The sequence below is a fragment of the Camelus ferus genome, chromosome 35 (genome assembly GCF_009834535.1).
Source record: "Camelus ferus isolate YT-003-E chromosome 35, BCGSAC_Cfer_1.0, whole genome shotgun sequence".
NCBI lineage: Eukaryota > Metazoa > Chordata > Mammalia > Artiodactyla > Camelidae > Camelus > Camelus ferus.
In genome coordinates, this window is record NC_045730.1 from 14,450,499 (window position 1) to 14,594,677 (window position 144,179).

The 144,179-nt window shown below is 37.6% G+C and overlaps 2 protein-coding genes, 2 non-coding genes and 2 pseudogenes across 5 annotated transcripts; 2 read left to right on the forward strand and 4 right to left on the reverse strand.

The window, feature by feature from the left end:
* Window positions 1-3,354: 3,354 nt before the first annotated feature.
* On the reverse strand, window positions 3,355-4,438 carry LOC102511706 (annotated as a pseudogene).
* Window positions 4,439-4,644: 206 nt separating this feature from the next.
* Window positions 4,645-4,716, forward strand: TRNAT-AGU. The gene has a single exon. It is a non-coding gene; the product is annotated as a tRNA-Thr (tRNA).
* Window positions 4,717-14,029: 9,313 nt separating this feature from the next.
* MINDY3 (MINDY lysine 48 deubiquitinase 3) lies at window positions 14,030-99,666 on the reverse strand. Of its 2 annotated transcripts, XM_006180408.2 has the most exons (15): window positions 99,368-99,666; window positions 86,315-86,394; window positions 82,553-82,613; window positions 80,732-80,905; window positions 77,372-77,423; window positions 76,156-76,270; window positions 73,456-73,529; window positions 72,496-72,575; window positions 58,530-58,600; window positions 53,347-53,427; window positions 34,994-35,066; window positions 24,929-25,001; window positions 22,231-22,318; window positions 18,069-18,140; window positions 14,030-15,006 (listed from the first exon to the last, which is right to left on the reverse strand). In XM_006180408.2, exons 1-15 carry the CDS (start codon window positions 99,459-99,461, stop codon window positions 14,857-14,859), a joined length of 1,338 nt encoding a protein of 445 aa, XP_006180470.1. In that variant the 5' UTR covers window positions 99,462-99,666; the 3' UTR covers window positions 14,030-14,856. The 2 variants fall into 2 exon arrangements, with proteins under 2 accessions (XP_006180470.1, XP_032329738.1); XM_032473847.1 differs by lacking the exons at window positions 77,372-77,423; window positions 82,553-82,613; window positions 86,315-86,394; window positions 99,368-99,666 and having other exon boundaries at window positions 14,031-15,006; window positions 80,732-80,869.
* Window positions 35,640-40,540, forward strand: LOC102510519 (ribonuclease P protein subunit p20-like). Its single transcript, XM_006180425.3, has 2 exons — window positions 35,640-35,659; window positions 39,780-40,540. The coding sequence occupies exons 1-2, from the start codon at window positions 35,640-35,642 to the stop codon at window positions 40,282-40,284; spliced, it is 525 nt and encodes a 174-aa protein (XP_006180487.2). The 3' UTR covers window positions 40,285-40,540.
* LOC116661550 lies at window positions 62,818-92,403 on the reverse strand (annotated as a pseudogene).
* A 23,254-nt stretch (window positions 99,667-122,920) lies between the features above and the next one.
* Window positions 122,921-122,992, reverse strand: TRNAI-AAU. Its single transcript has one exon. It is a non-coding gene; the product is annotated as a tRNA-Ile (tRNA).
* Between the last annotated feature and the right edge of the window lie 21,187 nt (window positions 122,993-144,179).

A 144,179-nucleotide genomic window follows, 5' to 3' on the forward strand; every position in this document is an offset into this window, starting at 1 on the left:
AGATCCCTATATAAGCTCCACATGTAATTTTTGTATAGTTCTGTTAATACCCATGAAGTTTTCTAATCATTAACCCAAGCTTGCTTGGAACACGCTTCATAAGATGGAAATTGTTTGCTTTTCCTAAACAGAGAAACCAGATGTCAAAGTATAATTTTTAAAAAGTTAAAAACAACTTATGTAATTACATAGTGATCACTTGTTGGAAGATTTATTTAAGTCAATAATTAAGGGACCAGCAGGCTACAAAAGCTGATTCAAAGGAGCGTACCTCTGAAAAACTTACAAACACATTTTCTGCATGTTACCATCTAACTTTGTAGAGGCTGGGCCCTAACTGACAGGAAGTCAGTTACATCTTCCTCTAGAAAATCAGATGACCTTTCAGTGGACATGGTGGACAGTGTCCTAGTATGACTTTGAAAGGTTTGGTAATCTTTTTGTCTTATTTCTAAGTTTTAGATTAATTTCTTAAAAAAGAAAAAAAAATTCTTCATTTTATTAAAACCCCGGCCTAACAAAGTATGGAATACAAAGGGGGTTAGTTACAAGGAGGGAACCAACCAACCAGAGACAGGTCTTTTTTGGCACCTCTGGAACCCAGAATTACCATCTCAAAACCCAGGATGGTTCAAACTAGGCTGATTACCTAGAGAATCTCCTGCACCCAATAGATGCCGGGAAACCAAACCAGACAACCCTAGTTAGTGGCTTGGTGACTACCCTACACTCTCCCAAATAACTATTGATTGAGAAAGTGGCCAAGTACCAGCATGATAGACTGTTTTGATTCTGGACACTCCTCTAGCTCACGTTAAGTACTGATTCATTCCCCAGAACCTGTGACAACACTACCTTACGTGGTAAGAGGATGTTGAGATGGGGAGATTATCCTGGGTGATTCAGGTAAACCTAAATGTAGTCGCAAGGGCCCTTATCAGAGGGGAAGCACAGGAGGATCAGGATCAAGAGGAGGTGAGGTGAGGACAAAAGCAAAATGTTGGAGCGAGGTGAGGACGGGGCTAGGAGCCCAGGGATGCGGGGAACCTCTGCGGAAGGCAAGGAAACGTTGTCCTCTGAAGTCTCCAGAAGGGATGCAGCCCTACTGGCACCTTGATTTTAGATGACAGTCCTGGAATGAGTATTCGTTGTTTTAAACCACTTAATCTGTGGTGATCAGTTATATCAACAGGAGGAAACTAAAACAGGACCACATTTACTTTCCCCAAATGATCTGAAACCCATGAACTAGAGGCTTTCACTTGGATGAAGCAGTCAATTTGTGGCTCTTATCCACAGAAAAAAACTATTCAGGTATTACATTAACTGAGTGTCATAAATTTGAAAATGTAATTGTTCCCTGCATCTTTAAATTTAATCAATTTTTTCCTTCAGTTTTTTTTGTGAGATGCAAATGACACACAGCACTGTATGTTTAAAGTGTACAACACAGTGACATAGATATTGTGAAACAATTTCCACAAAAAGTTTAGTTAACACTCATTATCTCATACAGATACAAAACACACACACACACAGTACTTATTTATCTTTAATGCATTTATTTTATATCATATTTTATAAATTGCAGTATAGTTGATGTACAGTATTATGTTACAGGTATATAATATAGTAATTCATAATTTTTAAAGGTTATACTCCATTTACAGTTATTATAAAATATTGGCTATATTCCCCATGTTGTGCAATACATTCTTGTAGCTTATTTTATATCTAATATAAACTCAGGCTTTTAATAAGTTTAGGAAAAATGCAAGATGGGGTATAATTTGAGTTAACGTTTTTACAGCCCATACTGTTGCTGTGTGATAACACTACCTGATAACACTTCTTTGCCCTGCCTGCTCACTCCTTGACTTCCCAGTGAAGGGCTTAGTGTGGTTCCCTCACCTCCCTCCCTCACCTCCCTCCCTCACCTCTACCACCACCCTACCGGTACACACACAGCCAAGCGGCTGTGGCTTGTGGGGAACAGGGCCCCCCAATGAGCTGGCCTCCCTCCAGGTGCTGTGTTTGCTGAGGCTCTCTTCCAGGACGGCTATGACCTGACCATCGGGACATCAGAGCGAGGCTCAGATGTGGCCTCTGCCCAGGTTCCCAACCTCAGGTGGGTATAGCCAGGGGAGGAGGAATAGAGCAGGGTAGGGACTGGTGGGGGCAAAGCTGTACACACTGGGCCCCTACTGTGTATGAGGGGTTGCTAAGAGCTCTGGGGGCCGCATTCAGTGGGTCTTGATTACAGTCAGTGATTCTCCACTCCTGTGGGTGCCAGGCATGCTCTCGTCATGTTTGGGGGCCTCCAGGGGCTGGAAGCTGGCATGGATGCTGACCCCAACCTGGAGGTGGCTGAACCCAGTGTCCTCTTTGACCTGTGCATCAACACCTGCCCCAGCCAGGGCAGCCGCACCATCCACACAGAGGTGAGCCCGCCCGCCTCCCACCCCAGGCTAGTTCCCGAGGTTCAGCCACCAGCCAGGGGATGGAGCCTCGGGGTCTGTCCAAGGGGGGTTGCAACTCTTGTTGTCCTACCTGTCCCCTACCCTGTCCAAGGGGGGTTGCAACTCTTGTTGTCCTACCTGTCCCCTACCCTGCCCAGGGGTGCCCTGAGCCTGCCTTCTCTAGAGCGGTCTCCTCACCCCCTCAGCCTCCCACCATGGCAGAATTGCAGCAGGGACGAGTTAAGAGCAAGCTGCGAGTCGAGAATCCTGGGTGCTGGTGCCCGTCCAACTGTTCCCAGGCTGGATGACCCAGGACGACCGCGCCCACCCCTGCTCTGGGCCCGTTTCCTTAGCTGTACGCTTAGTGTTCCCTTCCCCCTGTGTGACCGTGGTGGGCATGGCAGCCCCCCCCCCCCACCGCTGGCCTCACTAGCACCTCTGACCCCCTGGGGGACAGGATGTAGCCGCCTCTGAGAGCCTTCAACCTGGGCCTCCGCTTCTGAGGGCAGCACAGAACGCTGTGCCTGTGGGCACTTTGCTGGGGGAAGGCTTCCGCTGGTCTCAAAGGGTAGTGACTGAATAGGTGGACGGCCTCAGTCTCCCTGTGTCCAAGATCCCTGCAAGGGCTAGGTGCTGCCAGCTGGGAGGTAGATCTGATGACCATCCCCATTTACTGGAGGAGGAGACTGAGAAGCAAAGAGGCAGGGCCCTTCCCTGGCAGGGCTCACAGCTGGCCAGTGACAGGTCTGTAGGATGAATCTGGGCCTGTCTTTAACCTCTTCAGGCCCTGCCAAGGCAGCTACCCCAAGGGGCTGGGTCCTGGGTGGCCAGGCACGCACCAGCCTCCCAGGCCCCAGCCTGTGCTGTTCTTCTCTTCCAGGAAGCCATCCTCATCTCCCTGGCTACCCTGCAGCCTAGCCTCACCCAGGCAGGTGCCCGGCCCAGCTGAAGGTTCATTTGGGCCCAAGAAGGCAAAGGAGCAGCGGTGAAGCCAGAGGTTCCCAGGGGTCACCCGAGACTGATGCAGCCAAGACTTGTCTCCAAATATAAACACCTTTAATTTGACCCAGCCCCAACAACCCCACAGTCCGGCCGGGGCTACCCCTTACTTGCTGCCCACAGTGATGGCCTTAAGGCTGCCGTTCCGTGCGATATTTGGCACAAAGACAGCCCAGAGGCTCACGCAGTGCTCTCGATGGGCACCAGGAAACTCTCCAGCGGGATTGCCTCACACAGGCGCGTTGGGCATCACATAGGAGAGGAGTTCGATCTGCCTGCCTGCTGCCTCCAGGATCAGCACCTTGAAGAAGTGGATGGGCACCGCCACGTGGTTCTTGCCGATCACCGGGTACTTCACAGAGGACTTCCCGTCAGCCTCCGTCCTGGGCAGAAGAGCGGCCCCGTGCAGACATACACATTTTGGTAGGTGCAGGTCAGGCTGCGGCTGTACTTTTCCAGGTTGTTCCAGGCATTCCGGTTGAGGTGGGGCACCTGGGGCGCGACGTTGCTCAGGTAGAAGGTGTCCATGGCCTTCTGGCTCCAGCGGTGGTTGGCGGTGGCGGCCAGGTGGCCGCGATCGAAGCCGCTGCCGCGGTAGTTGGCGTTCGCGGCGCGGTGGCACGCATGCACCGATTGTCCTCACGGAAGTCGCAGGAGCGGCGGTCGCCGTCGCTGCGGAGCCGCTCGGGCCGCAACTGCTCGAGCACCCAGAGCGCGCGGCGGGTGCGCGGGTCGTAACGCAGCAGGAACGACTCGCGGCTCTTGATCTGCGGCAGGCCGGGCAGCCCGTACTCGGCCACCTCTCCGGGGCTGCAGCCCGCCGGGGCCCCGGACGCGGCTGGAAGCTCAGCCGCCGCTGCCTCGGGCAGCGCGGGCAGCGGCTCAGCAGCCCCGGCGCCTCCCGTGCGCCCGCCAGCCCTCGGCGGCTGCGCCCAGCCCCGCGCCCCCGCCAGGGTCAAACCGGCCCGCAGCGTCTGCATGGTCGGGGGTTGTGGCCCAAGGGTGGACAGAGGGCAAATCGCTGTGCGGAAAGAACGCCGCGACCTCCCGCGTCCCTTATTTATCTTACAAATGTAAGTTTGTACCTTGACCCCTTTTTAAGGTCAACTTACAAATCCTAAGTTCATCTTCTAAATAACTGTTAAAATGGACAAAATTACTTACCCATTAATAGTTACTTTCGGGGGAGGGTGTAGCTCAGTGGTAGAGTGCATGCCTAGTATGCATGAGGTCCTGGGTTCAATTCCCAGTACCTCTACTAAATAAATAAATCTAATTACCTCCCTTCATTAAAAAATTTTAAAAAAATTTTTAAAAAACAGTTATTTTCAAGGAGATTATTATTTAGTCCATTATTAAGCATAGTTAATTAAATTGTCTTAAATCATTTACAAATGTATTTAAAATTTAAATATTATAATACTTCAAATCTGACTAAGCCTTCCCAAGTATTTAGATAATTTTAGGAAATCTAGTAAATCTAATATGGATTTAATGTAATAGATCCTCCTTTTATTAAATATTCACTCAGCAAGTTTTCTTACAACTTACTTACATCCAACAATTCTACAATCATCCGTCTATACATTTTAAGTTAGAATCGTAAATTATTATGTTAGAGTCTCTAATATGACAAATCTTAGTATTATTACACATACTCTACATTCTAATTGGCATAGCTTCATCTTAAACCGAACACAAAAGCATTATACTATGGGTTTAATTTCCTTAATCTTCCGTATATATTGATTCTAATCCGTGCCCTCCAAATGGGGTTGATTATTTTATCATTTAATCAAATTAATCACCTTATTTCGGTAGATTGCATGGTATAACTCACAGTCAGGTACTTCTTAACTTGATAGGCATCATCTAATCTACATTGCTTGATTCTGTTCTGAATTACTTTCACATTCCATTCAAATTACAGCTGATCAGATTCTGCCTAACTAGGAAATGAGACTATTTCTGGCCCTGGGCGCCAGTTGCTGAACCAACAGGAGATGAGAAAACAAATACAGCCAGTCAGTTACTGCAGAATTGGTAGAGAGGTGAGATGCAAGCCACAGTATTTAAGAATCTGTTGAGAGTCTCAGATAACTAATTGTCATAAGTTAACAATGACATCTCTTATTTTGAGCCTTCCACAACCAGACCCTTTGCTAACCACTCTATTACATGAACTCATTTTTTTTCTACAACAATTTTATGAAGGTAAATCTATTTATTCCTATTCTGTAGTAAGGAAACTGACTCAGAGAAGGAAAGTGACCTGCCCAAAGTTACAAAGTTATTAAATGGCAGAGCTGGGATTCAAGAGAGATACATGTTGTTCTAAAGCTGATAACTATCAATGGAAAAGGCTCTAGGAACTTTAGCTCTGGCTTCATTTCTCTCCTGTCAGCAGACTAAAGGAGGAGGGAAAGAACCCTGCAGCTGTGCTTTGCCCGAAAGGGATGGTCAGGGGAGGCACAGGCGTAATGGAGTCCTTGGTCTAGCAAAGAGAGTCTGGCTTCAGAACAGAGACCCTGTGCCCAGAGGCGCCTTGAAGAAGGATTTCACATTCTGGGGGGAAATCAGCTATATGCCGGACTGAGCTAAATAGGGACTCTGAATTCCTCTGCTTAAAAACCAAGCAAAAAGCAAAATTAAACAAAAACAGTGGTTCCTTTTAAAACCCAATCTTTTTTGTTCCTTTTTTCTGCTCCCACTAAGATTTTTTTAGTCCCTTGTACTTTTATAATTTTATATGACTTTCACCCCCAGCAGACTGTTAGCTTCTAGAGAACAGGGAATTTCTTTTTTCTTTCTTTCTTTCTTTTTTTTTTTTTTTTTGATGTGGCATTTCCCCCTCAGTACCTATCACAATGCTTAGCCCATAGTATGCAAACACTGAGTTTTTGTTAAATGAATGGATACATAAAGTGGAAAAAAAATTGGCTTTAAGAGTAGGCAATATAGGTTACAGTGAAAATTCCACTAGTGATCTTAAACAGTATGGAATCTGTCGACTTCAGCTTCTTCTACTGAAAAATGAAGAAACTGAAGTATATTATCTTTACTGTCCTTTCAGTTAGGAAGTTATCTGAGTACCGGCAATAGGAGGAATTGATGTGGACTTCTGGGATGAGTCACTTGGAGACAGTCAAGTTAGAATATTATGAGAAATATGTGAAAGATTGACTGATTGAGTCTGGTGTGATCAAACCCCAAAGTGCCCCAAATAATTCTTGTTACCCACCTGCCGGCGGAACAGAGGCTGTGCTGTTGCCCTCCTATGGCCAGGAAAGTGTTCTTAGGGGATGTGGTGGGGGCTGGTGCTCTGCAACTGTATGTGGCCACAGCCCTGGAGGCCAGATGGGGCCAAGCAGGTCTGGTGAAGTGTAAGACCTCAGTTTGGTGCATATCTCATCCACAGTGTTTTGTTTGTTTGTTTGTTTAAGTGCTTTTAAAAGTAAGTTACTTTCAACAACTAAAAAAAGTAAGTTACTTTCTTCTCTGTGCTCCAATCTGACATAATGTCATAGAGCAAAATACACACCTACTCCCTTACCCCTGCCTTTTTTTTAGACAGAAAATCTCTTTTTATTTTAAGCTTCAAGGGCCATTAAAGATAAAACATTTTCTATGCCACTAGTGTGTGTCCTCTAGATGGCAGAACAGGATTTCATTTTGCACTGTTGAATTCTCTCGGCTATCTAACTGAAATTTCCTGTTGCAGAAAGTTCTTAGTTATTTGGTCTCTGAAAGACTCAATGTTAAAAAATTTCTTTTTTTCACAGATAACAACTCATCTATCCAAAGTCACAGGAAGGAGAGACCAGGTACATTAGTGGAAAAATCCGAATAATACATTTTTGAAAAATCCAAAACTTCTGATTTTCGCAAGTTGCATGTTATCTTGAATAAACTGCTAATTATGTTGCCAAAATGTAGATCCTCCTCTACCAGCTTTAAGGGATAGTTGAGAGTTGTTGTTAACTGACATTTATTGTTTCTACTTACTGAATGTCACTGGAGTCTTAAAAATTATTCTTTTACTCTCTAGGTTAAAAATACTGTTACATTTGCCTTTTATGTTGCAAATTTGCTTACTGACACATTTTTTTTTTCCCAAAGAAATTTCAAAACTAAACTTTAGAATAGACCTGGCTTAGTTATTAGGAATTTTGGATTAGTCACATCCAAAAGATGGGTTTATATAAGTCCCTTAAGCAATCGCCATTTATAAGTGTTTATGATGTTATCAAATGTCATCTCTGAATACAGTTACCATCGGGGATCTATTTGCTTTCTTCCCTCTCTTAATAACCTATTCCTACCAGGGAATCTATTTTCCATAGCAGACACTCAATAAATACGTATGCATTTAAATAAGCTTAAATATAAGTCGCATTCACAACTTTGATCTGAAACATCCAAGGAAACAGACTTGAAAGTTCAAGTTTAATCTTTCTTTTTAAAAGAATCATTCCCACCCACCCACCCCCACCAAAAAAGCTTGGATCTCATGTTTGCCAAAATGAGGATCATTCTTTCTCCACTACTATGGGGGTAAAGTAATAAGGACCAATTTTTGGATTTTAGGTTTACCTACATGGAGGTCTGAGATCTATATTATTTGTGTTAGGCAGTAAAGCAATAATTTGTGCTTTCCTGGTTTCTGATAATTTTGCCCAAGACTGACTCTTCTAAGCAACAACAACAAATTAATGTCACCTAGAGTCATCACAGCTGTGGCTTCCAAGAGAGCCTTGCTGAGGGTTCTGGGGCCAAGGACACTATGATGGACGAGCATTTTTCTGCCATGTGAAAGACGAGGGAGGAGAGGGCAGGCACACCCATTTTCCTTCTCCTCTGGGTTCTGGCTGCATTATCAGAAGGATTTCAAGTTCATTTCTTCAAAGGAATTCAACAATGTGACACAGGATTAGACTGGCTCCGCTAAGAGATCTTTTCGGGTCCACTCCATTTATAGTTCAGGCCAGATATTAGCTGGGGAAAATATCTATTATCCATTTTAAGGACCAATCACACTGATTCTCTTCAATTTAGGCAATTATTCATCTCAGCCAGAGACATTTATTTAGGTACGGGGTTCACAGAAGGAAAAAACCATCCTTGCCCCACTGAACTTTCCTTTTAGATTTGAGTTCCTCTAAAATTACTCTATCGAAGGGCTCTTCAGTGTCCACGTACTCCAACTACATGTCAGCAGTTATTAAGGGGCTGTGGATACAGCAGTGACTGAAAAAGACAAAGTTCTTGCTTACATAAAGCTTCCATTTTAGGGAGAAGAATAAATGAATAAATATATAGTGTAATGTCAGTGACACATGCTATAAAGAAAACAGAAGGTAATAGGAAGTGAGAGGCAGGTCAGGGAAGGTCTCTCTGGGCACTGGGAGCTCTTTAAGTTTGGCTTTGGTTCCTATATCCCATTCACATGTCCCCATCCTGTTTTTTGTGTATGTGTGTGTGTGTATTTAACTATCTTGAGTACTTTTTTACACTCTGGCCCCAAAAGATGCCCATCTTATATTTTCCCTGCCCCACAATTAGAGAATCAGCTAGCAAAAATATGTATACGTGTCTGTGTACATGTGCAACATATATTTTCATGCACATACACACACAGAGCAACGTCTATTTCCACGTCTCTTCTCATGTGTGTATATGTATTAAAGATCAAGAGTTGACATCAATAACTCCTATTCCAATTCAACATCTGAGTTCTTTATGGCTTTCCAAATTTCTGTCTCTGTAAATCCCTTGTCTGATAGTGAGAAAACTGACTTCCATGAATGCCAAAATTGACTTGTTTGCTCCACCCCCTCTACGATACCAATCTCCTGACCCCACTGCATCACGCAGCCGACGACTTCTGCGCCTCTTCCCTCCAAGGCCTCAGCGCTGCTGACTCCTTACTGGAAAGGGAAAGGAGGAGAGGGGCAGCTTGTTATTCTGAGAGCCATGTTTCAACAGAAGGGACTCCAGGCAGACCCACACGGCTATTGTGGGATTTAGTCTTGGGGACTTAAAACCAACGCAGACAATGTGTCTTTCCTAGGAAGGCTCTGAGGCAAATGTTAATTACAGTTTATATCTTAAGCCTCAAGTTTTCGCCTGTCAACCTGCCCTAAGACACTTTCACTTGCCAAGGCAGGTGCTGCTTCAGCGATATTGGGAAGTTTCCTTTGAAACAAAATATAATTCTCACTTGACTAAAGTCTCCTGAAGTCACTTCAGTGTGGGTAGAAGAATACCTTTCATCCCAGGCAGCATCCAAAATAGACACAACCTGCCCCACACTGACCTCTTTTTTTGTTTCACCAACTAGGCCCGATCTGCACTTTGACATCCCGATTAGGACCAGCTCTGCCATCCTCTTGTTATGCCTTCTCAGCTGCTCCCATCAGCTTGTTATGTCTTCTTAGCTGCAAGTGGCATTCTCTCCCTCCTCCTAGGAGTCCTGTTGGCCTTGACCATGAGAACAGCCCCTGTTGAGCCAGGTCTGACTTTCCTGCCTGGATGCTCTTCTCTGTCACCAAACCCACACCAGCCCTGTCTCTGAAGGGTGGGGCCTGGGACAGTCTACAATCACAAATGTGATTTAAAAGTCAAAAGTGAGCTTAGATGCATATATCTGGAGAAAAATGTAATTCAAAAAGACACTTGCACCCCAATGTTCATAGCAGCACTATTTACAATAGCCAAGACATGGAAATAACCGAAATGCCCACTGACAGATGACTGGATAAAGAAGATGAGGTGTATATCTACAATGGAATACTACTCAGCCATAAAAAAGAATAAATTAATGCCATTTGCAACAACAAGATGGATTGACTAGGCGATAGTCATTCTAAGTGAAATAAGCCAGAAAGAGAAAGAAAAATACCATATGATATCACTCATATGTGGAATCTGAAGGAAAAAAAAAGACACAAATGAACTTATCTACAAAACAGAAACAGACTCACAGACATAGAGAACAAACTTACAGTTACCAGGGGTGAAAGGGGGTGGGAAGGGATAAATTGGAAATTTGAACATTGCCCCTCTTGGGGAGTGATGGAAATGTTAGCTATCTTGATTGTGGTGGTGGTTTCATGGGGGTATATATACATCTGCCAAAATTCATCGAAGTGTGCATCTGAAACATGCGCAGTTTACTGTGCAGGAATCATACCACAATGAAAATGTTTTAAAAAAATTTAAAGAAGAATAAAGTTGAACATGATTTTAGAAAAAAGAAAAAAGTCAGCCTAGATGAAACAGCCATGGAAGTCTGTTCTCAAGAAAATCAGATCCTGGAGTCAGCAAATGAGCATTTTTGTTTGAGTCCGTTTCACTTGAACTAATTAAGTTTTCCTTGGCTCACCACCCTTTGCTGAATTTTCTTAAGCTCTTCATGACTAATTGAAAACACAAACTTGTGCACTCTCTTCATCCATTACTTAATAGACCAGCATGTCAGCAAATAACTTATTAGCAGGGAGCTGGTGAAACATAGGGATGACTGACAATTGCTCAATGTTTAGAAAAAAAAACACATCACCAAATAGAGCATGTTGGGAAATAAGTACAGAGACTCGAAAGCCTTCACCTGCAATTCCAGGTCTTCACACACAGGAGATTAATATAAAAACGTGGACTGGGCGGGGGGAATCAGGACATTCGTTTTGTGTGGTATTTTCTAAGCACTGGAAAAGCCACCATTTCCCCATATTTTGACTTTTTAAATATGTCATCAGAGACAGAAATTAAATTTTTAAATTTGGGCCTGTCAAATCTGAATGATGAAAATAGCTGGCAAATTAGCTTAAAAATGTACAGTGCTGTTTGGCATTGTAAAGTTGAGATTTTACAAAGGGGATATGTGGAAAGGACTGGGTAAGGGGAAGTTACAAAAATAGCCCTTTTACATAGTATTTGCACATAACACACAAACGCACACACCTATCCTTCCTTATGCTTTAAATCACCTCTAGATTATTTATGATACCTAATACAATGTAAAGACTATGTAAATAGTTGCAGATATGATGCAAATGATATGTAAATAGTTGCCAGCATGGGGGAAATTCAAGTTTTGCTTTTTGGAACTTTCTGGAAATTTTATGTTGTTGTTATATTTTTGATCCAAGATGAGTTGTATCTGCAGATGCAGAAGCCAAGGATACAGAGGCTGGTTATATACTCCTAGGAACATAGACTTAGTTAAATGGCTATATCAGAATTTGCCTGGGGATCTGCTTTATTATGTAGGAAAAAAACTCACAAAGCTGGTGCTGATGAGAGAAAAAAAAAAGATAGCACTTTTAGGGAAGATTGAACTTTAGGGGTGAAAAAGCTGGCATATTTGTCGCGTGGCTGATTCTCCTCTAGCTGGCTCAAATACTGAGCATCACTGTGTGTGGGAATGGCCATGACAGGGGTAACTTTCCTTGTGGGACATGAGGAGGGCTTTACAGGTAGGATCTATACAGAGCCAGGGGACCCCTCTCCATCACTGTGCTTCTAGAACATTCAGTGATATCAGAAGTCTCTCCCATGAAAAGGACATTTATATGTCTGCATCATAATTTGTGTTTCTGGATGCTCCTGTTATCAGGACAGAGGAATACCTTAAACATGGAAAACTATCAAAATTGTAGATTACTGACTTCCCTGCCAGCAGTGAGAAAAAAACACCCACTAAAGTAGAATGGGGGTGCACTGGGCAGTATACAATTATCAAAAAGATGGGACTCACTCTGCTGAAACTGGAAGGATGGACAATAAAATATACTAAATATTTTAGAAAAAGAGCCAACTGTGGGCTCGTAGCCATGACGTGTGCTCTGAGACATGACGCAGGCTCAGGTAGATGACGCAGGCTTGCGGACATTTTTCGGGCTTGTGGACATGACGTGGGCTCTGGGACTTGATGCCAGCTTGGAGACATGACACGGGCTTGGGGAGATGATGTAGGCTTGGGAAGATGATGTTGGGTTGAGGAGATGTGGGCTTGGGTAGATGATGTGTGCCTGGAGACATGATGTGGCCTCGGGGACATAATGTGGGCTTGGAGAGATGTGGGATGGGGAGATGATGCGGGCTTGGGGAGGTGATGCGGGCTTGGGGAGATGCGGGCTCGGGGAGATGAATCAGGCTCAGGCACATAATGTGGGTTAGGAAGATGTGGGCTCCGGGAGATAAAGCAGGTCGGGGAGTTGTGGGCTCAGACAGATGTCTCAGACCAGGGGAGATGACGCGGTCTCGGGAAGACGACGTGGGCTTGCGGACAAGATGTGGGCTTGGGGACATAACGTGGGCTTGGGGAGACGTGGGCTTGCGGAGATGATGTGGGCTCGGGGAGATAATGTGGACTCAGGGACATGCTGTGGGATTTGGGAGATGACGTTTGCTTTCGGAGATGACGTATTCTTGGAGAGATAATGGGGACTTTGGAGATTATGTGTTCTTGTGGAGATGATGTGTGCTTGGGAGATGATGCCAGCTCGGGGAGATAATGAAGGCTCAGGAAGATGTCATGGGCTCAGGGAGATGATGTGGGCTCTGCGAGATGACACAGGCCTGCACAGATGAAGTGGCCTCCAGATATGATGCCGGCTCAGGGAGATGACACAGGCCTGCACAGATGAAGTGGCCTCCAGATATGATGCCGGCTCAGGGAGATGACATGGGCTCGGGGAGACAACAGGGGCTTGCAGAAATGATGTAGGCTTTGGGAGATGACATGGGCTTGGGGAGATGATGCGGGCTTGGGGAGATGATGCTGGATTGGGGAGATGTGGGCTCAGGGTTGAAAGAATCACAAGTACCAAGGGGTTGAGGTGGAGACATTCTTGATATTGTCCAGGGAAGCAATGAAGCAGTTGTGTTAGGGGAGAACAAATGGGGTTGGGAGTGGCGTAAGACGAGTTAAGAAGGGTAGTGGTGGTGCAGATGGTGTAGGACTTGCAAGCCAAGATCGACCAAAAACACTGACATTTTACAGCTATAATTGTAGGAGCTAGTAACTCTCCTGAACACAGTGCTACGAAAAGTTATACATAAAATTTTGTGTTACCTTTTTCCCATGCTGAAATCTACTTAATTATTATAATTGTTAATGTATGTAAAAATAAAACATAGAAAAAAATCCCAAGAGATTTATAGAGGAAATATATATTCAACTATACTGTTGAAGGTAAGGTTCAGTTCTGAAATTCTTAACAGGGTATCTTGTCTGCTTCTCTAGTGAAGGAAAGAAAAGTATTTTCTGGATCTTCACGTTTCAAATTGCTTGACAACAATCCTACTGGAATACAATAAATCTCTCTCAGAAATAAACAGGATGGGGGCTTCTGATCGAGACAGCTGCCCCCCAGGTGCTCCTGGCCATCTGAGTACATTATGGTCCCAAGTGACTATAAGGTGTGGTCTCCCTCTCCAGGTGTTGTGTGAGTCCAGCAGGCATTTGTTCTTTGCTTTTACTGGGTTCTCTCAGGGTAACTGGGCAAAATCACTTGAAAGTATTTGTTTATTTTGAGCCATGAACATAAAATGCAAGGGTACAGTTCGTTAAAGAAAAAAAAAAAAGTGTTTATTTAGGCCATCCACTAGGATCATAATAAATAATGCAATATACTGGTGTAATAACAGATGTTCTCATGCATTTATCACATTTATAAATATACAAGAAAGCTGGCTTACAGGGCTGTTGGGACAAATTTGGAAAAGTGTATTTGGCAATACAGTAAAAGTTAACAGTGTTAAGACTATCAAACGGATTCTCTTTCCTATCACTTTTTTAAAATACATCCTCTAAATATCTGTGAATAAATGGTAATGTTCCCTTATTGTTTCTAATTTTTATAAACATGCCAGAGCTAGGCCAGTTGTCAAAGATCCAGGCTGATGATTTGTTACCAATATTTCTAATGGAAACCAGATTTTAGAAAAGAAATAACAAAGAAAAAGTCTGCATTTCAGCGTGGAGGCTAATATTGCATGCCAGAATCATTTAAACAATAGACTGTGCCTGAATGAAATAAAACCCCAAAGTAGTTTATAAATAGTAACTTTGATACTCAATATAAAAATGCTATAGTAATATAATGTTTGTAACTTGATAAATGACAATTATTTGACTGCAACAGTGATGAACATTGATTACAGCTTAGTTTTGCTAATAAATTTCACATAGAATTTAAATAGGGTAACCTTTGACATAAAGCTTTAAAACAAATAATTTAAACATATCTTAAACACTGAAAATGTGTTTTTTTAATTGTTATTTACAGTTAGTCAGTGATACCAGTGTATAACTTAATTGAGCCAATCGCCAGTCTTACATCCCTCTTTCAACATCTGCTATTACAATCTTCCTTATAAATACTCAGGCAAATCAGTTTAGTGAAGGAGAGCGGTCTGTGGTCCAGAGTAATTCGATGTATGGCCATTTGGTTTGGAGACAGCGTTTAATAGGTGTGTCATCTGTTTGTAGCATGGAATCTTCAAAACCCATAATAACTGCAGTTCCTTCCACATACATTACCTGTTGAACAAAATAAAGCCACCAAGGTCAGTCAGTATTCTCAGCACAGCCTTAGGAAAGATACAGAACGTTCACAGGCTGCCAAAGAAGGCACTGTGTGTCATTTCACATGGAGCTTTAGATCTAATTTTATTTTGATAGAAATTATAAGCAAGAATATCTGCTTAATGATTAGTGTGAAAATAAACCTGGAAACAGGATGGTGAAACAGTTTTAACTACTAGCTGACCAGCTGATTTTTAGATTTTAAGATCATGATTAAAAAAGCAAACAAACAAAAACTTAGTATGTGAATCCCACAGAAGATACTGTTTCTGATAAAAGAAAAATCATTCTCCAAATAATACATACCACTTGGAATAAATTTTAAATTTTATTTATATAACATTTATGTAGTTCCTACTGCTCTAATATTGAGGCACTCAGTCAGTCATGCTGCCTCATGAGATAAAAAAGCTGTAACAGAAACAGACATATATATATCCTGAGAAGGACTTTATTTTCTACTTTCAACTTAGGTGTTGAATTTTCAGAGCTGGAAGCAAATTGGATGTTTGTCAACGAAATTTTCTCTTATTGTATTAGAATGTACTTTGCTCTGCAGGAAAAATCATACAGAAAAAGAATTAAAGGATATAAGGACAGAAACAAAAATCAAAGAGTAGAAAAAGGCTGACAGATAAAACCATCTGGGTAACTTTGTATGCAGCAGCAATGATCATTTAAAAGATACACTAGCAGTTAGATAACCAGAAAAAAGGTTTATTTTGATTTCTTTAATTTATAATAAAAACTTTTAGAAGTTATCTATGAAGTAACATACAAACTAAAACCCCAAGTCATGATAAGTGCTCACTGTATACATTAAAGCAGTCAAGCAGTAATTTCCTTTTGTACCAAGAGAAATTCTAATTGAGTAATTTAAAAAGAAGAGCTACAGACTGCCTTCATCCAAAGGATGTATAATGATTTTTACACACTCAGTGACTGATACACATGATTGTAATTATGTTTTTCTAAGATAAAAGCTATAAAGTATTTGATCAAGGAGCCGAAAGAAGAAACTTTATTAGCTGTAATCTGGAGTCTCCTTAAAAACATACTAAATATAGGAATAGAGTATTTTCTATTACTAGGGGAGGTAATTTGGTTTCATAAACGACTCCTTTTTTAGGAAACTCTGAAGACATAATTTACTGTGAAATACTTTATTTTTTTTTTTGCCTCTTTATTTTGCTTAATACATTAGTTTCTTTCTAGTTTTGATGGAATCAATTTACTTTTAAAACTACAAGTCATGCTTTTCAACTCTCCAAAGCAAACTTCTCTGAGAAATTGTCCACGAAGAACATAACTCAAGTTATCACAATTCAAGTAAGACAGGACCTCTTTTGCACAAAGAACGTCGTTTGTCCATGGTGTTAGAACAGGCTGGCTTGGGTGGAAGGCCATTGACCCTCCTACCTCTGGCTTCAGCCGTGCCGCCTGGTGGACCACGGTCCCTCCCACAAGGCCAGCTCTTGCGTTTTGTCCGTTTCCTCAGATATTTTTAATAGTCCCTTACTGTGCAGTCTACCGTGCTCCTAGCTCCTGAGCAGCTTTATAACATCAGACTTCTGCACCTCAATGGCATCCATGCTTTGGTTTATTGTTCTTGCACACTACTGTCACGTCAGTAGTTCATCTTTGGCTTCTGATCTTTTTTGTTAGTATGTCAGACGCTTGTCATGGGCATGACTTGAAGACTTACTATACACAGGCAACATGGTCAAGCAGACCAAAGACAGGACTGGGAACCAGGAACTCCGTTCCAATCCCTGCTCTGCCAGTGACCTGCTGTGTGACCCTGGGTGAGTCACTTACTCTCCCTGTCTCAGATGCTTCATCTGTAAAATACGGATAATATGTGGTTCACCTACCTTGCAGGGATTGTGTAGGCAAGTAACTAATTAGTGACTATAAAGGACTTTCTATTACAAAGCTATGTAAAACTTCAAAGTCTAGATGAAGCACTCATTTACACATATTAGGACAGAGCATACAAGTTTTCTTATTATTTATATTTTTTGCTATAAATATCAATAAATTATTTTCCTATGAAAAGATCTTTGTACCTAATTTAATAAAAGTTCTAATTCATGTTATGAATATAGAAGTAAATTTTAGTTGCAGGCTCAGGTTCTCTCTAAAATTATGTATCTAATGTACATTATGATCTATTCTCTGGAGCCATCCTCAATTTAGATACTTATAAAACCAGCATGGGTATTTCACATTAAAAAGGCATATAAGGCCTTATTCCTTCTAACATTAGCTATATCTACTTGACTGGCACTGGGATAAATGCAAACATAGTAGGCAGATCTTACATGTAGACAAAGCTCACTAATCAAAGCTGGTGAACTGGTGAGGCCAAACTTTTGACTTAAACCAGGTGAGTCCACCTGGAAGTGAAGCACTGAGGTGCCTCTGTCAGTGACTCAGGAGGGAATGCAGCAAAGCACAGTGGGTGAGCCGCAGGCTCGGAGGGAGACGTCCTTGGGTTCAGACCCAGCTCTGCCATTTCCTGGCTGCCTGACACTGGCAAGTTGCTTCTCTCTCTGTGCCTCAGTTTCCCCCACTGTAAGACAGGGGGTATACAGGCAATACTTACTTCTTGGGGTGGTGTGAAACTTCAGATCAAAAAAGTGCTTAAGACACTTCCAAGTAAATGCTCACTATCCATTATGGTATTAATTTAAACCCTTTAAAAATATTTTTCTAAATCAAAAATCTCACTATCCCCTTCTCCATTTAAATGGATCAGTAACTCTCAGTGGACTAACCTTGATTTAGTAATAGCTACACACTCAAGGGTAACAACACTGTGTATAGATACAGTTATCTGTCACAGTGAAACTGCGGCTCCAAAATTCCAATAAAGACCCACTAAGTCCAGTTCTAAAATATGCTGTGATGGTAAAGAGACTCGTTCCTTAGGTAGCAATTTTTTGGGCATCTAACATTGTTATATATTATTCTACCCACCCAGGTGAAGACAAATTAACATGTGAGTTTCATACCTTTTCGTTGTAATTTGATTGCTTCAATCCATTGTAGTGGTAGACAGTAAAAGACTCTGGACCACTGGAACCCTATTATAAATAAAGTACAATTAAAACTTTTAAATCTTTGTATCAGGCAATTTCTAATTAGTGACTGAAAATAAAACGGAAGTTTCTTAAATCCGTATCCTAAAGGAATCATTTGATGGAGCAAGAAACTTACACTTATTTGGTTAAATACCATAAAGCCTGAAAGCTGAAATAGTTGTTTCTGGAAACGAGAGCAGGAAACTGGGCAAGTGGTGATTTTTTTTTTTTTTAATTATAAGCTCTTCTAAAGTAGAATTTACATTTCTAAATATGTGCATCCATTAATGTAATTTTTTTAAAAAGGGCAAGTTTCTAAAATACAGAAATATTCCCTATAATGTATCTCTGCTTTTTTTCTGTTGTAAATAACGTGTTCCTCTCAATAAATCCAGAAGAGCAGTAATACCACCGTCACTAAGATTACAAACACACATGCACCAATACTTCCACTTTGGTCCACACTACAGAATTAGGGGTTTCTACCCCCCAAAATACCTTTCAAATCTTGTCAACTTTAATAGTGAAAAGAGCACTGAAACAGACACCTGTGCTTTCAGTGCTTAGAGAATTAAGTAACTTTCAGTGGAGGAAGGAAATGGAATAAATCACTATTATACTAACTTCCAGAGAAACTGATCATGTCAGCCCCACTGTTCTAACTTCGGTTCTCGGTTAGCTAAAGTTCACATTCACCTCTCGTGAACTTGTATTCAAGGCCATTAAGCAGTCAGGTCCCCCACTGCAGGTGCCTGGCCCCCAGCGACTCCCCTCAGGCCCTGTGGCTGAGTCTCCATGTGCCCATCCCCCTGAAGGGTCTTCCTGGTCATACTCGAATGACAAAAGTTGGGCCAGCATCCCCATTTGGAATTTTTTCCAACTGGAACTAAGAGAAAAGAGCTGCTGGCAACTGTGGCATCAGCTTCCCAGAGAAAGAGGGGCTGAGAGAAGTAGCTAATTTACAGATAGAAGGGATTGGGTGAGGGTGCAGGTGGAGAGACAGTCCCCAGTCCTGGAGGCTCCTGGTGCCACCTTCAGGGAGCTGCACTTCCACCCTTCAGCTGCTCTGAGCTTACTCCTTCCAATTCCCATCTTTTCCCTCTCAAGGAAGTCAGTCCAGGCTGGGATTTGTAGCCAAGAATCCTAAAACACAAGACCGTTTAACACACCCTTCCAGTCTTATCTCTAACCGCTTACCCGTCTGAAGTCTCTGATAGATACAAGTGTATTACTCATCTCTTGAAAAGACCTTTTGCTGTTGGCTCTTTGCACGTTTGTGATTTTTTAAAACTCCTTTTTCGAGCTCTGGTTCAAATCTTACTTTGTAAAGTTCTCCTTAAACACACTAGTTGGGTTCTTTATTACTTTGGGAACTTTGTAACAACGTCTCAATAATTAATTTGTGAATCATATACTACTTTGTATTATCTCTTCAGTTGTTATTCTGAAAGACTGTTTAACATCTTTAACTGTTTTTAACTTTTCATGACTTGTATTCCCAGCTAAAATCTAAGCTCTCTTAAAATTTTTTGTATCCCACCCAAAATGCTTCACAAAAGAACAGAAAAATCAAGTCACTTTAATTGTAGTACAGAAGTCAGTGCAATTAGTTACTGAGATAAATACTCTGGCTATTGATTTTCAGGGTTAATGTACTTTAACTTACAAAATAAATATTTTACTGTAATCAATTTATATCTCCAGTACTAGTCACTAACAACTGGAACAAAATAAGTATCAACCAAAGGCAGTGTAATGTGGTGGTTAGGTAACCTACGCTGGATCCTGGTTCAGCCATGTGCTAGCTGAATGACTGTCGTCCTAAATTCTCTAGTCCTCGGTTTCCTCATTGGCAAAATGGGGGGAAAAATAATACCTAACTGGTAAGGCCCGTAGTGCCTGGTGCACTGAACGTGCTTAATAAATGGTAGCTGCTCCTGCTATTCTTATTATAAGCAAATTGCCTTGAAATACTTTATCAGTATTCCCACTTCTGTTTCCCCCCGAATCTGCATCTACCTCATGGCAGAGAAATGCTGCCGTGTAGCACCTACATTAAGCGTTTGTAAAGATTACTAAAGTAGATAAATACTTTCCTGGCTGTCCTGACCGCATTTTTGCAACTTTACCTCATTGATTACTGGCTGATTAAATGTTTACTGAGTGTCACTATACTGACCTGTCAGGTACACAACAATACATGAACAAGGGCCAAAACGAGTGATAAAGTCAGTTCATGTTTGACTATGGAGAAGGAGGACATTGGTGCTGTGGGCTGTGATCGGAAAAGATCTGTGACACAGGGAGGTCTGAGCTCGCACTGGACGTGAACAGATGGGAATGTGACAGGTCTTCCTCTGAAGCAGTGGGCCTCAAACTTTGGTACCATCCGATGCCCCCGGGGGGCTGGTATGTACAGACTGTGGGCTCTACTCCCAGAGCTTCTGAACTAGGGCTGCGGAGTCACCTGAGAATTTGCATTTCTAATAAGTTCTTGGAGACCACATTTGGAGAACCCACTGCTCTAAAGGGAACCAAGAGCAAGCTCAGATGCAGAGTCTGTTTAGATGAAGGGGAGGAAAAAAACAAACAGTAAGAGATGAACTTGGAGAGAATAAACAGAATAACCAAATAAGAACAGTCTGTTATCTGAGAAGGGGACTAGAATTCCCTTTAATTACCTCAAGGAATATTACAATGAAAAAATTAATTTCTTGAACTAATAAGTTCATAGAATAATTATAAGCAACATCATAGAATTAACTAAATGTAAGATAAATATACATATATATTTCCAAAAGAGTTGGTAACTATCTCACTTTGTTTACATTTCCCAAGAACTTTTCAAAATATCCCCCAAAAGTTTGTATCACTAAATTAAAAATGATAGCATTACATGTAATGCTATATAATTTATTAAACATGAATTAAGATATCTAAAACACAGTACTAGATTCCAAAAAAGAACTTTCCAAAAACCCTAGTAGTTGAAGTATGAGGGCCTTACAATCCAATGGAGTCTTCCTAATAATGTGAGGAGAAAGAAAAACTTTTTCATGAAGCATTTAATAAAAATTGAAGACGGCTAACAGGTATATTGTGCTCTCCTTACTTTTTGAATTTTACCGCACTGTCTTTACTCACAATAACCACAACAGATAGATACAGGTTTAGAAAACAAGGATTTCTTTTTCTTTTTTAATTACCAAGATTGAACGCCTCTGATTTAAACTGGTAATTATATCTTGCAATTTAATAATTTTATCTTAATATGGTCCCTCCATCATTTTGTTACACTTTTTCTACTTTTATAACAGAGGTAGAATATAAACTGGCATTTCTATTAAAACAACGAACTTTAGACCATGTTGGTATCTGATGAAATGGTCACAATATAACTGGCTAAATAATTTGGCTGAGTGGTAAAACCCTTCCCTTAGATAGGAAGAAAAGACCAATGGAGGCTGCAGAATTAGCTTGTCAGTGATGCAGACATAACTCAAGAGTACAGAGACCAACCGGCAAAGATTCTTTTCACTGAGCTCCTGTCACAGCCAGTGGCAGACATGCCCCAACACGAAACAGCACAGCGCCACCCGAAGGTTTCCCTTTTACTCAAGTAGAGTTCTCCTGGCACTTAGGAGCACTCACAGGAGTTCACATTACACACAGGCTCCTTTACCTTCTTGCCTTGTGTTTAGAAATTTCTAAAGATACACACCAACCTATTAATGGCAGTCACCCAAGAGAAGGAAAACGGGTGGGAGTGGATAAAGGGAATCCTTCTCTTTTTACTCCACATACTTCTGAAATTTATCCTTCTTTCAGAAAAACAGTATCAATGTGTCTATATTGGTGTATTTATTTTCTTCCACCACCCCAGTCCCCCAAAGTTTTGCATTACTGTATTAGAACACACATACCCTGCATCCTCTCTGCCCAGGAAAGCATTTACATAATAATAGTGCTTTCTTATTCTTATATCTGCATGGTAGAACATTTTAAAAAACTAGTAGAAAAAAATGCTGAAACAATTATAATACAATCTTCTCAACAGAACAAAACAATAAATATATTTATTCAGCTATATTACCTGATCAGGAAAAAATTCTTGAAGAAATGGACCCAATAATATGATTCCTAATCCTTCTGGATCTAATTTATTCTTCATGAGATTTATACTAGAGGGGGAGAAAAAAGAAACAGTAGATACCAAAGGGAAAAAAAAAGCAGCTTATTTTTCTCCTTTCATGATTAAATTACTAGTACTGCAACATATTTGACTGCAAAAAATCCTAAGAGCTGTTCTTTTTAGACCCTTTGTGACAAATACACAGGAATGACATCTAATTTGCCAAAACTTGGTTATTTTTAAACCAGAGTAATGTGTTACTATTTAGAATTTAAATTATGATGATGACTTTGGAATATTGTTCCTTATTAGGTAAAGTAACTTTAAAAACCCAGGCTTACAAACACTGGCTTATACCCTCCCAAAGGCATATTTTCTTTGCTTCATAGTATGCCTGAATTTGACTATCAAATGAGGCATTTAACTTAAAAAAAAAAAAAAAAGTTTAAGTCCAACGAGAAAAGCAGTGTCAAAGGCAGCGGTACACCAGATAATCAAAAACATCTCCTAAAAAGCTAGCTTTCAAGAACCAAGTGGGGTGGAGGCTTAAAATTCTTAGTGCAAACTGAAGAGGTAAGATATTGTAAAAGAGCTAAAGTGTGGTGAATTTCAGTAAGTGGTGTGGACTGTCTTGTCTCAGGCGCAGCCTGAAGTGAGCTGTGCTTTTGCACAGCCCTTGCCATGCATGAGGTGTAGCCAAGGCTGCTGAAAGGTGTTATGTGTGACTTAGAGAAGGCAGAAAGTGGACTGTGGTTGGAAGAGTTTCAAAAATAAAAATGGTCTTTTCAGAAAATTCTGATTCTCTGTGTTATCTCCCAAACTATAAATGTTAGGTTAAATAGACCTTATTAGACAGTTGACCCTTGAAGAATGGGGCTGTCTGAACCGCAGGGTCCACCTATACATGGATTTTTTTTCCCCCAACAAATACATGTATGTACCATAAATATATTTTCTCTTCCTTTTGATTTTTCGAGCAACATTTTGTTTTATCTTACTTTAAGAACAGAATATATAATGTATATAACATACAAAATATGTGTTAATCGGTAGGCTTCCAGTCAACAATAGGCTACTAGTAGTTAAGTTTTGGGGAGTCAAAAGTTATATGCAGATCTTGGTCTGCACACAGGTCGGTGACCCAGCCCTTGAGCTGTTCAAGGGTCAACTGCACAACATGCAGAGGATATGACATTTTAATGGGTCTGAGTAATGACAGGAGGTTATGGCATGAAGCAAATGAAAGCAAGATTATATTATTATATTTAATATATTTACTTATCCTTACTATGGCCTGGTTATTATAATGTGATTAGACCAAAGGACCACGTGAATAACTCAGTCCAATCTTTCAGCTACTTCTAGAAAAACAATTTACTAGCTCAGTTGTGATTATAATTCAAGGTATGTTATGAATTCTGATGAAACAAGGAAAATTAAGTAGATGATGTATAACCATCTAAGAATCTGGGGAAAAAAACCAAATAAACCTAACTTTTCTTTTTTCCTCCTTCCTATCTTAAGAATTATTAGTAATCAAAATTACCTAAGTTCAACTCCCTTTTGCAAATTAGAACAAGGTAAACAAAAGATGGTCTCCACTTGGAATCAGCTGAGAGGAAATATGGTAGTTACAGTTACACCATTTATTGGAATAGTTCAACTGTCTCTGAATTTCTCCTCTTTAAGTTGGAATCAACAATTATGTCTACTAAGAAAGAATAACATCACAGCGCCATGTAGTGAGAGCAAGACACATTAATTCAATGATTAGTTTGCAAATGTTTATATGTATTTTACACTTTCAAAGAAAATACAAACTGTTTAAAAACAGGATAGCATCAAGTTCTAAGAACTATGTGTACCAATATGTTTTATGTTGCTTTTGCTGAATCCTTTTCTTAAATGTTTGTAAGCTAACGTTTGTTTATTGTGAGATACACTTTCAGAAGAAAAAAAATAATTAAACCAGGCAGAAAAAGGAAAAGTTAGTGTAGCTCATAGGTGATTTTTAATTTTCATATGTATTAATATGACGTATCCACTTAACCCGAGAGATATTTTCCCATGGATAATGAAGATCCCAAATTTATGGAAGAAGTTGTAGATGTAACAATGTACAGAATATAACAGAATGAAGACAATGACAGGATATTAATGTTAGGCAAAACTGAAAACTATATTCTGAAATATAGTGGGGCCAAAGGATTCGGGTATTTAAAATATTCGTCTTTACTTAAGACTGAAAGTCAGAGGCCTGCTGGTTACTTAAGCAGGAAGCCTAACGGTAGAGACAGTCTACAAAACTGTCACTACTTTCACTAAAGGTACTATACAGACAGGCACAGAATTTCAAAATACAGGTTTCACAGTGAGAAAAAACATTTTAATATAGAAAAAGGCACTTATATTCTTAGCACCCTTTTTTAAAAGCAGGACTTCAGTGCAGAGTGGGAAAGGAAGCTCATTTTAAATAGGTCAAGTCTGTACTAAAATATTGATTAGTCTGATTGCTTGCTTCCGAAATCTTTGCTTAATATGAAGTGCTACACTTCATTTATGCAGTTTAGATTTTAAAAAAAGAGGCGGTAATGTGCAGATAATGTCACACATTCAACGGAATCAGAGTCGGTTAACTAACAATTCTTAGGTAGCTTACTATTCAGGATCTGAAACAAGGTCCAACGCTTTCATCACATCTTCTAGAAGTGAATCAGGTATAAATCCATTATCTGGAAAAAAAAATAAGAGAAAACAATCTGGATTAAGTTTACTTTAAGAAATGCTATTATTGCTGATTAGACTTCAGTGAAAACTCACTTAAGAGGGACACAGAGAGTTAAGGAACAGCATTTAACGTTTATTTTGGGCACAATGTCTATTATTATTAGGCACTCTTTTCTATTAGCTTTCTTGGGCACACAGGCAAAGACTTATTTTCAAAGGTTAGTTTCTAATACAAAAATTAACCATATGACTTCTACCTGAGAACTCCAAGAAAACCTTAAAGACAAATTCCTTCTTAAACAGGCTTACAAATTTAAACGATAAAGGTTTCTTTCTACTTAAATTTATAACAATTATTTATCAAATAGGTATATTTTTCAGTAAACAATGCAAACCTTTAAATTCCCGTTAAGAAATCCAATTAAAATAATCCTTTACCAACACATTCCTTTTGTTACAAAGTTATTTAACTTTCTGCAAGAATGTTCATGACCCCCTGTTATTTAGCTCTCCAACAATGTAAGATCAAGAAAAGATATCCCTTGACTTAAAATCAACAGACTTAATTTAAGTAAAAGCCACAGATTTAACAGGGGAAGAAGATTCAAAGTTGGAATACAAGAAGAGTAGAATCAAATGCTGATGAAAGACTAGTTTATGGAAAATATTCTTTTTCTTGGGCTCGATGAAGAAATAGCATTGCTAAATGGCTCAAACTCAAATGATGCAATAGAACATGACACACAAAAAAGCTTGTAGGGCAGCTGGAAATCACAGTACTTTAAAACAAGCAAGTTGTATATTTCCTTACATGTACAATGCCTGTGTTCCTCCACCATTTTAATTCATTCCTGAAGACTGTCTCAGCTTTAAATGAACTTCCAACACAGTATCCTTTTCAAGGATTAGGATTAAAAAAAAAAAAAAATCTTGTCCTGGAGAACAAGATGTCCAAAAGTCTTGCTTTAATCATCAGGCTACAGTGAAAAGTGTAGTTGCTCTTTTCACACACAGTGTATACTCTGTCTCTACCAGAGAGGAAATAAAGAAGATAACGATTTTTAAAAAGTCTTTTCTTAAACCTCACAAGCACTTGCTTACCATGTGAAGACAGACTAGCTTTGACTAAAAGGCTAACTAAAAATTAGCCTAAATACAATTTTATAAAGTGAAGGTTTAGAATAAATTGTCAATTTACCAATACTTAAGATACAGAGAATGAAGAACTTGTTTGAAGGTACCTGTGAAAATATTCAACCTTTGTAAGCCTAACTCTAATGAGTTTGAAAGGTAGGAAAAAATTACTCATTTTGCCTAGAGTCAGGTCACAGCTAAAAGCGTAGCATCTTCAAATGTAAAACAGGCTTTATCTGTCACTAGCAGATGGGAACAGTTATCTGGATAGTTTCTGTATTTACGGGCTATCATGTGTGTCCACTTGACAGAAGCAGTGTGTAGTACAATATTCTTCAGGAGCACTGAATGGCAGGCAGCCCTGTCTCTTCTTACTGTAACCCAAGACCCAGCTCCCATCCTCAGAAAGAGCTAACTGGCTGTACAAAGACACAAACAACTAGGAAGACAACAAAATGACCTCCTTAAACGTGATTAGCCTCCAGCTTAAACATTCCAACACATTTTTAAGGGACCGATGAGACTTACAACTTGTAAACAGAGACATTCTGGAGTACAACAATGATGACACCAAGCCAATGACTCTGCTTTTTGTAGACAGTATTTTATAACTGGAGATTGCAGCATAAAATTTTTTTCAATACCTCAAAGACTTTTTAATACACCCAAGATTAGAAGAGGAGATTTGGAATCGCTTATCTTTTTAAAATATTTATTTTGAAGTTACTTTATTCTTCAATAATCATACCTATCAAGACAAATTCTTTAGAAAAAGAACAGAAATCTTAAGTCTAAGCAGATGAAATTCAATTGGTTCCTTAGAGAAAATGGAAACAGAGACACAATGATAAGGGGGCCTCAATACCAACAGCAGAAGAAATCTGAGCTTACAGTTTGTTCACTACTCAAGCAGACCTGAGAAGCACTAAAAGAAAAAGCAGCACTAGGATGCACTGGTAATTTAACCACATGGATATAAAATGGCCTTCTACAAGCTTAAACTCAGAAGAACAGGGAAAATGAAGTGGGGAGGAAAAGAGGCAGTTATGATGGTGTAAGCACCTACTGTGTACATGTTCAAATTCAGTTAAACTATGTTTTAAGACATTTGAAAAGGAGGAAAGAAGCTGTTCATTTAAAAATTTAAAAGGAGGTTTTTGGTTGGTTGTTCTGTTTAATTATTATTATTTTTTAAAGTTTGTGAGGAGATGGGGGCTGAATATTTGGGACCATAACGTTTACAAACCCCTGTAGGTGAGGAGTCATGTTTCTTAGGAATAGAAGAGAAAAATGACATCTAGTTAAGGAGAATTTAATGCTGTTGGTTTTAGTCAAGTAAGAGTTAAATTATTTTTACTAAATGCTGTATCATGCTGTACCTAACTAATTATTATTAGTGCTTTAATAACATATACATACAGTTTAATGTAACTCTTAGTGAAAAATGTGTGACTTCTGCTCATTGGCAGTTAAGGCATTTTTGTAGTTGCACTGTCCTCGGTCTCTCTGCCAGTTTGCCATCTGGCTCCCTGCAGATGGGGGCTCCTGGATGGCAGAGATTCCATAACCCTGGGGCCCAGCACAATGCTTCACACAAGTAGCCACTCAGTAACATTTGCTACATTTAATGATACAAGCGAATGCTAATTTCAAGGCACACAAACTGCTCATTCAGGCCCCACGGTTCAACCAAAACCAGCTTTGTGAACTGTACATAGGAAGTTCAGAGAGAAATGAGCAGTTAATATATGGCCTGTCCTACAGAACCACTTTAGTTGTGTGATGGAAAAGTTGCAAAACAAACAAAACACAGTGCAGGATGTTGAAAAACAATGGCTGGGGCAGCATGAAAGACAATGTTAACAATGGTAGAGCAAGGTGGATGGCAGTGACAGAAGGGAGGAAGCAAGGGTAGAGAGAAGAAAATGTCATTTTAAATGACAATTAAACAAAAGGCAATTTCTAGATCATGTCTAAGGATCGGTGTATACTAATCTACAAGTAAAATTATTCTTAAAGATTAAAAAAAAGTACCACACTGAAATCATTCAGACAAAATATGCTGTCAATATATTTTAGGAACCTAAAAACAAAACAAAACAAGACAAAAAAACAAACAAAAAAAACAAGGGCTCTTTTTAAATCAAAGAATATATATCCCTTGCCCAAATGGTTGATGAATTCTACACAGGGTGGGGTGAAGAAAGAGAGAGAATAAGAAGGAAGAAAACAAAACAAACCCCATTATGTGTAATGCAAAAAAATTCAATTACCATCTATATAGAATTCAGTTCTTTGGAGATTCCTGAATAAGCTCTATGCCCCACACTTTTGGATCTTTCTTCTTTTTAAAACAAAACAATATAGTCAATTTATTGAGTACGTGAATAATGATGTAAAGTAGATATAAAGTCCATTTTACAGCTGAGAAAACTGAGATTAGGAACTTGCCCAACATCACAAAGCTAATGAGTAACAGAGGTGGGATTTAAATCCGGGTTCTCTGATATCCACTGGGATGCTGACACCTGGAGGTACTCCAAAACTCCTCTCTTGTCCAGTATCTTTGATCACATTGATCAGTTGATCTCCATCCCTACTCTTTTATGGTTATTTTTTTAAATTCCTGTACAACATGTAACTGAATACAAACCAAAGACCCAAACAATCCCCACTCCCCCCAAAATGTAAAAGACAAAATGAAACAAAACACACACACACAGAAACAGCTCCCAGCCCCCACACCAAGTCCCCAGGAAACAAAACATGGACTTTCTAAAGACCATATCTAACACACTTTACATGGCTCCAGCATCTGATTCTCTTTAGGATATAAGCACACATACTAGGGTTTATTTTCATTTCTGAATTTGGAATTACTTATTAAAGTGAACCTAGTAATTAGAGGTGATATGTCCAGGTCCTGCTGAAATCAAAATTTTAGAAGTATTACAAAAGAAACTAACAGCTAAAAATGTATTTTGAACTTGTTTTATATGTGTACTTGGCATCAAAATAATTATTGAGCTCCCAAGATCCTAAAGACTCTAAAATGGAGATTACTCCAACTGCTCAATGAGAATGATAGTCAATATCATATCCTTATTCTAATAAATTAAAAATAATTCAAAGACAAAGAGGTTAAAAAATACATCTTTATCACTTCAGCCTTCTAAACAGACATTTGTAGTAGAGAGAAGGGGAAAGATTGCTTGATTTCCTGGAAGAACAGCTAGAATGTGGTCTCAGTTCTTACAACTAGGTATGTAGCTCTGAAGAAGTGACTTAAACTGTCATAGGACTGGTTTTCTTAGGAATAAAATCATGATGGTAGTTCCTTGCCCATCTCCTAGGTTTATGGTAAGGTTTTAATGAGACCATGGAGGTAAACTGATTTATAAATTACAATGTTTCATGCAAAGGCCAGACAATATCATTATTTTTTTTTTAGACAGGTCTCAAGTAATAAATCAGCTTTATGTTCCAAAAGACCATTAACATATCAACTATTTACAACACTGAAAAGGCAGTCTCACAGAAGCAATGCAATAAATGGTGATTAGTCTGCAAATACTTTCAATTCATAATATGCCTAAAGCATGGTGCTAACAATGTATGGGTCTAGGCAACAGGTTTAGGTACAGGTCTACCCAACTGTCAGACACATGGGTAGAACCCAGGAGCAGGAGCAAGGGTGAGGTGGGGAGAGTGAGACAGATACACAAATACTCAGGGATACCAGAATTTTAATTCTCTTTTCTTTAGCTTCCTTGTAGGTCAGTTTTTCTACAAATATTCTGAAGAGGGTGACAAAGGGCACCCGTCCCCACACCAGCCTCTGCTAAATGGAAATGCAAATCAAAACCACAACAAGGCATCACCTCACACTTACTACAGTGGCTATTATTAGAAAGATAAGAAACAGCAAGTACTGGCGAGGACGGGGAGAAAAGGAAACCCTTGTGAACTGCTGGTGGGAATGTAAATTGGTACAGCCACTGTGGAGAACAGTATGAAGGTACCTCAGAAAATCAGAAACAACTACCATATCATCCAGCAATTTCACTTTTTGGGTATTTATCTGAAGGGAAAAAACAAACAAACAAAAAACAAGAACACACACCTGGAAAGGAATATGCACCTCCATGTTCACTGCAACCCTGTTTACAATAGCCAAGATATGGAAACAACCTAAATGCCCATCAATGGATGAATGGATAAAGAAAATTTGGTATATATACTAAATGGAGTATTATTCAGCCATTAAAAGGGAAGGAAATCTTGCTCTTTGCCTCAACATGGATGGAACTTGACGGTATTATCCTAAGTGAAGTAAATCAGACAGAGGAAGACAAATGCCGCCTGATCTCACTTATACGTGGAATCAAAACAAAACTGAGCTCATAGATAGAGAACAGACTGGTGGTTGCTAGAGGCAAGGGGTGGGGAGGTAGGTGAAATGGGTAAAAGGTGTCAGAGGTACAAACTTTCAGTTGTAAAATAAGTCATGGGGATGGAATGTACAGCATGTTGATTATAGTTAATAATACTGTATTGCTTATTTAAAAGTCATTAACAGAATAAATCTTAAAAATTCTCATCACACTCAAAGAATGTGTAACTATGTATGGTGGTTAATGCCAACTAGGCTTACTGTGGTGATCATTTTGCCATACATACAAATATCATTATGTTGTGCACATGAAACTAATATAATGTTAAACATCAGTTATACCTTAAAAAAACAAAAACAATCCTGTAGTGGTGGTGTGTAAATCACTTTGAACTCTAGCAAAAGACAAAGGGTTAAAAATAACTATATCTACAATAATATGTTAAGATACACAATATAGGGAGATGTATATTGGGATATCAAAACTATAAGGCAGGTAAATGCATAGAACTTTTTTATGTAACTGAAGTTAAGTTGTTGTTATCTTAAAATAGATGGTTATAAGACTAAGATGTATTATGAAAGCTTCACAGTATCCAAAGAGCAAAAACCTATAATAGATACACAATAAAGAGAAAAGAATCAAAGCCTAGTATTATAAAAATTAAGGTCACAAAGAAAGCAACAGAGGAAGAAAAAACTACAGAACTATAAACAATCAGAAAGTAATCAACAAAATGGCAATAGTAAGTCCTTACTTACCAACGTTTACTCTAAATGTAAATAGTTTCATTCCTTCAATCAAAAGACATAAAGTGGCTGAATGAATAAAACAAAACCCAACTATATGTTGCCTAAAGGCTCATACTTAAAGGATACTGACAGGCTGAAAGTGATAGGATTGAAAAAAGTACTTCACACCAACAGAGAACAAAAGAACTGGGGTAGCCATCCTTATGTCACACAAAGCATTTTCTAATAAAAAATAACAGGAGACAAACAAGGTCACTATACAATGATCAAGGGATCAAGATATCAGGAGGATTTAATGACTGTAAGTATACACATACCATATATTGCAGCCCCTAAATGATTATTAATAACAGATCTAAAAGGAGAACAGACAGGAGTGAATAAAGTAGGGGATTTCAATACCCCACTTTCAAAAACAGTAAGATATTACACAGACAGAAAATCAAGAAGGAATAGCAAGTGTGAATTACACTTTAGAACACATGTACCAAATAGACATACACAGAACACTCTGTGTAACAGCAGCAGGATACACATTTCTTCTCAAGTGCACATGAAACACTCTCCAAGACAGATCACATGATAGGACAGAAAATATGTCTTAGGAAATTTATTTATTTAATTTTTTTTATATATAAACTTTTTTATTGAGTTATAGTCATTTTACAATGTTGTGTCAAATTCCAGTGTAGAGCACAATATTCCAGTTATACATGAACATTAGTAAATTTAAAAGAACTACAATCATACCAACTATTTTTCCCTACCACAAAGATCGGAAACTAGAAATTAATAATAGGAAGAAACCTGGAAAACACACAAATATATTGGGTTTAAACAACAAGCTCCTGAATAATCAGTGGGTCAAAGAAATCAAAAGGAGAATCAAGAAATATCTTGAAACAAATAAAAATGAAAGCACAATGTATTAAAACTTAAGGGATGCTGCAAAAGCAGTTTTTAGAGGGAAGGTTATAGTGGTAAGTGCCTACATTAAGAAACAGGAAAGAGCTCAAGTAAACAACCTCATGGAACTGAAAAAAGAAGACAAACTAATAAGCTCAAAGTTTACAAAGGAAGGAAATAACAAAGATCAGAACAAAGAAATGAAACAGAGAATAGGAATATAGAAAAGGACAATAAAATCAAGAGTGGCTTTCTGACAAGATAAACAAATTAGACAAATAAAATTAGAGATTAAAAAGGATGTATTACAACTGATACCAGAGAAACACAGTCAGAAGAAACTGCTATGAACAATAATACACCAAGAATTATAAAGATAACTTGATCTTACATATAAACCTTTAAGATACCACTAAAAAACTGCCAGAATAAATGATTTCAGTAATTTTGAAGGATACACAGTCAATATACTGTTATCAGTTCCATTTCTCTACACCAATAAGAATTATTTGAAAGAAAAATTTAAAAAGCAACCTCATTTACAATAGCACTGAAAACAATGAAATACTTAGGAGTATGTTTAACCAAGGGAATATAAGAAACTGAAAACAATAAGACACTGATGAAAGAGACTGAAAAAATATAAATAAATAGAAAGATATTCTGTTCTCAGGGATTGTAAGAATTAATAGTGTTAAAATGTCCATACTACCCAAAGCGATCTACACAGTCAATGCAATCTCTATCAATATTCCAATGACATTTTTCACAGAAATAGAAAAAACTATTCTAAAATTTGTTTGAAACCAAGAAAGATAACGCACAGCCAAAGCAATTTTGAGAAGGAAGAACGAAGCCAGAGGTATGACATTACCTGATTTCAAGCTACACTGTACAGTTACAATAATTAGAAGAATATGGTACTGGCATAAAAATAGGCACACAGACCAGTGTAACAAAATATTGAGCCCAGACATAAACCCATGGTCAACTATTTTTTTTGTAAGAATGCCATGAATACACAATAGGGAAAGGATAGTCTCTTCATTAAATGGTACTGGAGAAAATGGATATCCACATGCAGAAGAATGAAACGACCCCTACCTTACAGTACTCACAAAAAAAAAAAAAACAAACCCCGAAATGGATCAAAGAATTAAATGTAAGACCTGAAACTATAAAACTCCTATAAGAAACTGTAGGGGAGAAGATCCTTGCCATTGGTCTTGGCAATGATTTCTTGGATAAGACAGCAAAAGCACAGGCAACAAAAACTAAAATAAACAAGCAGGACTACATTAAACTGAAGAGCTTCTGCACAGCAAAGGAAACAATCAATAAACTGAAAAGGCAACCTACACAGAGGGAGAAAATGTTTGCGACCTATTTATCTGATAAGGGGTTAATATACAAAATACATAAAGAACCCATAGGCCTCAATAGCAAAACCACAAATAATCCAATTAAAAAGTTAGCAATGGACCTGAATAGACATTTTTCTAAAGAAGACATACAAATAGCCAACAGGTATATGAAAAGATGTTCAATATCACTAATCATCAGGAAAATGCAAATCAAAACCGCAGTGAGATATTACCTCCTATCTGTTAGGATGACTTTTATCAAAAAGACAAGAGATTAAATGTTGGTTGAGTCTATGGAAAAAAAGGGGAACCCTTATTCACTGTTGGTGAAAATATAAATGATACACCTATTAAACAGTATAGAGATTCCTCAAACAAAAACAGAACTACCATATGATCCAGCAATTCCATTCCTGAGTATGTATCTGGAGGTACTGAAATCAGTAGCAAAGAGGTATTGGCACAACTACAATCACTACAATATTGTTCACAACAGCCAAGATATGGAAACAACTTAAGTGCTCATCACTGGATAAATAAAGGTGATGAGGTGTGTGTGTGTGTGTGTGTGTGTGTTTGTGTACACACCTACAATGGGGTATCATTTAGCCATGAGAATGAAGGAAATCCTACCGTTTATGACGACATGGATAAACGTTGAGGGCATTATGCTAAGTGAAATAAGGCAGACACAGAAGGACAAACATTGCACAACAGCACATGTGAAATCTAGAAAAGATGAATTTGTAAAAAGAGAGTAACAGTGGTGGTTATCAGGGGCTTGAGGTACGTTAATTGGGGAGATGTTTAAGGGTATAGACTTGCAAACAGTAGTTAAGTTCTGGAGAACTAATGCACAACATGGTGATTACAGTCAACAATACTGTATTATAAACTTCGAAATTGTTAAAGAGACTAGATCTTAACCATTTTCTCCACAAAAAAGAAATAATTATGTGACGCGATAGAGGTGTTACCTAATGCTCATGTAGTAATCATTTTGTAATATATAAATATATCAAAGCAACACGTCGTATCCCTTAACCTTACAAAAATAATGTTATATATAAATTATATCTCAATTAAAAAATATTCTGGAACATTTATTCATTTGAATACATAAATGACTTAACTTTCAAAGAGCTTATTCAGAGGTAATTTTTTCCTTGTTTAACATCATCAGAGGTCAAGATTCAAGTAACCATAACATTCGTACCCTAAGAAACACGAAAACCTTATACCACGTGAGACTCTGATGATCACTGAAGTACTCTGTTATTTTTGTTCCCATTTTCACCCTTTCCCATTTAAAGTTTTCAAGAAATGTGAGCTACCGTTCATTCACTAATCCAATAACTCTTTAAAATAAAACTCAGGAAAGTATCAATATATTTCGAATACATAAAGATATAAAACACAGAATTAATAAAATAATAAAATCTTTTACCTTCTGGATCATAAGTTTGAAAAACTCTTCTGGCTTGTTCTGAAGGAGCCTCAGGGGCAACTAAAGCCATATCCTGAAAAGATAAAAAAGCGTGCTATCAATGAGCTATAATACACATGACACCAAAAATAAACAAAACAAATTAGGCTAGGGTGAAGAAATGATGACATTTGGAGTCAGAAGACTATGAGTTCTATTTGTATCATAAGTGTATAGCTGGATAAGTCAAACTCTCTGGGCCTTCATTTCACATCTGAAAAATGGGAATACTACAACCACAGAGAATTGTAAGAATGACATTAAGGTTTATATAAAGCTTGAAAAGTCTAACATTATATCGGTAATACTATTAGGTGGAATCTACAAAAATTAATGACTGATAGTTTTGCTTTATATTATTGTCCAAGTAAAAAGAAATATAACTGAAAATATACTCATTTTCAAATATTGAAAATTCAAATCAAGAGATATGACAGCAAATAATTACATAGGAATGCATTTGAAAGTTATTACTTTAGGAAGCATTTTATATCAATACTTATGCACAGATCAACAATCCAGCTCTTGCATGTTCAGAATTTTAACTTTCCTTAAAAGAAATATCCAAAAGGCAGATTTCTTTTTCCCATAAAACTAATTCTCTATCATGACTAATTTCTTTAAAAGGTAAGCAGTATTACAATTAATCAAAAATAAACACAAAATTCAGTGTTATTTGGATCCTTCACAAACCTGTATCCCACACATTTTACCTATTATGAAATTCTATTACTTGACTGACATGAATCTAGAATCTACACTGTAATTGTTTTCCTTTTCATAAATCTGGTCCAAGCATCTGCCTGTAATGGTGTTCACTGAGACAAACTTCATCACAGAACAAATTTCCAAGCATCCCTTTTTATCATCTTGAATCCTTTTTAAGAAGTTGTAGAGTATAAATGTTAAATACAATTTAAATTGCTATTTCTCTGTGGAAACACTGTTTTTAAAAAAAAAAAAAAAAGAAATGTACTAATTAACTTTTGTCCTAATCATCCCATCCTTAGCTCAAAGGTGAAGGAATGAACTCTAGGAGTCAGTGTAATTCTTACTCAACCATGAGAGTAGGTACCTGAACACCATAATAGTATGTTCAGTTTACATGGGAGTAAAAATCAAATGGGAATGGGAATCAAAACAAGGCAATATATACAAGCCTCTAAATGTTTTTAATGTATTAAACTAAGTATTAAAATAATTTCAAAAATCTGGTATTTTGTAACAGTAAAAATTAGTAAAGCACAACTATTTCCCATTTACCATCCCCTGGTAGCAACTTTCCGGGGCTGTATTTCCTGCTTTTTCATATTATTTTGTAGATTATTATACACATGTCAAGGGGCATGTTTTCATCTGGCTGAACTTTCTCAATGCCTTTCTGAGTTTATGATCTAGTCCTTTAATGCTGAATACTTGGATTGTGTCTAATCTTTTGCTATTATAAACAATGTTGCACCAAATAAACTTGAACATGTAATTTCATACATGAACAGTTGTATCTGTAGGACAGAGTTCCAGAGTAGGATCGCTGGGACAAAGGAAGAAAGCATTTGTGATTTTGGAAGCTACTGCCAGATTCTTGGGTTTAATTTGTTCATTTAACTTATTTTGAATGAGATTTCTTAATGCTTTCCTTTCTCTAATGTATCACCAGTAAAGCCTTTGCTCTGTAATTAACTTTGTATCAAAGCTGGGATTGCAGTGTAGGCGCTCAGATTTAGGGAGCAATTATTAACATTGGGGCTATCTTCATTATTATTCCTTACCTTCTTTTACCACTCCCAAACCTTAACTGGAAACATTTCTACATGTATTCCAGAATAAGCTTTAGCCCCCTTAACTATTTCTAACCCTACTTTTTCTTTTTTCCTTCAATTCTTCCCCTTAGAATGGCTACTGGTATTTGTGAATGAGCACCGTCACTGAAATTCTGGCTGAGGAGACAGCGTACAGCTGCAGATGAGATTTTATGCACGGGGAACATATGAGGGCCCAAGATGAAGATACATTCTTTCCATTCACTATCTGTTGCATTTCAATCTTTGTTACTAGTAAGTGATGAAGTTTGAAATGAGTTTTAAAACATGACTTCAAATTTTCTAAATACTAATTAAAACTATGATCTAAATAGATGGAAAGGGAATATCATTTTCTTAGTCAAAAAACAAAACAACAAAACAAAACAAAAACCAGACTCTTGGAGGAAGAGGTGGAAGAGAATAAAACTGAAGCATTACTTTAATTTTCTACAAAATGAAGTTTCGGGAAGTTACCATTGTTTATAAAGTGGAGGGAACAAGGAAGATTCCAGTTTCAGTTATAGAAAAATGTTTGCATCAAATTCTCTGGCATTAAAGATTTCAGAAAACACAGGAGCACAGAAAGAATTTTAACATGAACTACTTGATGCCTCATCTCTAAGTTCCAAGTACTACAAACAAAAAATATACTGTGCTTATGCTGAAAGAAATTAAAGTAGACTTAATGAAATGTTCATTGCTTATCTGTTATTACGCCTCTGGTTATAAACATATAAAAAATTAGGCTCTAGAAAATGTGTAGTTAATTCTTGTTTGAATTGGCCTGGCCTGATATAGAAAGATCAAGTGAAGCTTGGGCAAAAATCTTGGTGTACTCTGGTTTAACAGGTGTTAATTTAAAGCAAAGGGTGGCAAATTTTTTTTCCTGTAATGGGCCAGAAAGTAAATCTCTTAGGCTTTGCTGATCATAAAGTAGCAAGATAATACAATACATAAACAAATGCACATGGCTGTGTTCCAATAAATATTTTACAACATAGGTGGCAGGGTTGATTTGGCCTGTGGGTCATAGTTTGCCGATCCATGATTCAAAGGATACATTGTATTTTTAACCCAAGTGCTCATTTGTTAGCAAACATGCTTTCTTTTGACATATCTGGGGACATAGTGATGTCTTAATCACCTGAATAGGTTTTACAAAGAAGATATGTTGGCTCTCATCTGAAAGAGAAAAGAAGGTAGGAAATTCTAGCTAGGAGGAACAGAATCATGAAAGGTAGAAAGATGTGAATTAGCAGAGGACAAGGGGGAACCGAAAGAGTTGAACTGGACTGAGAACTGTGAAAGAAAAGGAGTAATTAGGCAGGGAAATCAGCTCTGTTGGAAGAATGATTTTCAACATTCAGTTTGAAGGTGATGGTTAAACACCCATGTAGAGCACATGGTTATCTTAATACTTGGTACACTGTTGACACCCAGTGTTTGCCGATCGTAGGCTTCTCACAGGCCAAGAGAAAGGAGATCAGGGCTGGAGAAACCGCAAGCTAAGATATGGAAACAGGTGAAAGCAGGTAACTTCAAAGACATCAAAACAGAGTAGTTCCAAAAAGGAATTTAGAGAATTTATAGCTTGAAGTTTAAAAGTGTGAAACAAGTATGTCAAAACCCTGTATGTGAGGAAACAACAACAAACCCCAGATGTAAACTACCTAACCAGTAATTTCTTTTTTCCTCCCAAAATACAACCCAGTGGTTGTGCTCAGGTTCCACATAATAAAGCCATCAACTGTAACGGTCATTACTAATGAAGCCAGTTGGGTCTTGGGTGATTAGGAAAACAATCTTGTCTTGCTCCTTGGCTCTCAGTGATATACTTAATAGCTAATTTGTTAAACTCCTTAGAAATTAACTGTTCTTACTCATATCACTCATTTTAAGATGTGTTTATACTAGAGGGGAAAAAAAGAAAAGAAGGTTTAAAAAAAAAAAAAAAAAAACTACAGTGAGTTCCAATGAAAACATCCAAAAGTTTTCATCTACAAATCAAAACCAGTACAGTCTTCTAGACTGATTATCGGCTTGGCTTATTTTGAGTGTTTACAATGCTTTTTAGATTATTACTGAAAAAGATCGTGTAAAGTTTGTTTAAATTTATATAATGTTTAAATGTTTATAGATAAAATGAGGAAAAGTTACAAAACCACCTTCTATTATTACCATTATACAGTTTCATGCTGAATTCCATTTAACTTTCTAATTTTACTTAAAATTACAAATTCCAACACTCATTTTTACCAATTAGTTTAACTTAAACACTTCTGAACAAGGTTCCCAGTTTAAAGATCTGGAGCAGAATGATCTAGGTATCCAGTCTGGCAATATGTTAATATTAAACAGATTTCATATTTGCATAGCAAGTTTGAACAGTCAGTAGAGAATTCCATTAATTGACAAAGAGTCCTGTAATTACAATCTCAAGACAACATACTTTAGTGAGATGTAACTGCCAATTTTTTGCCATTGCACATAAAGGAAATGATTTAATTAGAAAGGAAAGAGCAAATTAGAACTCTTACGTAAAAACTGTGTAAGTGTGAAGAATAACATGAAGAGGATTCTACACTGATTTTCCATTTCCAACACTTAATACGGCAATAGCTTTTAGATTACATATTTATTTTTCCTATATAACTATCCACCACTCATAATGTTTTGAATACTATCAAGCCTATCAGATAAGAACTTAGGCTATACATTTAAGGTCACAATCTAATGAGAGAGAGAAATATGTCCCTTTATGCTTATTTCCAAGAATATCATTAAAATTATCTTTAAAAAAAAAAAAAAAAACACCTTCTAGGCACTCGGCAACCCTTTCAGGAGCCAGGTGCCGCTAGGGCTGCGGCGAGCGCCTTTTCTTCTCTTGCCTCCTTGGGGCCCGCGGGCAGCAGCCTCTTGGCAGGTCGGTCGGCGCTACGCTGAAGCGGCTGGGCGGGGGCGCGGGGGCGCAGGGGGGGGGGGCGCGGGGGCGGGGCGGAAACTGCGGGCCGGAGAGAAGCACAGAACTCGGCCGAAAACCGAGAGCCCCGCGGGGCCGTGGAGACTGAGCTGGACCCGGTGGAGAACACCCTACGGACGCGGCTTCCCCACCGTCGGCCCCGGAGGCCCAATGACATTTATGTCAACACGAAGACTGACTTTAAGGCCCAGCTGGCCCGCTGCCAGCTGCTGCTGGACGGAGGGGCGCGGGGTCAGAACGCACGCACTGAGATCTACATTCACGGCCTGGGCCTGGCCATCAACCGCGCCATCAGCATTGCCCTCCAGCTGCACGCTGGCAGCTTCGGGCCCTTGAAGGTGGCCACCAGTACTTCTACCGTGGAGCTTGCTGATGAGCTGGAACCAGAGACGGATACGCGGGAGCCGCTGACTCGCATCCGCAGCAACTCGGCCATCCACACCCGCGTCTTCAGGGTCACACCCAGGTAACTGAAATGAGCCTGGCCCACCTTACCCACTCACCCCTCTACAGCTAGGCTCAGATGCGCCTCTTCTTTAACTGAGTACTGTCGTGGACTTCCCACCAGAGCCATGCGGGAAAAAGCCTATCCCCGCCAACCCCAGAGGACTCCTAACTGAGAGGGTGAATACTGCCTTTTGTTGGGCCCAAGCAGTGGGTCTTCCGGAATCTTTGTGGCCTGCAACCATTGTCCTATGCAATAAAAAGCATCCAGTTGTAAAAAAACAAACAACAAAAAACACCTTCTAAAGTAAAATTTAAACATACAGTAATCCCCTACCCTCAAAAAACTATTGAGATAGAAATAAAGAGATTCTAATGATGTAATTCTAGGATACTTGTAAGCATTTTCTTTTCTTCATCCCTAGTAAATAGCACTTAGGAGAAAAGTTCAATGTGTATTATACCAGAAACATTTTTAGGTACCCCCACTAGGAAGAGATTCTAAACATTAAGTCAAATATTTAAATATTATTTTAATTAGCTATGTTTAAAAACTCAGATTGATCATCAAAATTACATTTACTCTAAAAGTAGTTCTCTACATTAGTCATATATAATCAGATGCTTTTTATCAGAGGAACGTTAGAGCAAACAACCCCTTTCTCAGCCAACTTACTGGTGAACAGGGATTGCTGAACAATATAGCTTTCAAAATTATCTAGCCTCACCTAGCTTTAACTGGCAAAGTGCTACAGAAGAGAAGGAAAACAAAACAAAACAACTGCTGCAATGGGACTATCTAATATCCAGTAGTCACGAAACAAGGACCTCTTTCTCACCTAGCTGTCTGCTCACCATAACCTTTTAAAATGTTGTTAACATTAGCTATGCTTCTAAACACCTACTGAAATACAAGGAAGGCCTGTGCTCAGTTCCTTAACTAGGTATAAGTATGCAGTTCATTACTGAAAAGGTCTTTAAAGCTTATTATACCCTTCATTATTATCAAGAACAATCTGCTGTCACAAGTAATCAAAGAACCTTTGAGCTTCAAGAATAATCATGCATATCTAAATTACATTTTAGCTTGCAGATAACATTTTAAAGTGCTATTAAGAGTCCTTCCAAAACAAAACAAAAAACTAGGATATAATTTCTCTGTAAGCTTTAAGTAGAATTTCCCTTTAAAGTCACTTTGTTCTATGTTTTATATTGCCTCTTCATTCACTAACTATACGTATGAAAATAATGTGGGAACCACTATGAAACAGATTTTAAATCAATTATCAAATGCTCTTGAGCATCTGATGTTCTTCATTGCCAATGTTAGAAACAGAATTCAGTTAATGCCATCAATTGAAAGTAGGTAGGTCACTGGTCATTTTTTCTTACTCTTCCATGATTTCCCAAACTATGTGCAGGAAGTCCTAGCTACCTCCACAAGAACCCACTGCTGTGTGCTGATTTGTGCTGTGTCAGCAGAGAAGTCAGGGTAGGAAACATAAAGCGAAGTCCACTGAGGTTTTTTATGCATAGAAACAGCACTCTAAATGAGTAAGTGAAGTAAGGCAGTAGGAGGAAAAGTCTCTGAAGGGTACAATTTGCTGTAATCACTACAATGATTAGTATTAACTCCTGGACTTCTTTTCTCTTCCTATTGCCATAACTGCACAATTCACTTCCACGATCCTCCCAGCCTTTCTCCACTGATTTCGGCCAGAGAATTCATTCCCCAGGCATCTGCTCTGTGTACTAACTCTCCTATACATCTACAATCACTTTCTGGGTTCTCTTGTTTATTATGAAAAACTGGGCCAAGAAAGGCTCTTTGCCATCTAACTACTGTATTTTATTAAGAACACAGCTAACAATAAGCCACTGCTCTGCACGCACATGAACACTTACAAAATTCAAGAAAAAAATGACTATCTGACATTTTTAAATGGTAAAAGTTATTATATCAGCACCTGGGCAAATATCAGTCTGATAGTCAAAAAATTCCTTATTTCTAGGTAAAACTCTATATCCTTTCCATTAATTTAAACTCTTAAATCCCCCGGACATACAGTAACCTATGGCAGCAGATGGTATTACTGTTCTCAATTCCTTGTGTTTCCCTTTAAGAGTATAATCACTGTTTGTTGCTACAGGACCTGCAGGATCTCTCTGTGGGAGGAGTCTGCCTCTTAGCCTCACTGACATCAGGTTTGGCCAGGTCACTGTTTTGGCCAGAGAAATAGAAGCAGAAGTGACAGTCTGCTAGCTCCTAAAAGAAGCTTTACATGTCATCTGTGGTTTTGCCAATTATCTTCCTCTTTTTTTTCCACCAGGAGAACTGCCCATTCCTGATGGAGGTTGCTCCTCAAGTCATCACAGAATGAGGAAGGCACATAAAGGACACGTGCAGCCAACATGTAAATTAAGAGAAAGAAGCTTCGGGGTGTGTGTTTCGAGAAGGGGTATAGTGGGAACTGCATGCCCCAGCAAAGGCAAAAAGAGGGTGTTTGCAGCGTTTAAGGACAATAAAACTGACTTGGTCTAGTTCTACTTTATCATCATCATCATATGTGGGTAGTTCTAAGCAATTTCAGGGGTCAAACATCCCTCCTGCCTAGGTGGACTGCTCCCATTGCCCTCTTCTTTAATATGACTGTACAGATCGCTCAAATTTTAGGGTTGTGACGTCAGGAAGCTAGCAAAAGGAATTAAAACCTAATCTTTCTGGCTGGGGTTTTATTTTGCTGTGTCACAGGGATATTTGCTCTTCCTCTTCACCCCTGACCGACTTTTCCTGCTCTGCTCTTCCTTCATGCTACCCACTGCCGCTGATTTTAACACTATGAGCTGCACTGGCGGGAACCTCCATATACACAGACTTCATGTTTTTCAGATGAAAATGAATGCCTGGAAAGATGACTGGTATTTGTCCGCACAATACTAGTCATGAAGCTTTTGGTAGGCTTGGATTAGTATAAATGCAAAGTGAGGACATCCCTGACCTGACACCCCCCCCACCCACCGCAATCCTGCCTCCCTTTCTGCTACTTTAAGCACGGTTTATGAAAAACAGTTACAGCGCTCAGTTTCTAATACTTTAAAGTTTTACTACAGCTTTAAGAGAAGTTCTTACTGCTCTTTAAGGAGACTGTTCTATTTCCACAAATACCTTTACGGTCACGCCTTGGGTATTCACGTTTAGTGTTTTATATTGAGATAAGCATGCAAACAGTGTATAGTGAAGATAGTATGAGAAGAAACGATTATGCCAGGTGTATTGCCTCTGATCCCAACTTCTGCTTCCATCTTAATCTCCTAGTATGAATATGGTTCAGCCCTACTGAACCAATTATTATTCTCCAAATATAGCATGAAGTTTCACATCCCACATCTTGTCTTTTTGCTTAATCTTTTCCCACCCTTAGAATGCAGCCTTCATTTCATGCAAGTCTAAAACATATTTATCATGACCTTTAATTCACGTATCATTTTCTCTGCACCCACCTCTCCCCTCTTTTAGTCTCTATTTTGTCCTAGTATAATAATTTGGTTTTTCTGTTGTTTGTTTTCCTAAGGGATAAGAAATAGTTAACAGCTCCGGAGTCAGATTTGAATCTGAATCCTTGTTTTAGCCAGGAGATGTTGTTTTTCACTGGCCCCACTCTATAAAATGTAGACGAAAATTAGCACAGTGCCTGACTCACAGGAAACACTCAGAAAAAGTAAACAGTAAACTACTACAATGTATCGTTAACCTTTGCATTTCACGCATACTTAGCACAGTGCACCTGGTGTTTACTCTACCAGGCACTGAGGGAAAACACATAAATCAGGTATTATCACAGATACAAGAAGATAGGAAGTTGGAAGAAATGACAGGAGCAACAAGGGAGTAAGAGGAGCAGCAGTCACAACACAAGAGATGTCGAGGCTGGACCATGAACACTTAGTAGGATTATGATCACATTCTGGGCAAACAAAAGCAGAAGCACAGGAGAATAAACAAACAAAGCCATAAACTGGTGACATTTACTATCATACATTAAAGATGCTCTATAAGATCTTTTCTGTTACCAACTCTTACTTGTTACAATTATTTTCATCAATTCTAGACAGCTGAAGAGGTTGCTGATTCTAAAACTGATAGACTTGACTCACAACAGAACACCTTTAGGCCTTTCTGTCAGCAATATTTTATCTTGTTTGGACAATTATTTGGGTTCTACTGTAACAAAGTTGTAAGAAACAAATTCAAATGGGAAGAGGAGCTAGTTTCAGTAAGCTGGGTGACATCACTGACATGATCAAAATAACTAAAGAGAAAAATACTCATAAAAACCAATACAGAAACTTTACAAGTTATGATTTAAACTATAAAAATTAATGCTTTACGTCTTAAATTCACTTCCCTTCTGTAGCAGTTAAGGCATGAAATTTAAACATATGCATAAACTCTAATATTTACTTAGAATAAATGGATGGGGTGACTAAACTGCATTAATACATAAGAAAACCCTATTACAAAATGCCCACCTGTGAACTTAATTATATTCCAAATCCCAAGATTTTTACCCAGTAATTAAAGATACATAGATAGAGGTGGATTTTCTTTATAACAAATATAATCTATAATTATTTTACTTCTTTTCCTTAAGATTGTGTTTATTACATGGAGAGAAATGTATTAATGGTAAAGTAGAACTGTTCAAATTTTAAACGCCCTAGAAAAAGGGCTCTAATACGTAACTGCAGTAGTCTTGCTAATGTTACACCAAAGAGTAGTACACAAAAGGAGCTTGCTCTGTAGAAAGAATTCTATCTAGATTCCCAGTAACAGATACCACTGTAAGAACAGTCAGCTTAACTGCAGGAACAGTTAAATGTTTTGTTTCTCCTTCACACTAAATTCAGTTTCTCTATACATTTTACCTTTAAACAGAAATGCGTTTTCATGTGTTCTTACGTAAAAAGAAAACTGCTTTATCGGAGGAAAGGTCAAAGGCGACACTCATACAAAGAGTCCTTTTATGACCATAAAGGAGAACAAAGAGGAACGTAAAACCATCTTCCCAACTTCAAAAGAAAGTTTGAAATGGATTACCAAGGAAATCAGTCACTGATCTGAAGATGAAACTAGATGTTACATGTAGGTTCCAACTATTTTTATGTTGGATCAGCAGTTGTCAGCCCAGAGATTCAAATGCACAGTAAAGAACAAAAACTACAAATTTATTTTTTCTCTGTTTTATACATAGAATTCTAAAAATATTAAAATATCATATTTTAAAAATTTAAAGCCCTCATCTTGAATTCACATTGAAAATTAATGTCATAATTAGTTCCAACTCAAGAAGAAATGATCAAAGTGAGCCAAATAATTTAATCTTAGAACCCAAATATAAAAAAGGAAGTCAAAGAGGCAAAGGGAAAAATGATAAGAGTAGAAAAAGGTAACAGGACAAATGTCCAAATATTCTATCAGGTAATATTTGGGCATTTAAAGTATATTCTTATGTTTCAGTATGAAAAGGCCTGGCTCCTAAAAGAAGAAAAGATTTAACCTATTGTAAAACAAATGTTACACAGACTTGTTTTAATAGTAAGATATTTTTTCTTTTTCAAAAATTTAAGGAAGCAATTCAAAACATATTAAGTAAGTTTAAATATAGGTTCTAAATTCATTAAGCATCTACAATTCAAAATCATGTCTTCTACTTGTGCAGTAGGTTTGCAAGTTTTCAACTAATCTCATCAAAAGTACCACGGAAAGATGTCTGGGAACACTGCCCATGCCCAAAGGGTCCCCTCCCTCTCTGTACAGATCCAAAGGTTTTACTCTGCCATAGCTCAGATGGCCAGCGTGGAAAATTCTCCACCCCGTTTAATAGAAATTATGTTTCTTTCTTTGAAGAAGTCCATTTACGTAGTGCATTTAACCTCACCTACATCCTCTTATTACAGGATTCTGTGGGACCCTGCTACTTGAGGACAGTAAGTTCTAAAGGTCCCTGCAGTGAGATTCCGTGCTTTCCCCCCTCAATATTAAGTATAAAACTCCAATTTATATAGGAGAGCTTGTATACATTTTTTTCAACCACATTCTCTAAGATATATCAGAGCACAATATAATTTTTGTTTCACAGACACAGATGTTAAGATAAAAAAGATGACCCTTGTCTATGTTGGATAGAAAAGTAAGATTACTTATAAAACATGGCAGAAAGTTAAATTTGAGAAACTTGAGGGTTAGATAAAGAAGTTATATCTATAATGGTTGTATCTGTAATGAAAAAGAATATGAAAAGGCATATATGTATGTAGATGTGTGACTGAAACATTATGCTGTACACCAGAAACTGTCACATTTTAAACTGACTATACATCAATAAAAAGACTGGTTTAAAAAAGATGGTTATAAATGATCAATCTGAAGTTTCATAACCTGTTCATAAAGGTTAACTATTAAATTTATTTTCACCACTGACTTTCAAATAAAATTGAACTGTGGAAAATCTTTACCAATCCTACAAAATGTGTTAAATGACTCCCCATGGGTTGGGAAGAAGACTCCAATGAAATAAAAATAAGTCCTGGGTCACTGAACATCTCAAATATCAGATGATTTTATTAAAATTAAACAGGTTGGTACTCAAATTTAAAATCACAAACTAACCTCTTTAAAAAAATGTAATTACTTAGAGTCCTAAAAGTAAACTGTTCATCTCAAAAGGAAAAACCAAAATACAGTAAGAAGTTATTTCACTAAACAGGAACAATTTTGTTATCCATCTTCAAACCATAAACATAAATCTTAAATATGATAGAGTACATAGTGTGACAATGCTTATTTATAAATACTCATCAAAATTGTTTTTATTCACTAATCTGGAGAAATAATTTGTGTATGTATGTGTATTTAAGTTGATCAGCCAGAAGAGTAAAAGCAAGTTCTTCTGTTTTTGTCTCCATGTAGGATATTGCATGCATTAACCATTATTTCTTGATTTATAAGCTTAGGGATCTATTGAATTCTTATGATCAAAGACAGCTTAGCACCCTTAAGCCCTCTTTTCCCCCTTTATCAAGTACCAATATGATTAGATCACAATATGAAATAAATCTTCAGTATTTTCTGCCAATTTATTTGTTCACTTGTTCAACAAAAATGTACAGAGCATGAACATCGTGCCTGGCACTGTTCTAGGTGTTAGGAAACAGTGGGAGACAAAACAGACAAAAATCCAGCTGCCATAGAGCTTACTAATGAGACAGATAAAATATAAAACAAATGAGTAAAATATACCGTATGTGCCTAGGAACCAGAAATCTTCTGATTCAATAAAAAGATAATCCAATTCAAAAATAGGCAAAGGTTCTGAATAGATAATCCTCTAAATACAAATGGCCAAAAGCACATAAAAAGATGATCAACATTATTAGTCATTAGGGAAACGTAAATCAAAACCACAATGACCGCTTACTACCTACTAGGATGGTTATAATCATAAAAATTAAAATAATAATAATAAAAAGGGACAATAACAAGTGCTGACAAAGATGTGGAAAGCTGACAGCCCTTCTTTATTGCTGGTGGGAATGTAAAATGATGGCGTTGCTATGGAAACAGCTTGGCAGTGCCCCCAAAAGTTAAACATAAAATTTCCATATGACCCAGCAATTCCAGTTCTAGGTATATACCCAAATTCCCAGAGAACTGACAATGGACTCACATAAGTGCTTGTGTAGGAATGTTCACAGCAGCACTGTTCACAACAGCCACGAGGTAGATACAAACCAGATGCCCACCGAGGAGTGGATACACGGTGTCACATGCACACAATGGGATACCATTCAGCCAGAAAAGGGAATGGAGCACTGATACATGCCACAGTGAGGATGAACCTCAGAAACATTATACTCAGGCAAAGAATCCAGACAAGAAAGGTCACATATTGTATGACTCCATTTATAGGAAATATCCAATACAGGTAATCATAGAGATTGAAAACACATCTGTGGTTGCTGGGGTTCTGGAGACGAGCAATGGGGAGTAACTGCTGAATGGATACGGAGTTTTACTTTGGGATGATGAATGTGTTTTGGAACTAGATACAGGTGGTGGTTACCCAACACTGTGAATGTACTAAATGCTACTCAATTGTTCACCTGAAAATGACTTATTTTGTTATGTGAATTTCACATAATTAATTAAAAAATATCTAGTTTTGAGAGTGAGTGGGAGAATGTTAATGAAAAGGGTTTCTTTTCTAAAAAACAATGACCAGGGAAGGCTTCATTGAGGAGATGACCCTTGAATGCTGACCTGAAGGAGTGCAGGAATCGTTTATACCAATATTTGACAGGGTTTTCAGCAGGACAGTGGCATGAAGTGACTTACATTTTAATGGGCTCATTTGAGCTGCTGAATTGAGAAGACACTATAGCTCCACCAAGGGCAACAGCATAGTCGTCAGTTAGGGAGCTACTGCAATGATCTAGGAAAGAGAATTTTCCAGTGCGTCTTTCAATTCTTTTAGTAAGTTTTCAGTTTCTCTTTTGTTGATCAAAACGTTCTCTTCTCACAGCCTCCATAGTATTGTGGATATAATTTCTTTTATGGTTTTTGGGTTTTTTTGACGTTCTCTTTTTATCCCTACACTATCCTACACTGTCTCTATTTTTTTGAGTGCCTTTTCCCCTATTTGCTCTGATTTCTGGTCTTTATGTAAGCATTCCTCAAATGTCTGATCCTTGGTGGTCTGCTAATATTTGAGAAACTAAAATGCACTGCCTATGTGGGAAGGACTTATAAATAAACCTCCCTGTGGGATTATTTGGCAGGGTTCCACTGAGGTATCCCAAACTGCATGCAGTATCTTAATCCCTCCTTTTGACCTGGTCAATTTGCCCAAAGAAAAAGAAATTGCTTTAATCATCAAGGGGTACATTCAGCAAGAGCAAAGCCGCTGGGTTCTTTCCGAGTCTCTAAGATCTGATCATACGTTAAAAACATATGTCTCCTTAGACTTCTCACCCCTCACCTATCCAGGCCAGTCTCTCACCAAGTCCTGTCAGTTTAACTCAGGAATAAATCCCTTGAGTTTATACACTGTTGACCCTTGAACAATGCAGGGGATGGGGGCGCTGACCCTCAGTATAGCTGAAAGTCTGCATGTCACTTAAGAGTCAGCCATATGTATCTATGGTTCCTCTTTCTGTGGTTCTGTATCCAAACATTCAAGCAACCAGAGATCCAGCCAACCCAGGATTATGTAGTATTTACTACTGAAAAAAATCTGTGTATAAGTGGACCCGCTCAGTTCCAACCCGTGTTGCTCAAGGGTCGACTGTACTTCTATCCATCTCTACCATCATTACCCTGGACCAAACTACATTCTTTGCTTACCAGGAAAATTACACGTCTTGTTTACCCCCTCCCCAGGTTATCCTTCAGTGTGTCTGTTTTTCCCAATTACCCAGAGTGTATTTTTTCAAAGTGCAATTTCAGTCTTGTTCCCTTCCTTCCTATCTTCTCCCAAACTACTCCCACCATGGATTTTTAAAGTCTAGTGGCTGTCAGTACTCTTGGAAGAGAGTCGTGTGGGCTGCCTACCTTTGCAGCCTCCTCCGACCTCCTGTCCCTGCCCCCAGTTCTCAGGGCTCCTGCTCTTCTCTTTCATTTGTTCACACACAGCTCTTTGTTCTACCGCTGTTTGCTTGCTCCAACTATTTCCTATGTAGGGAATGCTCTTTTCCCCTCCTTTTCCTGTTGTTTAATCTTACTGATGCCTCAGTGCTCATTTTTGACATCAGTTCTTCAAGGAAACGTTCCTAATCTCCCTTCTAGCTTTCCAGACCTGCGCTTTGTTAGCACCCATCACAGCTGTAATTTTCTAAGTGTGATTCTTTGATTAATGCCTCCCTCATTAGAATGCACACCTCCATAAAACCAGGCGCCTAATCTCTTTCTGCTCACCACCGTTTTCACAGAGCTAGGCATAATGCCAGGCACCTATTATATACCCTGTAAATATTTGACAAATGGTATAAAATTAAAGGAAGGGAACTGCCACTACTATCACCTCCAGTGTGTAAGATACATAAACAGGTCTACTGCTTTTTAAAGGCATCTAACAATGCCGAATTATGGACTACCTTGAAAATTGTGACCTTAAAACATGCGTTTTTACTTTATCATAATCAGCTCAAAGAAGTCAGCACATTAAATACATACACGGACAAACACACCAGTTTCATAGAAAAAGATATCAACATTTACATTAAGCTCCTGGGAGGGTTGGAAAAGAACCCCAACCCCCCCCCCCAAAAAACTGTGTTGTTTATTTCAGGCCAGGAACATAAAGTGAACAAACCCACCAAAATCAAATAAACCAAAAATCAAAAATAATAATAAAAATAAACTCACAGCCAAAATTACTTGCTCTAATATATAAATATTCAAGAATGACCAAATAATAGATCCCATTATAATGTGAAGAACAGCAAAATGTACACAGTATTTTCCATACCGTGAAGACTACATAAATACTTTACTTGAAAAAAATTTAAAGTTGGACCCAGTAAATGTTATCAAGTATTATCAATGTCATTTACCACTTGTGTTCTTCCAGTTTTATAATACTTTATTTCAAACAAAAAATTATTTACCTGCAACTCTTTTTAAAGATAACATGTTCAAGCAATCCAAATTCAGTTGCTCTAAACTTCACTGAAAAGGAAGTACCCAGGCTTTTAAGATGCTTCAGAATGAGTCATGAAAAAATATTTTTAGAAGCTATAAATGTCGCTGGAACCCAACTATAGAAAATTTGTGTAAAGGCTTTATTCATTAAACTAACGAACCCCCACACTATGTCATTCTATATGCCAGATATGGAAAATGCAAACGGTAAGTAACGGAATAATAATAATGAGGATAAAATTTAAGAGCTCTTAAAGAGAGATAAGATACCTGAAACATATGGTTGTTATTATATATAATAGTTAAAGAACCTACTATCCTACCACAAACGTCTCTTTGATCACTTCGCGTGTGTGTGCACCTTCCTATCAGGATTAGTAGTAGTTCAGGGGTGCAAATAAATGAAGACAGATTTAAAAACCCTGACTGACTTCCATGGTGTACCCTGAGTTGTTTTGTCAGGCTTACAACTGGTGTGGCAGGGGTTTTTGTTTTTCAATGTACCTCATAGCTCCAATTCAACCTTTCACTGCCTGTGGCTGAGGTCTATGGAAAAGGAGATGAATGAGAGAGTCCCCGCCCCAGACAAGGCTCACTGCTGACCACTGCCATGCAGAAAAAGGCATGGGAAGGAGCAACTGTGCACTGTGTGGTAAATGCAACAGCCCGATGGGCCAAGTGCTACGGGATCAACACAGAAGACCAGGACAGGCAAGTAAGAAGTGTCTGTTTCACAGAAAGGTGGGTCTCATTCACTCCCATGACTCTTTCAACATCCCTAACGTTTCAAGGCTTGAACACAAAGCGTGTGTGTTTACATAGGTCAACTGACACTGTTCTTTGTGTTAACCTCCTGTGAAACCTCTTCTGCTGTTTTGACAACAAATTCATTAATCAAATATCAATCATAAAGTTTAAGATTTAAAATATTTTCACCTTATTACCTTTTATATTTGATGCTTACATAGCTTCAGAGCATTTGTTAGTTTTCCTACTGCTAAAGAATAGGATTGGTGATAAAAATGATTAATAACTGGATTGAAAATACATTTCTGTATGTGAAATGGAACTGATTTCCTTTTCTGGAAATTTGTAACACGACACAAAAATTAGTCAAATGATGAAATCCTCACTCAGGAATTCGTTTTAGTTTCTTTGGTTTACATTTTGCTTTTAACTTCTTCCTCTCTACTTCAGGAGGGAAATTAACAGCAAAGCTGTCAGATGAAATGTAACAAATCAGAAAGGTCTGTACCTGTAGAGTTGTATTTTACAGCTTTTTCTGTTTAAGGAACGGTATGTATGTGTGTTTCACTACATCTACTAGCTGGATATTCGCCAGCACAATAAAAGTAAATACAGCAATAAATAAAAGATCCAAAAAACAGCACTGTCAGTTCAGCCTTTGGTACAATTTATATAATTCATACTTCTTACAGATACAAACTTAACATTAACAAATATAAGCTGAAAAATCATGCTGAGTAAGCAGGAAAGTGCAAGAGAATTAAGAAACCTCAAAAATATAATTACATATATTTTCTCCTTTTACTCCGTGTAGGCATACCAAAAATATATAATAAATGTAGGAAAACGAAAAAGGCAATGATGATGATGATGACAACTGCTAAGATTTACTGGGCATTCAACTTGTACTAGGTACTGCTAAATGCTTTATATTAAAGCTTGACAACAATTCTTAGAGCAAAGTGCTATTATTAAAACTATTTTAAAGACATGAGAAAAGAGGCTGAGGGATGTTAGGAAGTGGCAAGGCTGAGATTCTAATAAAGGCTGTCTGGCTTCAATGCTCTTAGCCACTCAAAGAGAAAGAAATATTATAAAGGCTGGGACTTAGAAAGAGTTTAAGAATTTTAAAATAAACATATTCAAATGCATTTAACCTATTTCAATATGGTAACTATATATATTAAAACTATAGGAAATATTCCCTCTTAAAAGAGCAACTGGACTTCTATATCACTAAACTATTAACAGATTTAAAAATATTTTCCTAGATGTTATAACTAAAATTATTTTGTCACATAAGTAAGATTTTCTCTACAAAAGATCAACCCAAAACTTTTAAATTCAATTATTTTCACCATATCACAAGAGATTCCTGAAAAAAAATCAAAAGCTAAAGTTCTTAAGTTGGAAAAGATAAAGAAATTATAACTAAATCATGACAGATTTTACTAAAGTGATCCCCAAACCAGAGCAATACAACAGTTATGTTCTTCAGAATTAATTTTTTAGATTTTGAAACAATCCATTTGTCAGAGGAAATACACTGAAGTCTGCACAAAGATTCAAACTAAATATGGACCTATATTATTTATCTGTCTAATGTCATACTTAAAAGAAAAAAATCCTGCTATAAGCATACCTTGGCAAAAAATACGGTGAGGTGAGTTTCACTGCCAACAATCCAAATAGGGAATTTTGGAGATTTCAAGTAAGAACCAACCTAGAACAAATGTAACAAAATAAATAAACAAATGAAAACTTTATATTGTCTGTTAAATATCTGTCAATGAATATCTGAAGCATAACTAGTGTCTTATTGATATTTAAATGGAATAATGGATTGTGCCAGAATGCCTTCCCCATTAAGGTCAAATGCTGACTGTCCAAATGAGTGTTATAAAGACTATCAGGGCTAATAAGCTTACATTGGACACTTACACCACATCATCATCATCATCATCATCAAAGGTAACACAGATAAAAGGAATTAGTTTAGCCCTAAGAATTATTCTCAGATTTTACTAAAGATCCTAGGTAGAACGAACACTTCTAGAATTCTAGCTTGGTATCTCAAACTCTGACACTATAAACTTGATGATGATTACTTTATCAGGAAAATAATTAAAATTAACAAGTAAGTAGACTTATGAATAAGTAAGTAAAAGGAAAAATCCTTAAGAACACCCTGTCTATTCTTACTCATGCTTCTCTTCATATTTGTGTGACGTTTTTCTCTTACTAAAGATAAAGAACACCCTGTCTGCAAAGACCATGGAGCAATATAATAATTTCTCTATAGCAAAATATATACTCCCAAACATTTAAGAATATAAAAGAAGTCTGTCATTTGATTCTTCATGGTAGAAGGTAAATTCAAAGTTTTACAATATTAAGTGTCTTTAAAATGTACAAAAAGTTATACTTTATAGCCTGCCTTTAAGGTTATATATTTAATCTATAAAAATGATAGTACCCCAAATTTAAGAGTATCATTTTTGTGTGTGTGATAGAGGAAAAAGGAAGCTTAAAATTCAACAACAACAAATAAGACTTGTGAAATCCAATCATGTTCACCTCAATCACCCACAATCTTAGGTGGACAAAGATTGGGACTGAAAAACAACTAAACTTACCAATAAAATCTGCAGAATTTTCTTTTCTTACACAGGCTCCCTAGAATTGGGAAGTTCTAAGCGGCTACTCACAGCAGTCAGGGCCAACTATTCCCTAAGCAGCCAAAAACCCTGCTGGGAGGCCCCATTTCCGACCACCATTTGGAATTTATTCACATCATCAGGAGGGCAGTGGGAAACAGGCTCTTTGGTATTTGTGGATAGTAAAACCCATGATGGGAGGGGTGAGCCGGATGTGCTAATGGCAACAGTGAACCAGTCGAGGAGGACAAATGGCTTAAGGACAACAGAGAAGAGTCACAGCAAAAGGACAAAGAAAAAGGAAAAGCTCTGATCACAGGTTCAGACTAGAGCAGCTTTAGAGGTGTTCAGTGCAAGACCTCCAGTTCTACATACGGAAACTGAGAAATACACAGGATCAGGGCTTGGTCTGGATTCAAACAGCTAACTAGTATAGAGCTGGAATTAAACTCAGGTTTCCCGACTCCTAATGTGGCAGCTTTCCATTACATCATGCCTCCTGTGCTGAAAAGTTTAGATGTTTAATTACTCTTTTAGAAGAAGTGTGTGTGTGTGTCAGAGTGTATGTATGTGTGTGTAATTAAGGTAGAAGTAAGAAATAAGGATAAGATTATATACTTTAGGATCAAAGGGTAAATGCTGAGCTCATGAAGTGTTTTATAATAATAAAAATAAATAAATCAAGAAGGCATAAATGGTGCCACCACTTGGGAAAACAGTTTGACAGTTCTGCAAAATGTTAAGCATATAGTTACTATATGACCCAGTAAGTTCACTCCTGGGTAAACACTCAAGAGAAATAAAAACATGTTCACAAAAAACTTACATATTAATGTTCATAGCAGTATTATTCATAACAGACAAAAATCAGAAACCGAAATGTTTATCAACTGATAAAGAGATAAACAAAACTGATACAAATTGATGTGTCATACAATAGAATGTTATTTGGTCATAAAAAGGAATGAAATACTAATACATTTAAAATATGACTGGACACTGAGAACATTAGGTTAAGTGAAAGGAAACAGACACTAAAGGCCACACACACAATCCTAATAGGATTCCATTTAGATGAAATGTCCAGAATAGACAAAACTACAGAGACAGAAAGGGCTGTGGGGGAGTGAGGAAGTGACAGCTAAAGGGTTCACAGGAACTTTACGGGGTGAGGAAAACATACTAAAATTGGCTACTGGTGATGACCTGCACAGCCTTGTGGATATACTAAAAGCTCATGAACTACACACTTTAAAATGGTGAATTTTATGATATCTAAGTTGTATATCTATTTTTTTTAAAGTGCACAGCCAAAAGCACTCAGAGTTGCCTTTTATCTCGCATGCAAGTGTCCACACACACACACACGCGCGCGCGCACACAGGGTGAGAGAGGGAGGAGACAGCTATCTAGAGAGTCCGTGAGAGAGACAGTGTCATGGGTGTTAATGAACACATGTGGCCAAAATGGTAATCAAAATGTTAATTTCATTTCTAAAGGGCAATTTGCTACACTATCAAAGAACAGGGAATTGTTCAGATTCACAAAACTAATACAAACACAATTACTTCCTTAATGCCATTTCTCTAAATGTTTGGTAAAGAGTAAATGTTTGTACATATCTCAGAAGGACATCTAGAGTTATATACAGATGAGCACCACAGTGTAATAGGTAGGTTTTTGTTTTTTGTTTTTTTTAAAATCACTATCTTAACTGCGTTTTGAGGCCTGACTAGGGGCTGGTCAATTCCCTTAAAAAAGACAGATTAAGTCAAAACCCCAACCACCTCCCTGATGGGACCCCCATACTCCAGCCACTGTGCGTCGCCCTGGAGCAAGGTACCAGACAAGGAGGGACAACTCCCACGCCCCAGAGCTCACTGAAACTATTCAAGGCAGTCAGTCCACAAAGGGCCCATGAAACATAGTTACCATCCCAACTCCCACCTCAACTTCCTAGGGCTGCAGCTTGCTGCTGCCCTGCACCCAGGTGTCATTTCCTCTTTGGCCCGATTTGGTAGCTTTCTTTTGTTTGGAAGTGTAAGTAACAAAGAGTTCTGCCTTTCATCTATCTGAGTGTCAGTGTGCTGAACCCCGTCATTAAAAACTATCTTTTAATCTTAGAAAACATCACAGTTCCTGCTAGAACACTGGAGCAGTAAAACTACAGTAACACCAGAGTAATAATACTACAGTAACAGAAGAATATGCAGCAGCTACCGACTTTCTGCTAAGATCTTGGGGAGAAACAGACACTCCTCTGTTCTATCTAACAGTTAAAGAAAAGCAAAAGCACCTATTTTAGAAAAGCTTGTAATTCTGGTGAAATTATCCATTCATTCATTCAACAAATATTTCCTGAGTACCTAAGATGTACTGAGAAAGACAATGTGCCTGCCTTCAAAGAGCTTATACTTCATTATGGACAACAATGGAAAAATAAATTCAAGATTAAAAAAAGGTAAGTAAACAAAAAGGATCATTACAAAGTGAGTATTCCTATGAAATAATGTGAAAAAGGGTCATGGAGGTAAAGGTCAAGGAAAGGGTCTTTGAGGCACCGTCTGAAGTAGGACCTGAAGGAGAGAGTAAGACATCCATTAAAGAGCTGGAGGATTCCAGGCAGAAATGAAAGCAAGTCAAAGAGTCATCAGGCAGGGAAGGGCTTAGCGTGTATGAAAAACTGACAGGAGACCAGTGTGGCTGGACCACAGCAAACAGAGAGAGAGCAATGCAACTCTGAAGGACAGACAGAATCCAGACCATCAGGGCCTTAAGGCCAAAGGGTGAAGATTTCAAAATCTATCATCTTCACACCCTATCCTCTTGCAACACACATACCATACACACTTTTTAGAAAACAGCTTCACTGAAAAATCTCTGACATATAAAAATTGTACATACTTAAGATGTACAACTTGATGTTTGGATGTATGCACTCTAAAAAGCTAATTAACATATCCATTGTCTCTATATAGTTACCATTTTTTATGTGTGCACACACACAGACACACACACACTTTGAGGATACGTGAATGTTTGTGTGTTGGTGTGCTGGAGAGGAAGGGACACAACTTGATTCTCTGGTCACTAGACTGCCTTGAAATAGCTTTAGCTTGTGTAATTAAAGTCACTGAAAATATAAGAGTTCCTACTGTTTGATAGTATGATCACTACTAATGAATAAAGACAGGAGAAACTTGTTTATCACGTGTGTATTACTCCTGTCTAAGTGTTGTCTTGAAAAAGGAACGCTGTCTGGTAAACAAGAAAGGAAAGGAAGGAAGGGGAGGAAAGGGGAATGAAAGAAAGGGGAGGAAAGAGGAGGGAAGGAAAGGGAAGGGAGGGGAGGGGAAGAAAGGGGAGGGAGAAGAGAGGAAGAAAGGGGAGGGGAGGAGAGGGGAGGAAAGGGAAGGAAAGAAGGAAAATACTGTTAATGTTACTAAAAATAATCACCACCACCAGAAACCACTGCTATGGAACCACCATTCTAGAATAGAAAAGAACATGAGAACTTTCTTTCTCCAAAATCCGAGCATCTTATTAAGTGCAAATCATTAGTGATTTAAATTCCATTTAAAACTATTTGGGATATCCAATAGTTATTTTAAATTGTCCAGTAAAGCAGAGACATATATCAAAAAATGAGGAGTCTCATGCCAGTTGCTAACCCTAGCACATGTATTAAAGGGTTTAATGCTGTGAAATGCTTCTCTTTTTTTGCTGTGAAATCATTTTTCAGATGAAATAGACAAAAGAAAGAATTTCAGGCATTTAACAAATCTTTCTCTTTGCCTGATAAAGTATTACCAGTTGTTCCAGTGAAGCACACTGCTAGCGAGGAACAAATGGGACATTCTTTTACCTGAGGTAAAAGAATATGCAGCCGCGCAGCCATAGATATCTCTATTTTTATAAATTACTTCATACTGGGTTCTGCCCCTTACCCTCAAAATGGAAAAAGCTTCAAAAATCGGAAACTCAGATGATCACCCAGCTTAATGCTGCCTTTGATAAGCCTGTCAGCTCAGGAAGGGAGATCAGAAAGTAGCTGAGAGGACATGGCAACAGTAGTAAGCTAAAATGTGTTGTCATGGGAGAAAAATGCTACCCACAACAGTAGGTATGTGAATAAAACCCACGCAAAGCACCTTGAAAATTAACTTACCTTACAGTACCTTAAAGCTTCCATTAGTGTTAAGAATCCCACAGCTGCTTGTTCATGAATACCAAGAAGCTCTGTAACAAAATAGCGTTTTGCATTAGTATATAAATTGGAAAAGCACTTCAGTGTAAATATATGTATGTACATACATATTCTACGCCGAAACTTTTTCTTTTACAGGAAACTACACTTTAAAACCTAGCAAATATTTACTGTTAAGAGTTCACATCAAGTTATCATCACAGAACTACTCATTATAAAATACCGTTCAATCAGGCAGTGGGTATGTGATAACTCAGATATACATTAAAATGCACTTATAAAACTTTATATTCAATGTTACGTTTCGACGGACATTGGATACCATCCCTCTCTCCTATAAATAAACACAAGCAGCATGCTTAAGACTGGGGAAATGATGAAGAGAACATGCTATCTGCTTTTCAAAGGCTAAGAGCTTATCAAAGGACATAGATGAAAACACTTGTGCTGTTTACAGGCACACACATTATCTTATAGTTGTGTTAGAGCATCTGCTCACTGTGATAGGGAAGGCGTACCTAAGTGTCTGAGTTGAATCTTGAAGCATATGTAGTAGGGATTTTCCAAGCCAAGAAGAGGATAAGAGGAAAATTCAAGGTAGAGGAAATGGCAAAAAAGTATGAAAAATCAATGTATTTAAGTGGTGAAGAATTTGCCAAAGCTTCCTTTTAAGGTTTCTAGCCTGGGGAACCTGATAAATCATGATTAACTAAGAGAAAGAATTAAGAAGTAGCTTCTGAAGTGGTATGGAGAGAGAAGATGGTTTTAGATAAGCTGCAACTGAGGTAACTTTAGGACTTCTAGCTAAGGATGGATACACAACTAGAAGTAAGGCTCAGGGAGAGGTCAGGGTTGGATGTAAAGCTTTGGGAGTCGTCAGCATACAGATGAGAGAGCTGACATGGAAATGAGTAAGAAAGAATAGAAAAAGCATAGGAAATAAAAAGATTATTTCATAAGATGTAACTGTGATGGTAATAAAGATCTTTATGAAAAGAGTACAGCTTTCAGCTCATGTACATTAAGTATCACTATAAAAGTAACTTGGGTCCATATGTATTTCTAAAAAGCATTTTCTTCAGGTAAAAATTAGGTCCACTTTAAACACAATGCCTACATAAAACTTGGCATCTTTTTGCCACTCTGGTCATGTATTGTCCTTTTTTCTATTAGGGTATTATGTTTTTCTTGTCAACTGATGTAACTTAGTAGTTTTTGTTGTAAATATTTTCTATGTATCCTTAAGTACAACATCCAGATAGTATAAACCAAGAACTGGTTGCTTAAGGCTTTCTAATTGTAAATTCAAAATTAATAGAAGACATGTATACATACAGTTTATATTTTTTTAACTAACAGGCACAGAGGAGGCAGAGCAGTAGTTCTCAAATGTAGTTGAGGATTTTTAGGGATCCACATGATTTTTTGGAGACTACATGAAATCAAAATGATTTTCATAAAGAAGGCAGTAATTGCCTTTACTCTTGACTCTCTCATGAGTGTAGAGTGGAGTTTTCCAGAGGCTAAATGATATGTTATTCCCAACAGACTGAACCTATAAACAGATCTGAGAATCCAGCTGTCTACTAATAAACTAGACATTAAAGGCATTTGCAAAATTTTAAAACAATGTCACTCTTCTTACTAAAGTTTTTTTTTATCATTTTGGAAAATAGTTATTTTTTTATTAAAATATTTATATTCAAAATAATGGTTGTGTTATTGTTATTTTAAAATGAATTAATAAATCTTTAAAAATTTCTCAGTCTTAATCTTTGACAAAATGGCAGTGATCATTATTTTCCTATAAACCAAGTAAGTGAAAGTTTTTTTGAATCCTCAATAATTTTTTTTTTAAGCGTATAAAGGGCATGAGATCAAAAAACTTGGAGAATCACCGGATAACAGTGTTCAAAGGAAAAAGGAGTGAGGGTGAGCAGCCCAAATAGCCTTTCAAATTTTTCCGTCCTCTTCCTTCTGAAACAGAAGCAGTACTAAATGTCTTCAAGTTCAAAGAATACATGTTAAGAAACATTTTCACATTTCAATTTCTAAAATCAGTTACCACCACCTAGTGTTATGACTTAATACTACATCATTTATTTCCTTAGAATTTTAAACAAATGTATATTTATAATATCATGCTACTAAATATAGCAAATTAGCTGTTCATAATTCTTAGATAATAAATTATTCAGATTAGGTCAATAATCACGTTTAGGCATGCTGTTTAGATGGTAACATTTTAAAAATGTATTACTCTTATTTTCTTAAATAGGATAAATATTTACTTTTATCTTCATTAGATAGCTAAAGTGCATCATTAAGAATAGTTACTGTTGTACAAAGTTGTAATTATAGTGAGAATATATTATTCGCACATATTAAAATTTACAGAATTTAGTTACACAAGACTTTTCTCAGTAAGTCTCAAAGAAATCTAGAAATTTGCAGAAAGTTCTAATGAGTATGTCATATTTTAGACTTTTCTGTATAGCTTCGTTTTCTTAGCCTAGCATTTAAGACTAATCATGATCAGTGCCTAGCAACACTTCGTTCAGTCAGTGAGACTGCCTCTAAATGCAGAGTTTTATATTCAAGTTTGCTTTTTTATACCCTGCTCCTCCACCCTCAACTATCACTTCTCACTTCATTCAGGGTGTCTACAGAAATTCTGTGGCCTTTCAAACTTGATGCTGCCTTGGAAACGAGATAACTTGCTTACATTTATTTAACAAACATACCTTGAGTACCAAGTGTTGAAAAGCACCATGCTAAACAGTGCAGACATACAAATATCACCAGGAATACGAAGACAAATAAGCAAACAGCCTCTCTGCATATCTGATGTGGGGTTAATACCAAAAATACATAAGGAACTCCTACAACTCAGCTGCAAAAAACCAAATAACCTGCAAAACAAAGCCAAACCCCAAAAGAAAAAAATATGGGCTAGAGACTTAGACATTTCTTTAAAGAAACACATACGAATGGCAACAGTGTATGAAAAGATGCTGAACATCACTGATAATCAAAGAGGTACAAACTGAAACTACAAGAAGGTATCATTCACACCTGTTAGGATAACCATTATCAAAAACACAAAAGATAAGCGTTGGCCAGGATGTGTAGAATTTGAATCCTTGTAAATTGTTGGTGGGAATGGAAAATGGAAATCCACCATGATTGGTGGTTCCTCAAAAAATTAAAAATAGAACCACCATATGATCCAGCAGTTTCACTTTTGGGTATTTAATCCAAAAGAATGAAATCAGGATCTCAAAGAGGTATCTGCACTCCGAGGATCATTGCAGCACTGTTCACAACAGCTAAGAAATTGAAAACAACCTAAATGTCTAGCAACTAATGAATGGATAAATTATGGTACATCTATACAATGGAGTATTATTCAGGATTAAAAAACAAAAAAGTCATATGATCTGTGGCATAGGTACGAACCTTGCTGACTTTATGCTAAGTGAAATATGCCAGTCACAGAATGAGAAAAGCTGCGTGACTCCACTCACATGAGGTATCTGAAAATCATCAAACTCATAGAAGCAGAGAGTAGAATGTTGGTTGCCAGGAGCTGGGAGGAGGAGGAAATAGGGGGCTGCTATTCAATAGATAAAAAGTTTCAGTTACGGAAGATGAATAAGTTCTAGAAATCTGCTGTAAAACTTTGTTTTAATAGTTAATACCATACTTAAAAACTCATCATAAGGGTAGATTTCATGTTAAATGGTCTTACTACAATTAAAAAAAATTTATCCCCCCCCCCCAGAAAAAAGAGAAACAAACCAGTAGATGATAAAAGTAGAACGTGGTAAGCGTTACAAAGTCAAAATGCTCAGAGGGCAAGCTGGTCTCCCTTAGCTGTGAGAATCAGGAAGGGAGGGCCTACAAGGTGGGAGTTGAGGAACTGGACAAATACAGATGGGAAGGATCTAGGTCTTCAGGCACAAGGAGTAGCATGAACAAAGAAATGAAAGCAAGCAGCGTAATTTTGTTCCAGCATAGGTTCATGATGGCTGAAAAAATAAGCTAGGATGAAATTATGTAGGGTCCTTGAGTCAGTAAGGTGTAGAATCTATAGTTTAAAAAAATTAAAGAAAAAAAGAACTTTTTTACACAAATGTTAGAATATCTAAAATTAAAAAAAAAATAGATGTGGTTATCTCACTTAGAGGTTAAAGGTACATACAATCTGAGACATGAACTTTGTGAAATCTGTTTTTGAAATGAGGAATTTTTTTTCATATTATTATTATTATCTTCTTTCTTTCTACATTATTTCAAACCAGGTGAACAATTTCATAAAACGTGAAAAAAGCAAGGAAGTGTTCAATGCTGAAGGACCCAGGCCTGGGGCGAGGGCATGAGGGGTCAGCAGGCAGCGGCGGTTCCTAGGTTAGCACTAAGGAGCTACATTTAGGTTAATGGAGCCAGGGCCCAGGGCCGCGGGGGCAGGACCTCAGTGACATTGGCAGTTGTCTGGAACAGCCCTTGGAACCCAATTCTGTGGAGGGCAGGGCACCGCCCACAAAGGGGGCAACCAGCAGAGGGATGGGTGTAAACACACAAGACACATTCAAGGCACAGAATCACTGGAAAGGGGTTGGGTGGGCACTGGTCAGGATTGGACAGTTTTAAATAGTTTTTCTCTAAGAAGTTTTCTAGGTTTGCAGTTTTTTTTTTTCTCTTGACTTTCATTTTTTTAAAAAGCTATAAGAATTAGCAGGTGGACTGTGGTCTCCAGGAATGGTGGCGTTTCACGCTTCTTGTGCTTTTTCCTTTGGGGCCTCCGAGCGGCTGAGGGGGGCAGGTGGGCGGGCAGGAAGCTCCGTGTAAACATCTGGACTGGGGCTGGGTCAGGGGCTGGTGTTGGGTGAAGCTAGGGGTCCCAGGCCGGAGAATTGAGTGCCCGTCCAAACACAGGCCTTGGGAAACTCAGTATGTGCTCCCCTCCCCCATTACAGAACAAGATGATGGTTAAAACCATAAGAGATGACAGGAGAGGGTACCCATGGCCCTTCCCTGCACCTGGGACAAGGGCGGGCTTCAAACACAGAGGCCTGTGGCAACCCCTTCCCCCAGTCTCTGGAGCTGAGGGAAGGGACAGGGGAGCCAAGCACATAGAGTGGAAAGAGGAGGAAAAGCGGCCAGGGGGACAGGCGGGGAGCGTGGTCCTCTTGCCCCCATCTTCCTCAGGGGGTGGGGGGAGCAGAGTTGGCGGTGGCCTGTCCTGCCAGGCCCCGCTGCCCCTCATTAGAGGCCACAGTCCTTCAGGTTGTTCTTGATGATGATGTCGGTGACAGCGTTGAACACGAACTGCACCTTCTTGGTGTCGGTGGCTCACGTGAAGTGCGTGTAAATCTCCTTGGTGTCCTTGCGCTTGTTCAGGTCCTCAAACTTAACTCTGGATGTAGCTGGCTGCCTCGTCGTACTTGTTGGCCCCTGTATACTCAGGAAAGCAGATGGTCAGGGGGCTGTGTGTGATCTTCTCCTCGAACAGGTCCTTCTTGTTGAGGAAGAGGATGATGGACGTGTCCGTGAACCACTTGTTGCAGATACTGTCGAACAGCTTCATGCTCTCGTGCATGCGGTTCATCTCCTCGTCCTCAGCTAGCACCAGGTCATAGGCGCTCAAGGCTACGCAGAAGATGATGGCTGGGACGCCCGCAAAGCGGCGAATCCACTTCTTCCGCTCGGACTGCTTACCACCCACATCAAACATCTTGAAGTGCAGGTCTTTGAGGGTGAAGTGTGTCTCCAGGATGCCCGTGGTCTTCACGCGGGTCTGAAGCACATCCTGCTGCGTGGGGGTGTAGTCACTTTGTGCAGTGCGCTCCAGGTCATTCAGGTAGTAGGCAGCAGTCTTTGAGCTGGTACTCCCGCGAGCGGCCAAAGCAGGCCTGCACACCACGGTCAGCCCAGAGCCTCCGGATGACACAGGACAGGTCCTCAGGGAGCACACCCTGCTCCTCAGACATGCAAGACAGTGCAAACAGCTGCCTGGCGTCATCCGCTCGGGAGGAGTCAGCAAAGTCAATCTGCAGATTGCCCGTGGCTTTGACGATGACCATCATGAACTGGATGGTATTGCTGTAGACGACTGTCCGGTACTGCAGGCATTCCTCCTCTGAATAGCCATCTTCATGGATGATCTTCATCTGCTTTACAGTGGTGCTCTTCCCTGACTCCCCAGCACCCAGCAGCAGCAACTTCACCTCCCGAGCCTGCCTTCCCGCAGGTTCTTGTCCATCACCTTGGGGCGCTCGGCCACCGCCTTATCCTAGGCGCTCACGGTGCAGCCCGTCCCGCCGTCCGCCGGCCCGGCCCCCACACGGCCCCAGCCCGGCTCGGCCTGCCGACCCACTCCGCTCCCGCCGCCGGCCCTGTACGGGTAGCTCTCCAGTCGGCAGTTCCGAGCGTCTCATATTATTATTATTATTTAGAAACCTGCATGTGTTTTGAATATTAGAAGGCTTTCCTTTCTCTTCTTTATTGGTTATGCCTTTTGGGGGGGTAATTAGGTTTTTTTTTTAATGGAGGTGCTGGGGATTGAACCTAGGACTTCAGTGCATGCTAAGCATGTCCTCTACTACTGAGCTATACCCTCCCCCCACCACCACAGCGTGAGGATCTATTTTTAAAACCCACTTAGTGGTTGTTTGTTGCATTCCTAGGAAGTCAGGTTGCTACAGAGTTGTCATATAGCTGGGTCAGCCAGATTTAGCAAACAGAAACACAAGATGCCCAGTTAAATTTAAATTTCAGATATAAAACATAACTTTTAAGTATAAGTATAGTCCAAATACTATATGAAACACACTAGAAATGATTATTTATTTGAAACTCAAAGTTAACTAAGAGTCCTGCATTTTATCTGACAACTTAGTTCCAGCTAATTTAATGTATTTTTACAAGTAATAAAATTCGGAGAACATAAACATTTCTGATCTTTCCTCACATATATGCTGATAAACCAAATACTTTCCATATTTGTACAGCACTGAGCAACTTAATCATAATTCATATCAATTACTTAAAAATACTAAAATTTCAAAATGAATTCTTCATCTGTGGAGTTCAGATTTTCATTGTCTATGTATCATGAGTTTATCAACTTTCAATTAACTACACCTGGATAGACTGCAATACTGATTTCTATCAGAACAAAGAAGAATGTGGATTTCTGATTTATAAAAGCTGACTCTATTTTAATCCCATGAAAGGAAGAAAACATTAAAATAAAAATAATCATCAAATAAACATACGAAAGCAATATATGTACAATACATACAAAAACAGGGTATACAAATAGAGAAGGACTCATTTAAGACAGAAAGGAGGCCAATGGAAGACTGAACTATAGGAAAACAAAGTCAAAGCAAACCTCAGCTCAAAATATAGGCAATGGTAAAGGATGAAGACACATGGCAGGTTAATAAGGGCCAGACCACAAAAGGATCTGAGAGCCCTGCTAAGAAGTTCGGATTTTATTTAAGTGCATACAGAAGCCAGCCATCAAATGATTTTAAGTGAGAGAATATCTGATTTAGTTTTTAAAATGCCATGCTACTCACTAGGAAGGACCAACGGTGTGGGCAAGAATGATTTTGGTGACTAGTTCTATTGCAGTTTTATTTGTATTCTACTACAGAAGCAAGAGCTAGGTTTAACAGCTGGGGTGGAATAATGCACATGAATTCAGAAATTACATGACCTATATGATCAACAATATGTACTTTCAATTAGGAATATTAAAAACAATCTAGATGGGAAGACCTAATATTGTAAAGATGTCACTTCTCTAAAATAATACACAAATGTAATTACTGTAACTTCAATCAGAATCTTCAGAGATGTTTTTAAAAACAGAACTTAAAAGCTGAAAATAAAGGTCAACTGGAATGGAGAGTGTGGAAATGACTATGATAAATCTGAAAATGTACAATGTTAGGAAACATGCTAATAAATATCGAAGTATACTATGTAACTATGAAACAGTATAGTCTTGACATAAGAACTCACAAAGAGATCAGTGGAAAAGAAGACTCCAAAAAATGACTCAGGTGTGGGAAAATGTGTCATTTGATGAAGTATGTGCTTCACATCGGTGGAGAATTGACTAGAATTAGGATATTAGGTACTTCTTTGGGAAAAAAAGGAAAAAGGTAGATCCCTACCGCACACCACTCATAAATAAATAATCCAGACGGGTTAAAGAGCTAAACATAAAAAAAAATAAAGCCTACAAAAGCATCTGAAGAAAATACTAGAGAATATTAGTTTTAACCTGGGGCAAGAGAAACATAAAACAAATACAAGAAAAAATTTTAAAAGCAAAACAGAAGTCATAATAGAAAAGAACAGAGGATTAATTTCATAAAAATGAAAAGCTCTGGTATGTAAAAGATAACCAGTGGCAAAGTTAATGGAGACAGAAAAGGCTGAGAGAAAATACTTACAACACAGATTTAACATACAAAGAACTAAAAATTTATAAAGCACTCCTAGAAACTGTAAATAAAGGAAAAATAACCTCTCTGCTGAAAATGCCAAAAGAGAGGAAGAGACAATTCCCAGAAGAAATGTTAAAAGTTGACAAATGTATGAAAAAATGATTAAGTGCAGGCTCACCAGGAATCAGAAAAACGTGAATTTAATTAGGCTATTAATTGTCAATAAACTGACAAAATATTAAAAGATGGAAGGTTCTGACTGTTGGTCAGGATGCAGAAAAACAGGAACTCTCTTCCATGTTGGAAGCGTGAGTTTATATCTTTCTAGTTGGTAAAGCAAATTTCAGAAAGTAATTTGGCATTATTTGTCAAAGTTTAACAGGTGTTTCTCAGAAGGTTAAATAAATACAGAGTTACCATATGACCCAGGATTTTTACTCCTAGGAAGATACTAAAGAAAAACAAAAATATATCCTCACAAAAATTTGCACATAAATGTTCCTAACCACATGACTCATTACGGCCAAGTGGAAACAAGCCAAATGTCCATCAACTGACAAATGAATAAGGAAAATGTGGTATAAACCACACAATCAAATATTGTTCAGTAAAACGGACTGAAATGTGGGTACATGCTAAAACATGGATGAACCATTATGCTAAGTGAAATAAGCCGGTACAGAAGATCAGATGTTACACGATTTTATTTACAAGAAATGTCCAGAATGGGCAAACCTATAGAGGCAGAAAGTAGCTTACTGGTTGCTAACGGCTGAAAGGGACTGACTACTAGTCAGTACAAGGGTTCTCTTGGAGGTGAAAAAACTTATCTAAAATTGATGTGGTGATGGCTTCACAACTCTTAAGAACATACTAAAAACCACTGACTTGTACATTTTAAATAGGAGATTCATACGGTATGTGAATTATATCTCAAAAAAAAAGCTATTATTAAAAAAAAAAAAAGACCAGAAGCCTACATTTTTAACACACATGCTAACTTTCAGGAATCTATCCTACAGGAAAACTTGACTATGAACAGAAAGACATATACAAAAAATGTTCACTGTAGAATCAGTTGCAATGGTAACCATCTAAATGTTTGAAAATGGTAACCATCTAAATGTTCATCAAAAATAAACTAAGAGCAAAAGACAAACTGAGGAAAAATATGTTTATTACATATATAACAGATTAAGCACTGCTGTCCTTTATATAAAGAAGAGAAAACTGTCTTATTTATCTTTCACTGAACCTTCTTGGCCTTTCCTGCATAACACACAATACACATTTTCTTTCCCACTGCCAGACTGATGACTATCACTAGAAAAAGACCAGACTGTAAGTTTTGCTGGTTGGATCCACTGTAAATAATTCTATGTAACCTCATCTCAGCTCTTCATTCTGATTGCACATTTAAAAATTTCTCTCATAATTCATTTTGATATTCCTTCTTAAAGCAGTTGATTCAAACCCTTTCTATCCTTTATATGCTTCTAACTTTATCTGCGTCCCTTTATTTTCAGCAACTTCAAAATCCCAAGAGTTCTCCCAATTTAAATCTTTCAGATCTGAAAAATGACTTTTTCTTTTTTCAACACCTCCCCCCCCCCCCCCCCCCAGTTTTAAAAGAATGGCGCATCTTTGCAAGGTCATTCTTGTTCTTGACTCCTTTTATTGTCTCTTCTATTAAAAGTGGTTCCCTAATGATTCAGGTGACTTCTGTTCCTTAAAACAAAACCTATGTGTACCATCCCTTGGCCTTATTATGACCAGGCAATGAACTCCTCTCTTTCAATTCTTTCCTACATTTCCTTGCCTACATTAATTAAAATATTTACCCCCTATGATACAGTTTCTATCTCAATTGCTCTTTTAAAGGAAAGACCTTGCTAAGTGCTAATTTCATTACCTATTCTTAGCCTTCATTCTCACTGAATGAGAGATACAACATGGCTCATTTACTAACTCTACCACAGACAAGAATCTTTGGATTAAATTCTGAATCTCAGCATCTCTCTATAAAAGAGGCAAATAACTACCTCTCAGGGCTACTGTGAAATTTAATTATATAAACTTCTTTCACATCATCTCACTTATTATTACCACACTCAAGACTCTTTAAGTGGACTGTAAGAGGCAGTATGTCAAGATGATTAAGTAAGTATTCTGGTTGTACAGAACCAGACCACTGTGGTTCATCAAATCACAGCTCTGCTATTTACAAATGAGCTTTATCTCTCTTGGGAAGTGTACACAGAATTTCATGTGTGCCAGGTCCAAGGGCCGAGACAATGATTTCTTAGGAACTTGGGCCAGGCCTGCCTGCTGGTTTTGGAAGGTCTCCTGAGGATGTAGAGGATGGCTGCAATTCACCCAGGGGACAAAAAAGCTGGTGGTGGACTTTCCGGGAGTGTTCATCTACATGAGCTTTCCTGGAGGCTGACATCTTGACTGTATCATTGGCACCAAGACCCGGCACCAAGACCCAGCCCCACCCAACAGCTTGTAGGGAAGCCTCAGACCAAACAACACACAGGGTGGGAACACAGCCCCACCCATCAGCAGAATCCCTGAGCCACAAATGCCTTTAGACGCGGCCCTACCCACCAGAGGTCCAGGACCAAGTTTCACCAGGCAGTGGGCAGGCACTGACTTTTCCTGCCAGGAAACCTACATAAGCCTCTAGTCCAGCCTCATCCACCTGGGCACATACCAGAAATAAGAAAACAACAATCCCAAAGCCTGTGGAAGGAATCCACAAACACAGGCCAGACTCTACACTGGGACCACCTGGACCCTGGCCCTTGGGTGACAAGAGAGGAGTGTCCTGCTGGGACGCATAGGACGTCTCCCACAGAGGGCCACTTCTCCAAGGTCGATAAATGTAACCTACCTAAAAATACAAATTGAAAGACAGACAATATGAGGAGGCAGAGGAATATCTCCCAGGTGAAGACACAAGATAAAATCCCAGAAGAAGAAGTAAGTGATGAGGAGATAGGCAATTTATCTGAGAAAGAGTTTGAAGTAATGATGGCAAAGATGTTCACCTAGGGGTAATTTTAAAATTATCACGTCCAGGCCCCACTACCTAGAAATTCTAATTTGTTTATTTATTCTCAGCTGGGGCCTGAACATTAACTTACTTTTAAATTCCCTAAGTGATGATGTATAGCAGGGATTAAGACATATGGCTCTAATAAGACTGATCTTTCTCCATCCCTAGACACAACCTGTATTCCTTCCCCCTCACTCATCCTATCTGGCCAATTAAAATGTTAACTCCTACTTAACGGCTATCCACTTACCCCAAGGCAAGCACAGTGGGAAAGGTTTTCTCCATCCCCTGAACTTCTATAATACTTTATTATTTCAAAACACTTCACTCAGTTTGTATTATAGTTATTTGCATGCATGTTCTTGTCTCCCTCTTCTGAGGGAAAGCCAAGTTCTTACCATCGGCCAGTTGAGACATTTTAGAAATTTGATCTTAACCCTTACAATCCAACATCCCTTTGAGGAAGGCATTACCCCCATATTTTATAAATAAGGAAACTGAAGCCAGGAGAAGTAAAGTGGCTTGCCTAAAGATTTGTAAAACTAGTAACATTATATTTTTCCTTTGTATATTATACATATCATAACCTCCTCTCATGTTATCAGACAGAAAAAAATATCCAATAAACGCTGAATGAATGTATAATTTTTAACTTTGGTGACTGAAAACAGATTCAAGTCAACGTTCCTAATGATTAAGGAAAAATACAAGGAATGTATCCTGCCTGTTTTCTTTTCCAAGACAATTATTTCAAAGTCACTGCTTAGTTTTGATATTTAAACTATACTTAAAAAGATCCAAGGCAAGGCAATAGCCTTGCAAGCTAATTTTTTTAAGAAACAGAAAAGGATGAATCTGTGCATGTCAAAAGCCTAAGCTTGGATAACTGACTACTATCCTATAAATGAAGTGCACAACACAACGAAAAGCCTATGGGAGGCTGGACGGGGAAAAGCCGAGGAGAGCTGAGAGACTGACGTACTTTTAACTGGCAGAGTTAAACACTTTCAGCTATCAATCAGAACGAGGACTCAAGACCAGGGAGGGCTCGAGGTGAGTACAGCTCAGTGGTAGAGTGCATGCTTAGCACGCATGAGGTCCTGGGTTCAATCCCCAGTACCTCCAATTTAAAAGAGCAAGATAACCTGAGGGGTGTTTTGGTCCCTGAATTTTACTGTTTATATTTTGACCTTTATCAGAAATCACCTAAACTAGGTTCTCATTCTAACCTCATCACTCAGTGAATAATTTTGCATTTATTTCTAATGTAGTAAGGCAGGGTAGCTCTTAAATTTCTTAAACAGTAAAATGCAGGGTTGGATTGTATTAAGGTGCTTTTTAATTCTGAAATTCTATCATTTTTACTGATTTTTTTCCCCTTAATCTTGTATCCTTTCATACTTCTGTTAATTAACTATACGTATTTCTAAAACTTGAGAAAACTTCAAATTTAGGAACAAGATCCACTCATTTAAATGGGAGCAAAAAGCAGTAACTATTATTTCCTCAATCACAATATTTGCTTGTCATCTGATGACAGTTTTGTCTAATTATATAAGAAAATGTAAATTTCCCTGTGAACCATAGGAGCCACGGTGCTTCCTGTCCTACACTACATACTTTAAGAGGAGGTACCTAGTAGTTATTCGATATAGGCTGAATGAGTGAATAAATGAATTGAGACCTGATCCACTAATAATATGTTAAAGGGAATTTTTTTCCAGAGCTATGTATCAGCTCTCCTTAACTAGATGAATTGGCCAAAGGTATTTCACTTCAACATCCGTGGCAACATATGAAGCTGCAGGAAAGAAATAACTGAGACCAAAAATGGAGCTGATGATGGTTTAAAATCCTCAGACAATATTATATTTGCCCAGCATTTTAAAGGAAATTATAAACATGAAAAGTAATCCAGGGAAAACCCACTAGACTTTTTAAGCAAATATTTCAAATCACAACACTTTTAATTCTCCTCAATTTTAAGCAAAATGCAATAGTGCTCCAGACTTACAGATACCACTGGATAATACAGACTAACTTTACATATATTAAGAGATCTATCTATTACTTTTTCTAAAGAAGTTAGTCCTATAACCTAATTTTATAGGAAACTAGGGAACACTAAAGGCTTGAGAAGTTAGGAACTTGACTGAAGCCATACACTTGGTATCTGAACCCAAGTTTGTCTGCCTCCAAAGTCTATGCTCCTCACATTACAGCCCCTTGAAAACTGGGAGGGAATCATCTTCTATTATAAAGAGTGAGGGAGTCTTCTATGATAAAGCATTTATCTTAACCCCTAAGTACTGCAGAGCCGTCAAACAGATGAAGAACAACTGCATCCTAGTGAAATATTAATTATAAAGGAGATAAACCCAACCAAGAATATACTTACGCATTCCTGAGCACTCTCTGTCACCATCCCAGACATTAGAAACAGCATGTCCCGTCAGTAGGAGGTTAATTAAACTTTGGCTATTAATAAAAATTAAAAAGCAATTAAAATATGAATATACTCATTTTCAAATCAAATGATTCCTATAAGGCATAAAGTGATGATTTTTTACATTAAACTGTTGTTTAAAAACTAGAAAAACCTTAGAGTTCTCATTTTACACAGTTCACCAAACAAGCACCTTGCTAAATGAATCACTTATTTTATCACCACAACGGTATCTATTGTTCCAAATATTCATATAAATTTAACAACTTTATCCAAAATGTCAAATTTAAATGGATAAAAAAATAAGCAATAACTTATTTTAGACTGATACTTTACTTAACATCTATAATCATCTTAAAAATACATATATAATTGTTATTATTTGGTGTTTGATGGAAGATATGTGAATTTTAACCTCTGAGGCAGAAAGATCTAAAGGGAAGGACTCATGTTAATAATCGTTCACTGTCTTACCAATTTTAGTAGAAATCGCTATAAAAAGCTTGAGAGGGGAGGTAGTCTCAGAGAAAAATAAAGAAAAAAATTTTTCTCCCAGGCAGGAAAGCATTTACAAATAGGTAAGGGTATACTGATTTTTAAGTCAAAATGAGTACATTTCATCTATTAAAAAATTTCATAAATGGAATATCAAGCAGAATTTGTTAAAATGCCCCCACTGTGATCTTAAAACAAAATACTTGCTACAATAAACACAATGCACGCATAAACCTAAAGTGGAAATTAACACTTCATACCTGAAGCAAGCAAAGCATAAAGCACAAGACTGCTCAAATTGATAGACTTCATGGTGTCAACACTGACAAACAAAATTACCTGACTCAGTGGTGTTTTATCTTAAGCCAAGTTCCTAAAAACAAAAGTCCACATAAAGAAATAATAGATTTTAATTACCTGCCATGTCCATAGACAGGATCTATCAAAGGTTCACTTGAATCTTCAATTTCATTTTTTATGTTTTCAATGCCCTAAAGAAACCAAGAATTCATTGGTTTATTTTGAGAACTAAAAATTATGGTAGTTTTCAAACTAACCAGTTTATACTATGAATTAATAAAACACAATTATTTAAGTAACTTTTCTCCCAAAGAATTACCCAGATTTGAAATGGAGGTGCAACTAAGATAATGTGAGAAGTAGTTCCTCTAAGAATCTTTTATTTTTTTCCATGGGCTGTATGTAAGAACACAGGTAACAGATCCAATGTCAGCATGTTGGTTAAAGGAGTAGAGAGACAGAATGCTTAAGTTTCAAGAGGAAAGAAGAGAAAACTATTTTATCTGAAAGTTAATACTCATTTAACTTCAGGTGAAATTAAATCTGAACCTACTATATCTGCTAAGGCATCAAATGCATTTTCTTAGGCCATTAAAAGAATTTACTGGAACTAAATACATACACACATGAGAGTTGATAAGAATATAAATTTAAATACCTAAAAGGTATATTTGGTACATAAGAAAATGGAAGGTTTATTGGTAATTCGAATGTGCACTGACAAAATAAAATGTAAGCTAGGAGGGCAGGAAGATTCTTATTTCCTTGAAAGGCAATTTTCTGGTATTTTCAATCCCCTAGAAGAGCACCCAAATCCCTTAAGGTCTAGATACTGGATAAGCACAAGAAGACCTAGGCATTTGTAACTCCATCAATTCCAAAATCACAAAAGATAAACTGCCATTCATTGTGCTATTCACCTAACTTTAACCACTGGTTCTGATTATGGCCATTTCTAAGAACTAAAGAGATGATAATAATCAAAATATTAATGATTGCATAAATATTGTAAGAGAATACAAACAAGTGTGAGACCTTGCACTGGCCTTCCCTGTAAACACCTATACAAAGCAGACTATGATTAAGCCATAATGAATAATATGAACAAGTGACATAATCACTGGGGAGAGAGGGGACATCATCTCAAAGATGAATAACCAGCTCAGAGGAGAACTACAAGACCTGATGGTTTTACTGGCCGTAAAGGACAAGAGTCAGAGGAGGTATCAAAAGTTCTGAGCACAAAAAACTGGGAGAATAATGAACTCATAAGAAACCAGTCATCCTAGAAACCTCCATCACTGCCATTCCCCACGGCCAGCCAACCACCAAGCACTTTCGGTTCTTAGTCTTAAATATTCTAAATTAAAACATTTTTTTCCCTAAGTTTAAAACATGCTTCTAAATATGTTCTTTTTCTCTTCTATTCCCATGGTCATTGCTCTAGCTTAGGCTAACTTATTTCAGTAACTACTTTTCCAGTTTTCCTGACTCTAGCCATACTCTCCACACCAACTCCCTCTAGGCACAACTCTTAACCCAATTAAAAAACTTTTTTTATCAACAAAAAGATCTTGTTACTCCATTGTTCACAATTTTGGTTTTGTTCCTGTTTTGGCCACGTGAAATCTAAAGTATTCTGGGTACAGTGCATAAGGATCTTCATATTCTGAGCCTTTTCTACGTAAGTGCCCAGTCTCATCTTCCACAGCTGCCTTTCTGGTATATAATGCTGCAGTAATAATAGTAAATTATAGTTTCCCAGATGTGTGTTATATCTCCAATTGATTATGCCTTTATACTTGCTACTCCCATGGCTTGGAACATCTTCCCACAGCTATTCTGTCTGGAAAATGTGTCCTTATCCATCAAATAACTGCTCCTATATCCAATTGATTATGCCTTTATACTTGCTACTCCCATGGCTTGGAACATCTTCCCACAGCTATTCTGTCTGGAAAATGTGTCCTTATCCATCAAATGACTGCTCCTATATAAGGTCTACCCTTGATTCCACCAAATAAACTTAGGCACACCTTCTCGTATTTTCCCACCATGCTTTGTGCATGTAACAAACGTGAAAAAAACACTGCCATAACAAAAGTAACTACTAATGTGTCCATTTTTTGTTTTGTTTAAGACACTGAAGAGGAATGATTTTTAAAAATTGTATCTCACATTGTAAATCTAGTCCCTAGCCTAGAGTTAATGCTCAATAAACATTTGTCAAGTGAACAAAGTCTGATCAGACATGGTAAATATAGCAGGAAAACTGAGCCTTAACAGAAATGTGAGATTAGCACTTGAGGAAAAGGGTAGGACTGGAAGTGTACATGTTGGAATTAACCACATAAAGGTAAGCTGAGAGAATAAAAGAGGCAAATAACAAGTAAAGATGGAAATGATGTTATAAACAAAAAAGTAATTATGAGGCATTATAGAGAGAGAACCAGTACAGTGATTTATCAGATAGGTTAAGAAAGGGAGTGGGGGTTTAGAAGGAGCTTCCAGAAGGGTTTAAGGGGCCAAGTGCCAGACACTGCTAAGATCAAAGAAAATAAAATTCAGAAGAACTTACTGTACTTCATAATTAGAACATTATTGGTAATCTCTGCAGTCTAGAAGATCAGGGGTGAAAGTTGCAAAGTGGTTAAGTAACAAGCAAGTGGTAAGGAAAGAAGTTGATTCTTCATTATCAGCATAAGGGGTATTTATTTTGAGAAAAGAAACAAAATCAAGAATGAAATTTCTCTTCACAGCAGGAAAATACTAAACTCAAACTAATAAAAACCAGAAGAAGGATCTCCTTCAACAAACCTTTGTCAGTAACACAGAATATAGAAAAAGCAATACTCCAAATTTGTTTCCCCACATTGAATACTGGTCCAAGACAGCATCTTTCAATTCTGATAAACTTCTGAATGATCTCTTTCTGGGGGGAAAAAAGAATTAAGTATTAACACCATGATGACACTGACTACATTCATAAATGGGAAAAAATTTTAACTGTCTATTACATTAAAATGCATACATACAAACAGGAGATTTCTGTAAGTGTCTCAAATTTTTAAATACAAATTGAGCCATTAAAAGCAAAAGCTATTGCTGACAACTGTCACTGTATATAATAGATACCATTAAAATCAAATGTCTACTTGCTAAGGAATGTCTTCATCTCCTAGGTGAACTGTCTGGCATCAGTAACTTCTTCAATGATCATACAGTTAGTTATTTAAGGAATGAAGTGGCCCTCTTCTACGATATAGTTAGCAACCAAGAAAACTTGACTTTTGAAAGCCTGAAAATTATTTAACAAATATTTGAACACCAAAGATAAGGTGTACATTTGTGACTTCTTTGAAAACAAATTAATGTAATTCAAATCAAATTTGATTCAAATCAAAACAACCTATAATTCTATCAACGTAGCTATCTTTACCTTTTATTTTGTAACAAAAAATTTAAATACCCTAATAAAAATATGGCACTTTTCATGAGAATTACAGAAAGTATATTTTGGCAAACAATAAATAATAATGCAAACATTTATGCATATTTATACTACTAGAAATCTTTATATTCACTTGGAACAAAGAAACATTAATATAAACTGATTTTTCTATTATAATAATGAAAAAGCTTTTGTTATAAAAGGTGTATTTCAATAGTTAATTTAGGAATCAGAATATTCCTTTTTTTAAACTGAAATATAGTCAATTTAAAAATGTTGTGTTAATTTCTGGTGTTCAGCACAGTGATTCATGTATACATCTATATATATTCCTTTTCATATTCTTTTTCATTATAGGCTATTACAAGGTATTGAATATAGTTCTCTGTGTTATACAGTAGGAAATTGTTTATCAGAATCAGATTATTTAAAGTACACATTTATAAATTATTCTTTTCTTTAAATCTGAAAACAAATTAATCCTCAAGCATATAAATCTGAGTACCTCTCCACAGTATGAACAGACTTAAAATGGCAATGTTTCCACAAGGTAAGTATTTTAAATGTTCCAATGTTACTTACTGAATTAATGCATGAAATCGCTCAAAGCCAAGCTCTTCGACAGCCAAGGCAGCTATACATAAAAGACACTTTTCAGCACTACACATGGCAAATAAATGACACAAGATACACACAGCAGGCTGTAAATACTTTCGAGCAATCAAAAGTTTCCCTCTTTCCTTACTCCCTTAAAATTCTCACTTTACTTTCACCTTTAACATAAATTTATATTTGAACATCTTAGTTACCACGATTATAACTAAAATGGATTTAACACTGAGAATGTAGAAGGGTAATTAAACAATAAACATTTCTTTTCAATTCAGTTGTGCTAGGATAGTTTATAATATATGAGAAATTATTGACAATCATAGTGATTGACACATAACTGTAATGTGTCTTGCACTTTTAAATAATCTTTCAATTCACAGAGCCAAGTAAAATCCTCATAGTTAATCTTCCTGCTTTGTATTATAAAATCTTTAGGCCTAATGCCTCCTTAATCATTAAACAAATGTGTATAAAAAGGCAGAGCACTTTGAAAGTACACAGGTTCAACAACAGCTTTAAGTTTGTTTCCTCATTTATTCATGTAACTGTTGAGAAGTTTTCAGTAACTTATTTAGATTGTTTATTAATATGGTACAATTATAAATTTAAAAAAAAATCAAAGGAAATCAAAGAAAGCATTCAAATCAAAGGTAATGTCTATTTAGCACTTTTCTAAGTGCCAGGGCCCCTTCTAAACACTCTACAGGCCTTAACCTCATTTAATCCTCAAACAACTCTATTATCCCCATTTTATAGTAGAGGAATCTGAGGCACAGAGAAGAATCCTCTCAAGAGCATAAAGCAATAAACAGCAGAGCTAAGATTTGAACCCAGCTAGTCTTGGCTCCACAAAGATGAACTCTTTAAAGATATCATAACACGAATCAAAATGCCTACTTAATTTGTCACAATGAACAATTTCATATATATTTTATAAAGTAAATCTTTGTACTTTCAAATATTAATTCTCACTAGAGAATTGAAGAAACTGACTCAGTATGAATTAAAAATTAAAATTCTGATTTATAATTTAAAATGTCACATGATTCTAATGACTTCCAAAGTCCAGTTTTAATTTTCAAAAGTTTCAAATTACTTTTAAAATTCTGTAGAAGTCCAAATGGATTAATTTAAATAATCTTTTGATTTGTGTGGGAAACAAACTGAAATTGAACCTGAGTATTCACTACTGCAAACGTGTGCGTTACCGAAAGCCAAAACTAAACACACCACACAAGCCAATGAAATTAATGTTTGTACAGAATGTAATACTGACAAGGGGAAAAACACTTCACATTTAAAATTTCAGAATAAAATAAAAATTCTACATAACCTTTTCCAAATTGTACTAATTGCCCTGCAGTGCCTGAGTAACTAAATAATTTTTACTGGGTATTCACCATGAAAGCTGACATAAAGATAGTAATTTAGAGAAAAGAGGCAAGCAAAATAAAAAGCTTAGCAGGCAAGATGGTGGAAAAATATAAAACACAAGAAAAAGAACATAGCTGGGAATAAAGGAAAGAACAGGTAAAATAGATTGTTATATGGAATAAAAAATTTAAGTTAAGTTCATTTCATCTGTCAACATGTAAGGAAAATTCTCAACTTTTTAGTTACCAAAACTTTTCAAATTTATGCAATATTAAAAACAAATTTAAAATAGTTTTATTTCATGTCTATTTTTAAAATGAGGGAAAGTAAATTGGAATATGACTAAAATATGTGTTTTGAAGAGGAACTGAATATAATATGCCCACCTAAATCAGTTACTGACCAAAGTTAACACATGAGGCCATTTAACCTAGAGCAGTGAAACCTGTCACCACAGAAGTGGACAGCATATCCCACAGGGAGCACACAGTATACTAAGATACTAATAAAAAAAGTTACAGGAAAGATCTTACTATTTTCTAACATATTAATATGTACACTGGTTTTAAGTACATATTCTTTAAAATAACTTCTAACTATAACTAGTTCAACTGTTCCTACTAAAATTTTAACACCCTAAATAAAACTACCAAACAGGCTTATATGCATCCCAGTAAAACCTGGAAAATGTTTTAAAAACAATTTTAATGACATTTTTGACTATCAACTTTGTGAATATTTTTCACTTGTTTTCTTCAACTGTCATTATCAACTCTAAAATATAATAAATTCTCTTTGAAAGGCTATGTATAAAAGGTTTAAAAAGTAAATGTCATTTAACTACTTAAATTTTAAAAATTATTCCTTGCACATGTACTACTAGTAGAATTTGCCATTGTAACTGCAAAGGTAAGAGAGAGAAGACACTGACATCATAGAGACATTTCAGCTTAAGGGGACAATGTGCCTCACAGACAATCCTATATGGACAGCAAGACGGGTGGGTATCACAAGCAACTGAAATTTACTTCCTAGAACTTCAGTGTTTAATCTCTCTACAAACAATTTCTGCAGAGATGATAGTTAATGGAATGCATTACAGGTAGAATACAATAAGTCACTTATTCGACATAAGCATTTGGAACAACCAGTTATCAAAAGCCACCTACTAGCAAGATAATTCCTGAAAAGGAAACCAGAAAAGCAACTCTATCTAGGTTCTGTACCACCAGAAGTCTCCATTTTACTAGTTCATTCTGGTAGTTTTTAGGTCAATTACTTCAGAATTTCAAATACTAAAGACCACAGACTATATAATTTTTGTGAATAAGAATAGCTGTTATTTAATTTATCTTCAAGTGAAATCTTCAAAGTATGGAAAAACTTAAATGAAGGCAAAATTAAAACTCATAATTAAAACTACCTTAAAATAATTCATAGATAGTAACACTGTCCAAAAAGTTCAGGAGGAAAAGAAACAACATATAATGAAGAAAAATGTCCCCATCTTTGCTTTAAGGAAGCAACTAGAGATATTTAAGGAATTTTCTAAAATTAAAAAGAAAAAATTTCTTTTTTTTCCCAATACCAAAGAAAACATTAAGGTAGTTGAAATTAAAGAATACAGAAATATGTTCTTTAAGCTTTCTAAACATGATTTCCAAAGCTCAAAAGAGATTGTCATCAAGCAGAAGTTAATTAGAACTTTTTTTAAGTTTAAGAGACACATTTTTGTTTTCTTTTTTCCAAAAATGAAAGAAAAAATAAACAAATATAATATTCTCTGGTAATTAAAATAAAGGAGAAATGAAAAATACTACTAAGACTCATGAATTAAGTTTAGGCTAAAAAAGAGACATTATAAAAATTAAAAATCTTTTTTTCGTAACAGTTTCTAATAGTTTTATGAGAACAAATGTACAAGAAATTACTTCAGGAAATGAAAGTATATCTTACAAGAATGTTCCACTTGGCAACTAGACTCTGCAGGGCTCCCAGAAATGCCAGCAGTTTCCTCAGATGTCTTTCCTCTTAACCACAAAACCAAGCAGTAGGATCCAGAGTTGTCACAACAAGCACTTTCTAAAATATCACATAAGGTATGACAAAGGAGTTCCTTCCGCTCTTCCTCTAAAAATAACCAAAGTATAAGTTATAAGAGGGGGGAACCCTGTCATAAATAACAATATTAAGAATATGTTAATTTAATGAGGAAAATCAAACATTTTTATTGGGGGAAAATTCATGAATAACTCATCTTAAATTATAGTGTAGAAAAACAATGTGTTTGAAGGTTACAATGTCATGACTACTAAATATTTCCATTATCATGTAAAAGAATCCTGGAAAATGCAGAATTAAACACCAAAAGAAAGAAAACACTACGTGGAATCATCTGATACTGACTGCCCCTTTCTTAGGCTGCAAATGGAACATTTAAGCCATGAGGTTGCCTTCATTTTAGAACCAGGGCTATTGTAAAGGCCTGTTGAGACCTCTGTTTTTCCCCAGTTCTGAATTCATCTGATGTCTTTGATCTCCCTGTCTCACAGTGGGTAAGGATAATGAGATAACACACCGTCAGCACATACAAAACCACACATCCCATTGTATTAGCAGACGCCACTGTGGTTATGTTGCATAATACAGAAACCACTGACACTGTGCTGCATATTTGAGCACTAGACATTTATAGACAATAGCACAAATGTTCAGTTTCTTCCTGAACCTTAGCCACCCTCCCTCTTTCAAGCAGTATTAATCTCCAGAAGTAGTACCACTTTCTGAACTTTCAAACAACCCTTTGTAAAATTTTATGCTATAGGGAGGTTTCTCTCTCCCCTAATAATTTAAAAGTTCTTTAAAGGTAGGAACTGTGCCATGCACTTTATAGCCATCCCAGCAATTATGACAACACTATATAAATTTTTTATCAATGTGAATACATTTCTGTGCAGAAACATTATAAATTTTATTAATAAAATGCTAATAGTATCATTTGAATAGTTTCTTCTCTACCAAAATCTATTTTGCATTTCAGCTATTAATTAATTAAAAATACCTGACAGTGATGCTTTAACTCTTCAATTCAAAACCACTAGTACATTCTATGTGCATGCTCTGGAATGGAAGCTGTTCTGCCCTTATATAAAAACTGCAATTATAATATATTCTACCTTCCTCCAGCAGTTATTGTGAGTTCACAAAAAATTGTGTGAGTGAAGGAAATATCTTTGTAAACTGTCACGCAGAATGCAAATGCTTGTTATTATCAGGTAGCACATACAGCTCTCAGACTTAATCATATTTCAGAAGCCATGACAGCTTCATTTGTGATTGAATTCAGAATTACTTGCAGTACTGTTTGAATTGTGTAAGACATAATACTGAAAGATGCAGAAATACAAAGATAATTCTGAGTTTCTGCTCAAAGCTAAATAAGGCAAAACAAACATAAATGACTACTCCTCATGGCATGTTATTATTTAACAGTTCAGGGAAATGCACCATATGATTTTTCGCTTAGTTATAATATCCTGTGTTAAAATTCTTATTTCGGAAAACCAAATTTGGAAAACACACATTTTTAAAATTTGGAGTTGCTGCCCGTGACACTACCTGAAACATTTAACAAATAAACCTCAGGGAAAAATAACCCACTGATAAGTTTACTTTTCAAAGATAGATAATTTCAGCTAAATTACTGCCAATGAATCCTGCAATGATCATCTATAAAACAGAAGATGGAGTAAAAGTTTATAAAAGACACTGTCATACCTGGGCAATCCCTCCAGGAAGACTTCTCAGAAGAAAACAGGAGCTTCTTCAAAAGAAATGCCTTTGTACAATTAAAGTAATAATTATTAGAATGCAGTATAAACATACCTTATATCATTCTTCTATTTTAAAATGGAAAAAAAAACTAATGTGTACCTTCTTTCTGATCTTTTGAATAATGCTATAAAAATTTCCAATGGTTCCCTTCGCAGTAACTGAGCATAATTATTCATTCTGAATACACTACTATTACCTTGACTGTAGATCCACACAGTTCTTCTTCTTTTATAACATGTATTTTGTGGCAAATAGAGAATTGACTCAAAATAATAGCCACATAACTGAAAAAATAGAGACATTTATGACTCCATTCACAGAGGGAAGGCCCTGTCAACCAGGAAAAAGTCTACATTTCTCTTTGATTCCTTGGGGGGAAAGAAACCTAAATACAAAAGTGGTTCTTCTCTATTAGCTCTGATTTGTGATACAAGAATACCACTATGTGGGTCATCACTTTATTATGAGGAGCTCCTAACTTCCAGGCTTAACTCAAAAAGCTTTAAGATTCTAAAGGAAAAAAAAAAATTTGATTTCTAACCTTTCCTTATGTGACCCAACTATGTTACACTGGTGATTTGATAGACAGAAACTGAGTGTAGAATGTTTCCTTCACAAAGTGTAGTTCAAAGGCTAGCAGCATCCTGGTCACCTGACTTGTTTATTTAAAAGGAAGGTTCTGATGTTCCACCTATTATATCTGAACCTCCAGGGGCTGATTCAAGAAAAAGAGGTTCCTGGTGGTTATTACTCAGATGTATCTGAAAACAGCTGTGTTCAGATAAGAGGACTGCTTTCAGTCGGACACACCTAGATTTGAATCCTGGTTCCTTACTTTACTAACTAAAATTAATAACAGCACAAACTTTAAAAGGCTGCAGTAAGGATTACATGAGATAAGCTATTAATACACTTGGCACAGTACCTGGCACCCAATAAGTAATTATTTCAAAGTACTTGAGCAAAAAATTAAGTAATGTTCTGATATTCTCATAGAAATAAAACCTACGAATAACTACAACTAGGTGCTGCTGCTTTTCCCCAAAATAACAAAAACCATCAAAATGAGTAACATAATATTATAAAATTTTGGACAGGTGAGGTGGGACACTCACTTTTCACCACTACACAACCTTTAGCATTGTGATACACTTCCTTCCAGTCTTTCTTTCATATCTGCTTTCAATTTTAAGTGAGAAGCACGTATAATGGGTACGTGACTTTTCCACATTTTGTTTTCCCACACAATGCATAACTGTAACTCTTAATCTCTAAATGTCTATCAAGCTACTAAAATTTAAATATTATTCTGTGTTTAAACTGCATTGTACATTAGGCTGCTTGTAAGTTTTTTTAACTACTATAAATATAAAATACATTCAGACTTGCACTAAAAAATTTTTTTCTTCTTGAATACAACCTTCTCCATAGTAATGATTACTTATTTAGGAAGGATTCACAGAAGTATGATTATTGCATCAAAGAATCTGCATTATTACGGTCCAATTATGATGCAAAAATCCTCCCCTAAGTCAAAGTACAAATTGGTACTACACAGAGATATGAGTGTGCCAGCATCATCCTACTCATACACACTGGCAATTATTTTATATCCTAAAGGTCAGAAAGAGTGAGCTATAGAACCAAGAATTTTGTACTGTTTTATTTGTACTTTCTTGGATTCCTAGAAAGGTTGGACATCTTGATTTTTTTGGTTGTTCAGCTGCTATGATTGTATATACCTGTCCATTCCACCTCTAAGGTTTTAGTGTTCTTCTAACCAGTATGTACGAGTTGTTTGTAAAAGAAATTCATTTATTGCTAATACTACTGAAAATATTTTTCTAAACTTGGAACTCATCCTATCTTAGATGTCTGGTAATATATTATTTTTAGTTTTCTGTGGTTAAGTATTATATCAAGAATATATTTGGTATATGGTATGAGATGACCTAAGTTCATTTTTTCCTCTCAAATTATCAACTAGTCATATCAGTAGCATTTACTAAACTACATTTTATTCCACCATTGATTTGCAATCCTTCTTATCATGGTATGTGATTAATTCTTGGTAAATTACTGTGTGCAATGTGGTCTACTACTGTATTATCTATTTGGTTCCATAGTATGCCTATTCTTCTTGCAAAAGTGTAAGTGTCATGTTTTGGTTTTTATAGTTTAAAAAAAGTTTTAATATCTGGACTCACTCATTTCCCCTCATTACTCTTAGTAATTTAATTTTGACTTTTACATAGAAATATTAATATAAACAAAATCCCTCTATGATTGAAGATTTATGTGACTATGAAACTAATTTACTACCTGAAAGATACATCAGGGTTCTGAACATTACAATTATCTCTTGTTACACAGCAACCCCAATCGCAAATGTAACTACCATTTTGGAAATGTACAGAATTTTATAAAACAAGAAACTCCTGTGGTTTACCTTGCATTTAACTAAATTCATAGACTTGCAATACAGATCCTAGGTTAGTATTACGGCCGAAGGTGGGCAGTGTTAATACAATCTAACTTGCATATGGACAGGACAAGGAATCTTCAAATTCAGATAATAAGATTTCTCCCAGCAACCAAAACTTTCCTGCTACTCAACATACCAGCTCTAAAACACTAATGTATAAATTTTACTCTTTGTACTCCATAATTTGCAGGCAAAGCTCACTCAAATTTTTAAAATAATTCTACTAATTTAAAAAAAATCAACTTTACTCTCTAAAGAAATAAAATAATGACCTATAACAGATATACCTTAGAATCAACCATAAAGGGAATTTTTTCTCTCCTTCAGAGAATACATTTTAGATTTAATAGTGTAAGTGTATGGAGTATCATATTTGAGACGAATTTACTTTGCAGCTAAAAGTTCAGGAATGCATTCTTTATGCCCAATGAATAATAAATACTGCATTAAATATGTATTTTCAAAATGTGCTGATTAAAACAAACAATAAATTCAAGCTTCTTTTATAACAATTCTGAGGTTACACTGCTGTTTAGACATTGTAAATATTACAGTAAACTGAAAATTTAATTCTCCATTTTAATAATGTAATGGTATAAACCAAATCAGCCTATATACATCAAGATTCAAAATCAGATACACATATTGAGATTAACCCTACCTTTTGTGCAAAGAAAAAACTCTTTTTTTTAATTTCAGGAATTCTGTTTGAAATCAGTTGCTACTAATTTTATTTTAAATACCAAAGCTAGAGCCTAAAACAGTACATACTGTCAACTTATATTAAAAATGTATAAAATTTTAGGCCATGAAAATATTAACTCATCTTCAGCTTTGTAAGAAAATTGTTTTTATAGACAGAACTAATGTAAATAGTACCACTGCTATGATGTAACTATCTGTGGCATAAAATGTTATTATTCAACAGCATCACTGTATAAGATGCCATGGTCATTAATTCCAAATTTTCTGAAAGAAAGGAACACTTAATATGTTTTCCTGAAAATAAAGACAGCCAAAAGGCTATTGCTTTGCAACCTACTCATGTTCTGAATTCATTTTTAATTTTGGACATTTAAAGCAATTTACATGAACAAAAGTTAAGAGGTAACTCATCATGCCTCATCATTACATACAGAACAAATAATAGAAAACAAAAAGTAAAGTCTGAAACGTTTGAACACGTCCCTCTAAGGAGTTGGTAAAGTAATCTGTGTTACCTGAACAGGTGCAATAACAGCACAGGGGCCACCTTCAAACTGTTCTAATGCAGATCCCTCTGATTCACTAAACACAAACCCTAAAAATGAAAGCAAGTAGCAAAGATTAAAAACGTAATTCAAGTAGTAGCTAAAAGAATCTTTAATGTACTTTGCTTTGAGAAAGCTCGCTTATCACAACAGCAAAATATCAAGTCAGTTGAGTACAGTGGTTCTCAACTTTTGGGGGGGGATCAAGGAACCCTTTGAAAAAAGATATGGAACCTCGGCTCCTTGCCAAATGTACGTAAACACACACACACACACACACACACACTTCTGCACCCAGGGACCCCTCTAAGTGGACTAGAGAGATGAAGTGTGGTTTTAGTAAAGGGACACTAAATCTGATTTTTAAATAATTTAATTTGAAGGAAGAGGACTAGACAGACTACCTGTTGAATTTAAACAGAATTTTTAGGACCCTTCTCAAACAGTATCTTTTTAGTTTCAATCTTTGAATCATATTCTATAAGCTAAAAACTGAAAAGGATCATGCATAGTGGATGTGCTCATATTGTCTCTATTTTAATTTAAACATTACCCAACTAGCACGGACTGAGAGCAACTGGTGCAGGCTTCCCCAGGCACCGGCATACTGCAGGGGGCTTGGAGCCAGAGGTCAGGAGAGGGGAGTCAGTACCTGTAAGCCTTCAGGCAATCATTCCACCTCCCTAGGCCTCAGTGTACTTAGCTTTAAAATGATCACTTCCAATCTCGACATGCGAGGAATATGTCAAATTTCACTAACAGTTATAATTCATTCATCCAACAAACATTTAATGAACATAAAGTACTATATCAAGCATCTAGGATATACAAATGTCATGAATGACAAAGTCCCTAGTTGGGAGAAGCCAAGAGTCCGGGTGAAGACAGACATACGAACAAATAATTACTAAAATAAAGGAATAAATGAGTGTTACAACAGAAGTATGAAGAAAGTATTGTGGATACAGAAAGGAATGACTTTGCCTCAGTCAAGTCATAACAGGTTACTTTGAGGCTTCTATTCAAGAATAGAAGTTTACCAGAGAGGCAAGGGTAGGAGAAAGACTTTCAGGTAAAGAAAACCACCTTTATTAGAGGAAAAAGGTTCGGTAAGAGCAGGACAAGTTTATGATCAGAGGGAAATTTAATGCACCTGAAGGGCAGTATGGGGGAGGGATGGGTGGGATGGCAAACAGGAGGAGGGAAAGTTGACAGGATGTTGACTCTGGAAGGGCCACACCATCACAAGCACTAATTAAAGTGGTAATATTACTACTAATTTAAGTACTAATTAAAGTAATTAAAGTAGTAATCAATTTTTTTCCTGTTTTTTTTTTTAAAGAACAAGAATGGGGAGAAGGCATTTCAAGAGACCCATTGAGATGGTGCAAAACTAATAAAAGCAACATTATTGTGAGAGGAGACACTATACTCAAACACCATACCCGTATTTCTGAAATAAAAAATAAGATTTGATGAGTATGTGCAAGTGGGTCAAAGTTTTGGTACAAAAGAAATTAGAGCTGACTCTGAGGTTTCCAGCTTGAGACACTAGGTGATAGCAGGGGAGATAAGGAATAGTATGGAGGATCCCATTCCATCCCCCACCTCTCTCTTTACCTTCCAATCTCTCAAACGGTATTTAAACGTGTATCTCACATATTTAAAAACAAACAAGCAAAAATTCTTCTTCAGGTTCTACCAAGAGGTCCTGGTATTTACCCAAAGGGGTTGAAAACCTACATCCACACATGAAAACCTGCACACATTGTTTACTGCACCTTTATTCATAATTGCCAAAACCTGGAAGCAGCCAAGACATCCTTTAGTAGGTGAATGGGTAAGTACACAGTACATGTAGAAAGTGGAGTATTATTCAGCATCTAAAAATTACCCTCCAAACCGTGAAAAGACATGGAGGAACCTTAACTGCATATTGTGAAGGAAAAGAAACCAATCTGCTGGACAGCAGCATGTAAATCAATGAAGCTAGAACACCCCCTTACATCATACACAAAAATAAACTCAAATGGATCAGAGACTTAAACATAAGACAAGATACAAGAAACCTCCTAGAAGAAATACAGGCAAAACATTCTCTCACATACATCTCAAAAATGTTCTCCTAGGGCAGTCTACCCAAGCAATAGAAATAAGAGCAAGAATAAACAAATGGGACCTAATTAAACTTGCAAGCTTCTGCACAGCAAAGGAAACCATAAGTAAAACAAAATGACAACCTACAGAATGGGAGAAAATTTTTGCAAACGATGAAACTGACAAAGGCTTGATCTCCAGGATATATAAGCAGCTCATACGACTTAATAAGAAACAAACAAACAACCCAATACAAAAATAGGCAGAAGACCTAAACAAGCAATTCTCCAAGGAAGAAATACAAATGCACATGAAAAAATGCTCAATAGCACTAATTATCAGAGAAATGCAAATCAAAACTACAATGAGGTATCACCTCACACCAGTCAGAATGGTGATTGTTCAAAAGTCCACAAATAACAAATGCTGGAGAGGCTGTGGAGAAAAGGGAACCCTCCTACACTGCTGGTGGGAATGCAGTTTGGTGCAGCCACTATGGAAAACAGTATGGAGATTCCTCAAAAGACTAGGAATACACTTACCATGTGACCCAGGAATCCCACTCCTAGGCATATATCCAGAAGGAACCCTACTTCAAAATGACACCTGCACCCCAGTGTTCATAGCAGCACTATTTACAATAGCCAAGACATGGAAACAGCCTAAATGTCCATCAACAGATGACTGGATCAAGAAGACGTGGTATATTTATACAATGGAATACTATTCAGCCATAAAAACCAACAACATAATGCCATTTGCAGCAACATGGATGCTCCTGGAGAATGTCATTCTAAGTGAAGTAAGCCAGAAAGAGAAAGAAAAATACCATATGAGATCGCTCATATGTGGAATCTAAAAAACAAACAAAACAAAACATAAATACAAAACAGAAACAGACTCACAGACATATAATACAAACTTGTGGTTGCTAAGGGGGAGAGAGTTGGGAAGGGACAGACTGGGAGTTCAAAATTTGTATGTACTGACAGGCATATGCAGAATAGATAAACAAGATTATACTGTATAGCACAGGGAAATATATACAAGATCTTGTGGTAGCTCACAGTGAAAAAAAATGTGACAATGAACATATATATGTTCATGTATAACTGAAAAATTGTGCTCTATATTGGAATTTGACACAACATTGTAAAATGACTATAACTCAATAAAAAAAAGTTAAAAAAAAAAAAAAAGAAACCAATCTGAAAAGGCTATATTCTGTATGATTCCAACTATATGACATTCTGGAAAAGGCAATACTATGCAGACAGTAAAAAGATCAGTGTCTGCTGGGGGCAGGGGGAGGGGAAGGAATGAATAAACAGAGCACAGAGGATTTTTAGGGCAGTGAAAATACTCTATCATATTATAATGATGGATATAATACTCCATTATATGTTAAGATTCATAGGATATACCTTATCAAGAAGGAAAACTATAGACTTTGGGTGATAATCATGGGTCAGTGTAGGTTCGTAAGTTGTAACAAATGTACCATTCTGGTGGGAGGTATTGACAATGGGGGACGCTGTGCATGCTGTGGGAGCAGAAAGTATAAAGGAAGTATCTGTACCTTGCCCACAATTTTGCTGTGAACCTAAAATTGTTCTAAAAAGTAAAGTCTTAATTTAAAAAGTCATTTGATCATTAAAAAAAAAAATTCCACCCAAACCTCCAAACACCACTCTCTCAAAGCCGACCTGGTTGTCTATATGCACTGTCTCAATTTCCTTACCTCCCAATTTACTCAACCCACAATAACCTGGTTTTCAACCTGTGACTGCTCCAAATTTATTATCATCAAATTCATCAATGACCAGACAGGCTATTTCTCAAGTCTTTTCTTATTTAATCCCCTAGAGAATCATCTGAAAGAAAGACCACTGACTTCTGAAAAACTTTTGGCCCTTAGCTTTAGTCGTCCATCTTGATCCAACTTTCCCTTTTCTGTTTTATTTTCAGTGTTGTTGATCAACTCCTAAATGCTTAAGGTTCCTCATGTCTTGGCTTTAGAATCTTTGCTTTTTTCATTCTACATGTTCTCCCTGAGTAACTCATCGGCTCCCAAGGCTTCTTTTATGGGTTATAATCAGGTAATTCCCCAATAGAGCCCAGATTAGAACTCCAGGTATAGAGAGAATTTAAATCTTAACAAGGTCCTGTATGGTCCAGCTTCTGCCTGTATCTCCTACCTCATCCTTTGCCACACTCCATCTTTAGACTTCAGGCATGCAGAACTTCTTTCACTTTCTCAGATATCCACTTCCTCTCTGGTTTCTTAGGTTATGAACATGTCATTGTCCCCTTCCCTTGAAACACATGCTAATTCTTTCTTTGAAAAATTCCGACTTATACTAGTCTTCACCTTAAGGTAAGGTCCTCTTGGTTCAAAGCCCCAAAACGTTATCTTGTATCTGTCCATCTCTGTCCCAATGCTAGTCCACATTCCGGCTCAACCAACCATCGTCTTTGACTTAGAAAATTATTAAGAATTTCCAACCAGATCCCCCCATTCCACCCACATTTCACCTCCACCCTCATCAATTCACCAGTAGAGTTATCAGAGAAATATTTTAGAAATGGAAATCAGTTTTTGTCACAGCCTGCTTAAAACATTTCAGTGGCTTCTCACTGCAGTTACAATAAAACTCCACCCCCTTTTCATGCCCTAAAAGACACTGTATGATTTATCAATCCCACCTTCCCTCAGTCCATTTTTACCTTCAACACCTATGATGATTTTAGGACCTTAGAACATCTCAAGGTCTTTACCTGGGGCCTTGATACCTGCTGTTCACTCAGCATGAAATGCTCTTTTCCCTTCTCTCTTCATGTAGCTGAACCCTTCTCATTCTTACCACCTAGTTTAGGTATTAACTCCTCAGAAAGATGTTCCCTGACAAATTTAAGTATATCTTTCCCACCATCCCCCATCAACCTGTACCCGTTAAAATCCGTAATATTATAGTTTACTTGTCTATTGTTTTTCTTGCCTTACAGCTACCTTGCCTGTTCTACTGCTCACTGTTTTTCTAGTACGTTACATAGTTAGTGCTCAGTGAACACCTGTTCAGGTTTTTGAAGGGAAGATAATGCAGGGCACTGTGTGTTTTCTAAGTTCATCTCTAAAATGTGAAGCAACAATTTGGCAACATTTACAAGAGCGGAAACATACATCTGGAGCTCAGGGCAGGGGTTAGGATTAGAGACAGCCAATCTGAATCATCCTAAACATGGCAGTTAAAGTGAATGAGAACATGCAGAACAAAGATAATGAAGCTGGTAATGTTAAAAAGTGAGCAGAAGCTGAATCAGCAAAGGAGTCTGACAAAGACTTGAAAGATAAGAGAACAAAAAAAAACAAAACAAACAAACAAACAAAAAAAACCACACTGAGGCCCTAGAAAGGAAAAATCAGCCATCACCTGTTACAAATGTTGCCGAGTGGAATAAAAACATAAATGAAAATACTGGGCTAAGCATGTCACTGGGAATATTAAACACAGAAATTTGGAATGCTGGGGAGAGCAGCCAAATTTTAATGGGTTGAGGTGTGATTCAGAATACAAGGAGAAAGAAAAAAATAATGCAAACTATTTGTAAAACAAGCGAAGGGAAAGAGGATGATAGCTTGAAGTTGGAAAAAGAATTACTATTTTACAGACCTAAGGGCATGAGTTTAAAAAAAAAGGAAAAGAGTGATTAAATGAGAAAGAAACGTTTCAGGACTCCAAGTCCTGAAAGAGCTGAGACAGTGTGGTGCGGCAGTGGTGGACTGGATAAAGACAGATTCTCGAAGTGTGGCCTACAAACCCCCGGACATTCTAGAAACCCTCAGGGGACTTGCTAGAGGTTAAAACCATTCCCATTATAATGCTAAGAGACTATTTGCCCTTTTCACTGTGTTGACATTCACAGTGATGATAAAAATGAACAGTGGGTTATGTTACTTGTGCCTTAGCATAGATCAACGCAGTGACATTAAGCTGTACCAGCAGTCATTACTAGGAAATACCACTATACACTCTCAAACACAAAGAAAAAGCCAATTAACTTAAGAAAGCCCTTACTGATGCTAATTTTACTAAATCATGACACACACAATGTGCTTTTAAAAAACAGTCTGTGTGACAAAATGGTAAATACTCATAAAGCACGCTGGCTACAGACCTTGCATGATGATTGACAGCTGTCTCAAAGAAAAGCGCATGTGCAAGTTTTTGAATTGTGAACTGAACTAACTGCTTTTCTGAGGAGCATGGTTTTTACTTTGAAGAGCAACTAACAAACTACGATTACCCAGACTTTCTTTAAGAAGTGAAGGAAGTGAGCCTCAAACTTAAAGGAAAATACCTGACAGTATTTTTGCCAGTGATAAAATTTCAAGCTTCCAAGCAATAACTAAAGTTTTGGAAAACCTGTGTCCAACACTGTGAGCTTGACAGCTTCTCAATACTTAAGAGATTCTTCTGACAAGGTCAGGAGATAGTAATAAATGTGACTTTTGATACTGTATAATGAAACGTGTTAACATTTGGAAGATCTACTTAAGCCAGTGGACCAAAAACTTCTGATTGACTGATGCACGCTGTCAGGAATGAATGTATGGGTAAAAGATCCATTCAAAATGCAAGACAAACCAACGGATTTCAGTTTAACAGTGTACATTAAATTGATGTGCCTTCAGATTCCATATTGCAACTAACCTCTAAGTGATTACCTAACCCTTGTTGAGTTCTGGTAAAGTATCAAAGAATATCAACAATTATCTGCAAAGGTTATTACCCTATCACTTGTGTAGCTTTGTGAAGCTGGATTTTCTGCATATACTTCAATCAAAACAACGTATTACAACAGACTGAGTGGAGAAGCAAGTGTGACAATCCAGCTGTCTTCTAACAAGCTAGCATTAAAGGGACTTAGAAACATGTAAAATACCACAGGTCTCATTATTTTTTAGAAATTTTTCATATTGAAGTCCTTAGTAATTTTTAAGAGAGTAATGGGGCCCTGAGTTTAAAAAACCTGAGAAAGAAATCTTAGCAGGCTTCCAAGTTAAAAATACTGCAGGAAGTGAACAGGCATTACTGATTGAGAGTGAGAGGAATGAGGAGGGGAGAGAACTGAGAGAATGTTAATGCTGAAAAACATCAGAAAAGCAGACAGGATAAAGAACTAAGTGAAACACTGAGGGCTCAGCTAAGGTTTAACAACTACATTTGTACTGATGCCCACCACAATTTTCTCCAGCAATACACAACAGCTTGGGAGAAACAGAATAGAGAGGCTAAACGTAGGATAAGAAACAGATATGGTGGATGGAGTGAACTTAATAAGGACAAATGAGAACCCAGGGCACTTGTTATCACACCAAGACAACCAAACCTGAGGTCCAACCTAGAAATAAGAGGTGAAGCCAAGGGTCCTCTCTACTCTACCTCTTTCCCTGTTGGGAAGAAGAAAACGGTCGCTGGTATTGGGTCTAAGTGCAGAGGAGAAATAAGGCTTTGCTAAACTTTCAGGGTGTGTGATAAATATGTATCAATAATGGATTCTTGCCTTCCTTAAAATAACTAATGTAATTCAATTTTCCAGACCCACGGGTGGGGCTTATAGTTTGAAATGCATTATGGTGAGCTGCTTTTGTACTTTAGAGATAAAAACCCCATGGAGAGAATTCTAAACACATCAGCTTTATGCCAAATTCTGTTTCATTACACTATGCATGTTTGAGTGTGTTAACTGATAGCGAACAAAGACCATTAGAGCTTAAAATGAAGTAAAGTCAGATAAATGGAAATTAACTATTCCATCCTAAAACAAGACGAAGCTAAGTAGACATCTTCTATAATATGGTTTCACTTGAGTTCAAATTTTTTAGGACACAGAGTTACTTTTCTTGCCATGTGTTCTCATTTTTTTTTATTATTTCCTAGTTTTAAGAGGAATTACCAGAAAATGGCTGTGGTTTTTTTCTGATTATATCTGAAATTAGCTATCTAAAGCATCTGATCCTAAATATACAATTTTGTATCACATTCCACAGCACTAAAGACATAGACGTCTTTCTCAGTTTTAAAGCTCATAACTGAACTATGAACCTCTTTGCAATTTTCCTGTCTTTTTATTTTCAGGTGACTGACTTACATGATTCGAATCAGTCTGACAATGACTGCCCCTACTGTTCAAGCTGCCCATAAACAAAAGGCCGTAGAAAGACCTCATCATTATAAGTTAAATAATATTAGTGGAGTAGACTCTGGACTGAGCCTTAGTTTCCTCATCTATAAAAGGGGGGATAAATACACTCATCCTTTGCTATCTCTTGGGGTTGCAAGGATTAAGTAAGATTTTCAAAAACTGTGAGGCATGATACAGATGTGAGGTATTATGATAGATACTCTGAACTGAAAAAATTCATTACATACTGAAAGTACCAAGAAATTAAATTTGTCACATAAGCTTACAAATTGTGAGTTTAAAAAAAATTCGGTTTTAGGTGAATTATGATTTAGGTAGGTTGGAGAAAGGAAAATCTGTATTTGAAATAAAAGCCTCTCAACAACAACAAAAATCTTTGAGGTGCTACGATCCACAGTATTAACTTATCTTCACTTTGGAAGACAAATCAATGATACTGGCATATCATTTTACTCCTTTGGCAAAATGTTAAAAATAAATCACATTATAATAAAAATCATACTTTTGGACCTTTACCCAAATGTTTTAACTCCTTAATACATTTTATACTTTTCTATAATTTAACTTATCCCTCACTTTTCCAAAGCTATTTGGAATCTCATTTTTTTTTATATATTACATAACAAAAATTGCCCTATACTAAAAGCCCCAAACTCTAATTTCAGACAATTACAGCTCCCTCCCCATCCAAAGCACAATGAACCGCTTCTATAAACAGCAAAATTGGGTTCCTCTTCTGGCTAATCTTTGGTGAAACAATGAAGTAACTTAAAGCTTGAAGGAAGGGGAAAGAAAAAAGGATAAAATGATTTCTTAAGAGTTTATAGTTTAGTGGGGAGGGTATAGCTCAAGTGGTAGAGCGCATGCTTAGCATGCATGAGGTCCTGGATTCAATCCCCAGTACCTCCTCTAAAAATAAATAGATAAACCTAATTACGTCCCCCCTCCTTAAAAAAGGAAAAGAAAATTTTTAAAAATTAGATTTAAAAAAAAAGTTAATAATTTAGATCAGGAGTTGGCCTGTTTTATAAATGCAGTTTTGGAACACAGCCACACCCATATTATCCAGGGCTGCTTTTGCTGCAATGGCAGAGATTCGTATCAAGAGGAGACAATGAAGGCACTGGCCCTTTGCAGGAAATGTTTGCCAAACACTGGCTAGACAATCAATACTGAAAAGAAAACAAATTCTCAATAAGTCAAAATGTTTTCACTTATCTGAAGATTAATACTCACTTCAGTTAAATCTAGATGGCTCTTATTTTGGTTCTGCTGGGATGAAGTCAATGTGGCCACTTCCCACCATCTCAACTACTACTATCCTGGTCTAAGCCACTTACTTTTTACCCCTGGAATGACTGCAGTTCTCTCTCATCTGGTCTTGCTATCTCTCACTTAGTTCACTACAGTTTACCCTCAAACACTGCAGTCAGATCGGCCCTTTACAAACTTGTCATGTTGTGCCTCTCCTTTGCTCCAAACCTTCCAGTGACCTCTCATCTTATTCAGAATAAAAAGCCAAAGTCCTTACAATGGCCTATAAAATTTTATATGATTGGGGTCACATTATTTCTTATATCATCTTTATTACTGTCCCCCTTCCCTCATTCCCTCTCCAGCCAAACTAACCTCCTTCATGCTCCTTGAACAAAAAGCCAGGCAGATTCTATATTAAGTCTTTCATAATGGCCATCTTCTCTGCCTGGAACACTCTTCACGTATCTGCATGACTGACTTGGTTACTTCAAGTGTTTGCTCAAATCTCATCTTAAAACGAGGCGTGTCCGTGTTTCTTCACCCTATAACTCCTTATTTCTTTACCTTCTATTATATACACTTAATTTATACTGTGTCTTCCCTCGCATCTTACCAAGTCTAAGCCTGGAACACTGTGGGAAGAAGGGAAGGAAGGATAAATGGTGCTTAAAAATAAGGGGGTTCAAATACACACTTTAGAAAGTATTATATATAGGCAACTGAGCAGCAGGGAAGCAGGCCGGAGTAGGGAGTAAATCTCCAAGTTAAAAAACAAAACAATTTCAAATCTTTAAATTATGTGACTTATTGCCTTTAAAATAAAAATGATCCAGAAAACTAAACTAAACTAAACAACAACAACAAAAACCAGCCCAAACCAAAACTTTCCTTTCTTTTTCAAAGAAAAAGTATTTGCAGAAGAGAATTATCTAAAACGGTCAAATCAGTTAACACGGGGGAAACAAAAAAACAACTCCTACAGCGGTTTAATATATCGAAGGAATTTAACATGACCAATCAATAAAGTTTCATAAATAGCATATTCCTGGACATAATTCTATAAATATTTACCCCAAACACAATCCACCTATACCTTGCTTCCAAAAGAGCAATGAGATTACAGATGTCAATTCAAAGCACAGTTATAGATGATGAAATAAAGCCAAAGCTGATGTCACATTAGGACTGCGATAAGGCAAGCGCAGAAAAGCAGTAGCTTGTGCCTGTTCCCACAATCCCAGGTCACTGCCACGGTAATCTTCAGCAGTGTTTTCTGCCTCTAAGAACGAATAAATGAATACAAAGTTAACATAGCAAAACCGGTAACAACATCCCTCTGATTCAGAGAGGGAACTTAAGAATACTATTTGGTTGCCTTAAAATCGTGATCAATGTAACACCTTGAGGAATTGCATAGCCACCATACAACTACACTCTCTGAAGAGCAAAACAGAAATGAGTCAATAAATAATCCTTTATTTTGAAATGGTATTGACTGAACATATCTTGTTAAGGAACTTCTGTACAAATAAAAGGTGGCAGTGCATTCTAATGTCATTATGAAGTTCTACTTTAGTGATTAGCCATCAAAGATACAGTAATTTCTTGTACTGTCAGGGCACAGCCAGAGAGTGATCTCTGGCTTCGTCTAAAATTAAACACTTTAAATTAAGCTACCATTTTCTAAGTGTCTACTATATGTCAGATATTGTGCTAAGTGCCTAGATGTATTTACTTGCCTTTAATCCTCACAACAACCCCATAAAACTGGCACTACTAGTATCTGCACTTTACAGAGATGGAAACTGAGGCTTAAAAGTAAGTTAAAAAATATGAACCTAGAACCCAGGTATGCCCATTCCAAAGTCTGCTGTTAACCATTATTAGAACTGCCTCTCTGAATTCTTGGATCTGCATCACAGTATTAACATAAATGAAGCTGAATATCACCTGATTCTGTATTGTATTATTAGTTAATCAACAGGAAGTAAAACTTATCTCAACACTCACAGTCTTGTGTACTTTTGGGCTGTTCACTACTAGGATAAGTGAGACAAACTGGCAAGCAAGTTTTAAAATAAAACATGCAAATGTGGATGTCCAAGATATCAGAAAATATTAGTTAAGCGACATAATTAAATGTGTAAAAAGAACCAAACTAATTACATGTCATAGACATGTAGAAACACAAAGGAAAATAACAAAAACAGAGCTATATTAGGAGGTGGGAGAGCTGGAATTCACTTCCACTTCTATCAATCTGTGCAACTTTGGGCTGGTTGTTTAGCCTTCAGAACTCATTTCGCTCATCCTCAAAACAAGGGTAATGGACTAAATAACCTAACTGTAATATATTACCATTCTGATTTTACCAGCTCTTAAAAGAGAAGTATCTGAGAAGGAGGAAGGGATTACTTAAACCCTGAATTTTTGTTATGAAGCAAGGGACTCAGATTTACTATGCTAAATTTCTCCCAAATCCTTTCAGAACAAGTATTTCTAAATAAATGTTTTAATAATAGTATTAAATAGCTATTATTTATTGGCTTGTGATATTTTACATACATATATTACCCATCCTTCTGATTCCAGAGACAATGCTCTTAACTTCACTTAACCTCACCACAGTCTTTAAGTCACCTTAAGTAATGTGTCTATTGTGTTTTAATATTAAAACTTAAGAGTTTGAGTTGACTAGTAGCATAAAGTGCCCAGGGCAGAGCCTAGGAGGCGCTGGGATTCCATAAATGGTATTTTTCACTTCACCATTATTCGCATTATTAATAAAACTTCTTATATAACTCAAAATCCTGTCTGGGTAATTAGATCGGCACAGAAAGTTCTATGATCCATATTCCCTTTAACTGTAACAGATAGCAAACCACCTCAAAACCGGGGACACTTCGGGTCAAGAGAACACTTTGCAGCAGCAACATCTGATTTATGCATCGAGCACCACGCCTAACCACGCACCACGCCTAACCAGCTAATTAAAACACAAACAACAAAATCGCTTTCTGGAATTAGCCACGGCCACTTCCGTGTGGACTTTGCTCGCTCCGAAATTAGACCAAACGCCCATAACACGAAGCCTTGTTAGGGGATAAAGATTCTGGCGGCCAGAGCACTTCTTGAGAAGCTGGCACCGCGGCGCAGGGCACACCTGCGGTGTCACACCCTGCAGCCCGACAGCCGCCCCTCGCCTCTCCGGCCGAGAGGCAGCCCAGGGAGGGAGCGGCACAGGCGCTCCCGGTCTCCAGCGGACAGCTGCAGCCATTCGGCACTCAGCCTCTAGCCCAAGGCCCGGCAGGGCGTTTCTAGGAAGTCCAGTTTCAGCGCTGAGCTAGGGGACTGGGGCCGAGTGCCGGGCGCGCGAGGGGGTCGGCGCCCGCGGCGTCACGGGTCGCCTTCCCGCGGGGCCAAAGGAAGCGGCGGCAGGAAAGGGCAGTCCTGCCAGGGTACCTTGCGTCCAGCGGCAGAAGATGGTGTCGGAGAGACCGGGGCTGCTTTTGGTGCCCCACACCAGCTCCATCAGCTCTCTGGTCAGTTCGGACATGATGGGGTACCGGCGAGCGGGTCTCGGCTTTCAGGACTCCTGCCCCGGCACATGGGGGAAGGGCGGGCTCGGAGACAGGCGTGGCGGGACGGCAGCGGCCGACGAGCTGCGAGGGCGGACGGGCGGAAGGCCAAAGGAAAGAGACCTACTTGCAGGGACCGCGCCTGTCAAGCCGGGTCGGAGCGGCAGCAAGCAGTTTCCCCTACCGGAAGGACTGCGGCTACTTCCGGCTCCTCTTACGCCGCCGCCCCCACAGCCGGAGGGCCCGGAGCCGCCTCCCCGAAAGCGGAACTGGGGGGCGGGAACTGCCGCGGACGGCTGGGGACGCCCCCGGCCTTTCCGAGCCCAGTCCTCACCCCTTCGGTGCGGCTGCGGCGTTGGTGTTGGCGGGAGCATCGCGCCCCATGGGCGTTGGCGTATCGCTCCCATCCTGGAATACCTGCGTCCTCTCCGCACTGCTCTGGGCTTAGCTGGAGGCTCTGGGGGCCCAGAACGTGGCCTAGCCTATACCTTAAAATTAGTCATACTAGTTACGCTAAAGGACAGCTTTAAGGCGATGGTTGAGTCTCGGTGAGGAAACATCCCTGTCTGTGTTGAGAGCTGCCGATAAATTGGAGGCTGTCAGCCTCGTGATCAATCATGTAAAATCGAGTCAACGATTAACATCACCGAGGAATGTGGCATACTGTGCGTTAGAAATGCCTCTGCCAGCTGTAACGCAGAATTACAGAGCTGTTTATAGGAAAACGGATTCAAAGCGGCCTGTTTGTAAATGGTAGAGCCGTTTCATCTACAGTTTTTGAGACTATAGGGTGTATGGGCAACACCTGGAATAAAGACCAAGCTTTAATCGTTGACAAGCATTCGGTTAAATTTAATTTGGGTGAAAACTTCTATATTCGCTGCTTCAAAAGAACTTATTCTGGCTAACCTTTGAATTTAAAATGAAAAGGTGAAATCTGATGATTTCTTTTAGGCAGCAAATAAGATGGTTTGCAAATTTATACTTCATTTCTAACTTAAGCAACCTTTGCTGCAGTTAAAAGGAGTTGTTCAAAGTGCCCGAACCGTTATCACAGCCTTCCTCCGAATTGTCATTCCCTTTGGAATATTCTTTATCCTATTTTTTTCAAACCAGTTCTTACCCATTCTTCATTATACCCATGGTATAAATGCCACTTTGTAATAAAGCTTTTTCCAGTCATTACAATCTAAAAGAAAAATTTTAGCCTCTGAAATTTCTTAGTACCTTATCTGCAACTTGCTTATGACAATTATTGCCATTTGTATTTGCAAAGGATTATTTACTCTTCTCATGGAATATACATCTATGGATGCCAATGACATGTTTTATTCATAGTATGTAATAGGGAGCCTTAAATATATATTACTGGATCTCAATAAGTATTAGTTGACAGAATGTAACTTGCCTTTACTGGAACTTAAGATTTCATTATCTTGCAGCAAGTGAGGGATCAGGGAAAATACTATTGAGTGGTACAACTAAATACCTAATATTTGCATGGTGATTTACAATTTGCATAATTATTTTACTTCCTGAAAGACATAGAAGGGTCAATGTTCATGGATCCTGTAAGTGGCAGAACTCAGTTCAGAGGTATTTGCCACATTTGTTTTCTTTCTATTAATATATAGGTAGTAGTTACAGATGTGATTAACTGTCTATAGATAGAAAGAAAAAGCCATACCTTCAAAGTGTATTTTTAAAAACGAAATATGTCTTGATCTGTGATTTTTATTACTTTCTAGCTACAGTGAAGCTGGCAGAATTGTGGGTAGACATTGATATGTATGTCCTTTCGGCCTTTAGGCTATATTCTTTATTTGCAATGTTTTAAGCTTCTTTAATTAGCAGGACATATTTTTGACAAGGAATATTAAATTAACGTTAAATTATTTATGTTGCTTAATTATTCATTACTTACATTTAAGTTGTGAACTTGCTTAAGCTACAGTAGAAATACAAATTAATATTCATTTAAATTTTTCTTATTCATTAATTATATAGAAAAATTGAAAACAGTCAAGTTTGTTGCATATGTATCTGGTACAGGACAATAAAGCCTTTCTCTTTTATTATAATGACTTGAAAATTATGTGAATTTTCTTTGAAGTATTTATCTTGCTGCATATTTTAGCATAGTATTATTTTTTTTCTTAAGACCATCTATGGTTCTGAATAAATTGATGTATCCCATTAATATGCACAGAGCTTGTATAAATTCTCTTTAGTCCTAAAAGAGAGTCTTAAAATATCAGAAACTTCTGTTCCTGTAGTATTTCTTTCAAATTCACGTCATGGCACTTCAATAAAACTGGGCTTAGATTTCCATAATAATTCTCTTTAGCCATCCTTACTACTTCACAAAAGCAGAATTAATTATTCATTATCAAACTCTAACTCTGTACTTATTTTCTTGTCTTTCCCCGAATATCTCTGTCAACTAAAAGCACAAGAGCCTCATTACCGGGTTACTAGCATACCATGAAAAGAACAATTCTCCAACAATTCTAGTCCTCAACTCCTAGGTGAGTGTATTGGCATCATCACTTTTTTAGGAGAAATCAGTCTTCAAAAACCCATCCTTACAATAAGATTAATACGGTCTAGGCACATGGCTAAGACAATGTGCCTACTCATTTATTAATAAAACTATTTCATTTATATGCCCTGTGCCTTCCAATAACAGTATAAATCTATGAGATAAATGGTACTCTTTCCTTTGCATCATTCTAACTTCATCACAGCAGGATGATTTTCCTACCAAGCATACCAGATATCTTTTAAATCCACTCAAGTATGGAATACTGTATCATTTCCAAAAGCATTTCCTACAAGCATTAATACATGGTGGAAAAGGGCTTCTGTCATTAAGTGCTGAGTTAAATAAAATTTTAAAAGAGACAGGATTATATTCAGGGTTGGAAGTCACATTTGAATCATTTAACTCACTGAACTTCTCACACAGTTTATGTTTTGCAGAATACTGTTTGCAGAATCACTGGTATAATGGAATAGACTCGATTGGAATTAGAAAATCTGAATGTTTGTTTTTACTTGGGTATGTGACCTTGAATGAGTCGTTTAACTTGCTCTACTGTGCTTTCTTCATCTGTAAACTGAGAGGACTAAATTTAGATAATCCCCTAATATCCATCGACTTCAGATCCTGCCTAATTCCATGATTTTAAAAATTGGCTGTTTAGCAGTTAAAATATATGGAAGGAGTGAGAAGAAAATGTTGGGCAAGTATAAAAAGTAAACAAATAATTTAGTAGTATTCTTCACTAATACAAGAGGTTAGTAATTTGCCACTTACCACTTACTTGCGCTAACATTATGAAGTAAAGTCAAAGCCAAACTTGCATATTAATCCAAGAATAACTATATTAAATGAGTATATAATATTCACACACTTGAATGTGTTACAGGCACTTCAAGCTCAATGTGTGCCAAATCAAACACCTTTTCCCATAAACCTGTTCCCTTTTCAATGGGGTTCATAATCAGTGAATGGTACCATTATCTATAAACAAGCACTTTTTTTTAATGTTCTCAACTTCAGTGTGATAAATAAGCAACCTCTTTAAGCTTCAGCTTCCGCATACACAAAACAAGCTTATTAATAATAACCACATCATGCAATGATTATGGGGTTTAACAGAGAACATTTTATGTAAAAGAAATATGCAAATTGAAAAATACTGTTCTTATGTTAGCAATATTAATGATTTGAACAAATAACTGTAGGAGCAAAGGTGGAAGATGAGTTATTGCTGCATTTGAGCTGAAGGAAACATCAGAGAAGTCTGAACGGGATCGAATTTTGATTAGAGAAGAAAGGGAAGGTGTGTGTTTAGGTTGTGCATATTGTGAGAGAGCCTACCATCTGTGTCACTAGGGAGAGGGGAGTAAAGAATGACAGGTTAAGGAAGGTGCAATAGACTGCATTGTGTCTCTTCTGAATCCATACATGGAAGCCTGAACTCTGTGACTGTATTTGGAGATAGTGCCTTTAAAAGGTAATTTGGATTAAATGAGGCCATAAAAATGGGACCCTACTCCAATAGAAATGTCATCCTAATAAGAAGAGGAAGAGACACCAGATGTCTGTCTCTCTCCCCCCCCCTCCCCCTCTCCCTCTCCCTGTACACAGATAAAATGCATTGTGGGGACACAGAGAGAAGTTGGCATTCTATGAGCCAAGAAGGGAGGCTTTACCATTAACCAACCCTAATGGCACCTTGATCTTGTACTTGCAGCTTCCAGAACTGCAAGAAAATTAATTTCTAGTGTTCGGACCTCCCAATCTCTGGCAGTTTGCTAGGGCAGCCTGAATAGAATAACATTGAGAGCGCAAATCTTAAGAACGTTGAATACTGGGCTTACATAATTATAGAAGCTAATATTGATTGATCACATATTGCCAGTACTAAGCTCCCTATGTGTACTACAGTATAGAACTCTCACGACTCTGTGAACTACAGTGATCTCCTAGAAGGATGAGGACTTTACCCTGAATCAGGCATCAAATGGAAAAATTAATATGCAAACCTAGGTTTTTCTGACCCAGAATCTCTGCTGAAACAAGGTTCAGAATGGAGACGATTTGATTCCAGAGTCCATGGCCTTACTACTACTTGGTTCTTAACACTACAAACATTATTCCGAATATAACAGGAGCTAGGTAAGATTTTTGAACAGGGGAGTGATTAACATCATCTTTCTAATTTATAACGATCACAGGAAGAATGCAGCTAGGCCAATGGTTTAAGATGAGACAGTCTGAAATAGCCAAACCAGTTCAGACGTTACTGCAGTCATCCATGAAGAGATGCCTAGCGCTTGTACTAAACTCGCTGCAGTGATTTCACTGATGGGCAAATTCTGTGGACATTTTAGAAGCAGCATGGGTAAAACCTGGTGACTTACTAAGAAAAGAAAGTGATATTTAAAAATTAATAAAATGTAAGCATGCTTGAATGCAAGATTAGCATTTCTGTTGACCAGAAACACAACAGAAACACAAAAGGGGATTAAAGCTATGGGCTTGTTTGGTTCCAGGTGTGGAAATAGGAAAAGATGAGTAGGAATTTGACTTCTGAAGGCTGATGTTTACTGAAGTCAGTATGTGAAAATGGGAGTTGAGGGAGGGGGCTAACTTGCTCCTTAAAGGAAGCTATGACCCCTAAATTAAACTGTATTCCTGGTAACAAAAAGGGTATGGGAGAAAAGGAAGATCTGAAGAGAATAAGGAGGAGATGTATTAGTTTTCCTCTGCCGTTGTAACAATTTACCACAAAATCCAGTAGCTTAAACAACACACATGCATTACCTTAGTTCTGCAGGTCAGAAGTCTGATGTGGTTCTCACCAGATTAAAGTCAAGGCATTAGCAGCACTGTTCACCTTTCTGCAGGTTTGGGAAAGGGTTCATTTCCTTGCTTCCTCCACCTTCCAGAGGCTGCCTGCATTGCATGGTTTGTCACTGCATTCGTCCATCTTTAGAGCTAGCGAAGCCCGGTTGAGTCCTTCTAACATCACATCACTCTGAGCTCCTCCTCTTGTTCCTCTTCCACTTCTAAGGACTCTTGTGATTCCATTGAGCCCATCCAACTACTGTGGGATAATTTCCTTATCTTAAGGTCAGCTAATTATCAATCTTAGTTTTGTCTGCAGCTCAGTTCCCTAATCTGCACAAGTTGTATTCACAGACTGCAGGGATTAGGACATGGACACCTTTGGAGGAGTGCATTCTTCTGCCTACTACAGGGGATGAGGGATAATGAATGATCAGTGTCTTGAAAGTGTTGAGATGAAGATGTTCATTAGGCAATTAAAATTTGGAATCATTCATCCAATAAATATTTATTGTCTGTTCTGTGCTGAAACTGTTCTATACATATTGGGGATCCAGCAGTTTAAAACATTTGACAAATAACCTTACCCTGATCGAATTTACATTCTAGTGTGAATCACATACAAAAAACCCAGATACATGAAGTATATCGTGTGTTACATTAAATCCTGTAGAGAAAAATAAAGCAGGGAAAGAAAGAGTGCTGGGTGAGGAATGGGGGATTGCAGTATTAAATGGAGTTCACCCTTGACTCATGATAGAGTGGTATGTAAGCAGAGACATGTAACAGTGAGCCAAGATATGTGATGAAAGAGTATTTCAGGCAGACGAAATAGCAAGTATGAAGACACATTGACAGTTGGCAAAGCTGCAAGGAGAACTCTGAGGCTGGGGACAAGTGAGGAAGTGGCCTTTGTTCTGCGCTGCAGCTTTCCCACTGGGGCTTGTTAGGGGCTCACCCAGCTTTTTTCTTTCCCACAGGTATCTTGGGAACTACAAGGTCTGTAAGATTAGATGGAGGAAGGGGTAGGGTTCCTTTTACTATAGCCTGACCTTGCAACAAGTAATCTTCTTGCTCTAGGCTCCACTCAAAACTTCTGTCTTACATGATGTATGAAATTGAACATTGTGCTCAAGTATGGAACATACTGCCTCTGAAGCATAAAGCAGGCTGCTGAGCATTGTTCTTCTTTCTTAGTGGCAGGAGGTACAAGGTACAATAACTTGTCCTTTATTTTGAAGGGATGTCCTGAATCACCCAGACAATGGAACCCATTAAAATATCCCTGATTTGGTAGGTCCCTGAATCTTTGTGGAGTTGATCTCTTATCCTCTTTAGGCATCCCAAGGACTTGCCACTTCTTACTTATCGGGTCCGGTTAACATGATGTCATGTGTAGTAGCCAGCCTCCAAGAATGTCACCAGTGATTCTCTCCTCCTGTGACTCCTGCATTTGTGTATTTCCTTTCGCACTGAGTAGAACTATCTTTCCCAAGGGAAGGCCATGAAAGCGCCTTCCTTGCTGTCTTAGGGGTTGCCAGCTACTCTGTTATGAAGACACCTAAGTAGCCCTAAAGAGAGATCCACGTAATGAGGAACTGAGGTGTTCTCTCTAGAGCCAGCACCTACTCACCAGTCATGTGTGCGAACCTATGTGAAAGTAGGGCCTCTACCGCCAGTCAAGACATCAGAGGACTGCCGTCCTGACCAACACCTTGACTATAAACTCATCAGGGACCTTGAGCTAAAACTTCAGAGCCAAGTTGCTCCCAAATTCCTGACCAAGAGAAACTATGTGAGATAATATTGTTACTTTAAGTCACTACGTTTGTGCGTCCTTTGTTATGCGATGATAGATCATACACCGTCAACATACTGTACCCATGTGATCGTCTGTGGCATTTCTTCTGTGGAATAGTCCCAATCTCTCGAGGCTGTGTAGCAACAGAGAGCAGCAAAATGAATACAGTTTTGGGGGCCAGATATCCATCCTATGTGAATGTGCGCTATCTCTGATCCTACTTCCAGATAGGCATTGAAGAGACACATGTATGACGTCATAGCCATATTCCACATACCCAAAGTTATATTAGTCAGCTGCAGTGAAGATGCCACCGTCTGCACAGAGCTGCAGCGAGGGCTGCACGTTAGCTAAGTTTGCAGTAATCTCCTGACATCTACCTTTACCCATCCAGCTTGGGGAGGAAGGACCAGACTGGTGAATTCAATCAGGAATATGCTGGGAATCGTTACCCCAGCATCCTTTATGTCTTTTAGTGTGGAACTACTCTTTGACATTTCCCCAAGGATGTAATATTATATTTGACGTTTTGTCACAGCTGGAGGGGGCTGTCTCAGGGGCTTCCACTTGACTGTTCCTACTTCCTAGTCTTATTCAGTAAATAAAAATCTAAGTATGGAAAGTCTGATGAATGTGAAGTATGTCTGTGGTGGCCAGCCTCAAAGATGCCTGCCCATGACCCTATGTGATCCCTTCCAACCATGAATAGGGCTAAGCTGTGTGACCAATAAGATACTGCAGAGGCAACATTGTGTGATTTCTGAAGTTAAGTCATAAAAGGTATTTCAGTTTCTGCTTTGGTTCTTTAGGATCACTCCCTCAGGGAGAAGCCAGCTAATATGTCCTGAGCAGGGTGGTAGTCCAGTGGAGAGGCCCCCTAGAGAAGAAATGAAACCTTCCTCCAACTGCCAGCATTGACTTGTAGCCATATGAGCAATCCATCCTGAAGTGGATGCCTCAGTCCAATTCCTGCCTCCAGATCACTGGAGTTCCAGCTGACATCTGACTGAACCTCAAGAGAAACCCTCAGCCAGAACTGCCCAGCCAAGCTGCACCCAAATTCTTGCCTAAAAAACAAAGAGGTAATACACGATTATTTGTATTCTAATCACTAAATTTGAAGGTAAAGTTATGTAGTGATAGATAATTCTTACAAGTTTTGGTACCAGGAGTGTGGTGCTACTCTAACAAAAATCTAAAAAATGTAGGAATTGCCTTCAGACTAAGCAATGGGTAAAAAGTAGGCCTGTCAAAGGAATGTTAGTGAGAGCCTAAATGGCAGCAAAGAGACTCTTATTGGAATCCCGATGGTTCCAAGGAGATGAACAGTGAGGAAAATGAAAAAAAAAAAAAAAAAAAAAAAAAGAAAGTGAGAAGGGAAAGTGAGAAAAGAAAAGTGAGAAAAATACTGGAAACTACACAGAAAGGGATCCCTGGGTGGGATGCTGTCTCCTGCAGTAATGTGGAAAGTAGACATTTCCCTGAGTGAAGTGGTGAGCTAGCTGAGAAAATTTCCAGGCACAGTGTTGAATGTGCCAGCTGGCTGCTGCTTGTCGCCTGGAGTAAAATGAAAGAGGAGAGAGAGATGCTCCAGAAATAACTGCTAAGCATAAAAGATCTAGGATTTTCTGGTTTGGAGAATTCCTGGGCTTTCCATAGGACAAATGATGTAAAAGTTAAGAAATGGCTTCCAGGCAAATATTAAATACAAGGAAAGGTCAGGAAAGAAATGGTCTAAAGGTGAAAAGAGACTATGACTGTAAAATCCTGAGAGAAATCAATCAGGCAAAACACCCTCTAAAGGATTAAAGAATATGTCTCATAGAACTTCTACTTTAAACAGAAGGGCTTCTAAAAGTCTAAAGTGTATTATACTTCAGCTGCTTCGCTGGGAAGTCCAATTAGAAAAATACTTATCCACGGACACCCATGGCGTGGCTATTTTCTAATATATTAAACTCTGATAAGATTCACAGGAGACCCACAAAGTTTTAAAAATAGTTGTACTTGTGGAAACAGCACCAATTAGGACTGCAAGGATCAGAGGCAATAAAAATAAAAATTGGAGTTTGAATTCTTAGATTTATATAGGAAGAAAGCTGAGAAAACTACCCAGCTGTAAACATGAGATACTTTTTTTAATTTCCATTTTTTATTGAATTTTAGTTGATTTACAATATATTATATTAGTTTCAGGTGTATGACATAGTGACTCAGTATTTTTATAGATTTTTCTCCATTTAAAGTTACTACAAAAGAATGGCTATAATTCCCTGTGCTGTGCAATATATCCTTGTTGCTTATTTATTTTTGTATGTAGTAGTTTGTGTCTCTTAATCCTCCACCTCTATCTTGCCCCTCCCCACCACTGGTAACCACTAGTTTGTTTTCTACATCTGTGGGTCTGTTTCTGTTTTGCTTTATATGTTTATTTGTAGTGTTTTTTAGATTCCACGTATAAATGGTACCATACAGTATTTGTCTTACTCTGACTTATTTCACTAAGCATAATATTCTCCAGGTCCATCCATGTTGCTACAAAGGGCAGAATTTTATTCTTTCTTTGTGGCTGAGTAGTATGCCGTTGTATATACACCACATCTTCTTTATTCATTCATCTGCTGATAGACGCTTATCTCACAAAGCAGAGAAAAGAGAGAGCACAAGTAAACAAAGTAAGAAAGGAAAATGGAGAAATAACAACCAATATCACCGAAATACTGAATATCATATGAGAATACTATGAACAACTATATGGAAACAAAATGTATAACCTAGAAGAAATGGACAAATTTCTGGAAACACATAGTCCACCAAGACTGAATCAAGAAGAAACTGACCACTTGAAGAAACCGATCACTAGAAATGAAATCAAATTAGCAATAAAAAACCTCCCTACAAATAAAAGTTTAGGACTGGATGGCTTCACTGGGGAATTCTACCAAACATACAAAGAAGAACCCATACCAGTCCTTCTCAAACTCTTCCAGGAGACTGAAAAGGAGGGAATACTCCCAAACTCATTCTATGAAGCCACCATCACCCTGATACCAAAACCAGACAAAGACACCACCAAAACAGAAAATTACAGACCAATATCACTAATGAACATAAATGCAAAAATCCTCAACAAAATGTTAGCAAGCAGAATCCAACAGCACATAAAAAAGATTATACACCATGATCAAGTGGGGCTCATCCCAGGGACACAAGGATGTTTCAATGTACACAAATCAATCAATGTAATGCGTTACACCAACAAGAGAAAGGACAAAAACCACATGATCATCTCAATAGATGCATAAAAAGCATTTGATAAAATTCGACACCCATTTATGATGAAAACTCTCACCAGAGTATAGAGGGAACGTACCTCAACATAATAAAAGCTATATATGACAAACCTACAGCCAGCATAGTACTCAGTGGTGAAAAACTCAAAAGCTCCCCACTAAAATCGGGGACAAGACAAGGCTGCCCATTATCACCACTCCTATTCAACATAATCTTGGAAGTCCTAGCAATACTTTTCATAATAAAAGGAAGGATGACTAAAAGAGCCAAGAGCTCAGAGGGCAGACCCAGAACTACAGTGAATCATCCCTGGGACTCAAGTCCTAATTGAGAAACTATCAACATATGTCCCATGTGTCCTTCTAGGTTTCAGAAATGCTAGGGGCCCAAAGCTCCTGTATACCTCCTCTTTTACCAGTTTTGGATGAGATTATTGCGGTTATTCTATCCCTCCCTTACCATTGTGATGGGTGTGTGGACCAGACAACTTGTCTCAGTTCACAAGTCTTCAGAAACTACACTCAAGGAAGCTCATACACACTTGTACTTAATTTAGATGATAAGGTTTATGGAGTTCAAACTGACGCTGTAATAATATGAGATGCTCAAGGCCTGTAGGCAGGGAATAAATAGATGTTACAGGTAGGAAAGACTTGGATTATTTGAGGCCAAAGGGTGGTCTGTGGGAGCCAGCCTCCAAGATGGCAACCAGTGACCCCTGGCATTGAGTAGTTCCCACCCACACTGAATGGAGTTGAAATCTGTGACCAACACAATATTGTGGAATTAATGGTATGTGGTTTTCAAAACTCAGTTATGAAAGGTATTGCATATCCATGTAATCTCTTAGAGCTTCCACTTTGTGGGAAGCCAGCTGCCATTATGTGAGGACACCAAAGCTGTCTGCAGACAGGCACACGTATTGAGAAACTGAGGTTAGGTACCCCTGTCCCAAATCTCCAAATCCCACTTCTTCATTATCAGGGCCCTGGACTAGGGAAGGAGAATTTGGCCTTCTTTGAAGTTCCAGTACTCTCACAAATTCTGTATCTGGCCTTCAGCTTTGTTTGTTCCCTCACTGCAGGAAATGAGTGTTTTTTTTTGTTTTTTTGGTTTTTTTTTAAATGCTGCCTGGGAGACTTTTTGACTCTTACACTGTGTCTTAGATTGCTGGTTAATGACTATGAACTTGCCATTTTCTTCAATGCCTCATTGCTATTTACAAAGTGGTCAGTTTTTGTAAGTCTATGTCTATCATTGATTAGACATGGGCTGCCCAGTGGCTCCAGTTTGGTTAAAGGTCATTCTTTGTAGAAAGGGGCAGCTGTAAACTTTGTCAATAATTTCCAGTAGCTGAGGGATGGCTACACTGACTGGTTCAATGGGAAGAACCTGGGTGGAGACTAATAGCATCAATTACAGGCACCAAGAATTTAAAAAGGCTTTGGCGACATCATACTTAGTGGAGAAACTAGAAAATTTTCCCCTTTAGATTGGCAACAACTTATGGATGCCCACAATCATCATGTCTATTCAACAGAAAAAGGAGATCCTAGTCAGCAAAGCAAGAGAAAGAAATGAAAGGATTAATAAGGTGAAAACAAAACTACCATTACTCATAGCTTCCCTCATGTTTTCTTCTATAGATAGCACCTTTTCCCTGAATTTCCATAGCACAGTTTGCCTTTAGTGCTCAAGGCATTTCTCTCTCACTGTTACTTATGCTTTCTTGTAGAGCTTGCCTGTTTATGACCCCTCACAACATTTATTGAATCCCCTTTGAGTAGGATGAGACTCTGATAAGTGAACATGGAATTGAGCTGCTTAAGTTTTGCTAATCTAATATCCAATTCTTCTGTATTCTGGAAGAAGAATGGCAATTTCTTTGGGGGTAAAATTCAGAAACTGGACGGAACGGGACAGACGGAAAAGAACATTCTGCCATTTTTAAACTAAGTCAGCACTGGTAACACTGGGTAGGAAAGTTCCTTCCATGAGTTGAAACTGCTTTTAATTTTATCCCAGACTGTCACCCCGGCTTTCTTGGTTATCTTCAGTAGGAGCTGTCCAGGTTTGCTTGACTCAAAGTTGATATTGGAATGCTGTATTTAAAACCAGAGGAGGAAAAGGTGTATGACCATCAACTTCCTGGTTCAATTAGTGTCAGGATCTCTAGCAGGGCTTCTGTTTAGGCAGAATGTCACACTTGCTGAAGGATGAATGACCTCTGCTCCTGAATCGTTTGGTGCCATACATTTTACAACATTAGGAAGCATCCTCAGGTGAGACTGGGGCCGACACAGGCAGAGGTCTGTTTCGTGTTAGCACCTTCTAAAGCACACAATAGCAGAGCCATAAGACTGCTTCTATTTCCTTTGGTTTTTATCTTTGAAATATTATTATAAAAAAAATTTAAACATACAAAAAAAGAAGAAAATTATAAATGCTTCCCTCCTAGATTTAACAATTAAATAACTTTTTTCATCTATTTTTGATAAATTTTTAAATATAATTTACAGATAACATAACAAGATACCTGTAATTATTTTAGAATGCATCTCTAAAATTAAAAGACTTTTCTACATAACCACAAATAGCATTATCACATCTAACAGAATTAATAATAATTCCCTAAAATGATATTATTTCATATTATCTAGATGTTTCCATTTAGTTGAGACAATGCTTTTTAAAACTAGTTTCTTCAGACCATGATCCAATCAATGACAATATATGGCATTTCTCTAAAGAATATTTTAATGTAGAACATTCCTCCCCCTCTCTTTTTTTTATGATATTAATTTTTTGAAGAGACAGGATCAATTTTCCTTTAGAACATTTAATTTTTTTTTTTAGTGAGTATAATTATTTCCTTGTGGGGATTGTTTGACTTGTTCCTTACTGTCCATTTTGGCATTTCCTTTTAATTGGAAGTCTAGGTGTAAACATTTTATTTGATTAATTTTGAATAAATTAATTAGATGCCAAAACACTTCTTTGCAAGAAAACTTTAAGAACAATGCTATGTGTTTCTCATTGCATCACATCAAAGGCCTGGGTGTCTAATTATGAATAGCGTTAACATTGATCACCGATGGAAAGTGTCACCAGCAGATAATCTGTGGAATCTATTTTAGCTTTGTGTCAATTCCGTTTTCTGTCAACTTTTTATCTAATGGTTTATCATCCATTGAAAATCTTTGTAGGAGTCAATTAATTGATTCAGAGCCACAAAATGATCATGCTCTGCTTATTTGTTGTTCTTTTCCCTTCTTGAGTTGAACGAATGGTTAGTTCATTATTTTTCAATCCTTTTTAATGCTTTTTAATGTAGCATTTAGTGCTACAAAATCACTATCTAAGAACTACACAAGTTTTGCTAGACGGTATTTTTGTAATTATCACTCAGTTCAAATATTTTATGATTCCCATGAGTTTTTCTTCCTTCACTCATTAGTTATTTACAAATAAATTTTAAGTCTTCAAATATTTCTTAGAGGAATATATCATTAATTTCTAGTTTAATTATATTTTGTTCAACAGAAACATTTTGTGATCCTGAACTTTGATATTTGGTGAGACTTGCATTTAGGCTTAGGTCATATTCAATTTTTAAAAAAGTTTTGTGCATGATTAAGAAGAATATTTACTCTAATTTTTTGGTACAAGGTTCCATGTATTACTAGTAAATAAGGAGGTTAATTCATTGTTTTATTCATCCACAAAGTTAAAAACTTAAAAAAAAATCTAGTTCACCAGTGATTTAGAGAGGAAAATGCTAAATATCTCATGGTTAAGATGAATTTGTTGATATGTGTCTTGTGCCAAGCATTGCTTTACACATTTCTATATTACATATTAGGTGTCTACACATTTGGAATTGTTACATATCTGGAAAATCATCCCTTTATCTATAAGTAATGAACTGAATTAGAATAAATAATGGTAGTGTCCAAAGTTTAGTTTTCCCTTGTTTAGGTAATTTCTAATTTTTTTTTATACTTAAGCTTTGTTGAGATTTACTTAAATGTTTACCACTTTCTTTATTTACCATTCCTTCTTTTTAGATTTAACTTCTTACTTCCAAAAGTATATATATTTTTAATTCTTCTAATAAGAAGCTTTTTGAGTCTACTAAATATTTGTTTGTAAAAATGTCTTATCCTTAAGTGATAACTTAATTAAGTATGTAATGCAAGTTTAAGTTCTTTGCCATGTGACTTTGAGAATATTGCTTTACCTCAATGTTCCTCAATATTCTTATCAGTGAAATAAAAATTTAAAATTGTACCTACATTATGAGATTATGAGGCTTAAATTTTGTCAGTTAAATAGGTTAACTTTTGTAAGGCCCTAAACAGTGCTGGCTCATAGTAAGTGCCATGTAAATGCTTGTTTATTGTTTATTGTTACTTTTGAGAAGTCTTTAGTTTATCTAATTATCATTTACTTTTAGGAAATCTGTCCTGTCTGTGCATTTGAGAACACATCTTTATCTTTGGTTTTCTGCTGTTTTATTGTGTTATTAGGTATGGTTTATTTCTGTTTGTCCTAGTTGGTATGTGTTGTACATTTGCAAATTGGAAATTCATATCTTTCAGCAATTTGGGAAATATTTCAGCCATTTAATTTTTAATATTTTCTCTCAGTCATTCCAGTTATTGTCTGACTCTGGAAAACTAAACAGACATTAGTTGAGTTTAGTCATTCTGTCTTCTGTGTCTCAATTTGACTTTCATGTTTTCCATTTCTTTATCTTTTGCTACAGTATTATATATGACATGTGAAATAAAGTCTTCTGTTTATTAATTCTCTGCTTAACCTCTGTCTTTTGTGCTTTTAGGTAACATTGAATTTTAAATCTGTTATTTTATTTGTATTTATACAAATCAAAATCTTTGATTGTTCTGACAATCTCTCCAGAACTTTTGTAATAGTTTTTTTTCTGTCTCATGATGAAATATTTCCTTGTTAGTTATGTGATTTAGGATTATGGACTTATTTTCAATTAAGTTTTATTTGTGGGAATCTTGTATGGCTGTATTATCTAGAGTATTTGTCCCTCAAGGAGATTTTGAATTTGGGGTATTGTGCAACCATAGACCAATTTTATGTTGCTTTTTGAGCTGAAACATTCCTGGACCACAGAGATAGCAGAAATAAGAACTTCAGCCTGGATGAGGAAAACCCATCATCACAAATTCTCAAATCTGACTTTTTATCGATCCATCTAGATCCTGTGTCAAGACAATCAAGCTTCCTTGTCATTTTGTTTGTTTGTTTATTTTGAGTGGTGGGCATATTTTCTTTTTATTCTACACTTTCACTAAAGGGATAGCCATTTGAAAGTCTCCGTTTCAACTAGTGACATCACACAAGTTCAAGTTATCCTCTTTCTATTTGATGCCTTAAAACTCAAGAATTTTGAAAGCAAATCCCAACCCCCAACACACATACACCTTCTTCCAGGACACTTGGGGACTATCCAACTCACTGGCGTATTGGTCTTCTTTTGGGTCTTCTTTTGTTCAAACAATGATCAGCCCTTGAAGAAAATACTGTGCCATTCCATGGAATGCCCGAGTCAAAGAAGCAATTGATGTAAGCAAATCAGTTACCACTTAACCATCTCACTTATAGACGTCATCTAATCAGTGATCAATCCTGTATGTTTTATACCTTGATTTATAATTCTGAGAAATATTGGATATAATGTTTTTTGTAATTTTAGGATTTCAATTCTGCTATTTCATCAACAGATGGTGCCATTGTATTATAGTTTGAATTTTGTGGAAAACAAAACAAAACATTTTAGAGTAGTTGCACCTAGTAGCATCTTCCCTTTTCTAGAGAATTCTGTCATTGCTATTATACCCTAAGAAACTTTCTATTTTATGGTTTCTTAAAAATTTTTTTTATATTGTTAAAATTATGTTGTGGAATAAACTTGACTGGATTCTTCTAATATGTAACATACTTAGAGAAATTACAGAACATATGTGTGCTATTTTGTTTACAGAGCAATTAACCAAATGTAATAGTTAGCTATGTATTCTGATATATGTAGGACCTATGTATGCATTATAATTATAGATTATCACAAGTTCTCCTTTTATAAAGAAAACTAGAGGCCAATATCCCTGATGAATATAGATGCAAAAATGCTCATTAAAATACTAGCCAACAGAATTCTGAAGCACATTAGAAGAATCATTCACTATGAGCAAGTGAGATTTATCTCTGGGGTGCAAGAATGGTTTGACATATACAAATCAATCAATGTGATCCATCACATTAATAGAATAAAAAGAGAATCATCTGATCACATCAATAGATGGAGGAAAAGCATATGAGAAAATTCAACATTCATTTATGATAAAAATTCTAAACACATTAGCATAGAAGGGGCATATCTCAACATAATAAAGGTCATATATGACAAGGCCACAAATAATTTTATAATTTTTCATAGCTCTGTCAAGAGAGCTGTTTGTAGTTAAGTACTCCCAGAAATAACAGCACTGTGGCGATCCCTTCATGTTGCAGCAAGTCACACAGGGTCAGCTTGGAATGGGTAACTGCTCATTCACTGGTATAAAGAGAATGAAAAGCAGATCACACCGGGCTTCATCCATTTCCTAGTTCTGCTTTTGGTTCTTTATGTAAACTGGCAAAGCTGTTTTCTCAGGGATGGTTGTCAAAGTCACAGCATGATCACAAAAGATGTTAATAAGAAGTTGGAACTCACTGACAGGGAAATTTCTCTGAGGCTTCTTCTGATTCTGCTCAGTGGTTTCAGGGACAGCTAGCTCTTCTAAGCTAATTAGTCCTGCCTTTTTGATATGAATGATCTGAGAGCAAGTAATTGAAAATGATACAGTTCTTTACTGATACTAAAAATGTAGGCAACACAAATATTAAGGAATGAAACAAACGTATTTAAAATCATTTGTATCAATTAGATGAGCAGGTCAGCAGATGGAAAATTCAGTTCAGCATGGACAAAATACAATGTATCTGGGAGCAGAAATCCAAGTTAGGGACTCTTTGTGAAATGATGCAATTATCAATATGCTGGACACATTTCATCTTATTTTATTAATAAAGCAAGAAAAATTCTTAAAATAATTCTCCTTCACTGTAAATTTTAATATGTAATACTCACTTATTAGTGTATTTCTATGGTTCAAAGTCATATCTTCAAATTTATTTTCAGATTTACTTCTATTGATTCTTATTATACAACTCTGTAACACTCCTTATTTCATAATTAAGACAAATTTTCAAAAGTTATACTAAAATAAATATTGGGACCCAGAGTAGGCCAGATCCCTCTAACTTATATGTTCTTTTTCATTACACAATGGGGAGTGAAATGATTACATTTTAACAACTATATTTGCTCTGTAGTATAGTAAGTGAAGAAGTTTAGAGGACAAAGGCAGAGCATAGAATAGTGTAATAGTACAAATGTTACATGTATTGAATTGTGATAACAGATGATATGTAGCTGATCCTCTCCATGAATTATCCTACCATATTCTGATTCTGTCTTTATTAGGGTTTAAAATGATCAGGGAGGATCTCTTTGGTTTTCAGATCTGGCGCTTTTTCTGGTGGTAAGTGAGGAGTAGGGAATATAATTTTTCCAGGCACAAAAGAGAATGACAGCATATCTCAGACATATTCTGTTAATATTCAATTCCCATCCTGTCATTATGTTCTTTCAAAGTTTCAATAGGTCCTAATCTATTCTCTGAGAAATCATAAGTTTTTACATTTGCCCTTTTTTCTTTATGTCAGGAAAGTGAATAATGATTTTTTAAACAAGGGTGGGCTTATCTTCTTTGAGACTTTGTTTTCCGTGATAGTAGAAAGTATGCTTTTATTCATTGAAAAATTTGTTGCTTATAATTTTTTTACACAGAAATGTATGCAAAGTGATTATATATTATGTATAACATGTATTATATATAACAATTGAAGTTTATATAACTTAAAAACTGAAAGAAATTATGAATTTAATTTTTTTTGTTGTTAAAAATCATAGAAAACAGTTGAAGTTACAAGGATGACAATATGCTTCCAGTGGAAAATGCTTTAGAAAGTAAATTTCAGGACATTGTCTACATCCTTAGTAGTATAAAGATGAAATTCTCTTCATTTGGAAAAACTAAGGATAGAAAATATGAGCTACGTTGTTGATAGGTAAGGAAGAAATAGAAATGGATGTTACAAAATGGATACACATGGGGAGAAGATTGTGAGAAAGTAAGAGCATAGGAGATAAAGGAAGATCTGTAATGGAGCCAATAAAGAACATAATTAGTTGTGCAGAAAATCAGTTTGGCACTGAAGTGGACAGACTTGTGAAGTCTTCCAGAATGCATGTGAAAGATTAAAGCAACACATACAGTAATAATAGATAAGGCAGACAGAGGATGGAGAATCAAAACAAAGAATAAGCTCTATTAGGGGAAGACTTTTTTTTCTGCTTTGTTCACTGTGTGTAGTAGAGTGTCTGGGTCATAGTAGGTATTCATTATGTAATTGTTGAAAAATAATTAATTGGTTACTGCATCAATTAAAATGCTTTCATCTGTATGCCATAGAAAAGTCAAAGAGACTTAGACCGTTAGTGAAAATAGTTCACATCACTAGGAGACTAGGATAAATGTTAATTGGTTAATTCAGTGGTTCAACAATGTCGTCAAGGACCTGTGTTCCTACAACTCCTCTGCTCTAGTATACACAGTATGTGCTTCATTTTAAGGCTGGTCCCACTTGGAGTTTTGGGATGACGGCTACTTCTTCATTCATGTCCAGTGGAATAAAGAGATATTCCCTCAACCTTTGATCAAGTGTTTTCCTTACTTTGGCCAATTTAGTTAATAAATACAACTCTGGTGCCAGGGGATTGCTAAGCTGTGAGTAGTTTAAGCTGAAAGTTAGAAACCAGTCCGTAAAAAGAGTGATGTGATTGCAATGATTGCATTTTACTACCCAGACACCATTCCTGGAGCTCAGGCTAATTTACTCAACCATTTTGCTGCTGCATAATGGTGGAAGGACGGAAACTGGATTTTGAGGAGTTAACCACATGTTCCTTACAAAATTTATAAAGAAGACACTTGAGGCAAATAATATAGCAGATATAATTTAAAAAATTATTTTGCTGAAGATTCATGTATACATATTAGAAAGGCAATGCCAGTTTTTAAATCTTCCTGGCTTTCATGCTGTCTTAGTCTCCTGGGACTGCCATACAAAATACCACAGACTGGATCGCTTAAACAAAATAAATGTATTTTCTCAGAGCTCTGGAGCCTAGAGGTCCAAGATCAGGGTGATGTCAGAGTTGACTTCTGGTGAGACCCCTCTCCCTGACTTGTAGATGGCTAACTTCTCGTTGTGTCCTCGCATGGCCGTTCCTCTGTGCACACTACATGAAGAGACAAAGAGAGGGAAATACCTCTTCTTACCAGGGCACCAGACCTGTGAGATTAGGGTCCCATCCTTAAGATATCAGTTAGCCTTATTTACCTCCTTAAAAGCCTGTCTCCAAATACAGTCACACTACAGATTAGGGCTTCCACCCAAAATTCATATGGATTTTGAGTGGATACAATTCAGTCGATAACAATGGCTGTGAGACTTTTGGAATTACAGGACAGTTATATTGTACAATGCCACTAATCTGAGTTTGTTTCATATCTCTTCATGGTGAGATTCAGATCACATGTCTTTGGTAGCGGTGCTGTGTTCTTTTCATTGCATCCTGTCAGGTGGCATGTGATTTCAGTTTGCCCCATTACTAACGATGTTCATTTTGGTCAACAGATTGATCAAAGTAGTGACTTCCAGGCTTCTATACTGTAGAGTTACTATATTCCTTTCTGTCATTAATGAGTATTTTGTAGTGGGGAACTGTGTAAATATCCCATTTCTCATGAATGAATGAATGAATTTTTTATTGTTTGCTATACAGTCTTTTATTTATTTTTGTATTTATTTACATCATAGAATTATTTTATTCAATATGTTCTGTTAATATCATTATTTGGATGTCCAGAATGCCTCCAGTTTGGCCAGTGGGTGCCTCTTCATGATGGCTTTTATGTAACCCAACTGAGGAATTTTTGGGCTTGCTTAGGGATAGAGAGGGATTCATTCAGCAAAAAAGCTTCAGAACCTGGACAACATGTAAGGGTGGGAATCAGAAGTATGAACATGGCATTAGGTCTTGAGGGTGCTAGATCACATGGGAAGGGAGACAGAGCTAAGTAAGGGATCTTGTCAAACAACAGTTAACACTCTGGCAGCTTATCTGGAAGATAATTCTCACATGCTGCTAGTATGATGCTTGGAAAAACTAACGACTTACATTAAACGAAGTAGAGGTGCCTGAAAAGTCATGCCACTCCAATATCTGGCCTCCAAACTGCAAACTGACACTCGTCCTCTCCATCCTCCACTCTGCATTGCAGATTTTCCTTACCCTCAGCTAATCCCTCTGTTGGTATCAGGGTCTTACCTAGTGGCATGACTCAGACCCTTATCCCCGAGGGCTCTAACTTCCTCTGGTCATCATGCCCATCTCAGGTTAGCTGTGCTACACTTTTTGTGTATCGTCAAAATTTAGCATAGGAGTACCAAGTGGCCAAATGAATCGCCTGGGCATGAAATATATTCTTTCCAGCCCCCATGATGTAAAAACAGCCCTATACTCTCAAGTGAGGTTCAATTATCCTTGTCAGGCTAGTGATTTCTCTTCTTTCTTGATACTCTCTTGACACAAGAAGACCAAAGTGCCAAATATCAGTCTCAGCTCATATATTAATAGGACTGTAATTTGGGGGTAATTTGTCCCTATTTGAGGACTAGAATCACTACACCTGCAGAATTTAAATTTGCAAGGATGGAAACACAAATTCTCTAAATGAATCTTCTACTGAGAATGATGGTAAATGGGGCCACTCCAGCATCCTCACCTTGGTCACTCGACCCATGAATTCTTCCAGTTGGGGTCATAGGACTATACAAAGGTCTTTGATTTAATATTTATGCTGTAATGTTTTAAATGGCGCCCTGTCCTTGTAAACTGTTACCTCTGATCTGGCAATTCAGTTGTGCCTTTAATAAGCCATTCCAAGGCTTTATCAGGACAGCAGCTTCTGAAAGATGCAATATATGTTGAGTGGATCCTATAGTCATGAACTTACTGTCATATCTATTTTGCTGTAAGGTGGGACCAGTGGTCTGACATGTTACATGGGATCGTGTGCTGGTAGATCAAGAATTCCGTAAGCTCTTGGTGCTGGCTGTGACTGTTTCTACCAGAATAGATTCTAGTCCTTTCCAGGGTTGAAGGAATATATTGCGATCATCATGCCAGGAAGCGGTCAAGAGATGGTGCCATATCAGAGGCTCAAAGTTAGTTTCTTGCTAGAAGGTCAGACATTTGGTAGCAACAGAAGCTAGATTATGTTTTGTAAGTGGAGTCCACGTCTACTCCATGAATATCCTCCATCCCTGGTACTATGGCCATGTGTCCACTGTGCCAGCAGTGGGATAGCTGATGTCAGAGTTGGCTGATGCCATCTGGTTGAGTAATTTTTTCTACTTGTTTAGTGCCTCATCCATGGTGGATGTTCTCTGATGGACATTAAAATGAATGTCTTCACACTTCATGTCTATTTTTGCGTACCATCCTCATGCCTCTATGCTAGACCTCCTTGTATCCAATCTTCCAATCTTCCAATCTTCCTATCTTCCTTTTCCAAGTCCCTGAACAGTCAATCAAGTTATTTGCACTGCTCATGAGTCTATTTGTATATATTCTAACCCCAAGTCACTAATCTCTGTACATAAAATGAACAAACAGATACATTTCCTAAAGCTCTGCCCCCTAGGAGGATGTTTTCCTCTCCACTGTTTTCCAAGGCAATATTTGAGTGGCATTATATTGAGAGGAGTCATCCATTTTCAACTTGCACCCACATTCCAGGATGACAATCCATGAATCAAGCTTGAGGTTTTCCTCCCCTGTCACCTGGTCATAAGGAATCCATCCCTCAGTGTGAGCTAAGAGACAGATACTAGTACCACAGTGGTGATGAGACGCAGGTCTGGGCTGTCTGCTCATGGAGCTTGCTCGTGCTTCTGGTCTTATGCTGGTTTGACTCCAGACGTACCACTGCTATTGTCTTGGATTGTTACTGGGTATGACTCACATTGGGAATTTTTCTACCTAAAAGAAACTCCTGGAGATTTGCAGCTGTGGACATATGATCTCTCATAACCTCATTGTCAGACACAATGTCTTTACCAAGTCCCAGTATTTGAAGATGGAATGGCCTTTCTCTAAAACTGTGAAGCTCTGCATTGTGATTCTCTCATTGGGGCTTGTCTCAAATACCACTCGGCAACTTTTTACTAGTATTGATATTTTTTATACTGCAGGGTCCAATGGGATTCCAAGCCCATGCTACAGAGGTGTTGGCGCTAAGCCTGGATCTTTTACAGAGCCCTGTCTTACACCGAGCCTTTTGTCTCCCAGTATGTAGGTTGAAAAATATACCAGCTGCAGAATATGCTGTGTCTAGGCTCCAAAGATGCCTACTAGGCTTTGTGCTTCCTTCTTCTTGGTGAGAATTACAAGATGTAATAAATCATACTTTATTGTGGATGTGCTATTCCGGCAGTCTCCAGGCCACTGAACCCCTAAATATTTTGCTGATGTGGCAGGTCCCTGAGATGTGCAGGGTGTATACCTCACTTTCTGGAGTGTATGTGTCTTACAAAGTCTCCAGCATGCCAGTCATCTCTTGCTACCTGGAACGTTTGCCTGATATCATTCAATACAGTGGGTCAATGTGATGTTCTGAGGGATGCTATTTTTCGGACTATATTTTATTTTGGTTTGTTTGTTTTGTTTTGTGGGGGAGGTAATTAGGTTTATTTATTTATTGCTTTTTATTTAACAGAGGTGCTGGGGATCGAACTCAGGACCCCGTGCATATTAAGCATGCACTCTACCACTGAGCTACACCCTCCCCACCCCAGACTATATTTTAACAGAAAATAGGAGACACAGACCCCCTGGGAGAGCTTGTAATATATACTGTTCTTTGTGTCATGGGAATGTGAACAGGTTCTAATCCTCCATAGGCCTGGAAAAGACTCATTCACCAAATCAGCAGCTGCCTATACTTGAGGTCTTACTGATCTTCTCCAGCAAAGATGGTCACATCTAGCAACACAGTGGCAACTGCGTAGTACTTGGCTGAGGTTGTGGTAATCTGTCATTCTCTAGGATCTATCTGGTTTTGCAGGGGTTAGACCAGTGAGTTAAATGATGGGTCCCATCACTCCTCACCTTGAATTTTTAAGAGTGGCACTCATTTCTGACCCCAGTCCCCGCGTGGTACAATATTGTTTCTTGTTTACTTCCTTAGCCTAAAGGGGGTGGCAGGTTCAGAGACTTCCACTTGGCCTTTCCCACTATGAGAGACCTTACCCCATAAGCCAAGAATCCAGTGTGAGGGTTGTGCTAATCTCCAAGTAGTGTCAAATCCAGTCATACTTTCAGGAACCAGGGAAGTGAACATTAAGTTTTTCATGCACCCAGTGAGCTCAGTGTGAGTCACACCTGGGCCAGGACTTCTTTAATCTATCACCTTATCCCCGTATGTCCCTGCAATAATAGGGGGTCATTTCAGGTCCCTGGACATCAGTGTTAACTTGGACCATAAGTTTAACAGAGTTCTAGAAATGTCTGGATATTACCTGAGTAAACAGCTGTAGGTCCTGTTGGGAAGGCACGAAGGGACTCATGACTGTGTACACTCAGTATAAGCTTGCTAGGTCTTTTTACCTGGAACTCAGTCTCTTCTTAAGTCAATAAATTCCATGCCTAAAACTTGGTTTAGGTCTGGAAGCTGGTCTAGATAAGGTCTTTTATTTTATTTTTTTTTTAAATAAGGGGCAACTGGCTTCACCTTCCATCCTTTGTTTCTTCTGATGGAACAGATTTGAGAGGGGTGCTTGTCAGCTGCCCATCCATCGTGCCCCTAAGGGTGCCATGTTCTATTAAACCATCTCCAACCTTGCTATCCACTATAATTGCATCTGCTTGGTATCCTGTGATTATGTACATTCACCTGGACCCTAAGTTTCAGGGGGTACAATCCCCACAGCTATCAGGATGCCCAGTTCTTTAAAGAACTCTTCTACTGTCAGTCCCAGACTACAGAGGAAGATATACTACTGAAGTTTTCACTGATGCTGGTGATCTCTCACCAGTATTTCTTATGGATTGGAAATGGTGTGTCCTCCAGGATATCGCATGGAACATAATAATTTGACAGGTTTTCTGGCCTTCCATGATATATCCATTTTAGTGTACACAATTCTCTTACCCTTTTGATCCCTTTTTCTACGATCTTCCATGGAAATTCTAGAATTTCACACTTCTTTAGTGTGAGCTTATTGCTGTTTCCATGCTTCTAGGTATAAATTGTACCAATCTTTTCAATCCTTGCCCGGATATTAATTCTTGCATCTTTGGATTGTGCATTCAACTTAATGCACTAGCTCCCTTCATCAAACTTCTGAGGAATCTAATCCTATGCAAACTCGCCTGTTTTTTTCCCTAATATATACAAGCTGTATCTTGCAGCCCTTTTGAAGCATAGGTTTTTACTTCCCTTATCAGACCTGACTGGGTTATATTGTGACTTATCTTAATTATAGTCTTGGACACCTGGAGGGGAGGTGGGGCAGATCTTGTGAAGGCACTGAGGAACTTAGTAACCAAGGATGAAATAAAATGACTCTCATGTGAACAAATACTCTACTGCTCTAGAGAGCAAAGGACAACACCTTAAAATAAGATACTGTCTTCCTTCCTATTGACAAGAATTTTAAATCTTTATAGTTATTTTGATGACTCACTACACATTCTTTGGACAATTTATCAACATGTCTCAAAAGTCTTACAAGAAATATCTGCTCTTTGACCCAGCATGTGTGCTGCTACAAATTTATCCTGAGGAAATTATCAAATACGTGTGCAAAGATATACATATAAGGATTGTTTCTGAGAGCAAAAAAAAAAAAATGTACAAAAATAGGCATTGGTCATATCAATTATGGGGCATTTATTAACACAAAACCATTCAGTAACTACGTAGATGAGGTAAAGCTATATTTATTAATATAAAAATCTTCATATTACTGAAAGAGAAAAAGTAAATGTATGTATGTATGTTTGTGTGTGTGTGTGTGTGTGTGTGTGTGTGTACGTGTGCATGTGTTTGCAAAGGAAAGAAACCAAATTGAGCTAGCTAAGGCAAAAGAAAGGGAACTTATAAAAAGAAAGATGTCTCAGAGATTCCACAGCTACGTCTTAGGAGAAATTTCTTAGGAAAACTAAACCACACACTAAAAAGTTGTAAGCATTTTTCATCTCTCATCTCTGTTTCTCTATTTCTATATGGTTTATTCCATGATCCACATGATGAATTTGATTATCCTGGAGCTCCCAACTTTATATATTATAGCCCAGCCATACCTAGAAACTGCCTGGCGTTCTGTAAATTCCAGTTCCAAATTCCTGGAGAGGCTTTGGGCTAAGAATACATGAATATATGATGTCAATTCTTAGTGTATTAAGTATGGCCAGAAGAATAAAATTGTGTCAGACAAATGTGGCTGCCAGGAACCCACTAGGTTTAGAAAGTTGATGCCATCACTCAAAAGAGGGGAATGATTATGGCTGGGCAGAAATCCCACAGGTATCAAGAACTATGTAAACACATTATTCATATAAAACTGAATCACCTATTGGTTTTCATTCAAATAAATGAAAGTATAAAATTCTCCAAAAATTTGAAAATACATTTTAATGTTTATAGTGGCATACATAGCACACATTTTTAAAAATTTCCCTCCTCACAACACATACATACATGCCACATTTGATACTAAAAACTTTATCCTTCCTTTTTCCAGATTACCTAAACTCCCTCTCACTACCATCTTCTTCTCTCTTTTCCCTCCATATTCCAGATCTATTTTATTCTCTTTCAATGCCCTTTCCTATGTAAGTCATTCAAGTCAATCTTGCTTCCTGTTTACAAAAAATGTAGTAAGAACATAACATGAGATCTACTCTTAACACATTTTTAAGTGCACAACATGGTATTGTTATCTATAGGCACAGTGTTGCACAGCAGATCCATAGAAGCTATTCATCTTGTATAACTGGGACTTTATACCCACAAAACAGCACCTTTCCATTTTCCTCTCCCCTCAGACCCTGGCAACCACCATTCTACTCTTTGTTACTGAGTTTGACTATTTTAGATACCCCATATCAGTGGAATCATGCAGTGTTTGCCTTCTATGACAGGCAAATAAATGGAAAGACATCCCATGGCATGAATTAGAACACTTAATATCATCAAAATGTCCACACTGCCTAGAGATATCTACAGATTCAATGCAATCCCTATCAAAATCTCAATGGCATGTTTTACAGAAACAGAAAAAAATTCTAAAATTGATATGGAACCACAAAAGACACTGAATAGCCAAAGCAATCTTGAGAAAGAAGAACAGAGCTGGAGGAATCACATTTCCTGATTTTAAAATGCATTAGAAAGCTAAAGTAATTAAAGCAATATGATACTGGAATAAAAACCGACATATCAACCAATAGAACAGAATGCATATACAATCAACTGATTTTCCACAAGGGCACCACAGTCTCCTTAACAAATAATGTTGGGGAAAAAAAATGACTACATGCAAAAGAATGAAATTGGGCTGTTTTCTTATATCATATATGAAAACAACTCAAAATAGATTAAAGATTAATTGTTAAGACTTGAATCTATGAAACTCCTAGAAGAAAAGCATAGAGGAAAAGCTTCATTGGTCTAAGGCAAAGTTTTTTTTGGATATGACACCAAAAGTACAAGCAACAAAAGGAAAAATATGTAAGTGATATTACCAGCTTGCTCTCTTTATGTCTCCCCGTCTCCTACAACTGCACTCTACACCAAGGAAATGCTCTGACACAGTATCATTCTGAGCCAGCACAGAACTACTGACATTTTAGTTTTTCCCTGCCACATATGTATGGGGAAAAATGGAAAGATATAACATAAAGTCTTAATATTGTTTATCAGCAGGTGAAATTATGGATAATTTAAAAATGCATTTTTTCTTATCTGTTTTTCTAGTTTATTAAAATGATAAACATGCATTAGTTATAAAATAATTAAAATCTATGAATGGAAAATAAACATATAGATACTTATCTTGTGCCAATGATTCTCATTGATATTGCTAACATATTTTTATTTCATCTCTGTTTTATCCCAAGCAGATCAACGCCTTCAAATCCAACACTTTATTTTCTATAATACCTTAGCAAAACACCTGACTTATAATAGTGGTTTAATAAATATTTATTTAAAAAATGAACAAGTAAATACACAAATGCATAGAAGTTAATTCTGTGATTTACATGGCAGCCAAAAAGAAATACTTATAAAAATCATGTAACCAAGGCTAATTTTGCTTTGTCACAAAAAGATCTAATGTAACCATTATATAAAACTGATTTCTACCAAGAAGCAATACCATCATTTTGCAAAATGTTGACAAAAATTAATATCCTTTATTCAGCTGGAGTTAGATAAGAGTTTTTAAAATTCCACTATTAGAAATGATACAATGTATCGAGCTAGAGCTATCCATTTAATGGCAGAGTTTTGTTGTTGTATGTTGTTAAAAAGTCAATTTTCTTATTTTGTTTTTGGACTTTACTTTCAACATACTTGTTAATTTCATGAGAAACATTGGAATGAAATTAGGCCCTTATCCTACACCAGACACAAAAACCAACCCCAAGTGGATCTGAGACTTGAGAGTTTTCCACTGGGGCAATTCACCTGTCTTTGCCCCTCCCCCTTCTTCTTGTTTTATTTGACTTTATCCAGTAGCCATTCCTCTCTATTCCTCTTGATAAAATCAAGTTGCCCAAACAATGGCTGCTAACAGGCAGGAACAATTCCTCCACGCCCAGCACTAGCGACTTTGGTGATGTGCTCCCTCTAGATCCTTGTAAAACATCCTGCCCTCCTTTCCAAGAGAGGAAACCCCTTGGGAGCTCTCTCCTGCCAGGTCCTGGTGAATAAATGTGCTTAGAGGGCTACTGTGGAGTTTCTTCCAAGATAGGACTAATGATTCATATTAGGGGAATTAAGTTAAGAGGATACATTCTTAAAACATTTGCTGATGCAACAAAGGATTCTATGATTTCTAGGAGTGGGTGTGGGAATAGTAGAATTCGTTCAGAATGAGAATTATATCATTATTTTCAATATGTCTATATCACATGTAAAGTGTGAGATTAGGTAGCTGACTCCAGGAAAATCACTGATAATTCACCTTCCATAGCTCTTGGCAGCAAGAGGAGAAATTATTTGCCAGTCAGCGGGCCTCCAGCCAAAAGCTAGTATTCTAGTTTGCACTAAACTTTCTGAATTTGGACTTTGTTGGTTGATTAAATGAACTGAATTTTATTCTTGAAGATTATTATTTACTGATTTTCCAAAACTCCAGAAACTTTGTGTGGAGGACTGCAGAAGTAAGAAAAATGGAGTCCTTGGTTCAGGAGATTTACAGTTCATAAAAAGGTATGTTGGGACATAGAAGAGTATAGTGAACTGTGTTGGTGATTAAAAGGACAATTGCATAAACAATTTGAGTACAAAGAAGAATGGGTTAAGGGCTCTAAGGAAGGGAAAAATAAATCTGAGTCTTCAGAGGAGGAAGATACAGCATGTGGTTGGGAATATCATTTTATTCACAGGAGCCAAGATGATGATCCATCCAACAGATGAGTGGAGAAAGAAGATGTGGTATACATACTTACGCAATGGAAAATTATTTTGCCATGATAAAGAAGGAAATCTTGCCTTTTTCTACTACATGGATGAAACTTGAGGGTATTATGTTGAATGAAATATGTCAGAAAGACAAATACTGTATGATCTCACTTATATGTGAAATCTAAAAAAGCTGAAATCACAGAGAGAGTAGAATGGTGGTTACCAGGGGTTGGGGGTGGGAGAAATGGGAGATGCTGGTGAAAGGATACAAACCTCGAGCTAGAAGATGAATAAATTCTGGGGGTCTAAAGTACAGCATGGTGGTTATAGTTAATAGTACTGTTTTATATGTGTGAATGTTAAGACAGTAAATCTTAAGTGTTCTCATCACAAAAGAAGAAACAACACATGTGATACAATAGAGGTATTAACTAATGCTATGTTGGTAATCATTTTGCAATATGTAAGTGTATCAGATCAACACATTATACACCTTAAACTTTCACAATACGGTATGTCAGTTATATCTCAATAAAGCTGAAACAAAATGAAGAAAAATTTAAAAATGCAAAAAAAGTTCACATGGTAATTTGGTATTTGAAGGTTGGAAAGGACTCCTAACACTCTCTTCTAAAGTAGAATCTGACAAAGTGCCTCATTCTCTGTTGTATTTCCCATGCCTAGTATAATACTGGCACATAAGTGCTCAGAAAATAGTTTTTGGTTGAATAAAATAAAATGATTTTGAGAAGTTCAGATTTCAGAAATTAACTTTTAGAAGCCCTAGAATTTCTTATTACCTTATAGCTATCTGAATTTCTGAAATAATATCTACAAGAAAGATAAAATTATGCTTCTTTAAATTTTTACCAATACTTTGATTTTTTGATCTTTCCTATTTAAAAATATCCACCTGTCTTCTTGTAAGTCAGGAAGCTTGAGTACTCAGGCTCCTTTCTTTCTCTGCCCCATGGATTTTGACAGAAAACTCCATCCTGGGGAAAAAATAGTTGAGCTGAAACTTCAAATAGAATCTCATGAGTCATACACACGTCTGGTAACATAAGGGAGACAAGGAGAGATGTGCAAGTACAGAAGATAATGGGAAGGGAGTTGCTTAATTTTCTTCTCCTCATTGTAATCAGGAAATAGTCCCTTCCCCACTTTTATTTTTTTAAACAATGTATGTCACCAGCTAGAAGAAATTTAATGATGAGTCAATTTGAGGAAGCAGGAATTTGATTTCTAAATACTTAGTTCTTTATCGTTAGCAGAGATTCAACAGTGACATTTAAAAATTATTCTGTTCCTGTAACTTGGTTACTCTTTAAAATAAAAGGACGATGTTGTGACGAGACGTACACGTACGTGGTAATTCATGTCAACCATGCACTTACTACAAACTCTCAAATGCTTCCCCACATAAATCACTTCTGAGACCTAAGAATCTAACTCATTAAAATTTACCTGAGGTTCCTGTAACCTTTTCTCAGGAAGCAACAGCAGGTATAAAATGTGCAGTTTTTTTTTTAATGTGTGCAAAGCTTTAATTCCAGTCTATAACAGAAAACTTTTTTGTAAGTAGTTGAAAGCCTGGCAGAGGGTAGGAGGGAAAGTCATGGAGTTTTGAAAGTATGACATAGTGGATTATGGCAAATTAGAAATTTGTCACAGAACACTGGTGGAGGAGATGCCAGGCTGAGTCCGATTTTCTCCGTGTTTAGGCAACAAACTGGTTATCAATTCGGCTCCTTTGAAAATTGCCCTAACATTTTTGGCCACTAGGTCATTAGCACTCACTTCTCCCAAATGCAGCAATGATAATAGTGAGTCAGTTTGCATATGGTGTAGCTGGTATTATACTGTTTATTGCTAGTGATAATTTCATAAGCTGAGTGTCAAGTGTTGGGGGAAGGATCTCACATTATTCTGTTGCTTAATAACCACCAATGACTGCTTTTCAACTACCGAATAAAGTAAACATCCCTAAGCATGACATGCAAAGCCCTCTGGGATCTGGTATTTTGCATAGATCTCATCATCTTGCTCTTCTCCCCAGCTCGATCCTACATCACTATTCAGACCCACCTCTCCCTCCTTTTTGCCACCACCGCACCTTTTGGAGTCTCTGTTACTGCACTCATCACAGTACACATTTATTCAGAAGTTAATCTCCTTGAGAGAAGGGGCCATGATTATTTTTGTAACAACAGTACCCAGTATATTGTTGCAGTGTCACAAATGTTTGTTGAATTAATAAATTCATGCTCAATCCTTTTTTTTTTTTTTAAAATAAAGCATAGCTACTAAGTCATACACTTGACATATGTGATAGGCAGATTCTAAGAATGATCCCAATGGCCCTCACTTTTGTGTAATTCCCCCACTTCTGAGATACCACTCCCATGATTATATTATGTTGTATGGCAAAAGGGAGATAATCTGGGGAGGCATTATCTAATCTCACATGCTTTTTAGAAGCAGAGTTTTAACTGGCTGGTGGGAGAAAGGAAATGAGAGATCCCAAGCTTGAGGACATCTGATGCATCATTACTAGTTTTGAAGAATGCTGGTGACCTCCAGGAGCTAACAGTGTTTCCCAGCTGACAGCGAACAAGGAAATGGGACTCTCAGTCCTACAACTGCAAAGGAACTGGATTCTGCCAACAACCTGAATGAATTTGGAAGCTGATTCTTCTAAACCCTTCAGATAATGGACCAGTCTCCTGACATCTTGATTTCAGCCTTGTGAGACTCTAAGCAGAGAACCCAGTCACATCATTCCAGACTTCTAACCCACCCAAGGGGAGATAACAAATGGGTATTGACAAAACCCAGGATGTTTTTAGTAATTTGCTTTGCAGCAACAGGACTAGTACAACCCGTGGGTAACTTCACCAGACAAACTGGAAACAAACGTTCTGCTCGGTTTTGGTTTATTTATTTATTTAATGGAAAATAGGCATTTCCACATCAGACTGATGCTTGTTAACGAGGCAAGAATGCTTAGTGCAAGACAGTGTGGTCATTTCAAATAAAGTAACAAATTAGTGTTGGGTACACTCCACATTTCATGCACTAGGTGGGCTTCTGGCTGAAATTCAGTCATGGACATGATACATATAGTCAGAGTATCTTGATGTTCTAGCTCATGACATCAGAGCCATAATTGCAGACAAACATTTTATGTCAAAGAAGTCAACACAGTAGCCTCAAAGTGTGGATATTCAGGGGGCTCCTGTTGTAGTGAGTATATTTATTTTCTAGTTACTGAAGTTCTGTTTGGTTCTGTGTCAAATATGCCTGGCATTTAAACATTTAAACATTTTTTGGATAATGTCTTCTCTTATTTTTAAGAAATTGATCCTAAATGCTTTTAATGCTTTAAAAAAACTTCCACTTATGGCAATTAGACAATTGGAAATTTGAACACTGGATATTTAATAATATTAAGGAATGCTTTAGATATAATATTGTATTTTTTTTTAAAAAGTCATTCCTTTTAGAGATTCATACGTAAATGCATATGGATGATATAAAGGATTTGCTTTCAAGTAATACTGGATGGAGGGAAGTGGATGGGAGTTTGGATGGGGTCATGGGTTGGCTGTGGGTTGATGGTTGCTGGGCTGGGTGTTGGGTATATGGAGGTCATGCAAAAATGTTTTGTCTTTGATGTATCCAAAAGAATATTTGCTGATTTTTATATAGCATTTGTAATGCTTTAGTACTGGTATTTTCCAGGTAACTAGTCAGTTGTATGGCTAGGAATGGAAGTATTAAGGTTTGGACTTGGTGAAGTGACTTCATGTTAAGTAAGGCATGCTTTTCTTGAAGCCATGTATATATACGTATAGTACTCTAATGGCCTGAAAACATTAACATAATATTATCAAAATGCTGAATTTATAGTCTCTTTAATCTCGTGGAACTAGAGATAGTAGGCAACAGATGATGGTCGCTCATGATTGTGGTAAACCCTTCTAGTATTTATTATAGAGCTTCAGAGCACACTGAAGCATGGTAGGTCCCGTGGAGGACACAAAAAGTTAAAATAAAATATCTGGACATTTCACATAGGTAGCCAAGACCTCCTTCCAATACACATAGCGCTGAGGTAGGCTGGCCTCCGATACTATACTTCCACATCTTTAGGGTATGCTCAGCATCAGAAGAAAATTAGGACTGGGAAGATCATATTACAAAGGTTTTTTTTTTTTTTTTAAGAATATGCATTATTTGTGGTTGGAATAAATATTTTTAGTAGCTTTTTGTTGATGAGGACAGTGGTGAAATCTGTAGAGGGCATGCCATAAGCGAGGTTTGTGTTTTGGGGAGTGGGGTAGGGAAGTTTTGGGACTAGTAGGACAGTGGCTGAGCTCTGTGGTCCTCTTGTGTTCCTCCCTGTACCACGTCAGCCGCTCCTTTATGAAATGGCTGAACTAGTATTGAATTGGTATGAACTAGAAGGCTGCCAAATTGTTGGCCTGCTAGGGGGTGTGCACACATGCACTGGCCCGTAAATTGTTACAAAACCAGTAAATACTCTACAGCATTTAGGAGCAATTCTAAAACATGAAGAACATTTAGGATTCAGAGAGTTAAGACCATGGTAGGCCATAAAAATTAGTACAGGAGATGTTGAGACTGAGGTAGACATCAAGAGAAGTGGAGAAGTTACGTTTTCCTGCAGGGGTAATTGTTCTGCGGGGAGATGCGTGGCAGAGCGGGGAATCAATGAAAGAGAAGCCCAGCTGGCACCGGGGCTTTGGATAAGGATGTGAGCAAATGAGACAAGACCAGCTGGTGGAGAGCCTGAATTCCTGCCGGAGAGAGGTTTTAGAGTTGATCTAATAGACAATAGGGAGCCATTCGCTTTTGTTAAGCAGGTGGTGCTAATTAATTGAGGATAATCACGAGTCAGCTGTTCAGCAACAAGTTAGTAGCTGAAGAGTTTTAGTTTATTAAAGAAGATTTGCATCAGAGAAGTGTTTCCCCAACTGGTCTGAGAAGAATCCCTTGGGGGCACGTGTTAAAAGTGCAGGTTGGCAAGCCCCTCTTCTGGCACTGGTGTTTTAGTGGATCTGGGGTAAAAACAGTATTTTTAAAAGCTCACAGAGTGAGTCATTTGTGCATAACTCTCTTCTAGTAGTTAGAAAACCTATTTAATAACAGATTTAGTGTTTGCTCTGACTTTCAGTAGGATTAGGCAGTAAAGACAAGGTGGTAAGAGAGACCTTTGGTGAACTTCATTTAAACAATTTAGCATTCATTTAATGGCTTTAAATGAATCCCCAACTTTTTGAGTCTTTTCTCTCACTAACAAGTTTCTGAATTGCGGTATATAGAACAAAAAGGAAAGCATCTGTTCAGCTTAAAAGAAGACACTATGAGATATTGCCAGCATTACTAGATAGTTAATGAAATGTCCAGTCTTTGTTCTCAGTATTACACTTATTTCTGCAATCAGCTGAGAATAGTTCTACTTTCAACCAGCAGAGAGAGCTGTAACTCTTGATATAAATAGCAGTCTTTTTCTCCAGGCAGAAAAAACTCCACCAACCTATAGTATATTATTGAAATCTTATACCCCAGAATTGATAATTAATATCCCAGAAATGAAATGTGGTATTTCCGTCATAATTTATAACTTGGGTCTTGTACATACATAGTTTATGGTACTGTTTTTGCCTTGCCTCCCAGTACGAGCTCCCTTGCCAATGGAAATGGACTACTTTACCAGGATACTTTTGGCCCTTTCTTTCCCACCCACATTCATGCAGGCTTTCCCCTTTTTCTGGAACAAAAGGTTATCATTTGCCTAAATTGACTTGCTTGCTTGAGATCTAATTCAGAAACAACCTTTTAATGAATCCTTCTCTGATCTCCCACCTCTCAACTTGTATATCATGGCATCTCACAACCCCGAACATAAGTACTTTGATTGCAAAGATTTTTTTCTTATTCATATTCATAACCATAGAACACAGTGTCAACTCAGAGTGGCTGTTCAACAACTGAAACAGTCAAAATGTAACACGGGGTTAAATTATTATAATATGAAGGATTACTATCTTTGAGCCCAATAATGGTTGTGAAATTATCTACATCAGTCTTGCACTAATGTGTTGACAGTGATTTTTTTTTACTCATTCTAAAAAAGAAAATAGTTGTAAGAGAGAACTTTGTGCTAATTAGAAACTTAAGGATTTAAAAATAAAAATTGGAGGAAACACTTGAAAGATCTTTAAGTGTCTTAAAATAATTCTTCGAGTTATTAAGAGACATTATGTCGTTAAGAAAATTCTCTTGCAGAGTGATTATGGATCCCTTACAAGGAAAAGAATGTATTATTTTAAAAGATGCATTTTGTGGAATCAAGATGTAAGTTATACAAAGATGGTACCCATACTATTCATGGTTTAGAACAATGAGTTTATCCCTATACTTTGCCTTTGAAAAGGACAGGAAAAGTGTTGGATAGGTACTTCCCTGTTTGAGTAGACAAACTGTGTGTACTAATTACCTACAGGACTGGTTACCTTAAACCAAACCTAGGGTAGTTTTCTACAATTTGTTTTTACCTTTTGACTTACTAACCTAGAAAAGATAGAGCAAACATTTATAATTTTTCTCTATCAAAATGTAAATACTTTACAGTTTTTAAAGTGTCCTTCAAAGAGTTGAAAGTCATGTTGGACAACCTTATAAGTTCTGTTCTACTCAGTGTGGGATCACATGAGTATGTGGAAAGATGAAATTATACTGTTGTAGCCAATTTAAAAGTGTACTAGTCTAAGACAACTGATTCACATGCACACACACTCGCACACACACACACAAATGACACAAAGTTGAAATAATTTTAATCTTATTAGTAATAAAGAAATACAATTTGTAGTAACAATGTGATATAATTGTTCTCCTATTAGCTACAATTATAAAAGGTACTGCTCACTGTTGGCAACACTTCATAGGCTGTTGGTAGATATGAAAATTGGTGCACTCTCTCTCTAGGAAGGCTCTTGGTAATGGTTATGTATATTACAGACCTTAAAAAGTTCTACACTTTACCCAGTGAGAGCCCTTTAATAAAGTCTTGGTCAACAGGCCCTGTGGGCCCAGGGCTTGCCTTTTCACATGGGATCTTTCATTTCTGGCCCTGCTGTTGCCTCCTGTTGAGACCTACTCCCATCCCCACCCTACATTTGAACCCCTAGTCCTCTTGTGTGGATGACCTCATGGCGGTCATAACAATCTGTACAAGCTGAAGCTGCTATAATAAGATACCATCAATTGGATGTCTTATAAACAACAGACATTTATTTCTTTATTTTGGAGGCTGTGAGCCTGAGATCAGGGATCCTGCAGATTCTGTGTCTGGTGGGGTCCCTCTTCTTCATCAGTGACAGGATCTTCTCACTGGATCCTCAAATGGTGAACGGGGTGAGGGGGCTCTCTGGTATCTCTTTGTGGGTTCCACCTTTATGACCTAATCACCTCCCACAGGCCCCACCTCCAAATTCCATCACACTAGGGATTAGGTTTCAATTTATGACTTTTGTGGGGCAACATTCAGTCTCTAGTGCACTGGGGAGGGAGGAGCCTAGAGACCTGCTTTGCTTCCATTCTTGTGGCCTGGACAGAGACATTTTCTTCATCCTGTTTCCAGGTGACAACTGAGAAAGATTGGAGATTTCAAGATTAGGAACTACATGTCCATCTGTACTGCCCCCTACAGTGGACTGGATGGAAGCACAAAGAGCCTGTGGAAAAGAAATAAAGCTGGCAGTAGATTCAGCCTAATGCTTCTGACAACTCTTACACTCCCAGATCCTTGGTTGGAGGGAGGCTATAATCGAAGATTTTCCTATAATTATAGTTTTCTCTGAGAATAAGATCCACTCCATCCCTCACCAAGCATGTCTTATGCATACTGTCTCTTACAGATGTTCAAATTTGAAATATATTTTCACAAAAACTTTAAAATTACTAATCTTTCAACTTAAACAAAATTGGGGACTATGAATTCTAAATTGAACAATTTTTTTCTGACACCCTGCTGTTTTACAAATGAATCTTCCAAATTGTATTTGGCAATTTTGTAGAACTTTTGGTATTCTATCCACTTTCAGCCTTCTTCCGATATATTTAATTAATTTTCTTACTGTATTCCAATAGAATAATATATTTCTGCTTTATTTCTTATGGTTATTTAAATCTTAGGGTATCACGTATCTGGTTCTTACCTGTTCAAAATGAATCCAGATGTTCACCTACCGAAAGGGTGCCAGTTTTTTTTTTTTTCTATCATAGATTTTACTTTGGAGAATAAACTTGGAACAATTCTGTAGGGACTATTGGTTGCAGATGGCTGAGTGATAATAAATCCTCAGGCTGAGATACAGTCCTTCTGGAATGCAGCACTTGAACTGATTTTAATAATTTAAGATACTCTACTCTGCATCATCCAAGTAAACAAAGTAAACAAAAGGTATCTTTTGCTTAAGTATTTATTTAAAAAAAAAAAGAACAGAAATAGACTCACAGACAGAGAATACAGACTTGTGGTTACCAGGGGGGTGGAGGGTGGGAAGGGATAGACTGGGATTTCAAAATTGTAGAATAGACTACACTGTATAGCACAGGGAAATATACATAAAATGTTATGATAACTCACAGAGAAAAAAATGTGACAATGAGTGTGTATATGTCCATGAATAACTGAAAAATTGTGCTGAACACTGGAATTTGACACAACATTGTAAAATGATTATAAATCAATAAAAATGTTAAAAAAAAAAAAGATGTGTAATTAACTTATGACTTCTTAATTGTTTTCTTACTCTTAATTTAATACTCTGACATCTTCTCCAAGAATGTTGCTCCTTTTTTCCAGGCCATAAAGTAGTTCAATTTCTTTCATATTAAAAAAAAAAACCCTCTTCCTGCAGAAAACATTACTTGTATTCCTATGCTGAGTTTTTGTTAGGCTCTCTTACTCATCATCATATTTGCCACACAGTGTTGTAATTATTTGTTTACACATCTGAGCTCCTTAGAGGCAGGGACTGTTTCTTAGCAATTTTTGCGTGCCCACAGATTAGCAGAGTGCCTGGTATATAATAGATGTTCAATAAAGAATGAAGGATAGTCCTTTAAGTCAGAGTTTTATATAAAGTCATGTATACTGTCCAGTGAAGGATAAAGGAAGGATTTAGTAAGGTCTTTGTCTTAGTTAAAAATGTTTAAAACTATTTTATAAGCAAAAGGGAGGTTATACATTTCTGAATTACAGAAGAATTTAAACACAACTTTTAAATGCTATAGTAGTACATGAAATATTTTTTCTTATGTTGTTAATTTTATAAAATAGGGCCCCAATGAAAACCTGATGACACATTCAAATTGGGATAATTCATGGGGCAGAGGAGGATGCTTTGTAAAGGGATTGTAGAAAGGGGGTGGTCAGCATGTAGAGAAATTCTAAGAGATAGTGCAGTACTTTGGGGCTAATACAGCAGGGGTGTGGCCACCTCTAGGACCAAAGGGAAGAGTGGAGATAGGAGTATTGGAAGTTGGAAGGAGAAAATTATGTGCTTTGAGGAAAACTGTGACCTTTTCTTTAGGGACATGGCCATCCTGAGGCAACCCAGCTGTACTCTCCTCTGTTATTTTGATCTCCAACAGCCAGCCAGGAAGCAAGAAACCACAATGGCTGACCTCTCATGGCATCTTTGGAGAATGATGGAGAGTGGATTTGGAGGGTGAATGGAAGACAAAAGTTGTGGTAATCCTGCTTATTATAATGAAGGTACTTGCTCTGTGGAATAGCCACACTGTTTAAAGAAAGCCATAAAGTCAACAAAGGCCCACTATACAGTGCTTGCCTTGTATTTGTTTTTATTTAAGTGCAATTAAAATAATCCTGAGCTTCAGGGACTGCACTGGGTGACAAGAAATGATGAGCCCATGAAAACCTTCCATTGTATAATATCAGCCAGAATTGGGTGAACTGAGTACAGGAGATTGCATTGCTTTTGACCTCAAGTCCACCTTCATATAGAGTTCAGGGCCACATTTGCACTAATGGGATATTTTATCCCATAAGGGAATACACTTCTCAAAACACTAAAATGCTTTCCTCCTGCCTTGGTCTTAATAATGCAGAGATTTCTCCAACTGGGTTCACTGTGTATTGCATGCAACATAAAAATTCTTTCAAATACTGTACTATCTTAGTCTACCTCCTTCAGTTTAAATGTGAGCAATGCTTTAGTTCTGTGACAATTCTTTTTATGCTCTGTATTGGACTTAAGTCTGTAACAATTTCCACATACCTGGCTAAAAAGAATATTGATGTCTAACTTTGAGAACAGAGCATTTTATACATGCTGATTTCAACAAATCACAGGTATAAAGCATATATGTGATACTTCCCTGAAGTTAGCATGCTGACATAGCAAATAAATGTCTTTAAAGTTACGTAAGCATAGAAGAGAAAATACAGTATAGTATTCTGACAAATATGCCAATGGTCCTCAAACAGGAAAAGCACTCAATTTAGGCAGTGGACTTTGGACTGAAACCGGTGGTTTAAAGGCACTAGGCCATTTGCAAAACTGGTAGATTCAAATTTGTATGTCATCGCAAACAGTATGTCCCATAATTACAAAAAGCATTCTATTTAAAGTTGGAAAAGTCTGAAGCCCTTTGGAAGTTAACCACGTGTTAAATAAAACTTCATACAGTAAGAAGGGATTGCCAGTTTGGTTGGTTTTGTCACAGTTGGATAGGATGGAACTGACTAGTTCTCACCTAAAAGCCATCTCAACTAGGTAAGAATATATTTTTGATTCAGCACATCACTATTTCTATAGGTTTTTAAAAAGCAAATACAATGTTTAATCTTTTAACTAAACAGTTATGAATACAAGCTAATATTTAAGAGGAGCCTTTGCAAAGGGAGCGAGTTCTGAGTCAATTGATCTGATTGCATTTTAGAAAGGGGGCAGCATAGTATAACGGAACTCATCTAGAAAGAGGAGATCTAGGATCAAATTCTTAACATTTTTCCGTGTAATTAGAGGTGGTGGTTAATAGCTTGGGCTCTGGGGACTGGCCACCTGTGTTTGAATCCTAGGTCAATCCCTTTCCTAGTCATGTGAACCCAGAAAAATTACTTAGCCTTTCTGTGCTTCAATTTTCTTATTTGTAAAATGAGGATCATAAATTCCTGCTAAATAGCATCATAATGGGCCTTAAAAGTTAATATGTATAGAATTCCTGGAATAGTGCTTATTGTATACTACATATTATTATGTAAGTATTAGCAATTATTATTAATGATTGATTTGAATTGAATACCATTTTATTCACTGACTTGAATTACTGTGCAGGTTACTTAATCTCAATACAGTGCAGTGTGATTAACATAAAATATGTGAATGAGTGCCTCTTCTCATTCTTAACATCTTTGTGACTATGTATTTATGCAACAAACATTTATTGAGTCTCCTCTCAATATTGGGCCTGTGACAAATACTGGGAAATACATCATAAGAAAGACTTATTTCCAGGTATCAGGAAGTTCAGAGTCAAGCAGGCTGTGCTCTTACGCTGTCATATCACCTCGTGGTGGTGCTACAGTGGGGTCCTATTGTTGGGGGATGCCCCAGCTACTATCTTCTGGATGGTTCTAGCTCCAAAAGTGTCTTGTAAGTCTTGTATGTCTCCACATTGTCAAGGATGTCCTATCTTAAATATCATATCATATCACTTATATGTGGAATCTAAAAAATGATACAAATGAACTTATTTACAAAACAGAAACAGACTCACAGACATAGAAAACAAACTATGGATACCAAAGGGGAGAGGTAGGGGGAAGGATAAATTAAGAGTTTAGGATTAACGGACATACACTACTATGTATAAAATAGATAAACAAGGATCTATTGTAGCACACAGGGAGCTATATTCAATATCTTGTAATAACCTATAATGGAAAAGAATCTGAAAAAGAATATATGTATATATGTGTATAAATGAATCACTTTGCTGTACACCTGAAACTAACATAACATTGTGAATCAACTACATTTCAATTAAAAAAAAATGTCCTGTCTTATTCTTCAAGTCCCGGAGATCTCTTAAGGTTTGAAATTTGAGGTCAATAATCCTGAATTGTATCCAGACAATAGCACAAGACATGAGGGTCCCTCTTAGACACGTCACCTAGAGCAGAGTGTGGGCAGTGGGCAACCCCACATCCCAGTCCTTCCTTCTCTATTCTTATTAGCAGCCTTTACGCCCATGACTGACCCACACCAAGACACTGTCAGGATGGTATCTTTAGTGCCAAGGAACAGGACTTGAAGGCAAAGCATCTCTGGACTTTTGCCTCACTTCTCATTTCTCTTAGGATCCTTTTCCTGAGTCAGTTTATAAAGGGTGATTTTTATGAACAGAAATGCCATGTGTTTGATTGATTCACTCATTACTTAAAATGTGTGTTTGCTAACATTAATATCTGGAGCTCCCTTGGGTCTGATTATATTGTGCAACCATTCTGCCCATTTTCCTTCATGTGTTCATGCCTCTTCTGGTGCTTAGCAGTTGTTCAGTTCATGCAAGATATTGCAATCGCACAAATGTTTATGGAAGTAACTTGAGTTCTTGGGTGATGTTATCCTCATCAGCCTTCAGAGAGGGCTTTATGTGTGCTTTTGCCAGCCCCTTATGAGCCCTAGCAATCCTGGATCATCCCAGCCCAATTTCACAGACCGTGATGCTTGGAAGCTGGATTCTATTTCCTGTGACGACGTTAGCTTCTAGTTCACCCTGCTTCAAGGGCTTTGGGTTTCAGCCTAAAGAAAGCCCCTCCTCCCCCATGTGACAGTTCCATACTCAGTCTCCCTCCTCCTTGTCCTACTAGGTGGTCAAAAGTGTTTCTCAGCCTTTCAGCCTCTTGGCTACTCCCACTGGAATAAGTGTGTTACTTCTAGTGGAGAAGTGGCCTCAAAACCAAGAAGAAGGAGGAGGAGTAGCAGGAGGGAGGGAAGAAGACAGGGAAGAAGACAGAGGAGGAGGGTGGAGAAAGGGAAGAGAAAATGGAGGAGTGGAGGAAGGAAAGAAGAAAAGGGAAAGAGAAATGTTACAAGGCAAGTTTTTATCATTGAAGGAGTGTTAACCATTGGAAAAATGATAGTTCCAGGGTCAGGGCAACATTGCAGGGGGTCTTGAGTGACCAATAAATCTATGTCCTTTTTATTTTATATTATTACTTTTTAGTGGAGGGGGTAATTAAGCTTATTTGTTTGTTTATTTAATGGAGGTCCTGGGGATTGAACCCATTAAATAAATAATCCTGGGGATTGAACCCAGGACCTTGTACATGCTCGACTTGCTTTCTACCACTGAGCTATACCCTCCCCCACCCCAAGGTCTTTGGATTTACCTTGAAGTTCATTAAGGAACACTAAAAAAAAAAAAAAAAAAAAAAAAAAATTCTCCAGCTAATTCACTGGCCAAATTGTAGAAAGAGCACTTTTTCAACTTTCAGATGACTGTGTGATGAGTTAATTAGAGACTCCTTTGTGGACACTACGATGCAGTAAAGTGAGCTGATGTGAAGGAGATGGGAAGAAAGGAAGGAAGAGAATAAGGAAGGATGGAAGTTGGGAAATATTTTTGCTCAGATTTAGTCTTCTTTACTGTTGGAATATTTTTACTACTACTAGATAAAGAGAGGAGTTTGAAAGATGAGGAGATTAAGAGTTGCTCACTAAGTTGTAATTGTTTTTGTCCTTTTCTCATGGTAAAGAAAATTCTACAAATGAGAAAATTGAATGTTTACAGGTAAACGGTGGCACTTATAGGTTAAAGGTGAAGTTTCCTGTACCCTTATCTTTCAAAATTACTTTCCATTGTGACCACTGGTCTCACTGTTGGATGAATTCAGGACTATTTCCTGTTTAACATATTTTTGTTATTGTGGTAAAACATACCGAACGCAATATTTGTCATTTTAACCATTTGTAAGTGTACAGTGGCATTAAGTATATTTACAATGTTCCTGTACAATACATCTGCACATATTGAGTTTGTTTTATTTCATATTTTTTTTTCATGTACAGAATTTTACATTTTTAATACTTGGTTAAACAAAATACATCTTTTGCAAACAAACCCAACACAGGGCCAATGAAAAAAGGGGAATAAAAGCAAGAAAAACAAAAAAAACCTAGGGTTGCCCCTTACTGGGCATCAGGGTCAGGCCTGCCCCTCTTCCTTGAAGGAAGTCAGGCTTTTTGCCCTTGGGCATCAGCGTGGGTCCCTGTTCCTAAGCACTGGAATTGGATACAAACAGAGAAACCAGCCCTGAAATGTTTTTAAACATCTTTGCATATCCCATTGGCTCATGGACTCCAAGTGCATGGGGACTCCTTTGAAGTGCCATTTGCACAGGCCCAAGCAGATTGGTGGAGAGGAGTTTCCTCCTCCTCCCAGGAAACGGCTTACATCACTGACAGTGCCAATGGACCCAAGATCCTGCTTGTGACAATCAGCAAGGTTGGCCTTAACTTCCAGCTGGTGGTGGTTGGAATGTCCTCGTGCAGGGGGAAAGAGCTCCCTGTGGGGCCAAGCAGGTCTGGTGTAGAAAATGGTGCAGAAGAGACTGCGGCCAGTTGCTGAGAGGGTGTAATGCGGTAGCCGCTTGGTGGCCTGTTACTCAGCATAAAAATGGCCTTGTTGGATTGATACATGTGCAGAAAAGTGCTGGGGTAAACATGCACTCCAGTCACAGTGGGGAGAGAGCCGCAGCCTCATCCCGTTAAGCTTGCTCAAGTTTGACATGCAAGTCCCAGGCTGGCTCTGCTGCTGGAGAGAAGTCTGGCCAGTGGGGCAGCTTGCAGACCTGCCAAGACGATTGATCTGCAAGGGTGGACAGGCCGTCCCTGCCTGCCCACCTGGCTTGAGGCAGCCACAGCCACTTTGGTGACAGGCAGTGTGGTATGACACTTACTTCCCCTCCTCTTTTGTTTTCCAAAGTTATGGGGAGAAAAGTGGCCTACAACTATTTAAAGAGGTAGGGGGCAGGTCAATTCTGAGTTGATCTGTAAAGGAGACTATAGAGATGACAAACCCAAGTCCTAAACATAATGCACATATCCACCCAACTTGAGGGCTCTGCTCTTGTCACAATAGTGACTCCACACCTAGGACTTCTGCCAACTCTAGCTGCTCCCAGTCTCTGAAGACTTATCTTCACGATACTTTCCTTGCTCAGCTGTCTCAAACTAGTGGAATTTGATGTCAAAGGCAGTCATTCTTT

Bases quoted from the DNA above. Each gene is read 5' to 3' on its own strand.
- LOC102510519 (XM_006180425.3), top strand. From the start codon at position 35,640: ATGACTAATTTCTTTAAAAG. The intron at 35,660-39,779 runs GTAAGCAGTATT...GCTACGCTGAAG, and splicing joins ATGACTAATTTCTTTAAAAG to CGGCTGGGCGGGGGCGCGGG.
- MINDY3 (XM_006180408.2), bottom strand. From the start codon at position 99,461: ATGTCCGAACTGACCAGAGAGCTGATGGAGCTGGTGTGGGGCACCAAA. The intron at 58,601-72,495 runs GTAAGTATATTC...ATTTTGTTACAG, and splicing joins CAGAGAGTGCTCAGGAATGC to AGCTTCTTGGTATTCATGAA. The intron at 25,002-34,993 runs GTAAAAGATTTT...TTTTTTTTCCAG, and splicing joins TCAAACTTATGATCCAGAAG to ATAATGGATTTATACCTGAT.